General features: G+C 39.1%; 2 protein-coding genes across 4 annotated transcripts; both read left to right on the forward strand.

The window, feature by feature from the left end:
• Positions 1 to 17,417: 17,417 nt before the first annotated feature.
• hivep1 (HIVEP zinc finger 1) lies at positions 17,418 to 80,910 on the forward strand. Of its 3 annotated transcripts, none has more exons than XM_056232754.1 (9): positions 17,418 to 17,547; positions 20,674 to 20,835; positions 64,033 to 64,086; positions 69,907 to 75,626; positions 75,750 to 75,886; positions 75,998 to 76,173; positions 76,760 to 76,861; positions 77,611 to 78,317; positions 78,414 to 78,537. In XM_056232754.1, exons 2-8 carry the CDS (start codon positions 20,796 to 20,798, stop codon positions 78,303 to 78,305), a joined length of 6,924 nt encoding a protein of 2,307 aa, XP_056088729.1. In that variant the 5' UTR covers positions 17,418 to 17,547; positions 20,674 to 20,795; the 3' UTR covers positions 78,306 to 78,317; positions 78,414 to 78,537. The 3 variants fall into 3 exon arrangements, with proteins under 3 accessions (XP_056088729.1, XP_056088726.1, XP_056088727.1); XM_056232751.1 differs by having other exon boundaries at positions 17,419 to 17,547; positions 77,611 to 78,155; positions 78,414 to 80,910; XM_056232752.1 differs by lacking the exon at positions 17,418 to 17,547 and adding an exon at positions 17,579 to 17,888 and having other exon boundaries at positions 77,611 to 78,155; positions 78,414 to 80,910.
• Positions 80,911 to 82,746: 1,836 nt separating this feature from the next.
• Positions 82,747 to 85,229, forward strand: edn1 (endothelin 1). The gene is made up of 5 exons (XM_056232729.1): positions 82,747 to 83,156; positions 83,573 to 83,723; positions 83,895 to 84,038; positions 84,318 to 84,413; positions 84,761 to 85,229. The coding sequence occupies exons 1-5, from the start codon at positions 83,096 to 83,098 to the stop codon at positions 84,897 to 84,899; spliced, it is 591 nt and encodes a 196-aa protein (XP_056088704.1). The 5' UTR covers positions 82,747 to 83,095; the 3' UTR covers positions 84,900 to 85,229.
• The last annotated feature ends 58,950 nt before the right edge of the window (positions 85,230 to 144,179 follow it).

Consider the following 144,179-nt stretch of genomic DNA (forward strand, 5'->3'; position numbering starts at 1 on the left):
ACACAAGCAGTCTTCACACAGCTCTTCTGTACAACATAGTTTTACTGTGAACGAGATCTCAGAGAAACAGGGGGAAATAAGTGAACAAGATCTCAGAGAAACAGGGGGAAATAAGTGAACAACAAATAAAATATGGGTCTGTTTCTCACCTAAAACTATCAGAAGACTTGAAATATTGCACACAACATTGTTCTTTAGGATGTTGTTCTTTTTGGAGGGTCGGGACACCATTGATGTAGGCTATGTAGAAAAGATTCATTGAGATCTTTTGTTTTGAGGCCCACAGAAAAATAACAACACAGGAACTGCTTGAAAGTGAGTAAATTATAAGACAATTTACAGTTTTGGATGAACAATTTGTCAGATCAAAACTTGACCACATAATCATTTCATGTTTATGACAGACTGAGGTGGTTTCTGTTTTCATAGTTTAAAATTGATGGCTGTCTGCTGACATTGGTTTCTATTTCTTATCATGATAAGGTGAAAGTGTCATCAAGACGTAATGTTCTTTTACAGAATTATAAAACATGAATATATAAACTCATAAGTTTTATGTTTTACACAAATATATAAATATATTTTACACAAAATTGACTCTCAAAAAATTCTCTAAAGTATTTGTATTTATTAGCAATGCCTTTTGAAGATTTGGAACTATAAAGGAGGCAGTGCTTTAAAACTCAAAATCCTTATTATAATCCCTTTATTTTATCATTCTAATTTTATTGTTGTAGCCAAATGGTTCCTTACTGGCCTGTTTCTGTTAAAAAGTAGTCAAATAAACCTGGAAGGCTCCTCCGTATGGGTTTTATTTTTAGAGTGAAGATTTCTGGATGAGGGCATGTACGGGACAAATCGTAGAGGCATAAATATATATTGCATATTTTCTTGTGTCACATGCACTTCTGAAATCCCCTTTCTTTTCTCTCCCATTAGCATTTAAGACTCCAGAAGTTTCTTGCTCAGCGGTAAAGCACCTTCATCGATCGACACTGTGCTTCCAGTGGGGGCGTTTCACAGACAGTTACCCAGAGATGATGCCCTTTCTGCAGGTATGTGGCAGTGCTCTGGTCCCTTGAGCTGTGGAGCTAGAGGAGGATTATTAGACCTGGTGTGTGGACCATAAATCAGATGATGTATGATCCAGTAGAAGTCTCCCCCGAGCAACGGGATTCACCCACTAAAGCCAGGATGGGTAATAATGTTCTTTTTCTTCTTGCTGGCAGGGTTTCAGCACGATTCAAGATCCGTTCTGATGATTTAAGAGAATAAAATTAGTAATAGCTAAGCCGATTGCTTCATGGGTTCCGTGAACTGAAGCAATATTAAGGAAGTTTTGCTTGAGAGACTTGGATTAAGTTTAAAGGCATGCTGTTTTTTTTTTCTCTAGAGCTTCTAAGGCATGTTGCCAGAGACATTAATTTCAACTCCTCCTTTAGTTTGTAAAAACAAACAACAATTGCATTTACAGTAATGCAGTTACAGTGGAAGTCTCATTTCTCTGGAAGAAAAATAATTTTAGCAAATATATGAGTTTAATTAAAGGTGCACTGTGTAATTTTTTATTGCATCTAGTGGTGATGTTGCGAATTGCAACCAACAGAAGTTATGGTGGCCGACAGGAAAATATGTCGTCGTCTGACAGCAGAGAGTAGTTAAGCAATGAGGTTTCTTAAGAAGATAAATTAAGAAATTAGGTTTACTTAATTATTCAGTAAAACGATATGTTATTGCAAATATTATTGTTATACTTGTTCATCATTGTGTCAGTGTTGTATTCGCTGACTTTTGCTAGCTTCTTTGCATGAAGAACAACATAGTGACGAAACGTGTTTGTCCATTTAGGGCTCCTGTAGAAACATGTCGGCGTATTTCAATGTAACCCTCCCTGTATGTAGATAGAAAATGGCTCATTCTAAGGTAATAAAAACATAACAGTTCATTGAGTAAGGTCTTTATACACCACTGAAAATATAGTATATGATATTGCATTTCTAAATATTACACAATGCACCTTTAAACTCTTCAGAATGCATTAGTCCATGACTTTTTAAAAGTGCATTACTGTAAACATGGTTTTACAAGCTGAGGGACGAATCAATAGCAGGCCTCTCATGGTGTTATAGAGTTCTACTGTACTTGTTTTGGAACAATTCATTTGATGGCTGGAATTTTGCAAACCACAAACCGGAATCAAACTGAAATGTGGAGTGATTTGATTTATATTCATGTTGGGAGTGAATGGAAAAGCTCCGGCTGATATTTTCCTCACTCTCTACATTTATCTGTAAAGGTCTTTATTTGGCATGTTCCGTTGAGACGTCACCCCTACCGACAATCTGCATGCTGGTTCTTCTGGAAATTTTGACTCTGCTCTGCATTTGGTAAAGACTGGATTCCCTGAAATGTTGCCTCACCGTTGTTTAAATGTTGCATCGGACTTGTCTTAAAAATGGAAATATTGAAAAAGTCATGGCAGTGATTTGAAGCCACAAAGAAGCACTTTAATTCCCCACTGGCTACAAATAAAACCCGTTCTCGGTGCTTTTCTGCTTTAAGTTTTCTTCTAATGACATTCCAGTCACTTACAGATGGAAAAGAAGGACTTTTTTTCTCCTCAAACTGGTTTGGTGAGTTTTTTCCCCCTAAAAAAAATCCCCTCCTTTTTTTGTGTCAAGACATTTAGGCTAAAGATTTTTCAGTCTGTCATACTGGATGGGACATTTCCATTGGGAGCCATAGAGGAATGCAGATGCTAAGTATTTTTACAGTGATGCATTTAGTCCATTTTAATTTTGTGTTTCATCTTTAAAACAACTATTATTCCTTTTCACACAAATTATGATTACACAGGAGCAGATTATCAATTTATAAAGACTTGTCGCTGTGTCCCTTGACCCTAAAACACTTTAACCGTAGTGCATTGTAAGCATATACATTTTAATTTTGGCCATTTCTGATGCTATAAACTTGCTCAGTAGCTCAGTTTGTACTTGTGATTTGAGGAACTCTGGTACGAGGAGTGTGAAACACGACACTTGACAGACAAGCTCAACGCGTTGTAGAAACAAGTTAAAATGGCGTGGTTGCTTTTTTTAAATCTCACATTTGCTTTTGCTCACACTATTGGTTTAGCATAGAGTTTTGTTACATGTAAACTGAAAATTCACAGTTGCTTGTCGTGGAAGAACAATAGGAAGATATGTAAGATAAGAATGTGTGGTGGTATTATGGGAAGACATAATAGTATGTGTAAAAATGAATGAATTTTTAGTTTACATGTAACATTCAGTACATTTCTGCAAAAAATAAATGTACTGTATAAGTAAAAATGTTCTTTTTGTGTACTACAGTATTGACTTTTCCCAGTAAATATTTACCTACTGTTAAAATCTGTATCTGAAAAGCTCATTCAGCTAGAACAAACAAAGACATTCTAGACAAATACATTCTAGTATATTGTAGAAAGCAGTCAGTCACAAAAAAGTTGAAAAAACATACAATTTGTAAATAGCAAATACTTCCATGGTGAAAAAAACAACAACATCTAGACATTTTGACCTCACACAATGACAAAAACACTTTCTATTTTGATGTCATTGGCCAATTTACTGACACAATAACTGCTTTTGAAGCATGAGTCAAATATTCTGATGTTCCAGCAAACAATTGTGACAATTGCACTAACAGTTTAGAGAATTTTAAGATTGTTTCAAAAAATGCCAATCACATTTCACAGTACCTTATGTTGGTTTGGTCATTCTGAAATGCCTGAGCCAAAGTCTGTCATCAAAATGATTTGGTTTAATTCCCTCCCAAAAGCTCCCAAAAGTCTCACATGATTGCGTTCCCAAAAACCAGCATCCGAACGCAAGATAGCGTTTATTGCGTGTCATCATCTGTGCGCTCTGAGACGCACGTCATTTATGATGTAGGAAAAAATAGCCACAGTGGTTTCCTTGATTGCAGCAACTTCTGTTTTTATTACCGATATTTTACGCCAATTTCCCAGGAAGTGATGATTTTGTTCTCTTGAGTAAATGTTGTGATGTTATTTCCATCAAGAGGTGCATCAATTTTTGGTCAAGATCTTGTATTGTCAATGCAAGAGTCCAGCACTCTGTAAAGTCTCCTCCAGCACGTCCCAAAGACTTTCAATACATTTAAGGTTTTTTAAGAAATGAAAAGCTACGCACTCCATCAATTATGGTTAGAAGAACTGTCGCCAAACATAACATTCAATAAACACAATAATCACTGCAATAATGATCCAATCATAGACTCTTAAAGGGATACTCCACTTTTTTTGGAAATAGGCTCATTTTACAACTCCCCCAGAGTTAAACTGTTGAGTTTTACCGTTTTTGAATCCATTCAGCCGATCTCCGGTTCTGGCGGTACCACTTTTAGCATAGCTTAGCATACATCATTGAAGTGGACAAGACCATTAGCATTTCTAAAAAAAAAATGACCAAAGAGTTTCGATATTTTTCCTATTTAAAACTTGACTCTTCTGTAGTTACATCGTGCACTAAGACCGACGGAAAATTTAAATCAAGAAACTTTACTGCCGTACCATGAGAGCAGCAGGCGTAATGATATGACGCTGTGCCTGAAAATAGGCTACCTTCCGTCAACACAACGGAACTATTTTCAGGCGCTGCGTCATATCATTACGCCTGCTGCACTCATGGTACGGCAGTAAAGTTTCTTGATTATTACGCAGGAATGAGAGTATAGTTCCTAGCCATATCAGCCTAGAAAATCGCAACTTTACATTTTCCGTCGGTCTTAGTGCACGATGTAACTACAGAAGAGTCAAGTTTTAAATAGGAAAAATATCGAAACTCTTTGGTCATTTTTTTTTTTTAGAAATGCTAATGGTCTTGTCCACTTCAAAGATGTATGCTAAAAGTGGTACCGCCAGAACCGGAGATCGGCTGAATGGATTCAAAAACGGTAAAACTCAACAGTTTAACTCTGGGGGAGTTGTAAAATGAGCCTATTTCCAAAAAAAAGTGGAGTATCCCTTTAAGCATTTCCCTATTTAAATCCTAAGCACTCCAGCGTGAAAGTGTTTTTTCATGGGATTGGGCCGGTTTTTAAATCATTAAAAAATATATTTGTCAGGAGACTCTCTCATCTAGACAGACATATAGGAAATAGCTTGTATATACACCAGATCCAAACTGAGCACTTATGAATCGCAAACATCTCTCACCAGCGGGCCATGCGTCATTGTCTGAATCATATCGGCAGAGCCACCTGTGGGCTCTGCAAACACACTATGAAACAAGTCTGCTCAAAAGACGTCAAGACTTCGGAACGATTTCCGTAAAGGTGAAGAGGAGACCATTCTAAAAAAAAGGGTAAAGAAATAAATCAAGAAAGGCAGATTAAATGGAACTTAATTGATTGAGTCCATACGGAAAGCAGCATGCATTAGGAACACCTGCACTGCCGTCCGGAGTGAAATCACACGTACTGCAACAGTCTAGCAGATGGCTGGAAACAGAGGTCAAATGCCAGATGAATGAAGTACAGAGGAAATTCTGCTGTCTGAAAAAGCACTTAGCACTGTTGCTCTAGGTCAGATCCCAGAGTGAAGACAGATGAGGAAGGACCCCAGAGAGGAGAAGACAGAAACCGGACAGTAAATGACCTTGGCGCAGTAATAAAACGAGGATCACACAGCCACGAGCTCGTAAAAAGATTCACAGTGTTGCTATTGATATCACACTTGTGTATACAGACAGCGGCCTTCCTTTTCTCCTTAGAACTGTTTGGGATATTCCAAGGTTTTCCGAAATACAGTGTTGTTTGTTGATCCCACAGGCATGTTTTCTTGAATAAATTTCATGCCACTGAAATGTAAGCAGATTTTAACAGCAGGAATATAATGGCAGTATTGTGGTCTTGGTTGCCAATATTGCAGGCCTTTCTTTTTTATAACATGAGAAACGACAAAAAGAAGATAGTTTGTGATTTGTTACTTGTTATTTGTTACAATTATACTGTACTTTGGTTACTAATAAAGTACCATTGTATTTTTTTTTTTTTTTTTGACAATGGTATTACCATGTTTTTTTAATAGTACCAAAATACAGTAATACTGAAATCAAAGATTTATTTGTCAGATGTGCAACTGTAACCAGTCCTACTCGAATCGGGGTCTCCAGGGTGGGAGGTGGGTGTTCTAACAAGGACGCTAAAGACCACAGCCCCTAGCGTTAGTCGCTAACGTGCCTTTTGAAGCCAGGGAGCGAGGTTTACATGCACAGCTCTTACTGGCCTACGTTACTCTCACCCTCCTTAACTTCACTCTCATCCGGGTCACGGCACCAAATGTGACCGGTACTCAACCTGCTCCGAGCGGGTTACTGGCATAGGAGGGCGCTAACAAGGACGCTAAAAACCGGGGGTGAGGTATAAGTGGGGTGAGGTTTACACTTTTTGACATGAAATGTGTTAAAAAAGAAAGAAAAGAAAAATAAAAGAACGCTGAAAAAAAAAATAGTAATTAAAATAATCAATAAATAAATACCGTAAACACCATGGTTTTTCTTTGAAGTATCTTGGAATACCATGGTAGCATGTGGTAATCTTACAGTACCATGCTGTGCATGAGCATCTGATCCAATAACTACTGTATAAGAAAAACACATTCCAGAACTATCATGGATGACCAATATTCAGAGCTTTAAATTGGCCAAACTCTCTTAGATGCGGGGCAACTGAGTGTCAGCCCTTTTGTTTGAATGTGGCATGGGGTGGAGGGACGAAGAAGGAGGGGGCGGGGTGTGGGAGTCAGGCAGTTGCCGTGGCAACAGCCTCGGTTATGTAACATCATATGGTGGTGTGTAAACAAAGAAGTCAGTGCAGGGATGAGAGGATGGGCTTCCCCCGCCCTTCACCACTTAAAAACATTACAGCACATAACATCATATCCACATTACATAAAGCCGCTCTGCAGAGCCCATCAGACAGTAAAACACTTGACTGCAGATTGAGTTATCTGGGCTGACTGACCATCACGGTTTTAAAAAATAGTTGGTAACACTTTATTTTGATGGTCCCTTTTGAACGTGCTGTTGACTATAAGTAACTTTGCAACTATATGTCAACTTACTCTCATCAGAGTATTAGTAGATTGTCTGCTTAATATCTGCAAACACTTTATTGTGATGGTCCTCCAACAGACACTCTACTGACTATAAGTAATTTTGCAACTACATGTCAACTTAATCTAACCCTAACCCTACCAGTCTACTAATACTCTACTAACACTCTAATGAGAGTTAGTAGACACGTAGGTGCAACGTTACTTATAGTCAAAAGAATGTGTTAAAGGGACCATCAAAATAAAGTGAAACCAAATAATTTGCATATGAAAACAGACATGGTTTCAGTGCTGATAACAGAATGATAAATTATGTCGATAGTCAAATTGAGTTATGCATGATCCTGATTTGATCGGGATAAACCAAATTGATTTTCTGACAGTTTTTTGCTTGAGGATCCTTTGCGGCTTTTTCTTGCAACTTTCTAAATAGATTGTTTTTGCCAATTTAAGAAGGAAAGAATGTGAGAAAGCATGAAGTGAAAGAAATAATGTGAGAGTGATTGAAGGAAAATGTGCAAGAAAGAATAAAAAGTGAAAAAGGTTTAAAAAGAATGTGAAAAGAGCAAAATGAAAGAAATAAGAAAGAAAGATAACAAAAGGGAGATTTGAAAGTATGAAAATATCAAAAGAAGGGAAAGATAGATGGATAGATACAAAGATAGATACAAAGATACAAAGATACAAAGATAGATAGATAGATAGATAGATAGATAGATAGATAGATAGATAGATAGATACGTAGATAGATAGATAGATAGATAGATAGATAGATAGATAGATAGATAGATATATAGATAGATAGATAGATAGATAGATAGATAGATAGATAGATAGATAGATAGATAGATAGATAGATAGATAGATAGATAGACGGATAGCACAAGTGCATCCATGTGATTTGAGGTCTCAGGTCTTGCGGTCTCTGTACAAGCGGCTCATTGTTCGTAACAGTGAGACAGGCACATGTCGTCCTGCTCTGAACTCCCTCCAAGTTATGAATAACTCCAATCTCCCTTTGCTTCTAGTGTGGAAGAGCCAGCGGCTGGAGCTGAGAGGAGACTTGCTTCTGTTTACTGGTATTGTTTGAGACCTATTAGGCCAATATTAAGCACCCAAAAATAAAAAAATTATATAATTTACTCACCCTCATTCCAAACCTGTATGCATTTCTTCATTCTGCAGAAGACATTTTGAAGAAGGTTGGTCCAGACAGTTTGGGTTCCCATTGACAAAAATATATAATGTCAAAAAAGTCAATGGGAACTGAAACTGTTTGGTTATCAACATTTAAAATATCTTCTTGGTTTCCTGTTTAACATGGTACAAGATAACCCCGGAAAAAAAGAGCCGTGGTTTCCTCGATTGCAGCAATTTCCATCTTTATTACAAATATTTTGCGCCAAAGGCAGGAAGTGACATTTTTTGTTCTCTTGAGCACATGGAAACGCTGCTTTATTTCCAAATGTTTTATGTGATATTACAATTTTGTGCACAAGTTAAATTTGCAAATTTGGAAGGAAACATGCTTTGTTGTGTGGAGCTTATGCTTAAGTGAGTGGCTACATGATATCTAAAGTATGTAAATAGCATAGATCTAGATAGACAGACAGACAACTAATAAGTGCTCCTTTCATAGGTTTCTTTCCAGAGTACAAGAACTTCAAATTAAGTTGTTTAATATAAAAAAGGCACTACACTGGAGTCTTGCACGCGTGTTGTAATATATATATATTTTTTAGTGATTTGTGAATTGAAAATCAAATGTATATAGCCTTTCCCTTCTCCTTGTAGTTAATAGAGGTTTTAACATGGACTACACATTGGATGCACAGCAGTGTTACAAAATGTAGCCCTGCTAGCTTCAATATGCTAACGGCTAATTTGTTTATCTTTAAATAGCCTCTAATCAGAGATAGTGAATGTACAGGAGATCCAAAGCTGACACACTATGTTCACATTATGTTCGGTGAGCATTCGAAGGCTTCAGCGGCGTGAAAGATGACACTGATTTCTATCCGCGCTGGATGAAGTGCTAGCTAGCTAGGGTATGCAAATAGCTTATTATTTTTGATGTGGTGCGGCTGAAACACGATTGCTCCCAGAGGACGTCTGTACAGAGACTCCAGAATGCACTTAGGATCAGACACTGCATGTCACGAAACCAGCGGCGCACACGTCTCTCGCATCGCTCAGGGGATGATGCAACACGCCTCATTCAGTGAATGTTGACAAACTCCAGCTAGAATTACAGGCAATTACAGATATGTTGATATGACAAGCTGTTGTGTATTACAGTGATTTTACCATCATTAATGTGACACACAGCATTTTAGCGTGTTTTTATGAAATGGCAACAGCAACAATGTTCAAAATAACCATTTTTAATACATAATCATTCAGTATATTCAGGTTTATGTTTAGATCATTTCTGAAAACAAGATACCCAACAAGAACGAAGATAGAAAAGCAGTGATATAGCTAATTTGCTATATTAACTAATAGTTTAGCGTGGCCTGATGCAAGTCTTTAAAGACAAAATAGGTTTTCTCTGGAGGAATGTGCACTAATGAATAATTCTCAATCAAATCAGGAGTGTGTATTAAAAGTGAAATACATTGATAAATCATATGATAAATAATATTCCATTAAAAATAAGAATTGTCAATTTGATTTCATGGTGACTTTAACAAAAGTTTGTAAACATTTTCAAGCTAACTTATTTGGGAGAAACAGCAGAGGCATAAAATGTAGGATGCCATTTTTGTAATTCATGGTGGTTCAAAGCGAGTGAGTCATAGACATACTAATATGTTATAGATATCTCCACTGTAGGCCAACCTCATTTTCTGGAAAGCTGCTTTGAAGCGATCTGTTTTGGGAAAAGAGCTATAGAAATAAATGTGAATTGAAAGGAATCAGTATTTTTATGCATCAGTATCATATTAATAATATGCAATAATTATTACGTGCACTGATGAATCATTTATAAAAAGTACTTTAATAGGTCCCAATTAGTATATTAAGTTTGCTTTAGAGATTCATGCAAAGCTGTAGACCAAAAAACAACAACTCAAAAACAAATTCTAACCAGCTTCGTTAACTAATATCGCTCAAACAATCTTTCAAAAGTTTGTAAACATTTTCAAGCAAACTTATAAGAGGAACAGCAGAGGCATGAAATGCAGTATGCCTTTTTGTAACGTGTGGTGTTTGAAGGCGAGTGAGTCAGCGTGTCAGAATATGGAGCGTGTGCGGGCGGCTGGCTGTCACAGAGGCTTCTATGAATGGAACATCATCACCCCCTCAAACTCATCGGGTGCTCAGCACAGGGACCTCCAGTGTGACGCGCATCTGCTCTGCGACAACAGTTTGTGGGGGGGTTTTGTTCATGCACCAACTGAAATCAAACACGTGCAGTTGGATCCAAAAGTCTGACACCAGAAAGTGCAACTAATTTTCCTAATGTATCCGGGGCCCCGGTGCAGGTTGTTGTTGTGGGCCCCGAGAATCATCACCAGCTTTCTCCCCTCTATAGCGACAGCCCTGCATGAACTAACAATTAAACATACTTCTAAAGCATTTACTAATTTTACTTAATGTTAAATTCAACATACTTATACATTATTAAAATTAAATGTTGTGTTTGTAGATTATTTAATGGACTTGAGTAAAATCAATATGAAGTAAAAATGTACCATTCTTTTTTTAATGGAATATGTAGTGTTTATCATAAGTGATCCGTGCACATCATTATTTTGTAATTTTTAATCAAAATCACTTCCCCTCCCTCTTGCAGCTCTTCTCTTCCTTGAGCTTCTTCCTCGAGGCGCCACCTTTCCCTGGTTTGGCCTTAAAGTGGAATGTGATTTTGCAGCGGACAAGGCGGTGGTCTGTGTGACACTCGGCGCTGGGCATTACCCTGGTGTGAAGGACATATTTTAGGTCACGCTGGCGCACTAGGATGTATAGTCTATGAGACGCCAGTGTTTTGACCGAGGGTGCATCCAGGTTGTCTTCAGACTATCTTTCTGCTGGAAGATGGTGTTGGTAATGGAAAACAGCTGTTCAGCGCAGAGTTCGAGTAACAAGCGTCCATTATCGTTGCAGCTGCCCACACCATGCCTTCCAAGTACGCCTTTCCAGGTTTCCGAGTCTCTGCCCACTCTGGCGTTGAAGTCGCCTAGGATGACAATCTTGTCGTCAGCTGGGACATCTTGAAGAAGGCTGCGTAGATAGGAGTTAAACTTATCTTTGTCTGCAGGATCTGCCTGGAGAGTTGGGGCATACACACTGAGCAGTGTGGCGTGTTGCTGGTCACGAAGTGGTAGACGCTGACAAGCTTCCAAGCTTCCAAGCTTGGTAGCGATGAAGTCCCTGATCATGAAGCCGACACCTAAAAGGCATCTCTCTGTCGCTAGTTTGCCTGACCAGTAGAGGGTGTAACCTGCACCATGCTCCCATGGGCTGCATTTACACTGCAGGTCTTGATGCCCAAATCCGATTTTCTGACTATATCCGATTTTTTTGACGACCCGCTTACATCATCTTTTAAAAGTGACCCGTATCCGATTTTTCCATTTACACTACACACTGCTGAAACTACCAAATGTAGACGTTCTGACCCGGAAAAGGAAGTAAAACAGCACAAAATACAATGGATGCAGATACAAATAAAATTATCCAGTGTTTTGCTTTCCACAATATTTTTAAAAGTCATTAAGCTTTTTATCTTACGGTGGGACTGTAGCCACGAGCGCTTAAAACCGTGCCTCCCCATATCTCGTGAAATGTCTTTAAACACGGATTTATTTCTGTAACAACCCTGCATGTTTGCCTGCACTGTCTCTTCGCCCCAAACTGTGTGTATCCTTCGTCCTCCATCGCGCCTATAATAAGTCATGTGATCTCAGTTGGTGGTGTCCACCTGAGTTGACGTCACTTTTTTAATGACGTACAACTCGCATTTACTGGGGAATATCCGATTTGTCTGCTTACATGGCACACACAAATGCACGTATCCGATTCATCTCCGATTTATTACCACATATGAGTGAGGCCTGAATCCGATCTGAGAAAATCGGAATCCATGCGGTTTTTTCTGCTTACACGTTCATGGGTCATATCCGATCTGTGCCACATGAGAGGAAAAAATCGGATTTGGGTCACTTGAACCATGCCGTGTAAATGGGGCCTTAGACTTTCTTCCTCTGAAAAGCGGATTTCGCTGAGTGTGGCGATGTCAACATCCAGCCTAGCAAGTTCTTGTGCAATTAAAGCAGATCGTCGCTCAGGTTGAGTGCTGTCAGCTGAGTCTAGCATGGTTCTGATGTTCCAGCATGCGGATTTGAGTCCTTTCTCACCTTTTAAGGCGAGTGGGATACGCCACTATTTCTTTGATTTAGTTTGACCGCATAAGAAGATAGACGTGGGTATTTCCTTCTTGCCTGCACGGAGGATCATTCAAGTGGAGGTGCAGTGTGCGCAGAACTGACCCCACCCTTTAAACCCGGGGTTCATCTGCCATGGCCTAGCAAGCTGGGACAGTAACAGCAATGTCCTCGGGCCGTAGGTTTTACATCAGAGTTTCCCTCTCCTAGGCAAATGGCCTGCCAAGGCTGAAGAGATCTGCGTTCCCTGCTATTTCAAACCATAGCAGGTAGGTGGCCGGTGACTTCGTCGTGGGAGTTCATTCGCCCAGGGATGCAGTGTAGACATCACCCCATCGCGCCGTTTAGCCCGCCGGCTGAAGCGGTGTACCGGGGGTGTGGCACTGGGAGCCAGACATGAGAGATTTAGGAGATGGATGAGGACCAGTGTTTCCGTCCAATCAAAAGTTGAGTGCAGCTGCCAGAAAACAAAGGTACTACCTCTTCCCAGAGCTCCCTAAACAAAAGGACGAAAAGACTATTGCAACGTCTGTTTCATGCTGACTTTCACATGAACTACAATGAACTGGCATAAAAATAAATAGGCCTACTGTAACAAACATAATTGTGATTGTTAGTTGATGCATTAACTGACGTTGACCATTGAGACCTTTTTGTACAGTGTTGCCACAAAACCTGATGATCTTAATAATAATAATAATAATAATACACTCTAAAAAATGCTGGATTATTTCAACCTAAATTTGGGTCAAATATGGACAAACCCAAATGTTGGGTTAAAAATGTAATAAAAAAATTTACAGTTGCAAGTGAAAGTTGAAGTTGGGTAAATTACATTTTTTAACCCAACATTTGGGTTTGTCCATATTTGACCCAGATTTGGGTTAAAACAACCCAGCATTGTTTAGAGTGTAATAATAAGTTTATTTTATATAGCGCCTTTCAGAAAACTCAAGGTGGCTTTACAACAAAGTACAAATAAACATGACATAGAAACATAGAAACATTACAAATAAACTGAGATGGATAACATAATAAATAGAGGTACATATACATCAAAATCTGGGGTCAGGGAAACAAGTAGCAAAAAGATATGTTTTAAGGTGGGTTTTGAAATTGTGTAATGATGAAAGGTCGCGAATGTGTTGGGGAATAGAATTCCAAAGAGTTGGGGCAGCGGTACAAAAAGCCCTTCCACCAAACGATGATAGTTTGTGCTACGGATCGTCAACAGGCCGGTATCGGAAGATCTAAGTGTGCAAACTGGGGAGTGGGTATGGATGAGATCAGAAATATAGTTGGGGGCAAGACCATGGAGTGCTTTGAATGTGATAAGGGGTATCTTGCATTGAATACAATGAAGTCTGCTTAAAATCTGAGTAATGTGGGAAGATTTCTTTGTGTATGTGAGGACCCTAGCTGCGGAGTTCTGAATATATGGATCTTATTTATTGATGAATTGGGTAAGCCATAGAAAAAAGAATTGCAGTAGTCAAGCCATGAAGTGATGAAAGCATGAACTAGGGTCGCAGCATCGCTGAAATTCAGAAATGGACGTAAGCACGCGATATTATGAAGGTGAAAGAAGGCAGACTTAGTGAGCGAGGAGATGTGTGGAAGGAAGGAAAGAGAGGAATCAAAGATTGTATATCAAGGTTTTTGACAGTGGTGGAAGGTTGAACCAAAACTCCAATATTAACATTGTCAACACAGAAACGGGATGTAATTTGAGGTGAACCAATAAGTAGATCTGTTTTATCAGTGTTGAGTTTGAGAAAATTACTGGTCATCCAAGCATTTATATCATCAATACAAGCTGATATGGAATTTGTGGGGAAAGGAGCATTGTGTTGTGAACGGATGTATAGTTGGGTGTCATCTGCGTAGCAATGGAATTTAAAGCCATGATGACGGATGATGTTACCTAAAGCCTAGTTCACACTACATGATTTTAAGCCCGATTTAAGCCCGATTTGCAAATCGTTGAGCTCGCCGACAGGTCAGGGTGTTATCGCGTGCAAATCGCGGGGGATTAGCGGGCGATGAACGCTCGCCAATCTGTTAGTATGAAAGAGCCAACGATGCTTCAAAGACGCTCGCAGACGCCTCGCCGAGCCCAGAAAAATATCTAGCATGCTAGATATCCAGAGCTGTCGCACGACTCAAGCTCACGTGATGTCATGAGCTACAGCCAATCAGAGCAAGGCATGTTCGCGTGTTGTGTTCTTCTTCGTCTTCTTCGCTGGGTATTGGCGCGCGTGCTGTTTCGCGTCATTTCCGGTTCGTTTTATCGCGTGATTTTTCGTGACAAAACGTGGTTTGTAGACAAGATAGAATCGTCGGGTGACAGAGTTGTTGTCAACTCGTGTAGTGCGTTACCTCCTGTTGCGGATCAATCACGTTGTGTCGTGTAGTGTGAACTAGCTCAACAAATTGAACACTCCTGATTTCACAGAGAGCAAGTCATGTAGTGTGAACCGCACACTTCAGCCCGACGTTTTAAAATCATGTAGTGCGAACTAGGCTTAATGGGAGCATGTAGATGATAAAGAGAAGAGGCCCACGAACAGAACCCTGGGGAACACCGTGTGGGACAGAGGCAGTAGTGGACTTACAGCATTACAATAGAGATGTAATGCTGGTGACCAGACAGGTAGGAGGTGAACCAGGATAGGGCAGTTCCAGAAATACCAGAGAGTCGTGAGATGAGAATACTGTGAGAGATTCTGTCGAATGCAGAGGAAATGTCTAGAAGAATTAGAATACTGGTGGAGCCAGTGATCATGAACTCCAGCATGATTTGAGATGTTCCAAGAGCATCTTGTGCTTCAGTGAAAGCTGGAAAATCTGGAGTCACATGATCAGTGTTACTTATTTGATTAGTGATAGTAGTCTTTTTCTTTACATTTTGGAAACTCCCAAAACTTTCTGTTTATCCACAGCTTTAGATGAAAAAAAAAATCCCAGATTTTCAGTGTGCCAGTGATCCCACTGTTTGTGTGTGCTTGTTTTGGTATTTAAATATAGAATATAGAGTGTGAGATAGGGAAAAAGAGAGAGGCAGAGAGGGGGAGAATGCATAAATATATATCCAACGTGATGCTGTTCGCCCCCCTATTCTTCGTCACCAGCACACGTATGTATGTGTCCCTGTGGGCTTGTTGCTGGAGGAAGGGCAGAACAGATAGTCACCTCTTCCACCTTCATTAAAGAGCTATTCTCAGGGCTGACCTTTCTCATTAAGTGATGTGTCATTTGTGAACACAAACACCCGTGGACGTATTGCGAGACGCTTTGAATGTGGGTTAAAAATAGCCAAGCAGAATTATTTGTGTTATCTGGTTGTGATGTCTTAGGGAGGCTTGGCACGGTTTTGGCGGATACGTGGTGTCCTGACTCCTGTGGTCCTGCACACACATCTGAAGCTTGAGGTCAACATTCAGTGCATCGCTTTGTGCAACCAAGGCAATCACATATATTTAAGCAAATACTTATATATTTAAAGAAAATAATGCCATCAATTATTGTGAGAACAACCAAAACATCACTTAATAAATTAGTTTTAGCACAATAACTGCGATAAAGGCTGGTTTTAATGCGATTCTTATTGCTATTTTGGAAAGGTATTGACAGATTGAACTGCAATTATAGATGACTGACTAAGCATTTATTTATTCTTTCTTTTGGGTCTATCTCCGGAAATATTTTTTTTTTCATAGAAATGCCATTCTTATATCTCCACTATAGGCCATTAGCATGCATCTTAATTCTTGCCATTTTCTGTAGAGCATGAACTGATTTGAATCATCATTGTGGTAATTATAAAAATAATTATAGTAATTTTGAATTAGAATATACATATCATGTATCATATATATATATATAAATGGAAAATATATTACACTATTATATATATATATATAATAGTGTAATATATTTTCCATATATATATATATATATATATATATATATATATACATTTATTTATATATATATATATATATATATATATATAAATAAATGTAAACTTAAACCTTAAACTTTATAAAAACATATTTTCATCACATTGGAGATTCTAGTTTATTATTGGTGGTTGTATTTTTTTTTATTCACTACACTGTAATAAATTGTGTAAAAAAAAAAAAAAAAAAAAAAAAAAAAAAAAAAAAATCTAATAGTGCACAAAACTGCCCTAAAACGGCTTTTATTCGCTTGCACTGATTTTCTGTTACAATACAAAATGATCTTGATTCCCTCCTAAGCTCCTCCTTCGTATGTACTGCAACAAAGCTCAACGATCTGTTAAATGAATTATGGAATACATAGAAGGGTGGCTATCTCCAATATTACTCATTTTAAATGCAATATCAAACAACTTAACGCTGACAGTGACATCAGTGCACGTTTTCCCCTTAGAAACATCAGTAGCCTACTAAAACGAGCATATTCGGTGCTTTCAGTTTTGCATGACTGTGAAACATGACATTTCAAGCGTTTACATTTCAGATATGATTTTGCGTATCATCACTACATCGCAAACACACTCTGTGCTGCATGCTCCATTGTTTGCCTGGATATGTGCGGGAAAGCCCAGCGCTGGTTGAGGGGCACAACGTGACCTAACAAACAAGGAACCTCCGGGAACACCGTCAGTCCTGAACTATGCGCACAAGGGCCTGGTCTGAGGGGTTCCGCGAGAAACGACACTTTGGAAATGACGCTCAGAATGTGTTTTTTCGCAAGTTCTGCTCGGTAAAGGCGCATTCGTTTCGTGTAAATGTGACGTTTATAAGGAAGGTTGACAATAATAGTCACTCGGATAGAGCTTGGCACGTTTTATTCAACTGGTCTATCGGCCGTCAGGACACTCCCTGAGCGCGTTTGCTTGGCTTGGGAGGCGGAGACGGGACCCCCGTTGACGTCAGTGGGCCTGTCGGTTTCCTGCAATAGAAAGTGAGAGAAGATAGAACGAGAGACAGGAAAAAAACAGACCTCTGACCGTTGAAACCCTTGACAACAGTTCAGACTGCACCTGTAAGTACCAAAAGTTAAGAAATACACGCGTCTTATTAAGCGTTTGGACGCATGGTCCAGTGCGCTGCAAACGCATGCGGTGCGTAAACGCATCTCCAAGTGCTGTTGTTTTGGGACACAGTGTTTCCAAAAGATTTGATGGGTTGTTTAAACTTGTGAGCATGTTTGTGTGAGTTTTATGCTGATTTTGACTGGTGTCGGTCGCTCTGTACTGAGCCGGCCCGTGTTTTGTATCTCGCCGAGAGCGCACGTCTCCAGAATCCTAATACACGGGGTGTAAATGTTTATCAAGCCCGCAACGCTGTTGGAGAGAGTCGCCGAAGCACCGACCGCGACGGCAGGTAAGCGCCAAAACACCTCTCCACAACCGGGATGCAAACGACAGCGTTTCGGATGCGCTTTGCACGTCCTCGGCTGGTTTAAAGGGCATTTTGTTGTCGAATTAGGGAAGTGTTTCTTGTTCATGTCCTGTTGCAGAGGGGTTTTCCCCGGCTCCGCCCTCTTCATGTGTTTCTTAAAGGCAGTAATGCGCCATTCATCCTGTACGCACCTGGATTTGGCGCTGAACAGTGGCATGTTCGCGCAGTGGCTTTTTCTTGGAGAAGGTTATGGTTTTGTAACCGTTAGGTTTGGACACATGGTGACTCATCGCATGCGGGTCTTATAGGCTGTAAGCATGTCAGATTGGCACCGGCATGGTCTGTCTTACAGGAGCAACCCCTGTTTAGTGCCATTTCTTTTTTTGCCAGTGCATGCATGCCAAGTGGGCTACACTGTATGTCCCATCATCTGCAGCAGTTTCTGTTGGCACCGTTAGGCTGATTTCAGGGTGTTTCCGAATGGCTTGATTGACAGATTCTTTTAACATTTTGCATTTATGTATTTGACAGATGCATGGCAAGGCATGCATTTTATTAGTGTGTGTGTTCCATGGAAATCAACCCCCTGACCTTGGCATTGCCAGTCCTATTATGAGTTGAACCAAGAAACAAAGAAAGAAAGAAAAAGAAAAAACGGCGCCTCAGCAGTAACATTGTAACATTCCAATTCTGCAATTAATTATGTCATATACAAATTCGGCAGTATCATTCTGCAGTAACATTGTAACATTCAAGTTTGTTATATTCAAATTCTGCAGTAACATTATTTCAGAATGTGAATGTTACAATGTAATTTTCAAATGACAGTAACATTCTAACTCTGAAACACATTCGAATTCTGCATTAACATTGTAACATTCACATTCTGAAATAATGTAACATTCTAATTCTGCAGTAACATTCAAATGATGAAATAATGTAATGATCAAATCCTGCAGTAACCTTGTAACATTCAAATTCTGAATGAATGTAATATTCAAATTCCACAGTAACATTTTAACATCCCAATTCTGCAAAAAATGTCATATTCAAATTCTGCAGTTACATTGTAACATTCAAATTCTGAAATAAGTTAACATAATCAAATTCTGCACTAAAACACTGTAACAACATATTATTCCAATTCTGCTATTGGCTAGTTGAGATTAAATACTTGTTTTGAAAAATGCTCATGGCTGCAGTGTAATATACAGGATTTTGCTGATTATTTTACTCTTCTTATAATTGAGAAACTACATGGAATATTTTTGCTTTCAAAATATATCATATATATATATATATATATTAATAAAAAAATATTATGTGTTGATTTAAAAAATATATAGACACATTATATATTGATTTTCAGATCATCCTAGGACAGTCCTTGAAAAAAACCGTCCCTCTAATCAAACGCACCTAACTATTAGAGGCGTTATGTCTTGAAATGGATGCGTCAAATAATCCAAAATGTGCTGTGCAGGGGGGCTTACTGGACCAGGAGTGACAAACACTCTTTTAAGAGTGTGTGTGTGAAACCTGGTGCATGCGCTGTGTGTGTGTAAGTGTGTAAGCTCAAATCCTCGGGGAGATGATGTCATTGCCGTCGAGCTGCACTCGGTGGGAAATCATACACACTCGTAGTAAGCGTTATGTAATGTGTTGAGACGGAACATTCGTGTGGAATCTGGCACTCGCTGTGACTGGATGCTAGCGGGATGCATGGGCGAGGCATGTCAGATGGAGCTGAGAAACATATAGAAACAAAAAACCTCCTAAACGTTGAAACAAAGAGCGTCTTGTGTAGAATGTGGGGAGGGAATGCATCTATTCCTGCAGAGCCAAGAAATGCATTTGCCATTTTGAGAGCTGCAGTTTTCAAATGTTTTGAAGTCTGGTGATATTTATCATGGACAACAAGTCAACAGGCCGATTGGTTGGCTATTTATCTGCATGGATAGAGTATAAACTGTATGAATTTTAAATGAATTTTGTGTAAAATATTTGCTATCATCAGCCTAAATTATATTGTATATATTAGCATTTTATAGATTTCAGTAAAGATGTGCCAATTAAAAACGTATCAGTTAACACAAGTCTATCTCTACTTTCATTGCATTTATGATTTGTATTAGAGCCGTTCACCCCGACACCATAAAGAAAGCATTAGAGGGATGTTTTGAATCCATTATTTTCATTAATGTTGAATTAACCTTTACTTGTGCATTATTCAGAATTAAATTGACTATGCCTTTTAAATCCCAATTCATTCCAGTACAGTATTTGGTTTCTACATAAATATATACAATAATTTTTTAGATGCTTTTGTATCTAACACATTATGAAGTCATAAAAAAAAAAAAAAAAGGTTGTGGGCCATTTTTGTGGTGCTGTATGGCTAAAGTGACAGTATTGGACTTGGTAAATATTTAGAAATATGTCTAATTTTGAAATGATTCTTAATTTCGACCCCAACAGCACTTTTGAAATTCCCTGCAGTCTTTGCAAGATGTCAGAGATGACAGTGTGATTTCTCTGTTTGATGTCGGAGGTGTGTGTACAAGTGCAGTTAGTCAATGCATGGACGGCAGAAATCTGATATGATCACCACGTATGCGTATCTGTGTCAGTCCATCTGAAAAATCACACGGGTGATCTGTCACGGCGGAGACGGAGGACGCCACGGTCGAGTCGTTTCCAGCAGCAAGAATGTGTTTGTGGCCTGTTTTGCGTTTGCTTGAGTTTATTTGTCTCTCATCCGTCCCAGATGTGCAGAGGGTGTCTTTCCTGTGCGGAATAGGAGATTGTCTTTCCTCCCTGTGATCGCCCGCATTCCATCCAGCATCTTTCCATACGATGTTTCACTGAGCCTGCGGAAAACCACCCAAAATGCCACGTACGAAGCAGAACAACCCCAAAAACCTGAAAGGTAAGTGTTCGCTTCCGTTTGCCCAGACTCCTGTTTGTTTATTGGGTCGCCCCTTTCACAGGTGTCGGGAGGCTTCGATGCGGTCGCAAAGTGTCGCTTTTAAAATGTCTGTGAAGTTCATGAACCCAGTCAAACTAGTACATTAATTTACGTGGCTTGGACATTTTTTTTTTTTTTTTGTCGGCTGCCAAATGACAGTATTAACACATTTATTTTCCACAGATTAGTCAGTCATCAAGATTAAACTGGTGGTTTCAATTCGACGTGTCTTTCAAAAGTTTTTCTAGAAATTCTAATTTGACGACATTGTAAAATCTGTTTCCTTATTCCGCGTTGATGCACTTCCTGTTGTGGATAGTTGGTGGTATTAGAGGGAGGGGCATTCTCTTATTCTATAAATAATTTGCATGGAATCAATATTTATTGATATTTTTGCTCTGTTTTCCTGGAAGAGGAAAGCATTGAGTTTGCTAAATTGATGTTTAAGAGTACACTAGAATGTTGACGGTGTCTGTTTAATTACAGCTAGTGGTATTTTATGTTAGAATTCATCTCTGTGATTCTGTTCAAGTTATTTTCATAGAATTAAAAATGTACTCGCCATAGTTGAGCATGTAGCAACCCAGATTTTGGAGTGTTTGGATAATCATAGCTTTGAGCTTGGCCAAACAACATGAATAATTTAGTTTGATTACAGAACAGCATCCACTAGAGACGCCTGTGACTTTCCCCAATATTGGTATTATTAAGTGAAAAAAAAAAAAAAAAAAAGTCCTATTTTTTGCAAAGAAATGGCCATAATGATTATTTCTTGATTAAAAACAAGTTTAGGGGTTTAGTTTCAGTAGCACCTCATTGCAGTACACGAGATCCAGGGGCGGAGTTGGATTGCAGTACACGAGATCCAGGGGCGGAGTTGGATTGCAGTACACGAGATCCAGGGGGCGGAGTTGGATCCAGATCTAAGGGGTGGAGATGGGTAGGATTAGGGGTGGGGTTAGGGATCAGGGGGTGGAGTTGGGTAGGATTAGGGGTGGGGTTAGGGATCAGGGGGTGGAGTTGGGTAGGATTAGGGGAGTTAGCTGGGTGGATAGCTCTGCTATGTTTAAATGTGCTTTATAAATAAAATTTACTTACTTTTTACTAGTTAGGGATCAGGGGGTGAAGATGGGTAGGTTTAGGAATATGTAAGGTGGGAGGAGTTGGATCTGGAGCCAACTCCTCCCCCTGGATTTCGTGTTCTGCAGTGAGGACCATGTCTTTAGTTTTAGAACACTTTAAAAAACTAGTGTAATTTTAACTAGTGTAATTCCCAGAATTCTCTGTGTGTCACTTTACATTTGAAAGAATTTCGATTAAATATTTGTTTCTTAATAGTTTTTTTAATCAGTTATGCACATTTGGGTTTTATGTTACATCTTTGTTGTTTAATGAATGTTTATTGGATTATTTTAGTGTCATTTGTGTTACCATGATGGTGTTTGTGTTTGCATGAATGATTCCTTCTATATGCTATAATTCAGCTTGTGGAAAACTTGTGATGAACTTGTGATGATTTTTCATGCGTCTTCCTCTTTTACCACCTGCATTATTATTGTGGTTGTAGTATGTTAAAGGTACAGAATAGATTTTAATAGCAGTGAGCGTTGTTGGATTACCGGTTTACATTTTTTTGTGTGACATTTTTACTGTATTTGTTTTAGAGAATTATTCTGGCAACCACAGCTATTATTATTTTTGAACAACAGGATTTTTTTTTTACTATGGTTTTAATTACATCGCAACATTAAAGCTCTACATTATATTAATAACTTTGGTCTTTTAAAAAATACACAAAGACAAAACACCATCGGGATAATACACATGAAACTAATGCAATAAACATTATCTATATAACAGAACATGTGACATAAAACACTAATTACTGATAACAAAAATGAGAAGACACTAAATTATTTATATTAAATATAATCATTTCAACGCAGGGACTTCTGGGAATGTCATTTTACTGTTTTTTTCATACTGTACTTGCAAAAAACATAAAGTTATGCAAAGAGTTAAAGCAATGTAAAAACATATGTTGTCATGACTTATTGATCATATCATTTTTTATAGTGTGTCGCATTTTTTGTTGTTGTTTTCTGTAAAAATTACAACAAATCTTTACAGTGTGTTTATAAAAAGGTTCTAAGCAGTTCTGGAGACAATCAAGAACTTTATTAACTTTAAGTCTTTGATCTTCTCCAGAACAAATTTGTTTTATTTACGTATTTTTCAAATCCAAAGTCGCTTAAAATGTTTCTGTTATCGCGCCAAGGAAACGAAGCAAGCATGTCGCTACACGCCAGAATTGCGCTTCCATGCATGGCTTTTCTGTGGAATCCAAGACATTTCCTTTTTTTACCAAGGATGCCCCCACCTTTAAACCCACCCACTCAAACTATTCATGCCGTTTCATGTTTTAATACAAGGTTCCTTGTCATTTAAGATGTCGAAAAATAGTATTTTTACAGAATCAAAGTGTAATTAGAATCTTGAGATGCAATACAAATTTAATAAAATGAAAGTCTTGCATAGTGTGGCATTTGGCTGCGAATGAAAATGGCTGTTCAGCAATGTTTTGAAAGAACAGAAAGCATGAAAGAGAAAGAAAAATACCAGAACATGGAACTAGAGGATTCCCTCCTTTGTGTTTGAGTGGCTGTGTTATTGATGTCATGGATACTGAGGTGACCTCTGCCTATCAGAACACACCCTTTCATGTCATAATCGAGTCAGATGGTCAAAGATTCAAATCATAAAGCTTTCATTGTTCTTGAGGTCGCCGTGTTTTCTAGCGTGTTGAAATCATTGCTAGGTGCAGACTCTTTGTGTGAGTGTGTCTTTAGCAGAGCAGGAATGCTTCAGTGACGCAGTTTGTGGGTAAACGGGCAGGAAGTAAGGAACCTCTTCCACCTCTTGGTCTCAGTGTTTACTCTTCTGAAACAGCTGGTCTCCAAACACACACACACACACACACGCACGCTGGTGCTACCGCTGACATTACGTCGTGCTCACCTGCTTTTCACTGTTTATCAAATTATAAACCATTCAGGAACAGGTCCTAAGTTATGATGTTAAATACTACACAAGCACAACGGTCACAAATGTATTTTGCTGCCATTTTGAATTTAAACCTTTGGACATTGCACTATTTTAATATCTACTAGTTAAAGGAATAATTAACCAATTTGTTTACTCGCCCTCACACTTTTCTCAAACCCATATGCCTTTCGTTCTGCAGTGGAACAAGACTTCACACAGGTCTTTCATTTTAAATGACCATTCATGTTAAGTTTTTAGCTGCTAAACGGGCTTTCAAGTCCAACTTTTGACTCACTATTAGTGTATAATAACTTGATCTGTTACTCTATCTCGTAGAAGACTTACTAGTCATTTTAAATGCTTTTATGGTGATTTTTGCATTTTATTTGAAGCCTATTATATGTAGTCGCTATGAACTGTTGTTGTATTGTGAAAAGCTATGTGAAGATGCTTCAAAAATTCTCTTTTGTGTTCCTCAGGGACAAAATAACAACATACAGGTTTGAAATGAAAGTAAACGATGACAGAGTTTTTTTATTTTTGAGTGAGTGATTTCTTTTAAACCTATTAAAAAGGTTCAAGGCAGCCTTTTTGACTTGTAGCCTTTTTTTACGAGTGTTTTCATAAGAATAGTGGAAGAGTCAGTCTTGAAAAATCAGTTTTCCGCTAGTAAATGTACTGTGAATAGAGCATGAGGTGTTGGGCTGGGAAAAGGATTTGTGGTGGAAAGTCTTAAAGTCATGAAATTTCAAAGTCAGCTTATTGTTACTTTAGCTGTTGAGGGGTGCATGACTTCACATACATTTACTGTTCAAAAAAGAATTTGGAGTGAAAACTACAGTAAAACCGTAAAATTGTGAAATAGCATTACAATTTAAAACAACTCAATACATTTTAAAATGTAATTTATTCCTGTGATCAAAGCTGAATTTTCAGGATCATTACTCCAGTCTTCTGTGTCACATGATCCTTCAGAAATCATGCTGATTTGCTGCTCACGAAACATTTCTGATTATCGATGTTAAATTACCAGTTATTTGTAATTGGCTTAATTTTTGATGTTTGATATTTGGTATCTTTAATATAAGGTATACATGCACTTACTATACTAACAGTAAATTATACATAATTACAAGTAACTAACCATAAACCTAACCATAACTCTATAGGGAGTACTTGTAGATAATTAATATTACTCAGTACTTATCTGTAAGTACGTCACCTTAAAATTAAGTGTAACCTAATATTTTTGTGGAAACAGTCAAGTATAACAGTTTTTATAACTACAGTTTAGTTTTTTTCCATTGGCAATCCCACCAAAATGATTTGCACACAAACAAATAGGACTTATTATAATTATGTATAAATAAAAGTCCTTTTTGTATGTGTGCAAATCATTTTGGTCGGATTACTATTATATGTAAATGAGTCATTTCCTGGTGTCTACTTCTGTGAAACACGTTGTGCTTCCCTACAAAATGCATTAGTTGTTTATTTGCATGCAGGGCTGTAGTATAGGGGCCCTGGGTTGTTGCTGTGGGCCCCCTTGAAATCCTGTTCGGCCCCTAGAATTGTCACCACCTTTTGCCCTGTTAGCGACGGCCCTGTTTGCATGCACAAATGTGGGTGTTATGTCGAATGCGTTGCACTTGCGTGTCCCAGTAACATCATTTTATAATCTGCACAGTGACCGTAGGCGGTGAAATTGCGGCGTGCCAATGCAGGAAGTTTCTCCTGTGGGTCTTCCTCTACTTCTCATTTCTAAAGCGCCATTAAAACATGTTCTCTGTCTGAGACATTGAATTAACCTGCTCTCGGGCAAACACACTTCGCCCACACACAGGTGGTGCGGCTTGCAGACTGTTGCAGCTCGTGTTCGTGGGAGATGACCGCAGAACGCTGAAATGGAAAAGCCCTATTTAGTGCAGCACAGTAATCATGCGAGAGGCGCTGGTGGCGTAATCTGGAACGTCCCTTTTGAAGCTGCAGGGGTAAATGTTTTACCCAGAATGCCCATCTTGACTGTGCATGACCTAGCAAACCTGTTAATAATCGACTCGCGGGTTTGTTCGCCGACCTCCCGAGGGTCCAAACGTGTGCGGGGTGTGATTGTGTAACCCGGGCCGTTGCTGATAATCTCAGGTGTCAAGCGCGTTGGGCTTCTCACGGCATTGATGGATGGGTCCATTCAGAGTTGTCACTTTAAAGTGTTTTTTTGTGGCAGATGCCACTGTTTCTGTCTCTATTCAGTCAATTGGCGCAGGAAGAGACTAACCTCCTTTAGGAGGAGAGACACTCATAGTAGCGGTGTCAGTTTATGAGACGGGGGAGTTTGATTCAATGTCCTCTTGTATGGTTGAGCCAGGTTTGACGTCAACCAAACACTGTAGGAGTATATATCTGTAGACATGCAGTATACGGTTTTGGGTTTGACATTTGGGTTTGGGTTTGAGATTTTGTTTCCCTCCTATGCTGTTTTTGTTGACGTGTTTATAGATCTTCACATGTGAAATGATTAACAGGACTTTGCTACACTCGTGTACGATTTCCTGGTTTGCTGCCAGGGTCATTATAAGTGTATGGTTGGCGGAATGACATTGTGATAAGCATTTATTTTTTATGTATTATTTGTTGGATAATGCAAATAAAGTAGCATTTCCATTTCATTCATTCTTTGTGGGAAATCTGTGCGAAATAGTAACAGAAATGCACATTGTAGCCACTGTGGGATTTTCACATTGTTTTCTTCTCTGAGGAAATACATTTTTTTTAACATACATCTAGAAATGTATTCAGTGGGGTTTTTTTTGCATGTCGTCTTCCTAAATAAAAAAATTGTATTCATGTCAAGCGTTCAAATGTTTTATGCAATATCTCCAAATCTGCATAAAGTACACTTCTGGTCAAAAGGTCGGGGTCATTAAGATATTTTTTTATGTTTTTGAAAATTCTCTAATCAAAAGACTAGTAAAACCTGTAATATTGTGAAATATTATTACAATTTAAAATAGCTGTTTTCTATGTGAATATATTTTAAAATGTAATTTATTCCTGTGATGCAAAGCTGAATTTTCAGCATCATTACTCCAGTCTTCAGTGTCACATGATCCTTCAGAAATCACTCTAATATGATGATTTGCTGCTCTTATTATTATCAATATTGAAAACAGTCGTGAGGTGCTCCATATCGCATCAACTGATAAATTTTTTTCAGGATTCATTCATGAATAGAACGTTCAAAAGAACAGCACTTAGATGAAATAGAAATGTTTTGTAACATGATAAATGTCAGAATGATCAGTTTAGTGCATCTTTACTGAATAAAATAATTAATTTCTTTACAAAAAAAAAGACACTTTTGAACTGTAGTGAATATAAACCCAGCTAAATACATAAGAGAAGTATCTGTTGTCAGAAATTTGAGGATGCTTTGAATGTTTGTGAACTTTCGAGTTCTGAAAGTTACTGTATGTTTTCACAGTACAATGAACTGTTTTATTTCAAAAGGTCAAAACATTATTTCTCATCATGTGACCTATTGAATGTAATCCTGTAATTCACATTAGTTTTACGCATCTGTTTAGCGGAGGAGATGACGAGATAGAGAGGCTGCCTGAATTTTCCCCAAAGGGCACACATTGGCTTCAGTTCTGACATCAGAGGTCAAGAGGTCAGGCTTGGGGTTAAGAAGGGGTCTTGAACTCAATGTAGGGCCTGAATTCTAGTCTGTCTGATCCCAGAGACAGACCTCATGAATATTCCTGAGTTGTTTCAGTCTAAAGTTAAATGGTTTTGGCATCTCTGTTCTTTTTATAGCATTTCAAACGTAAAGCTGCAGTGGCAGCTGATGTAAAATCAGCATAGTTAGGCTGTCCATTCATACTAATATACACGTCAATCTGTTATTTCATGAGAGCACGGCTCAAGTTTTTCAGGTCATGTTTAAAGGCCTGATCTCAAAGAGAGTGAATATTTTCATGTGAACAATACGTGAGATGGAAATCACAGCAATGCATTCCTATGTATTCATGCTTCCATTTGTCAGATGACAGAACTAGGTTTTTTCCCTTTTCTATCTTCTGCTTTTTTTCTAGTTGTTTCGCTAACCTTTTGCTAGCTAAGCTATTTTGCTTATCCTGCGTCTTTTAGTGTGTTTGGTTTTCCTGTTCTTTGCGGTTTGCGTAATGACTTTGCTGAAGTTGCATTGTGACACCTATAATAATGAAGTGAATTTGCTTTTCATTGTTTTTAAATATTATCTTGCTCTTGTGTAAACAGGACTTTTTTAAATATGGTTGTTGTTATTAAAAATAACAGTATTCAAAAAGTTTCTGTTTTTAATATTCTGAACGAAAAATTCTGAATCTATCTTCTTTTTTTAAGTACCTAAATTGTAAAAAAATCCATTGTATGTATACATTGTAAGTATTATGAATTTAATTGATGCTTATTTAAATGTAATGGATGATTCTATTATTGTATTACATTAAATTTAGGGTGAAATATGAGCTTATGAAGTAAACATTTTACACTATACACTCACCTAAAGGATTATTAGGAACACCTGTTCAATTTCTCATTAATGCAATGATCAACCAATCACATGGCAGTTGCTTCAATGCATTTAGGGGTGTGGTCCTGGTCAAGACAATCTCCTGAACTCCAAACTGAATGTCAGAATGGGAAAGAAAGGTGATTTAAGCAATTTTGAGCGTGGCATGGTTGTTGGTGCCAGACGGGCCGGTCTGAGTATTTCACAATCTGCTCAGTTACTGGGATTTTCACGCACAACCATTTCTAGGGTTTACAAAGAATGGTGTGAAAAGGGAAAAACTTCCAGTATGCGGCAGTCCTGTGGGCGAAAATGCCTTGTTGATGCTAGAGGTCAGAGGAGAATGGGCCGACTGATTCAAGCTGATAGAAGAGCAACTTTGACTGAAATAACCACTCGTTACAACCGAGGTATGCAGCAAAGCATTTGTGAAGCCACAACACGCACAACCTAGGAAAAAGAGGCTACAATTTGCAAGAGCTCACCAAAATTGGACAGTTGAAGACTGGAAAAATGTTGCCTGGTCTGATGAGTCTCGATTTCTGTTGAGACATTCAGATGGTAGAGTCAGAATTTGGCGTAAACAGAATGAGAACATGGATCCATCATGCCTTGTTACCACTGTGCAGGCTGGTGGTGGTGGTGTAATGGTGTGGGGGATGTTTTCTTGGCACGCTTTAGGCCCCTTAGTGCCAATTGGGCATCGTTTAAATGCCACGGCCTACCTGAGCATTGTTTCTGACCATGTCCATCCCTTTATGGCCACCATGTACCCATTCTCTGATGGCTACTTCCAGCAGGATAATGCACCATGTCACAAAGCTCGAATCATTTCAAATTGGTTTCTTGAACATGACAATGAGTTCACTGTACTAAAATGGCCCCCACAGTCACCAGATCTCAACCCAATAGAGCATCTTTGGGATGTGGTGGAATGGGAGCTTCGTGCCCTGGATGTGCATCCCACAAATCTCTAGGGCTGTAGTCAACCAAAGAAATCCTTAGTCGACCAAAGTCCTGTCCTGCGCAACGATTAGTGACTAAAAAAAAAAAAAAAAAAAAAAGACGCGATGTTTCGCATTTTTTGAACATTTAAACAATTGTCATAGAGCTAGGGGTGTGACGGTTATTATATAACCGTGAGACTGATGGTTATAGTTGAACACCGTTATTAGAACTCTATAACCGCCAAAACAGTGTTATTAAAATATTTTTGACAAAAAAAAAATGTATCATAGAGAATGTTTAAATACTAATATCAGCTTACGAGGGAAACGGAGGCGGAGTTAGTGTTGCTTCAGAGGCTTCTACTGCTGGAGATGATTCGGTAGAGGTCTGTGCCCCTTTTCCGATCAGAGCGCGTGCTGACATGGAGAAAAGCCTTGTTTACTCGACGCGTCTGGACGAGCGCGCGGCAAAAATGACGCGTTGGGTGCGCAAGACCGGTGTTGTGCCGAATTTCGACTCCCTGCCAAATTATTACCCCCCTCGTTGAAGTCAGTACCTGATTGCCTAATCCTAACCCCACCCATAATCCTAACCCCTCCCCCACAACTAATCCTAAACCTACCAATACTAGGGGGGGTAGTAATTTGGCGGGGGTCGAAATTCGGCACTACACCGGCAAGACCCCATTTCGCTTGGCGGTGTGCACAGCTTTTTTGTAAACAGCGCGCGCGGCATCCGAGGATGAACGACTTCAAGCCGAATCAGCCCGAGCGTGTAGGCTATCTCACCGCACCAGCACCCAGTTTGCGCGTCCAAATTGCAAAGGTTTTTTTTTGTTAAGGTTTTGTTTACTGTGTGTGATTTATTTAAATCAAAGCACGTTCATTGCACCATTTTTGTTGTTGTTAAGGATTTGTTTACGGCGTTTACGGTGTGCTACGTGGTGCGCTAAACTGTGGTGCTGTTACAAAATAGTCTAAATTAAAGCATTTAGTTGGCGGATAAAACATAGGCTAATTATATTTAGAATACAGTAATATATAACTGCTTAAAAAGGAATAAATATCAAGGAGTAAATCAATGAAAATTTCTTTCTATTTGTAAAAAAAAAAAAATGCAACTGGTCGACCAATGAGAATGTCAGTCGACCAAGACAGCATGGACCGATTAGTCGACTAAATGACTAAAGTTGACAGCCCTACAAATCTCCATCAACTGCAAGATGCTATCCTATCAATATGGGCCAACATTTCTAAAGAATGCTTTCAGCACCTTGTTGTATCAATGCCACGTAGAATTAAGGCAGTTCTGAAGGCGAAAGGGGGTCAAACACAGTATTAGTATGGTGTTCCTAATAATCCTTTAGGTGAGTGTAGATTCATATAATTTTAGTTTTGTGAAGATGTGGATTAAATGAAGTTCAGACCCTGACGATGTAGATAAACTCTGCGTGTGAAATCGAATACTTCCATACTATATAGTAAGTGAAAAACAGTACGCCAACAGAGTTGTACGTCTGAATTCATAGTATTTGAAAAACAGTATAGGCGAAAAGTCCCCGGATTACCTAATACTTCCCCCAAGATTCTGAAGTGTGCATTTGATGGACACTTTATTTTCCCATGAGGCCACGGTAGAGGATTTATGAATGAAAGCGAAGCAACGCAACTGACGCTGGTAGGTCACATGATAGTAACAACATGGCGGAGGAACCACGTCCGGATTTAATTCATAGTACCCATATTCATACTATATAGAGCGTACTTTTTTAACGGTCGTGAAGTAGGCCTAAATTCAAATGAAGTACCTACTTGAGACAGTACGCGCTTTCAGACGCACTGAAACTCTAACAGTTTTAGATCTCTCAAAGGAGACGCTGTGATGGAGTTTTATTCAGATTTTTACCTGTTGTGTCATGCTTATTAAAGCAAACCAGTATTTCCACACTTTACTGTACAGTTTGAATATGTGAAACCCATGCTGTTCTCTCTCTCTCCCACTCGCACTCCTCGTTCCCTGCGGCTGGGATCACCCTCCGTTTTAGCAACAGTAACTAAAACAGATGCGCAGCAACAGGTTTGGCCATGTCTGTTTGGCTCCCTGCAAACCTTGGAGAAATTTAAGAGTGTGTGTGTGACAGAGAGTGAACAAAAAACTGAATGTGAGAGATTGTTTTTTAGTGACGTATGGAACAACTGTGCATGTGTGTATTATCAAAACCTCTGTTATTCTGTGGTCAGTAAAGATCTTTAAAACGGCTTGTACGTATAATGAAGGGAAAGGTATAATTCTGCTCTTTATTTCTTTAAGGAATCACTCTTCTTTTCCTCCATCCATGGAAACACTGACTCTTTCCAGTAATTAAGCTATAAATTTAACAGCTTCGTTTTTTTTTGTCATGCCCGTGTGTGAAGGGGGATCCAGCACATGTTGGTTGGCAGTCGTACAGCATGTTTCTTTGTTTGCCCCACAGTGGAGAACTGCAGGCGGCCACTTTAGACTCAGAAACTTTGCTGGAGTTTCAGTTGTCTATTCTAGTGAGCGGTGCCAAAACTAGGCCATGTCCACACTAATACATCTTCGTTTGAAAACGCTTCTTTTTCTCTCCGTTTTAGCCTTCCGTCCACATTGAGACACGCTTTTTGAAAACACTCTCTCAAGTATGAAAACGGAGCATATTGTACCCATAGACATCTAGGGATGCACAATATATTGTCCGATATATGTTGATTTTTAATGTTATCATTATCGGCCCAATAAGAAAATTTGGCCGATATATTAAAACCGATAAATAATGGATTTTTTCCTTCAGCTGAGACACTTCAGATGTGCACTTCTCATCATGATGGCTTTGAATTGCTTGAAATATGATTGGAATCACTTCAAAAAAGGAAAATACAGTAAGTGCAACATGTGCAGTCTGTCATATCGACGTCATAAAATTATAATGAGAACATTAGGCTTTTAATGGTGAGTCTTTTTTGTAATCAGGCTATAAAAATTTGGATTTAAATTTATCGGCCAATATATCGGTATCGGCAAAACTTTTCATATCGGTGCATCCCTATAGATCGCTACGGTTTCCTGCAAATTCTTGCAAAAATTCCTGCAAAAATTAAAATTTACTAGGACGAGTAGTACTGGGATATTTTGCTAAATAAAATTCTCACGCTTTCCTTCTGGCACGATTATTTTATATGTGTGCTCTCTTTGTTTCATCTGGTATGTTCTACGCATGCACAGTAAGATGATTTAAGCATTTTCAGATGTTTCGATGTGGAGGATAGTGTGGACAGGAAGCGTTTTGGACTGATAATACTGTTTTCAAATGTAGATGTCTAGGCTAAATTGTTAACCCTAACTTTACACTTTTTACAGTGTAGAAACTTTTTTAATTATAACTGAAGCAAAGTAGTTTTGTTGCAAAAATGTGGCCCACTTCTGGAATAGAAAGTCTTGTTTTTCAATTGCACACTCTTGCACTTTGCATTAAAAGTACATATTTTACTGATGGAGAAAATCATAGGTTGCCATTTTGTTTTTTATCACACAATGGGTCAAACAGTATTTTCTGGTTCAAGTCTGTTACAAAAAGCAAGGTGTTCTATTTCATTTTCTTGCTTTTGTTTAACAAGCTAAATCTGTTGCCATGGTCATGACTAAATGTATTTAACATTGTTCTTTGAATTGTTCCTGTTATACAAGAAACCCTTAGTTTTAGCTAAAAGGTAGAACAAAAAAGACTGCGCTACTTGATATCAGCCTCCATTGTCTTGGCTTTTGGCTTTTACAGTAGCAACAGTAACTGTAGTAATCAGTGTTTTGGTTGAAACTATGGTTACCATAGTAAAAAACTTTTAGCCGTCCTGCAATCCCTCAAACTGCTCACTCTCATAGGGTTTACAATACAGCCGGTGTAAAATTTCATCTCACTGCTTCCCTCTTACTGCACACGAGATTTTTCTTGGCTATTGTTCGTTCTTGCGTTCGTTCCACCCCCTCACCGTGCCTGAAGACCATTCAGACTTTCATTTTGAATGTCTGTCAAGCTCTGACTGTGTGTCGGACCAAAGTGACTAATGCTGGACCGACGCCACCCACCTGCTATAGGCTGAAAAGGTTGTGCGAGTGTGTGTGTTCTCACACTTCAGGCCTGCACGTTGCCTTATTTTCTCTTCAGAGGTATTTCTGTGTGAGCACTGCATGTCGGTCCAATGTTTAGAAGAGATTGTGTATTTACATGCACATTTTCAGGGCATACGCCCACATACGCCTATACGCAGGAGTTTAGGCCTTCCAGTTTTGTGGTCAAAACAACGATTCGACTCGGTTTGGCATGACAGATTAAGATAGCGGCAGAACTGTGTTTCCGTCTCTTATCTGTTTTCACGTAGTCAGTGCACCACATGCTCAATGCCGCGGTGTCTGTCAGCATGCTGTAATGCTCTTTTTGTGCTTCTGTTTAAACGCATTGCAGTTCAAACACTACGTCACACTAATGGACAGAATATTCCAGTTTGTTTTGTTTCTTGTGGTTGCTGCGTGTGAATGAAAAACACCACACTTGTTAAATTTTATAATGTTTGTAGAACTGCACAGATGAATTAAATCCCACAAGTAAATCCCAGAAATGTATCCCAGGTCTTAAATGTGTAACCCTGCAGCGTTTTGTTCTTTCTAAGTCAGTCTGCGGTTTAGGGGCGCATTTGATTCTTGCGAGCTCATAAAACTGCATTTGAGACCCATTTCGCTTCCGTAATGTGATGTATTTCAACAATGCTCAAGAGAAAAATGAGGGCAGAATTGATCAGTCAAAGTGTGTTTAATAATAGAATGAAGTCAGATCTAAATGTGAGTTTGCAATGCATTGTGGGGGGTCTACTACCCATTGTTGTTTTTGTATCATTTATATGCTAACATAGTATTTATTAATAGTTTCAGTTTTCATTTTAGTATTTTTTTTGTTATATGCTTTTGTCATTTTTAATATTTTATTTTATTTCTTTTTAGCTTTATTTTTATTTCAGTTTTAGTAAATTTACAACTTCAACCTAAACTTAATTCAGTTTAGATCCCAAGGCAATATTTTGTTTAACAACATTTTTGTTTAAGTTTTACACTTTGTTTTATTTGAGCTTTATTTCATTTAACAAAAATGATCTTTAGTAGATTTAACAACACTGCTGTTCCCCAAATCTGTCGTTATTTGCTGTTTTACTACATAAATGTTAACCGGCATTCAATTACTGTCTGCATTACCTACAAAAGTAGCCTAAAACAAGTCAAGTCAAGTCAAGTCACATTTATTTATATAGCGCTTTTCACAATACAGATTGCATCAAAGCAGCTTCACAGTGATAACATGAAAGTAGTACAACACAGTTCAATAATATTGTTGAATATTAAATATCCCCAACTAAGCAAGCCAAAAGCAAGGCGACAGTGGCAAGGAACCAAAACTCCATCAGATTGGATGGAGAAAAAAACCTTGGGAGAACCCAGGCTAGTCAGGGGCCAGTTCTCCTCTGGCTAACAATCATAGGGTTTTAAAGAAGCTTTACAGTAAGTGCATATCAGAGAGTACCAGGAAAAAATACATTTAGTTAATCATGTAATATTTAGGGGATAACATATCGCCGGCGTTGAGTCGTCTCTTCGCAGGCGTTGAGTCGTCTCTTCACAGGGGTTGGTCTTCTCATCACCGGCGTTGAGGCATCCGAAATCCCCGTGAGAGGCAGGATACCAAACTGGAGCCTACGAACGCCATTTTTCTCGGGACAAGCGTCCCGAGATAACAGCAGAAAGGCAGATGGGAAATAATTAGCATAGCTGATGTTCATAATGATTTCCATTACACGGGAGTAGGTGTTAGAAAACCATAATCTCACAACTCTCCGCAACCCAAACTCTCCGCAACCCAACCGCAACCATACGGACCGACCCGTTTGTCTATAAGGCTGTCGAGCCCCACTGGTGCGTTAAGCAGTTTCAGTGGCAAACGGTTCCGTATGGCATAGCAGAGGACTAAAAGGTAAGCATTATGTGAATGCTTGACTAAAGAGACACGTCTTTAGTCTAGTTTTAAACTGTGTCAGCGAGTCAGAGCATCGGACCGTATCGGGAAGGCTATTCCAGAGTTTTGGAGCTAAATGCGAGAATGCCCTCCCTCCTTTCGTGGACTTCGATATCCTAGGAATGACCAGAAGCCTTGAATTTAGTGATCTTAGAGAACGCGGTGGATTGTAGGGCGAAAGAAGGTCTGTTAAGTACAAAACAATGACTATATGACTATGGGTTATTATTAATCAGTAGTTTTCATCTCCTAGGTGGCATCAGCTTTTTCGGCTTGATAAAATATTACAAATTAGTGCTGTCAAAACGATTAATCGTGATATGTTAGATGCGATTACTCGCGATTAATCGATTTTGAAAGGACTGATTTTGTAATATTTTAGTCGAAAAAGACTTTCCATCTCGGCTGATGTCACGTGTTTGTGTACAGTATTTATGTATGTATATATATACATAAACATTTAGTAGGGCTGTTAAATTTTTAAATCTAATTAATTACTTGATGTGGTGATTAATTTTCTTCGAATTAATCGCACACCATATTGGGCTAAGAAATTACCCCCAGAGGATAATTTAGGCTAATTAACGTGTTAAATTGACAGCCCTGATATTTGCAGACTTTTATGTAAGATGCGATTAATCGAGATTAATCTGTTTGACAGCACTATCACACATACAAACTTTTTTCAAGTAACATGCATCGATGGATGGTGCATAATATGGAACTTGCATTGAAAAAGTAAACTCTAAAGCTAAGGCGTCCTCTAACGTGATGCACTATTTTTTGTGAATGTGGCTTTGTTTGAAAGCAGAATTGCTCTAAAGATATCAAACCCTGACTGCAGACTACCGGCAATCCTTATAAGGGTGTTGTGTGGGGCATGCCTGTGTGTGTGTGTGAGAGACTACACTGGCAAAGCCTAACGGTTTACACAAGCGAAGCTGGATCTAGCTGTTGCTAGGGCAACAGGAGCAGCATGAGTGTGTGTGTGCAGGTGCCGTTCCTGTGTGTGACTGCGGGAGGAAGCAGGGAGAGAAAGAGGTTTTTTTTTTCTAATTTTAGGAAGGAGGAATGACTCTGTGAACGATTGATTATCTGTGGGAGAGACCCCAACGGGAACGAGAGGATGACGATAGAGCAGAAGAAAGGATTTAGAGAGAAAGAAGGGTAGTTTGATAGAGAGGCAGCCCTGAACGGGAGCCCAAGGACCCAGCGGGAGTGCGGTAACCCAAGTGACTTCCATACAGAGAGGAAAAAAAAGACATAATACAGTAAAAGGGTGCAGTGATAGAACGTATTCAGACATAACGACTCCTAGAGATGCTGTCAAGCTCCAAAAATGATTCAAAAGCACATGAAAGTAGTCCGTTTGAGTCATGCTATATTCAGTCTTTTCAAAGTCATACACTTTTGGGAGATTTTTATTTTTGGGGTGAGCTATTCCTTTAAGGACTTATTTATGTGTTCATGTGTACTCCGATCTCACAGCCAGAAGAATCTGCTCCCTGCGCTGCTCTCTCTCTCTCTCTCTCTCTCTCTCTCTCTCTCTCTTGTGTGTGTGTTTTCAGAGGCGCACAAAAGCAGATTCCCCCTGCCAGCACAATGCCAGATTCACCCGGTCCGTTCTGGAAATTCCTCCAGTTCTGACGGGGAATCTGGGCTTTGCCAACCGCTTCATCCAGACATCTCCAGTCCCTCGTGTCTTTCCTGAGGTCACAGTCATAACAGACAATACAAAGACTGTAGCACGTCAATAAAAGCAAGGCAGATATCCAGAAGAGCAAAGCTGATATATGAATTTAACTATAGCAAATGAGATCATTTAAATAAGTAATTTGAGCAGTTTTGTGTACATTTATTGAAAATGTTATTGTTCAAAAGTTTGGGGCCAGTATAAAGTCAAAAAGAAAGATTTGCATTTATAATGTTACAAAATATTTCTATTTCAAATAAGTGTTGTTCTTTTGAAGAGCTTTAATGTATTTTTGATCAAATACACGCGTCCTTGATGAGTGGAAGACACCCAAACTTTTAAACCATAGTGTATTAAAATGTTATTTCACATAAAACATAATTGAAATTTGAGATATATCAGTATAATCTCTCTCCATTATAAAACCGCTCATTGACCTGGATGCTGAATGATAGAAATGATCAAATGTATAATAAGGCTGATAATTTGACACTTTTGGCTGATACCGATTTTCAGGCTTTGGTTTGTCTGAGAAACGTTCAGCTGAAGTGAACTCGAACTCGTTCATCCTTTAACCAATGGGATTCGCAGAGGTGGCCAGCTTTTGAAAATCCAACACTTTCAAAATTAGTATTGTTCATTCCCTTCTCTCAAATGCTCTGTAAAAGCTGTTAGATGGTCAGGACTAGTTTCAGATGTTTCCTTCTGTGTTGCCATCACACACTTTCTCTCGCCCTTTTGACCTCATGTTGCAAAGTCAATGTTTGTGTGCATGTGCAAGTGTAAATGTGTAAAATGAAGATGTTTCCCTTTAAAACAGATTCACACCCCTAGTGGACGAGAGCCAGAGCGAGTCTATGACTCTCGATACAATCTGTCCAGCAGCAGGACACTACTCTCTCTCTCTCTCTCTCTCTCTCTCTCTCTCTCTCTCTCTCTCTCTCTCTCTCTCTCTCTCTCTCTCTCTCTCTCTCTCTCTCTCTCTCTCTGTCTTAAACCTTGGCTTTGTCCTTGTCCTTCAAAACCCTTATTTTCAGCTCTGAGTGTCTTAGTAAGGTCATTCAATATACCATACAAAAACTGATGCAGAAACATCCAGCTCTCTCCAGCTTTTGTATTATATTAAAGCACACTATAATGAAAATATGGCATTTTTCACATCTCTCTCTCTCTCTCTCTCTCTCTCTCTCTCTCTCTCTCTCTCTCTCTCTCTCTCTCTCTCTCTCTCTCTCTCTCTCTCTCTCTCTCTCTCTCTCTCTCTCTCTCGTACACAAACACACACTCTCTCTCGCACACACACGCGCGCGCGCACACACACACACACTAGAGCTGTATTTTCATAAATGCTACACTCTTACATAATTTGTAAAAGAACCTTTTGTAGTTTTAAATGTTAAAAGAACGTATTACTAAAACAATATTTGTATTACTTCAAATAGATAGCTTAGTTTATAATGTTAAACTAAATATGTATTACTTATTGATCTGATGGTTTAGGCAGAGTTAGAGCTATCAGAAATGCAAATGACCATATGAACAAGCGTCTGAATGAACCACTGCATCTGTGAAGTGCTTTTCAGACAAGTGAAGTGTTTTACATGTAGATGAGACTCAGCACATTATTATGACAGGGAAGCACCTTGTGGATGATGCGAGACTGCTGGCGGGTTCCTTCTCTGCAGGGTCAGATGTTATTATTGGTCACTGTATACTGCACGTTCACGACACCTTTGATCATTTAGATTTTGAATGAAACTGAATGATCAGAGGGAAATCATGTAGGGCGGAGCTTCATTTTCTACTTTGTAATTTGATTGGATCTGAGGTGTTCTTATGGAAGCTTGTTTCCGCCACGGACTAAAACAATTTAAAAGATAATTGACTTTTTATCTCACAAATCTGACTTTTTTTCTCAGAATTGCAAGTTTATATCACGCACTTATGAAGATTCGCTAGATGTAAACTCGCAATTGCAAGAAAAAACAACTGTGGGATAAAAAGTCGCAATTAGCCTACCTTTTTTTATTTTATTTTCTTTATTCTGTTGCGGAAAAAAGCTTCAATATGTTCTGATGATTGTGGTTAAAAATTAAATGTCCACATCCCACCCATGGTTATGTCTTCAGAAAATAAATATTACTGTTGTTGTTGTTATAATTATAAATATTATTATTATTAAGACGGTAAACCGAGTCAATCTTTTAAAGCAGGGTTATGTCAGTATTATTTATAAACTCTCATAGTTTGTTTTTTGTATTTTCAATTAGCTTTTATATTTAAATTATTAATTGTTATTTAATTTAATTTTTGGTCATTTTATGATGTGCTTTTGTCTTTATTTTCTAAATAGTGGTGTTTTCCCATTTTACTTTCTCTTTTTATTTTTATTTCCAGTTAATAATTTTAGTGCTTCAGCTTATTTCAGTTCTAATTTTTTAATCAAATCTAATATTTAAGTATCTTCATGTCATGCCTTAATCACATTACATTTTTTTTTTTAAGATTTATTTCAATTAACAAAAATGTTGTATTAGTTTGTGTAGATAATAACCCTGCGTGGAAGTCAATGTAAATTGCCATTCCTAACTAATTTGAGTTATGGATATTCCATGAAAAGATACATAGATTGGGACTTATATCTATTATCCAGGAAATGAACAGTGTAGGGACAGAGAAAATACCTATTGAAAGTTTGAAGATGAGATTGTGTGATGGCATCATAATTCTATTTCTGGTTTATTACGATGAAAGGGTGTGAACTAAATGATTTGAGAGGCGTGTGATTTAAATGGAAGAGTGTGTGAAATATAATAATGCTGACTATTGATTTCTGCAGAGAAAATGACCGGGTGTGCTTGGGAATAACTCGCGCTCGCCAAAGAGCATTGATTTCTGAATGAGTGCTAAAGAGGCACGTGAAGGTGTGAACGTAGAAACGAGAGATTATGAGCAGGAAAGGGTTAAACCGCTCTGCCGTGAACATGTGGAGGGAGTGAGCCAGGATGAATGGGTGTTCGAAAAAGAGAAAAAAGCGAAAGACAGACGTTGATTGGCAGAGAGGGATGAATGGGGAAGAGGTGGAGATGTGTTTGCGGTTCATGCGAGTTCTCATTTGCCCTCTAGCAGAGCTTCATTCTCTCGTGTTCCTTCAGCAGCTGTTGCCATGGGAATTCTGGACAAGTGAATCTCCTCTGAGTCTTCCCTCCTCTCTTCCTTTCATACATCCAAAAATGAGAAACAAATTAGTTAGAAACCATGCATTTCCTGTGTGGAGAACACAAGGGCGGCACCCAAACACTTCTGACAGTAGACAACGACTGCACACTATAGATTGTACACTACATCCTGTTTATTTTTCTACCGTTCATAATTTTGGAAAGAAATTAATACTTTTATTCAGCAAGGATGCATTCAATTAATTAAAAGTGACAGTAAAGACATTTACTATAAATATTTTATTCATCAAAGAAAATGTTACACGGTTTCCACAAAAATATGACTCAGCGCAACTGTTTTCAATATTGATAATAATAAATGTTTTTGAGCAGCAAATCAGCGTATTAGAATGACTTATGGAGGATCATGTGACACCGAAGACACTGAGTAATGATGCTGAAAATACAGCTTTGATCACAGGAATAAATTAGCAATTCAAATAGCAAATGGTTATTTTAAATTGTAATAATATTTCATATAAAATATCAAATAAATGCAGCCTTGGTGAGCAGAAGAGACTTTTTTTAGTAACATAAAAAAAATCATACCGACCCCAAACTTTTGAATGGTAGAGTATAAAGCAGTATGCAAAGGTAAACATTAGTATGCGACACTGATGTCACATGACCTCATCATTTAGCATTTTTAATTCAGTCGCCCATTTGTCATCTCAGAAATAGCATTAAAATGACTATTTTGCATTTCAGATCCATTTTGTGTTAATATGTCAGTCTAATGAGAAAGAAAAATGGTTAATATTACTTTTGCTTCATTGGTGCACCAGGAAATTGAAAAGTCCATTGCATTATGGGTATTCAGCACAGTTTATTCTATAGTATACTGCATAGGTGCTCCATGCATACCGAAAATGTGCACAGTACTTAGTGCATACTTCAAAAATCAGTAGTAAACTCTTAAAAATTAAGGTTCCAAAAAGGGGGTTTCCCAGCGACACCATCTTGGTTCCCCAAAGAACCTTTCAATGAAAAGTTATTAACAGACCATTTTTTCTTAGTTTGAAGAACATTTGAAAAATCCAAAGTAAATTTTTCCAATATAAAGAACCTTTTTTTGAATGTAAAGGTTCCATGGATGTCAAAGGTTCTTCATGAACCATATATGTCAATAAGTAACCTTTATTTTTAAGTTTATGGTGGCATACTGTTCCAAACATTAGCTTTGTTTTGGTTTATTTCTAGGTTTTAGTCAGTGGTTTTAGGTTTTTAGTGTATATGGGTCTGTTTGTGAATGTGTGAGGGCTTGTTTATAGGAATAAGGTTGTGAAAGTGTGTGTGTGTGTGTGCTCTGACCGTGAGAACCGCTGGGCTCTGACTAAACTGCGCCTGAGGTCTATAAGTGTGTGTAAGTCTAGGTGTATGATGACTAACTCCATATCCATGTGTGTGTCTGTACGAGTGTGAGAACAGAACTCATCCACCCATAACACGAAGCTCTAGCAGGTGTTAACCAGAGAGTCACAGACAGCTGTGTATAGGTAAGTGTGTGTGTGCATGCCTTCCGGTGTGTTAGCATCTAATATATGTGTGTGTGGGCACAGTTTACCACAGCAGATGAGAGGAGCATGTCATGATCGTGACTGGTCATGCTTTTTCCCGTTACTTTTAGTTGTTTTTCACCTATATAGAGGCATTTGTGTGTGTGTGTGTGTGTTCTTGTGTGTTGTGTTGCCCAAGAGTCGATGCTATAAATTTCGTATTGCCCAAAGTTGATTTCTAGCATGTTTTTTCCCCTGTAAAATACAATGTAATATTAGCAAATAAGACATACACAGTACACTTATATTTGTTTTACATGATATATATTAAAAGTTCTGTGGTTACTAAAAGCTGAATGATAAGTAGCCTATGTTGGTAGTCTTAAAATATTGTTTGATTAATCGGTTAACATCCTGTGACATTTCACTATCGTAAACTCAATATCGTAATGTAGTGTAAATCTTCATGTCAGAATATCTGATTATTCGGTTATTGGCTGATGTTGATGATGATCTAAAAACGTTATGTAAATATGAACACTATTCAGCCAATTATTCGTTAAACAGCCTATGTTGATCATTTCAAATGTCATCATGTACATCTGAATGTGTATCTCAATGTTTTGTGGTTACTGATGTCGGCTAAATGGCTAATAATTGGCTGATATTGGCTAATCTGTTAACAGCCTCTAAAATTTGTGATAACATGGTGATCTCGATATCGCAATGTAGTGTAAATCATTATAAATCACACAATATCATCTGATTATTTGGTTATCGGCTGATGTTATTCATCGATAATATCAAAATGTTGGATGTCTCAATGTTGTGATTACTGACGTCACATGACAACTGAATAATCAGCCTCAAAATGTACATTTTGATGTATCTGATGATTTATATTATTTACCAATGTTGGAATTCTAAAAATATTATATAATGTATCCATTAGCAGCATGTGGCATTTCAATACCACAATATATTATAAATCTAAATCTCATTTCGTTATCAGCCGATGTTGATAATCTAAAAGTGTTGTACTATAATATAATTGTTAATATACATTTCAAAATTTTAGCCAATTGTTTGTTGATCAATATCAAAATGCTGGATGTCTCAATGTTGTGATTAAGCGACATCAGATGATAACAGAAAAATGATCAGCCTCAAAATGATATCCAAATGTTGTGATGTAGCCTACATTCTGAAGTATCATCTGTTGTTTACCAATATCATCATAATCTCAAAATGCCGTTGTGAAAAATCTGAGTGTAAATCAGAAAACATGGGCTGATTAGCTACTGTAACTGGCCTGGCAGATCTGAGTGTTGTGTGTGTGAGCATCTGTGCTGTGCTCTGTTTGTCTGTGTACGTCTCTGAGCGTGTGTGTGTGTGTGTTCTTGCGTGGGCGACCGTGCCGTGTGGAGTGTGTGGGCCCGACTCGTGTATTAATAGGAGTGTGTGGCGGTACCGTGGGCGGCGACTCTCCATAAGTGGGTTAGAAGCTAATCTGATGCTGATAAACTCTCAGCTTCCACCGCTGTGTGTGTGTGTGTGTGTGTGTGTGTGTGTGGCTCGAAGCGTTCAGCCGAAGGAATTAGGCAGCCAGCTTTTTATAGACCTTCCGTCCTGCTTTGTATCTCTCTCTCTCTCTCTCTCTCTCTCTCTCTCTCTCTCTCTCTCTCTCTCTCTCTCTCTCTCTCTCTCTCTCTCTCTCTCTCTCTCTCTCTCTCTCTCTCTTTATTCGCTGAGAGAGCAAGTCAGCGTGGCGGTAGTCAGGGCTTTCCCAGTGATTTAGCGCAGGGATTAAAAAAGTAGTTGGGAAAAAAAAGAGCAGAGGAGGAGACACCGAGATACGGCGAAGGAGGGAACGAGGGAGGGTTGGTAAACGGTAGCTTTTACATGAGAGAGTGAGCTATCAACACCCAGCCGGCTTTTCAGTCGAAAGCGAAAGAAAGCGAAAGAGAGAGTTTCTAGGCGAGGTCTGTCCGCTGTCTGTTGTGGTCGGAGGTGGTTATGCGGTCGGAGTGTGTTTGAGAGAGAGGACACACTCTTAGGGGAGGTCCAGGTGTTCCCCAGCGGTTCAGGGAAATCCGGCTTGTCCTGATACAGACAAACTTTCACTGAAGCAGCTCTGCCATCACTATATCAACACTGCTCAGGTACTCTGTGTGAAGGTGTACCATCATAACATGTTTACCTCCTTTCGCATGTTGACTTCTTTTCTAGTCTAGACTTGACTTGACTAGACTTGTTTTGAATGATTGGCTGTTCATCTGTCTTGCATGGTTGTCTAGATTTACATTTGTATTTCTCACAGTATTGTCATTTTTTATTTATGTATTTATTCAGTGTTACACGATTGGTCAGCTTAAAATGTGCGTTTTTTGGAGTGTTGATGATTGGTCAGCTTTATATATATGGATTTTATGAAAGCAAAGCACAATTGGTCAGTTTTGCATTTATGTGTTTGTTTGTGTACAATTATGGCTTGATAGGTCAGCTTAATGTTTTTGAACTTTTCGATTTTTTGCCCAATAGGCCAATATTACAATTGTAGTTTTTAAAAATGGTTTCATAACTAGGCCCGTTAATAAAAAATAAATAAAAATTGCCTAATTCATCAGCTTTACGATATTATTATATATGTTTTATATTTCCGTGAGTGTGCAATTGGCCAGATTTGTGTTCTATTAAAAAAAAAAAAAAAAAAAAAAAAAAAAAAACACTTTACATTTGCATTTTATAAAATCATGGCACAATTGTTAAGCTTTGAATTCGTGTTTCATTTATTTTAAAATATTGCTTAATAGGTTAGCTTCATGTTTGTATTCTTTGATTGTTGCCTGATTGGCCAGTAACAACTGTATTTTGTTGCATAATATATATATGTGTGTGTGTGTGTGTATATATATATATATATATTATGCAACAAAATACAGTATATACACTCACCGGCCACTTTATTAGGTACACCTGTCCAACTGCTCGTTAACACTTAATTTCTAAGCAGCCAATCACATGGCGGCAACTCAGTGCATTTAGGCATGTAGACATGGTCAAGACAATCTCCTGCAGTTCAAACCGAGCATCAGTATGGGGAAGAAAGTTGATTTGAGTGACTTTGAACGTGGCATGATTGTTGGTGCCAAAAGGGCTGGTCTGGGTATTTCAGAAACTGCTAATCTACTGGGATTTTCACGCACAACCATCTCTAGGGTTTACAGAGAATGGTCCGAAAAAGAAAAAACATCCAGTGAGCGGCAGTTCTGTGGGCGGAAATGCCTTGTTGATGCCAGAGGTCAGAGGAGAATGGCCAGACTGGTTCGAGCTGATAGAAGGGCAACAGTGACTGAAATAACCACTCGTTACAACCGAGGTATGCAGCAAAGCATTTGTGAAGCCACAACACGCACAACCTTGAGGCGGATGGGCTACAACAGCAGAAGACTCCACCGGGTACCACTCATCTCCACTACAAATAGGAAAAAGAGGCTACAATTTGCAAGAGCTCACCAAAATTGAACAGTTGAAGACTGGAAAAATGTTGCCTGGTCTGATGAGTCTCGATTTCTGTTGAGACATTCAGATGTTAGAGTCAGAATTTGGCGTAAACAGAATGAGAACATGAAACCATCATGCCTTGTTACCACTGTGCAGGCTGGTGGTGGTGGTGTAATGGTGTGGGGGATGTTTTCCTGGCACACTTTAGGCCCCTTAGTGCCAATTGGGCATCGTTTAAATGCCACGGCCTACCTGAGCATTGTTTCTGACCATGTCCATCCCTTTATGGCCACCATGTACCCATCCTCTGATGGCTACTTCCACCATGTCACAAAGCTCTAATCATTTCAAATTGGTTTCTTGAACATGACAATGAGTTCACTGTACTAAAATGGCCTCCACAGTCACCAGATCTCAACCCAATAGAACATCTTTGGGATGTGGTGGAACGGGAGATTCGCATCATGGATGTGCAGCCGACAAATCTGCGGCAAATGTGTGATGCCATCATGTCAATATGGACCAAACTCCCTGAGGAATGCTTCCAGCACCTTGTTGAATCTATGCCACGAAGAATTGAGGCAGTTCTGAAGGCAAAAGGGGGTCCAACCCGTTACTAGCATGGGGTACCTAATAAAGTGGCCGGTGAGTGTATATATATATATATATATATATATATATATATTATGCAACAAAATACAGTATATATATTGGTCAGCCTAATTGGTCAGCTTTACTGTTATCTGAAAGTGTTGCATGATTGGTCAGCTTTTTTATTTATTTATGCATGATCTGTTGCATACATTTGCCTTTTTGAAATTGTAGCATGATTTGACCGGTTTGACATTTATTTATTTTTATTTCTAAATGTTACGTAATTGGCCAGCATGTGATAGTGCTGCACATTTGTTTAGCTTTACGTCTCTCTTTGAAGTATTTAAGTGTTTGTTTGATTTATCTGATCTTATGTTTGTATGTATATTTTATTTTTGACTTGTGTAATTCTGTTTTTCTTGTGTTTGTCAGTCGTCATGTCAGGATTACTGCAGGTTAGCTTACGGTCGATTAGTGCAGCAAGGTCATGAGTTTCTCCTGTCTGCTCTTATGGTTAATAGTCTTAATAGGGCGGCCAACTTTAATACTGACCAGTGCAGAACAACACTCTACATGCTCTTTATTTTATGTTTTGCCTGAGTGTTTTGTTATTAAAGACTCATGATAACTTTTAGGAGTCATGATTGAGGTTCTGCATGGATCACGGGGGGAAGAGCATGAATCAAGTTAGTGAAGTAATATTTGTTTTATGCAGGACTCAACAGAATGACCACATGTCCAAACAAATGTAAATGAAATGTCCCTGTTGTCGAGTGTTGCGTCATTATATCTCACTGAGACTAATTGGTATTTTCTTTATTGCAGTTTTTCAAACACTCTTGACCTTATAGAATGGGGTAAGCTGTGTCAGAGCTCAACTAATAGTCATAGTAAGCTTTGCATCTAATACAGTATAGAGATACGTATAGAAGGAAAAGGTGAGAGAGAGAGCGAAGTGTGGAGGTCTAGAAAAATGATGTGGAATTAGGTGCATTGCGGAAGAGGTGAAGATGAAGGGAGAGATGGATAATTGTTATTTGTAGATTCTCCGTTCCGCTCGTCTCACCGGGTGTGTTTTGCCGTGTTAGATTACATAATGCTGCCTCCAGCTAAGCTCTAATCGGAGCGGGAAAACACAGAAAACAACTCGTAAACACACACACACAGTCACACACACACACACACACACACACATGCTGCCATTGCAACGGTCTGTAAGTCGTCATGTTGCTTTGGCTGACACTCTGAAGCGCCAGGCAGCCTGACACACACACACTCACACACATGCTGCTGTATGGCGAAAAGAGCCAACGGAAATCAAATGATATTCTCACAATTCCTCAAATCTACTGCCACAGATTTTGTGTTTTCCGGCTGCATCCTAATTCAAATAGATCCTACGCTTTTAAGACTAAGATTAGTGCAATGTTTTCAGTGGATTTAAAAAAATATGCATTGGTGCATGATGTTTGGGCTGATATTACCCACAACCCCTTGTGCTGTGAAGGAGGAGGAGTTTCTGACAGTTCTCTATAACCAGGGTCGAAAATTAACACTTGCTAAAGTGCCATATACGAGTGTATACATTCTATGAGTGTATAAAATGTTAATTTGCTGGTATCCAGGTGATCTCATTTTACTGCAGAAATTGCGTGTTGTGAATTTTCATTTACGATTTGCAATTCACTTCAGTGGAAAGAGTGTCATCACAGTTGTATCTTTTTTTTTTTTTTTGCCTCAAAAATGTGGAACATGTCGAATCTTCCTCTAGTCAATTAAGAAGAACAAAATCACAATGTCATGTGGTTTTACAATACAGTCCAACCATGTTTATACTTTAAATGAACAGCTGGTGGAGTGTTTTTATCTAGAACCATGTCAGGTGAGAGTCACGGGAAGTAGATCCCAGGTCTGTATGAAGGTGTTGATGGCATGAGGATGTGTTAGTGTACTTATGAAGACAGGAAGTACAGTATAAACTTCAGATGAACCAGCCAGAGGGACTCTGTTATTCACAAGCAGACAGGAGGAGCCCAGAGAGGCAGAGAAACACCTGTCAACTGTCTCCTGAGGCACATACACACACACACCCATGCAGGAAATCATATGATTAGTGTGCTGTGCTATTGACACCATAACATGACTAATACTATTACTCATACTTGGGTTTAATAAACTTTGCTATGAAACCCTGTTTTTCTTTTAGGGAAGGTGAGCTGTTACTGTACTAAACAAATGAGTGATTGTACGTTTTTCACCTGGCAAAACATCCCAATAGACTTGCATTGTAAAAGGAACCTGAGTCAAATTTAGAGAGCACAATATCACAGACTATCACTGGTTTTAGCTGGTTGGTCAGCTAGTCTCCCAGCCTGACCAGTTAAAGTAGTGATTAAAACTCTTCTACAACCAGTCTGCTAAACCACCAACTAAGATCAGTCAATACGCTACACACTATTCCTTATCTGAGCTCATATTTTGAATGTGAAGCCTACAATCTAACAGTCATGTTAACCAATCAGATTCCTTGCCTATACTTTCCTACAGCGACACTTTGATATAACCTAACATGTATAATGAAGGTTACCCAGCAGAACTAAGGCAGCGAGAGAATTCCATGAATGAATTCCACGATCAGCCCCGGTCTAATGAGCTCGGAGGGATCAGCATGTTCTCTGTAAACATGACCCATGCCGAATCCCCTCTGCTGCCCCGTAACAACACTGTGTTCCCTGCCTTTTTAGCGCCCTCGGACTGCCTCGTCATAATTCCGCCGTTATTGACTTGGCTAAATCCATTTAGCGGGGGGAAGTCACAAATTCTCCTTCACATTAGCGGTGTCTAGTGCGGGAAGTAGTTGTCGACGGGCGCTGTGCGGAGGAATTAATGGGTTTCGAGAAGGAGGAGGGGAGTTACATGAGAGGTTCTGCTAATTGAATGCGTTTGCATAAGACCAGAGAGAAATCCTGCCCTCGATCCTTTAAAAGAAAATCTGACTTGTGATTTGGCAAAAGGCCTCATTAAACGTTATGTCATGTGACAACAGTGTTCTAAAAAAAATAGCGTGCAGCACACGGGTTCGATCCCAGCCTGTGACGCGTCGTCTTCCCATCTTCCTGCCAATACAAAATAGCAAAATCCCAGAAAATAAATAAATAAATAAATAAGAAACTGAAAAGGATTCTCCAGTGAAAGCCAGTTGCATCTTCGCAGCCTCAAACAGTTGATCTACGAGAAGTCGTGTAATTACCGTAAATGGCACGCCAGCTTTCAAAGGAAAGCATTGCCCTTTTCTCCTTTTCATACGGTAATATTAATTTTTGATGAGAGCTGGATTCCTTTGCTTCGCTGGAAGTATATGGATGAATAAAGCTCAGCGGCATAAAGGACGGGAATGAATGTGCTTTTGTGTCGGTGCGATACAGTCGCGATGACAGCTGCATTCGACACGAACTCCACCGTCCTCTCACTGAGCGCCTCTGAAAGGGAACGCTGATGGAAGAGAGTTTCTGTCTCCAGCGTGAGGCCTTTTCTTTTTCTTATTATTCAAACTGTCCTTTTGTCACATTCAGATCGGTTTCAGATTCAAATGCAAAGAGACTCTTCTAGCAAAGCTGGATTCAGTCTGAGGGAGTGAGCGAGAGAGAGAGAGAGAGAGAGAGAGAGAGAGAGATTCTCTTTTAAAAAGCGAGTGTAAAACAGGTATGTTAGTGCACAGGTATATTCAGTTCAAACCGGCAGACCTTGCTAGTTTGCTATTAAGCAATTTTTAATAGATGTTAACTTCAAACTGGCAAAAAATCCCATAGACTTTCATTTTGACGATAGGATCTGAGCGCTATTTAGAGAGCAGAATATCATAAATGAAACATGACTTTAATATATGTTCTCAAGGTCTGTTCTCATCAAAGGTTTGCTTGGGTGACATTTGGGGTGTTGGTTTTTACACCATCTGTAACACTTTTTTTTATTTTTAACTAACCAATGAGGGGCTTTGGATAAGCTGCCGAAATTCCCCCCATATAAAAACATTAGCAGCTTATAAAAGTATACAGGGGATTTCCTAACTATATTTGTTGTTTTTTCGCACTTACGTTCACATTTATTTACGTGTAGCCTAAATAAGAACCACCTTGTGTAGCCTATTTATGTGTCGTTGAGGTTTGAGAGCCCTCGTAAAAATGACAGGTTTGGCTGCTATGTGGTTTGTAGATCAAAAAAAGTGTTTGCTTTATAGGTTCTTCAGATCAGTGTTTGGTTTCTGGGTTCTTTAAATCTCCAGAACACTGATGTTTTTTCTGTTTTTTTTTTTGTTTTTTTTTAGAACTAGAGAATAAAAAGAACTTGAGGAAAGTTCTTCTTCTGTGACATCAGACTGTTTTTTGTTCTAAGTGGAACTTTATTTTTTAGGATGTTCACACGCAAAAATGTTTCCAGAACATTCAGGGCTGAGAGCTGCTCCCCCCCTTACCCAAAAAAAAACAAATGACAAACTGCAATCTTGTTATCCTGGCTATTTAGATCTCGGATTAGGCCGTGTCCGTTTCCAAACCGAGCTCTGATTAGAAGTGACACAGATTTCCTTTGCCAAGCGTCGTGGAGTTTTTGCAGTGAGGAAAACCAGCCAGGAAAGACCGTGAAGAGGAGAGGCTGTTTCAAAGTGCTTTTCTGTTTTTCTTTCTTTTCTTTGAATCAAAACATTCATGAGTAGATGTCATGAAACTTGTCAAAAACATGTCTGAGCCAAATCAAAAAACAGAAGTGAGATATTATATTTACTTCAAGAAAATTAAGCCTATTTTGCATTGTTTTTTTTATAACAATTCTCTTTACCGAAATGCAGATAATTTTTTTAAATGTATGCTGATTGAATATATAAATCATTGTATTACTCTATTAAAGATATTCTATTGAGAATAACCATAATGGCAATTACAAAAACTGAAATGTAAAATAAATATTTGGATGCATTACAGTAATGCGAATTGTTTACAAGGAGTTTTCATTTGTTAACATTAGATAACTAGTTTGAAAACACTTCAAAAGTTGCGTCTGTTAATATTATTTAATGGACCTAACATGAACTAACAATAAACACTTTTTTTTTATTAACTATATGAACAAAGATTCATAAATACTCTAACAAATGTATTGCTCATTGTTAGATCATGTTAGTTATAACCTTAACTAATGCCTTATTGAAAAGTGTAACACAATTTTTTGCTCAATTGTCATGGAAATATAAATACAAATATACAAAAAAAAAAACTGATTAAAATATTTTTAATATGCTTAATTATATAAATAATGACTATGCAAACAATATTTATTTATTTAGATTTTGATTGAAATGGGACCTGGACTTTTTTTTTGTGGGATTTGTGCTTAAAGTTTATCCTGTAGAATCGTGTTTATTGAAATCCCCACAGTCGGATCAGCCCGGGGCTTAGAGGGTTAAACATGCCCGAGAGAGAAAGAGAAAGCAAAAGAGGAGAAGTCCAAGAGGGACGCTCATAAAGGAGGGATTGTGTGGGATTGTGTGAGGCAGGATAGAACAGGATCGCCCACGCCGAGCTACAGCACTGATGATGACATCATCTGTTTGTTTGGTCAGGAACGGCTCGGCCTGCCCTGACAGGGATTCCCCGTCCACTCCACATGGACACCATGTGACTCCTCTGTGTGTGTGTGTGTATGAAAATCAAGTCCCCATAAAACCTGGAAACCCAACGTGTGTGTGTGTGTGGTATGTGTTTTGTGTGTGTGTCTGTGTGTGTGTGAATAAATGCCTGTGGCGCACAGTCACATTTACACAAGTGCCTCCTATTTTGTGGAGTGCAGGGTGTGGTTGCTTTAACTGGGCAAGCAAGACTCTTCTTAGAGGAAGAAGAAATGCACTTTTGTTTTATGCTTTAGTTTGGTGAATTTCAGAAAATCTGTCAAGAACACTTCTAGGCCATTTCATCTCAAGCAAAAAAGAAATAAGAAACTATGTGTTGTATAAAGAAAATAAAGCCCATTTTTTGGACCATTACATTTTTTTGTGACAAACAGGAGCATTTCTTTCCCAAATTATCTTCACTGAAATGTGAAAATGATTATACAGTAGTCAACATTTGAAGTGGATCAAAAAAGTTCATCATAGTTGTCCTAAGACAAGAACGGGTATTGTTTCAAAATTCATGTATAACTTTGATAAAAAGTTTTGATCCACTTCAAATGCTGACTACTGTATATTCAAATTACATTGTTTTCCTGCCTTTAATTTACATTACTCTAAAAAATAACTATCTAAAGAGAATCACTGTTGAAATTGTCATGTATGATTATGCTAATTACAAAAAAACAATAAATTTAATTCAAAACTCAAAATTAAAACTTTCAGACATATTACAGTAATGATAAATGGTCAAAAAGATGTATATTTTGTGATAGTTTTGTCAGAAAATAGATTCTTAATTGACATAAAAAATTGACAAACACAAGTCGGGAGAAATAGAAAGAGTCTTTGCTGAATGGTGACGTGTGTGTGTGTGTGTGTGTGTGTGTTGTGTGTTTGCATGGACTGTCCACTTAAGTGCAATACGAGAATCTGATGTTATGGGAGGCGACAGGGAACAGCTATTCTGCTTTCAGACAGACGGCTGTAAACAGACTGCCACACACACACACACACACACACACACACACACACACACACACAGCTGCATGCTGTTCCAGATCGCTCTGGATGCAATATATTATCCTGACACAATGAGGAAATGAAAACTCACTTCAGAGAAGTGTCACAGATTCAAACATGTCAGCTGTGCCTGAAGAAAACAGGTTAGCCTATCTTTTATTTTTTTTATTGTGGAAATATAGTCGTTCTCTAATCAGGGTTTTGTTTCATTTGGTATGTTGTTATATTTTTAGGCATTTTAGTTTCTGTTTTAGTTTTTTTTTTATGCATCTCTTATCTCTGATGAAATACTGTTAAAAATGTCATAATACTGAACTTATGTTGGCTTTACTTTCGGTGTGTTTTGGTGAATATCATATTTTCAAGGCTGATTATCAGATCTGTTTTCTATTCGAGGAATGTAATGAAGGAAAAAAGTTAAAATATTTCATTTAAATAAGGCCTAATTAAAATATAAACACTAGGATTTTAAAATATTCAAAAAGAATCATAATATCTATCAAGCTAAGATATGACTGTTAACGTTTAACCTGTTGCATTTTCATCTGTTATGCAGATATATGGTTAAAAATGTTGAAATAATGGCTTGATGGTAAATGGCCTAATTTTAGAGTCAGGGAAGCTTCATGTCATTGTCAGTTCACACTCGTGTTTCCCTGTTTTAAGCAGATTCTCGAGCTTTAACTTCTGCATCTGAAATGTGAAAAAAAAAAAAGTCACACTCTTTGGACAAATGTTTGTAATTATAACAGTCTCTGAGACTCAGCAATTGATCACTGTAGTGGATGTACGTTTGTTAACTTTGAGATCGGACATGCTCCTGTTTTGTGTCAAATATGAAATGTCTTTTTCAACCCATTTTACTTCTGTTATTGTGACATTTTTCTGACAATTTTTCTGACTTTCTACACTATTTGATTAAAAAAAACGATATATAAAAAGTATATATCTAAATGACCCAAACTTGTTTGTTTGTTCGGCTGAATCTCAGGTGAATATTCCTAATGCAGATGTCCCAGTTGTTAATGTTTGGGTGCAGTAAATGCTTCGGAAATGTATTACGGAGTGGCCAATATTGTGTTTGTGTGATCGTATTTTAAAATTTTATTTCTTGAAGTTCAGTGTTGTTCATCGACTCTTTATTGAAATACAGTGCTCTGTTTTGGGAGCTGTGGTGTCAGGTTTGTGATGCACTTGGTTTGTTTCATTTCCTCTTTATGGGAGGTAAAAAAAAAATAGGAGCATGCTATTTTGCGCAAAGGCATATACTCGGCCGCCGAACCTTCCTATTTCCAGTGGCATGATTTCTTTTGCAAAAACAGCTGTTAACATTGCAGAATCAATATGAGACATGCAGCTCATTTTGGTTTGTCTTCAATCTCTCTTGAGCGAATCCACAGCAAAACAGAGTGAGTTTAAAGATCGGCCTGTGTGTGTAAAAAAGATGCGCAATGCGTAAAAGTGACTCCCACCTCCGAGTGCAACGGGAAACGCTTCTCCATGTGGATTCTCTCAAGTCCCTTTGTTAGTCTGTTTAGCATTAGTGTTCATTAATTATTGAATACAACAAGTGTTAGTCCCAGGTAGATCAGCGGTTGATGAATAATTAAGCCTGTGAATAAGGTGTGTGTGAGAGAGAGACTGTGCGGATGAATCACCTCACCCAGCTGGATCCAGCGGGAACATTCATTGAGAGAACGCAGGGTCTTTAATGAAGGGAGTGAGTGTGAAAGATCCCAGCATGAACTGCAGGAGTAACTCAACTTTTATCCATTTTTAGCCAAACTAGAAAAAATTGTTTAGCTTCAGATGTAAAAAAAAGAAAAAAGAAGGTGCGTATCGAGACAAAAAAAGTCATAGCAAACAAATAACAAAATTGCTGATTCCACAGGCGCAAACTGAATTCATTCCGGACGAAAAAAAAAAAAAAGTCTAGCAATAATAATAATAATTGTGTTTTATAAACTATGGTGCAGTTAGCAATTGAATCCAGCTGATTATCCCTAATTGGTGATCTAAAGTAAAGGTTGAGTGTTTGTTGTAATGTGAGCACTGAAACGTCTTGCTTTTAATTCATGTGCACTTTTTGCACCACGCAGTTTATAATTGTTTTAATTAATTTTTTTAGTCTGCACTGAATTCAGTGTGCGGTCAGCAATTTTCTTGTTTGTTTGCAAATGCATTATTAGCCGCTCCAGCAACTGCATAGGAACACCCTGACAACCATCTAGAACACTTTAGTAACCAGCATAGCAACGCCCTGACAACCATTTAGAACCCAATAGCAACACCATGACAACCATCTAGAACACCCATCACATATCAATTCTATGACAACCACTCGGAACACCCTATGGACCACATAGCAACGCCCTGACAACCATCCAGAACACCCTAAAATCCATGTAGCAACACCCTGACAACCATTCGCGAAACCCGAGCAATGTTGGCCGTGAGATTGCACAGGCAAACACCATTCATATTTTCTACAGAATATAAAAAGGTACGATGTGCTAAATGGCTGATGGTCTCTCCTGTGTGTGTTTTTGCGGTATGGGAATATAAATATAACTGTTGTCTAGGAGGTGTACGTTTGTCCTAAAGATGCTCTGGATCAATGTTTCACCAGCATGCCCACGCACACTTCACTATCAGCTCCGTCTAGTGCTGCATCCACCCACCACTTCCTGCGGGGGCAGTCTCGCGGCACACGTGTGTGTGTGTGTGTGTGTGTGAGAGAGAGAGAGAGAGAGGAGTTGACAACAAATGGTTCTGATTTGAAAGCATTCTTTGCGGATAAGAAGTGTGAATTGATGCACATGAGTGTGTGCAGTGCTGATGTTAGTGCACAGGATATCAGTAACAGATGCGAGTGGTGGTGTGTGTGTGGGTGGGACACGGAGGTCATGATCCAAAAGTGTGGTGTGAAATCTCAGGAGAGTAGATTCATCTCATTTTGCATCTGTAAAAGTGCCGCCACTAAACATTTGTGCAGTAGTAGTGCATATGATTTTAAACTCTTCTAATCCAATAGACTTCCATTATAAGTGTGATTTTATTTTTTTTATTGACGATTAATTTTCTGTAGTAACCTCAACTTCTATTCATCCTTTTCATTTGTGAATATTCATTGATTTATAAGGTTCAGAAAATGTAGAGTAACACTTTATTTTAAGGTGACGTAGTTACACTTTGCTACATGTACTTACTAATAACAGGATATTATTCATAATTACTAACCCTAAACCAAACCCTAACCGTAACTAGTATAAGTGCATGTAGTTAATTAATATTACTCAGTACTTATTTGAGTAAGTACAATTACTGTCACCTTAAAATAAAGTGTATAGGAAGCTCGTGTACATCTCAGCATTTGAAAGCGTTTCTCTTCACGTCTCTCTGATTCTTTGTGATTCCAGCCGTCTCTTTATTTTCATGCATTATTAAGAGTGGCCTCGGGCTCGCAGTAGTGCGCCTTATCAGTAATGCTCCATTCTCTGCCACTGACTCCAGAAACATCTAACACAAACTCTCCAGACGTTCCTAAAAGTGCTGCTGTTCTCAGCCAACAAACACCCAGAAAGACGAATCCTGAAGGGCGTTTTTGGAGCCTCCTCAGAACTCTTCCAGTTTCCAGGAGATGTTTGCGTGAGCTGTTTGAGGGTTTTGTGGAGATGAGCTCTGCAGAACTCACTCAATGTTGGTCTTGACTCTCGACTGGGGAGTCAGGAAACTCATTTTGGGGGAAAGAACAGAGGAAGTTTGATGATGCAGCTAATGAAGATAGTGTTGTGTAATGCAGTCTGAGATGTGTTTATATGTGTTTGTGTCAGTGTGTGTGGGCTCTGGCAGTAATGAGGAGGGGAAGGTTACTGACTCTGCTTCTGGTAAGCAGCTCCCTTGTTTGTCTCATGCGTGCTGATTGGTGGCTTCAGGCTCATCAGAGTTTCCTGTAAGGAAACCTTGGGAACCCTGTGAACTGCTGTGATGGTCTTTTCTCTAGAAGAGGATGGTCTATACACTGGATAAACAGTGTTGTGTATTGTTCCTCGGGGTTCCTCGTGTTCTCTGGTCACTCTGCTGCTTCTAATCTTTGCTTTGTTTCACTTTCAAGTTGTTATTTAAAGTGGTCATATCATAGGAAATACATTTTTCCCTGGCAAAGTTTTTTATGAAAACTTTTGGAACTCAAAAGTTCCTTGCCAGTCCAAAAAGCATTACCATCCAATCACTGTAAGCTACGGGAACATTAAAAGAGTAAATTTTAAAAAATGGTTATAATGTTAGATTAATGTTTTAGTCTCTTCTGCTCACAAAGGCTGCCTTTATTGGATCAAAAAAATACAGCAAATGTAGAAATAGCATTGCAATTTGAAATAACTGGTTTCTATTTGAATATATTGGAAAAAATATATATATATTTTTTTTTTTTGTAATGCAAGCTGAATTTTTTTAGTATCATCATTACTCCAGGCTTCAGTGTCACATGATCTTTCAGAAATCATTATAATATGCATATTTGCTGCTCAAGAGACATTCGTATTGTTATCAGTGTTGTAAACAGTTGTGCTGCCTCATATTATATTGTGAAAACCCTGATAAATTTTTCAGGATTCTTTGATGAAAAGAAAGTTCAAAAGAACAGTATACTGTATAACATGATAAATGTCACTTTTAAACAATTGAATGTGTCTTTGCTGAATAAAAGCATTAATTTCCCCTTACTGAGGGGAAAAAAAACATTTAAAAATGTGATATGACCCTTGTGCTGAAAGGTCAGAGAGCAAAAGGTCACTGTACATGCAATCAAAAGGCTTTTCCGAGAGCAATTTCTAAACAAGTAGATTTGACATGTCAAATTACTAACGAATGTTCTAGGCGGATGTTATTTCAGTCCTGTGGCAAAAATATTAGGGTGTAAATCGTAAAGCTGATCCAGTGCGGTTTGTGGAAATCCTTGAGCAATCAACTGAGGGTTTTGACTCCATCTCTCCCAGTGGAACAGTGTGGGATTGGGAACAGCAGTGCTGGATTCGGGAGAATTTCATGGAAGTGTGTCCGTCGAGTCCTTGCATGCTCGGATGTTACTTTCTAAAGAAGAAGTATGTATGTGTGCGCAAAGGGGCCAGATAAAACGCATGCACAGGAAGTGCTGTAGCTCACTTGAGTCTTGCAGATATTTCCTCCTGAATGGCATGTTTCTTTTGTTCTTTCTGTGGCAGTGTGTTACTTCATGCATGGCAGGACACATAGGTTGCATAATATGCTTTAGGCATGTGATTCCCACAGATTGACAGGCAGCAGTGATGTTGTCTGATTTGATCACATCTGGGACAAACGTACAAATGCTCAGTTAAGTGTGTGGACAAGTCATTCTGATTTAGTGATCCACTCTTAATATTAGATTCAGGCATTGTATGCTGGGTTTTTTTCTTTAGTGTGCGTTTGTGTGTGTGAGCCCGGCTGGTTTGCGGGCACTCAACCTCTGTATGCCATAACAAGTCCAACGCTATCAGGAAAATGACTTTAACCTTTTGACACCTACTCTGTTATTTGTCAAAACACGTGGTGTGGAAAACTAACTGCGGTGTTACACAGCCAGCCTCTGATGATTTACATGCTACACACAGACAGAATTGTTTACAGCATCCAACTCTGCAGTTTTGTCATTGTAGGTTAGATCAAATTAGGTCAATTTATTATCGATTTCCCTCCATATACAGAACTTAGCAGTAGAGATTTAATTTTTCTGTCCCAGATTTTTAGTTACTTTATTTAAATACACACACATTAATGTTTAATAAATGTGTACTAAATGAGTACGTATAGCCATAGCTCTCGCATATGTGCTAGAGATAATTCCAAAATTTCCATTCTTTTTACTTAAAGCTACCCAGTCAGATTGGAACTAGCTGATTTTGCCTGTTCTTGCCATCTCTGTGTGCAATATGCATCAAACTGCTTTCGGACACTCTGTGGCTGACTATTTTTCTAATGACCCTGCTCTTTAGGACAGGTACACTCGGTCCAGCTCTCATTTAAAATCTGTTTGTGAATAAGCACCCCTCACTCATGTGATATTTATACCCACATGCTGCTCTTACTGCCACGGCCATTAAAACCAGATCTCTGATCACATTAAATTTCCATTAGCCTCTATGTCGTTAGCGCACATGCGCTAGCATCTAATGAAGTCTCCTGGACCAGTCATGATGACCAGTGCATGTTCCTTCATGGAAGAAAGCCACTTCAGAATCTCTGGTTGTCATGGCAGCATTAAACAGGGGAAATTTCAGCCTGTATTATTGTCCTCATTTGCCACCTTTGTGCAGCAACTCTGTTTTCCAAATCGCCTTGCTAAGTGTTACACTGAATCTGAGGTTTAGGTTTGGTGTGGTTGCTGTTTTGGAAGGAAAATCTTGTGTTTTGGGGGAAAGAATGTATGTGGGGGAGATAAAGATCTGGAGAAGTTTTGAGAGAGAGAGAGCCCATCTACTGTGGTTTGTCCCATATGTCAACTGCAATGAATAGCAGTTGATCCTCATGCCATTTAATAGCAATTGCTATTAAATAGCAGTTCCTCTCGAAACAGTACAGTAGATCCACCACATCTACAGACTCATGATTTGAAAATGCCATCATAGAGGAAAAGAGGAAGAGAAAATCTCTAGAGGAGATTCTTTGCATTGTGTTCATGACTAGCAACTTTCTGAAGTGTTTCTGTTCTTCTTTCACTCTTAATTTTGTCATGAGGTTCCTTTCCTGTCAGGTCATCAGACTGTGTATTTGTGATGTAGTGAAAACATGAAATATAGAGCCCTACACCTGAAACATTTTCTAGCCGTTTCAGAACAAAATGTGCAAAAACAGCTCTGTAACCGTGATTTTGCCAAGTAAGACATGTTCCTGGATCAACATATTTTGTTTGAAATTTTAGTCCTAATCCTAGTCCTACCTAGCCTGGGAAAACCCAGACAACTTCCGGCAAATTTAGATTTGCTCTGAAAGTTAGTCTGGCAAAGAGCTCATTCAAGTCCATTTCCAATCCGCCGAAATCGCGGCACCAATCAGAAACGTTGGGGCGGGCTTTACACGATAACGACAGCGCTGGGATTTTGAAGCAGATTTTGTAGCCTACATTACAAAGATGGATGCCGCCGTCGAACATCACTCGTTCGAATCAGCTATCGCGTGTGTTTTAAGCGATTTGAACGTTTCCTTTTTGTTAAAAACCGAGCAAAGAACAACACTCAGAGATGTTTCTCCGCCGCTCTGCATACGTCATCTCCTTCATCGCTCTGATTGGTTTTAGGTCTATCCGCGACGTCCGTTGGTGACGCCCCTCTAGAAATGATTTGTCTATGACGCTTTGCCAGACCATAACTCAGTTACAACTGAGAATGGTCTGGTTTTAACCAGGCTAAGCCCTACCCCTACCCCTAAAACTAACCATACCCATAAGTTATCCTTAAAATCAGAGGGAAATGATGTAGAATCTGATGTAGAAGCACCTAACCCTGGTTGTAAGTCTAAACTTGACATAAACTGTAAACTTGTCCCTCAAATCTGATTGGATGATTGGAATGTTGTTCCAGGATCAACAAAGACGTTGATCCAGGAATATGTTGTACTTGTTGAAATCAGGTTCTGCCCCAACAGCTCATCACTGGGGTAGTACGCTTAAAGGGACAACTTTGTACCACCAAAAGGTAAATGATAGAATAAAAGCCTAAAATAAATTGGATCATCATATAAAGCAATTGTATCTCTTCACAAGCCTTGGATTAAACTGCTCAATTCATGGATTTTTTCTTATGACCTTTTTTATAACCTTTTTGGATCTTTTAAGTTTTGTTCACCTGGACTTTCAATGGAGGGACAGAAACCTCTCAGGTTTCAAGAAAATATCTTCATTTGTGTTTTGAAAAGTCTTATGCACGTTTCAGACTACACGATTTTTTGCCCGATATTGGCACGATCTGTGCGTAAACAACAAGGGGCGTCGAAACGCAAAAAAACGATCGTTTTATCTCATCTAGTGCGTTAAAGTTGATGACAACCAACTGCGTCTGCGATGCTTCATGATGTTTTACCCCAAGTTCTCTTTGGAGGATTCCATACTGCCCTCTTCGTGCAATCTAGGAGCGTGTCCACTGTCAGGGTTTCTTTCTTTTTGGGGGTTTTCTGATGACAAGACATCCAGTGCAAAACACGCCGCTTCGATAGCCATTGTTTTTTTACGCTCACATCTATCAGTCGATAGTTCTGCCTACTCAATGACATCACATGTCGTTAAAGATGGCAAGTGATAATTTGTCGGGAAGCGACGTGTAGTCTGACTTGTTTTTTTGTCGACGACACGACAAGAATTTAGGAGTCAAAATTGCATAATCTTGACACCGTGACTATCGTAATAGATAAAAGTATTATGTAGTCTGAACCCAGCATTATGAGTTTGAAACGACATTTTGTCCCTTTAAAGGGTAAATATTACTACTCTAATATTTCTCTTTTAAGGGCTAGAAAAGGTACAATGTTGTCCATTTAAGGCTATTGCCTCAGTGACAAGGTACGATTTTTGCTATTTTTTGTTTTGTCCTAGGCATCTGTGACCGCTGTAAGTGACAAGTAACATAATTTATCAGTTGCTTGATTTCAATACTGATGTGATGTTGATTTGCATAGTGAAATCTAATTGGTCTAAAATCTCACTCCACTTTGCTGCATATCAAACACCGCAAATGTTCTTATTGGTTGTGATTGTGTTGTGTCATGCAGCATTAGCTTTTTCAGTGTGGGCAGACAAGTTACTTGTGACTGGAAACTTTTCATGGTTTGGACACGGTGTTAATCTCATGTACCAGTTGAAACCAAGCATAATTATCTCTGGTAATGATTTTCCTAAAGTATGCAAAGAAGTCACTCGGCTCAACAGTGCTCTTGTGTTCGAGGCCGCTTTGCATTCACTCAGTCCACAGTTGAGGAAACAGCACCTGCAACCACTCTCTTTTGCTTCAAGCTAAATATTCTGATTTTCATTTCTTGTTCACTGGCTTTGAGTTCTTCCATCCTTGGTGGAGTTCTCGAACACCATCTAACCCGAGGAATTCTGGGACAGGGTTGGGTCCTATTTGCGATTAATTAAGTAACAGTTGTTATCTGATCCCTCATGTACTGATGTCCATATGCTCCATTTATTGCTCCAAACGGATGAGGGTAGGATAAATCTGAATGTGTGGTTAGACCAAGCGGTTCAACCTATGAATGTCTGTGGTGACTCAGCATCCAGAAATGCCCCAGATGATGGTGCAGAATGGGATGGTGTTATAATTGGTGATGACTGTGATGCAGTGCTGCTTGAGGTGGTTAAGTACGCGAACGAGTGAAGAGTGATGTGATGCAATGCAAGACACTATAGAGTTTCCATTCTTAGAGTTTAGATGAGCCCTCTAGAGATATGGAGCAAGTTTAGGCTCTCACGGACACACCGATCATGCTGAACTTAGTGATACTGAGTGGTTTTTTGTTTAACCCTCTGGTGCTCTTCGGTCACTTTTGACCGCGAATAACACAAGTGTGACTCCTAAATGAAGAGCAAATGAGGGTTTAAAGTGTTGCTGTTAAAGATTCTCTTTCTTTTTCTGAGTTTTTTTTTTTTTCAACAAAACATTTAGAGACCTCCAGTGGAGGATTTTGCAGTGTAATACTGCTGGACATTTTGAGCTCTGTAACTTTTAATAAATTAATATGCTTGTGTTGTAATTTAAGAAAGCATTTCTAGAAAACAAGTTGTTTGTGACTTTTCGATTAGGGAAATAAAAAATTAAGAATATTTCTTTATAGTAATTTAACTCTTAATATTTCTTAATGAAGGGATTTAAAATTCATAAATGTTACTGTGATAAATTATGATTTCCATCTTGAAACACTTTAATAATTTATATTAGTATTTAATAATATTTTATACAATATATTCAGACATCTGTAATGGGGACATGGAAATGTCTCATTGTTTTTAGATTCATCCAAAGTTTCTCCATTTTTGTAACTTTTGAATTGCACATGTTCCGATTTTACAGCGATTTGTTAAGATTAAAGTCTTTTTTGTCAACCTGGGCTCAGAGACATATTTTTCCCCTGAATTATACTTGCATGCACATTGCACATGCAATGTTAGCATGCACACTTACATACAGTAACAGTTAACTCAAAAATCTATTCTTTGGTTTTGTGTGGTAAGTGATGCTGGATGTAGGTTGAAGGGAAAGATTTGCAAAGATTGGGTTATACATACATTTATTTTGGGTTACATAACAGATTGAGCATAGAGAGAAAGAGAGGGGTGGGGGAGTTAATCAAGGGTGTGCCTTCAGCCCACTCATCATGACATAACATGCTGAAACCTTTGTCACTGGGCACCCCCTCGCAACTCCACCCTGTTCCTCATGCAGTGAAGAGTGTCATTCCCATTACAGTGATCCAGAGTCTGGGAGTCTCTTAGTGGCCAGGGCATTTTCCAAACATCAAGCAAGGATTCTTTCCGAAACCGCTCCGGTTCTCGCTTCACAGTGAGGCATTGTTTTCAAAGCAAACCGGTGTTTGCTCATGCTTTGTAATGGAGTTATGTGGTTGAAACACACCACACCAATCTGTTCTGCTTTTAGATGCTGTTTTTGTATTTGTGTATGCCATGGCTATGTGACTTAAGGTAGTGAAAGGAGATGACTGCTTCTCATTCACCTTACAGCACATGTACATGCATACATACAAACACACACTCAGTACACACGGTCCTGGCTTGTCTTATATAATAATCAGTAATTGCATTCTAAAATTGGGTATATTTTCAGTGTGCATATCCCTCCCACACAGAGCAGATGATATGAAATATTAAATGTATGCTGTACCTGTAAGATGTGAGAAGGAATGATCTTTTTTTTTTTTGAAGACCAATATTATTATATTATAATATCATATATTTACACAACATATTTAATATGACATATATATACTATTATTATTGTAATGTATTCTATAATATTATTGATTTAGGGATACAGCAATATCCACCTCTAACAACTGCAATACTGTTGTATAATTAAGCCTTGATATTATTTTTTTCCAGTGTCGATCAAAATTCAAATATTGGTTGATATTGTCACCACTGTCTCTAGTATTGATAATATTTCGATTAAAAAATACTTATTGTAGATTTGACTTTTGACGTTCTTTGTTTTTTAAAGCTGTATTTTGAAATGCCACTTCACTCTGCCCTGAATTGTACCATAATTTATGTGTATTACTATTCGGATTGATGTGTGGCTAAAATAGAAATCTCTTTCTTTTTCTATTTCAGATAAAATAGAGGAAGCACAGAAGGAGCTCAAAGACCCTAAAGTTGGACACAAAGGTATGATTCATCATATAAAATAACATTTCTGTGACTGTTCCTTTCAAATAACGTCCACTGGAAGCTTTTCTCTCCGCCCCCTCCTCAATACCAGAACATCCAGTACCTAAGCTATTTCATTCTCTCAGAGAGGTACGAGCACGTCTGTTGCTTTAAAGAGGAATTGCAGGGTCTTTGTGCCGCAGTTGAATCGCTCTGCTCATTAAGTTTTCAAGGTAGATGCTTTTTTGTGTGGAATCCAGGGCAGATTTCTGAATATTTTTTCATACTTTATTCTGCTTCTCAACATTTAAATGTTCTGCCACACCCTTTGCTTGTACTGGACTGTATCTGTACTGAGGTTATCTGGTCTCCCAGCATGTTGCTTTCAATGGTGCATTGGATGTTCTGGGGGTTTCCTGAAGTTCCAGCACCTCTGCTGGCTTTCACCTATGGCCACCACATTTAGCTCTGCTGTGTACGCACTCTGTGAATGTACCTGTCACACTTTACACCATGGCAGTTAACATGTCTTTGGTTTAACCAGAAAACACGTGGAGCAGCCATTTCAAAGCTGCGTTTCACTAGCATACATGGAAAAACAGCAGAGCTGATGCATAATAGGCTATACACAAGTTTACGCGCCAAATCATGGGCGCCGCCATAACTCTACTTAAATGCACTTCATTTCCGCCGGAAGAGGTTTGCACACAGCGTCTGCCGGTGTACACAGCGACGGTTCCACGACTGGAGATGGCGTTACTATCCCCCACCCGAATTCAGTGCAGAACACTAACATGACGACGTGGCCCAGCATAACGTACAGCGAGATTTGCTCCTACTTCGTGCAATCCATGGCAATAGATGGAAAAGCAATTGGACAATCTGAAAGCCGTCGAGGCATATCAATATCTGCACAGCAACAAAGTCGGTTGTGTCATGTCATACACAGCTAGATAAAACAGACATAACGTGCAAATAACTATCAGTTTATGTCCGTGGTAATAGCAAATGTATCTGTGTGTTACTTTAATGTTTCTTTTAACATAATAACAACAATTGTGGCTAAATAAGTGTTTGCAGTTTATAGCTTAATCAGGGAAGACATTTACATGATTATAGGAAATAAAAGAAGCATGTTGTTGCGGATGGAATACGTGTTTGTATTTGGAAAACGGACTGTAACCTATAACATGACTTACTGCTGAGCTATAAATAAAGACATGATCTCTTTTGCAATTATCCTTATGACTCTGCATTGTTTTACCTGCTGTGTACCAACCAACCATTTTACCGGTTAAAATACCTTTAAATGTCGAAACTAACCCCTTAAAATGCAGTAGCCTATTCTACTTACAACAAAACGATTGAAGCCTCTACTTATTGCAATAAATAATGCAATCACTTTTCGGCACCGTGCCGGATCTCCGGCGTGCGGCCGTGAGAAAAATATTTTCCCGATTCATTTTTGTCCAGCTTTAACGTGTTAAAATATTTAATGCAAACGCAACATCTGTTCTTTCTGTCATCCTTTTGCTAGGGTTATGACCATTCTCTTATTCACGCAAATGCTTTAACCACTCATGCGCGACAAGACAAAAGAGAACGCGCTGTCAGTGAATGTCCTCCTGACGATCCGAACTATATCATAGGCTTCTTAGCTAGAGTGCAAAGTGTGTGTGTGTGTGTGTGTGTGAGCCATGATGATAATAATTAGGCGATCGAACTGTGTGTGAGAGAGAGGCGCGGGCGCGATACTGTGTGAGTGTGTTTGTGTGTAAACAATGGAGCGCATGGACCTCTTCGTAGCTGGTTTGCGGTCGTAGAACTCTCTATCTAACCACTCGTTCAGGTGCTTTCTCGAGTGTTTACAACCAACTATCACACACATCGTTCCCGAACCACCTTTCTTCATGTTGTAATTGTTATGTCACTGCGATATCAGCGCTTTGTCGGAGCTAGCTAGCAAAACAAACCCAGCCCGCCAGAACGGAAGTGGGTTGCATCGACGGGAGGAGTTTAGGATGTAGAGCGGAAACGGCTCATAAACTTGTGTATAATGTGAAAGTTTTATAGATTATGTAAAAGCAAAAAGTAAAATAAAAAAAATGTATGAGCTTAGTTTATATGAAAACATGGCACCATGGTACTGCTATGGATTTTTTTTTTTGAAGCACATTGTACGATGTAAATAAATTGAATCCTTTGTTATCATATAACAATAATATGACCATATTCATCTACCATCGTAGCATGAAGGATTCATTTTCCTGAACTTCAGCCAGGTCCTTTGTTTCCTGTCTGCCATTATTGGACAAACTGATTAATCCAGGTGTGCCTGATTATTGTTACTGAGGCCAGGCACACCTGGATTAATCAGTTTGTCCAATAATGGCAGACAGGAAACAAAGGAGCTGGCTGAAGTTCAGGAAGTAATGCAGCTGTGCATAAAGCCAATTAGGTGTTTTTTCATGTTGGGATGGGTTACATCAGAATGCAACTGGTTCAATAACACATAAATCCCTTCTCAAAATACAACAGGCAGTCATCTCCGTGTTACTCCTGAATCTGTTAAAGGCGGTTAATTAGCTCAGACCTCAGAGATGTCCTCATATCCTCTTTCTATGTTCTCTAGAAACATGTAAGGAAGTTGTCTTATTAAGGTATAAACAAGAAAAAGGTTAGATTGAAGTCTTGGTGAAATCCTAACAGGCTTTTTGAATTTCTGGGGAACTTCTAAGGCATCCAGGAATTGATGACTTTGTAGTTCTTCTAATGCTAACCACTTCTCTCCACCAACCATGCCAAGCAAAGTAAAGAAGGGAAGCCCTAATAAGTGCAGGGTTGCCACAGATGTTCAGGCATGGTTATGTGTTTTGTAACTACTTGGCGCCAGGCACACAAAGAGCCTTCAGTATAACTTTAAAACCACAGGGAATCCAAATACAGCAAATGCGGTAAACTCTGCCCATCAGTGCGTAATTGTGGACAAGTTTTAGTTGTGTATGCTCTACGGCAGGTTTCCTTTTCCAAATTAATAGTGATTTGTTTTCTGCAAGATGTTGACTTAGGTGCTCAGGTCTTATTGCTCAGTCTCTGGGCCACGTTTAATCTTGGGACAGATTTCACGAATTCACACAAGCTTATTCATCCACATAAACACCTGCATGCAACTTATGTCTTATTGTCTTTCTCTGCCAACTGACTGAGAGCTTGTAGAAGAATATAACAAGGTAAGGCGCATTCTAACTAACACAATTGCAATGTTGAATGAGATGTAGGAGAGCAAGTTAGGGAGGGTTTGGAAAGAGAGAGCGAGAGAGGGATGGTGACAGAGGGTTGAGAAACGGAGAGTGGGTTTTGTACATAATGATGCGTGGGCCTCAGTAGCAGCTCCGGAGATCTTCTAGATTCCAAAACAGTCTCGTCTATGTGCTAGCTGTCAGAGGTACCTATGCAGCTTATAGTGAACTGGGTTTGCTAAGAAGAGGATTGTATTTTTTTTTTTTCATTGTGAACTGAAGTTCTTTGCCTACACTACAATTCATCAACACTCGTTGCTTAGGTATGTTTTGGTTGGTCTGATATAGCAAGATTTTTGCTGTTGTTGTTTTGTCTGTATATCTTTTTGCCTGAATTCCGGGTAATTTGTGCTGTTAAACGTAGAGTTTATGTTGATGTTTAGGTGTTGTTGAAAGTGCAGTCTGGTTGATTTTGTTTTTCTTACGAACTTTGCATGATAAAAGGTAAAGGGGGAGGAAATGAAAGCAGAAAATAACACATGGGTGTTTGTTTTGAAGATTGACAGGAAAATGCCTGTGTAATTTGTGTGTTGATAGATTACATAAACGTTGGCTAAATTGGATCAAGAATCTTATGTAGAGCACACTAATAGAGATGAATTAGATTTTTGGTATGAAGGCTTTTTCTGTGCCCTTTTCTGTCTTATTTGAGGTGTAGGCTACATGTTATTGTGCTCTGTAGTCAACCCTTTCACTTCATTAAAAGGGGGTCTCTACTCTCTACTTCAGACACGGTGAAAGATGCGCACAAATTAGCTTCAACTCCACTGACAAGGTATGAAACATGGCTAGCTAGCTAATGTAGCAAACGAGTATGATAAGCTTGTTGTGAGTAGACGGGGACATTGTTTATTTACTTTATAGCATTGCTTCTCACTAGGTGACAACGTAGCGTTAAATCACCATTCAACAGACTCATGCCACCACAGCACTGGTACTAGTAAGCAACTTACCGTTAAGACACCGCTTGACTGTTGCTGCCTGAACAAGACACCAGACGCGAGCGGCGTGATGCAACAAAAGACAGTTGAACCCATTATAATCAGTGATGTGGTCTACACTGGATGTGGCGTGGCGTGAGAGACATCTCCAACAGTAAACTGATGCCTCGTTCTGCTTTGTAACGGGCGCTTTTTCGCGTCTAGGGTAAACAGCTGTTACGACGCGAGCGACAACGGCCACGTCCGGTGTAGACACAGTGTTAAAGCTCATTCTGCCTATAACGCTACGTTACAACATCAAGCTATATTCCAATAAATTATATAATTATAACACTTTATATTGGGCCATTCTGCATAAATAGTAGCCTAGTTTCACGTTTAGTACATTTTGCTGACTACTTATTTAAAATGGTATAAAAGTACTGTACATATGTAATTAAACACGTTTTCAATAATGCCGAGTTCAGACTGCACGATTTTAGCCCCGATTTTGGCTCGCCGACAGGTTTTGAGAAATCGCCGACAAATGCCCGAAATCACAGTCAAATCGGTGCTCGTTCACGCGAGTGACAATCACGCAGTGTGAATGAGCAAAGACGCGATCTGAGAGAATCGCCGACGCCCGTGAGATATTTGGCATGCTAAATATCTGGACCTGTCGGCGATTCACAATCCTGCTGTGTGAATGTGTTCTGACTGAAAACTACATCGGCGATGACCGACAGCCAATGAGAGAGCAAGATACAGGGAGGAGGAGGAGGAGTTATAGACCAGAATATCAGTATTTTAATAGATAGGCCTATATTTACAATTATATCAAACAGAAACAAAGCACAAACATTTGCATGACCAGCAGCAACAGCAGGACATTTGCAAAATTACTTATTTACCCCCAACTCTCTTTGCAAAACACAGTCCTTGCTCCCCTCGTCTTCCCAACCATTTCCTGCATAAACTGTTTATTTATTTTTTTATTTTCAAATCAGTGCACAGACAATTTGTAGGCTATCATTTTTAATAACAAATTCAGTGTCGCACAAGAACTCCGGTCTCACGCACGCGTGATCTTCCGTTATTTCCTATCACTTCTCGCGTTTGGTTGGTTGTGAAACGTAGTTTGCGGACCAGGCAGAAGTTGTCGCGATTCTTTCTTTTGTAAAGTCATGCAATGTGAAACCTCCTGTCGCCGATCCATCGTGCAGTGTGAACACAGCAGCAACTGAATGTTACCCCAGATAGTCATGCAGTGTGAAAACAACAGTGACCCGATTATTTTGAAAATCGTGCAGTCTGAACTCGGCATAGGATCCTACGTTTTGGAAACTCAAAAACCGTTAAAAACCGTCTCTAATTTAATAATAATAATGAAAAAATTAACCTTTACAAATCGTTTCGAGTAATTGTGTAATCCAAATGTTTTTTTTTCTTTGTTTTTTCCTCAGCCTTGTGGATGGTCATACAGATTTGTCTATTTAAATAAGGAATATTTCATATATTATTTTTCCAATTATCTGAAAAAAATCTCAAAAGGTATTGGACAGAGTACGGTTGAATGTTGTTTGGGTTGTTCATTCTTTCTTTTCTTTTTTTCCCTACAGACACAAATGAAAGTACTTGCAGAAACTCTGAGGTCATTAAAGGACTGAAGAGGAAAAAAGTTGTGGTACAAAACCAGCTAAAGAAAATACCAAAATCTCCTGTCAAAAAGCAATCGCAAACCAAGAAGTCAATTTCTCCGAACATCTCTTCGTCCAAGGAAGCCACACCCTCTTCTTCTTTTTCTAGTGGTCCATCACATGGATTGCCTGACCCTCAAGATGTCGAAGATGCACCGCAAGAGGCATCTGAATCTAGAGCAGTAAAAGTGGAGCACGAGGAGTCATCAACCTCAGAGCCACAGGCTCTCAGCCACAAAAGTTCTGACAAAGAACCTTGTGCTGCAGGGCCAGTGCGGACAAAAAGCTGGTGTGGCAACAGCAGCAACAAAAACGCATCTCCCTCTCACACAAGTGCTCCCCTTGAGGTATTGCTCAAGGCTATGGAGCCAGATTTCAATACACTGACAGAAAGGAAGAACAGCAGTCCAATAGGACATCTTGGAAAATCAGTTTCTATTCCTGTCACGTATTCAGACTATGCTGTGGCTATGCCTGCTGTTAATTTCAATGTCCATTCACAACCCTCATTTATGCCACAATTCAACACAGCCAAACACTTCTACAGCAGTGTGGCATCTACAGGGCAACACACAACACAGCAGTATGTGAATATGTCAGGAAATCGTCAGCAGGACAAACCAGGTTTCCAGAAAAGCTACAGTGTGGGTCCTTCACTTAACTTGACGCATGCACCTGTTCCATCTGGATCAGGTGGTTTCCCTCAAAGCCAGCCCCCTGTTGTTCAAACATGCCAGTCTCTGTCAGCCACAGTACCCAACTCAATTCAAGTCCCAGTCACACCTGGTTTCAACCCTGTTCAGATGACAACTGTGGTCAACTTTGGTGCAAATCAAGTATCTGATATCTCGGCAAAAGATCAAAAACCAAAAAAGCAAGGGAAGTATGTCTGTGAATACTGTAAAAGAGCTTGTGCCAAGCCAAGTGTGCTTCTAAAACACATACGGTCCCACACAGGAGAGAGACCTTACCCGTGTGTGACTTGTGGCTTTTCATTTAAGACAAAGAGCAACTTATACAAGCATAAGAAGTCTCATGCTCATGCCATTAAACTGGGTCTGGTTAAAGACTCCGGAAGTGGATCCCTCTCCCAAGAATCGGACAAAGGTCTGCCAACACATTCTGATGTGGAGGAAAGCGGGGACAGTGATGAAGAAGGTAGTACAGCTGACTTAGACCCGGATTCTTCACAGAGCAGTCTAACAGCATTATCTGAGAGCAGTTTGCAGAGTGCAGGCATGGTACCAGGAAGCCAAGGAGAATCAGAGCATTTGTTGGTATTTGAAACTCTGAAAACATTGGCTACACAGAGAGGATATGAGCCAAAGGTCACTGCTGCTCTCCCTAAAGTGGTTGTCCACCCTGTAAATGTTTCGCCTTTGCGTGCAGACAGCCCAAGAGTTACAGATTCAGCACCTGAACATGCCACAGCCCAGAGGCAAAGGGATTTCCAGCCAGCAAACCTTCGGTCTAATGTAATGGTTCTGTCCTCACTGAAAGAAGTGGATTGCACAAGTCCTCTACAAGATTCAGTTAGTGAGGATGAAGATCAGCATTGTAAATCACCACTGGGAGGCAGCCATGCCCAGCTACAAAGGCAACAAGCAACTGATTACTCTCAACAGCCACAAGGCAAGTGCCTGCTAAGTCCTCGGAGTCTTGGAAGCACTGACTCTGGCTACTTTTCACGTTCTGAGAGTGCAGATCAAGCTATGAGTCCCCCGAGTCCTTTTGTTAAGATTACTCCACCAGCAGAAACCGACATTACAAAAACCCCACAAGTTCCTCCTTCCCCGGTTGTGGCAACTGTCATGCATGTAGCATCTCTTGAGAAGCCTCGAGTTCCTTCTGTGGAAATGCGTCCTCCATTGGAAACTAAAGCTCTATCTCTTGAGGAGCGTATCTCAAAGTTGATCTCAGACAACGAGGCTGTTGTGGATGACAAGCAACTAGACAGTGTCAAACCCAGACGGACTTCTCTTTCCCGAAGGGGTAGCATTGATTCCCCTAAATCCTACATATTTAAAGACTCTTTTCAGTTTGATCTAAAACCACCGGTAAGAAGATCTAGTTCCAACTCGGACATACCAAAATCTCCTTTCACTCCTACAGACAAATCAAAGCCAGTATTTCTTCTTTCTGTACCACCTCAGTATCCAGCCATGGATTGTTTACCAATAACAAGAAGTAATTCAATGCCCACCACACCTGGTCAGTCAGCTCTCTTTCCCAATCTAAGCCCTCAACCTCACCCACTAAGGATCTGTCATTCATTTGATGACAAGATTAGCTCACTAAATGATGATGTATTCTCTTCAGCTCCCTCTACTCCAAATTCTGCTGTACATCCTCGTACGCTAGTGAGGCAGATAGCAGTTGAGGATTTGTCCACAAATGATGGTCACGTTCTTATCTCAGTTCATTCCATGGATGAGAGCCATCATGGACCAAGTATTACACATGAGCTGAGAAGTAAGTCTTTTGAGCATGCAACAGAAAGAAACCGAAAACCCCAGCAAAACAAAGGGACAATGTACGAATGTGAGACTTGTCGTAACCGTTACAGAAAACTAGAAAATTTTGAAAATCACAAGAAGTTTTATTGTTCTGAACTGCATGGTCCAAAAAACAAGCCAATGCATGCCAGAGAGATAGAGCCAGAAGTGTTTGGACGTGGAATTCAGCAGCCTCTTTTGAACAGAAATGCAGTAATTTCTGGCATTGTAGAGCAACCACTCATGGTAAGAAAAAGAAGGAAAATTAAAAGTGTTGGAGATGATGATGACCAATCTCCAACTGAGACCACGCCTCCATGTTCAAGAAGTTTTGACTCCTGCCAGGCCTCTACAGATTCGATAGGGCGACTTTATTCTCACCATACCCAATCTTTAAGTAACTCTGCTATTTTAGGACAAATACAAGTCATTGGTCGAGCTGCAGAATCCCAAGAGTCAAGGCTATCTCCAATAAGAGAGGCTCAGATCAGCACACCAAATAAAGAAAGAGGTGACCTCCAGAGACAAGGAAGTGGAACTTCAGTCATTCGACACACCAACTCCCTCAGCAGACCAAATTCTTTTGAAACATCTGAGTCCATTGACAGGTCATCTCCAGTTGATCCTGGGGAAAAGGAAGTAAAGAGCTCTGTGAAAGGCCATACAGAGGCTGTAGTGAATTCTTTCTCACAAAGTTACCATGACAGAATGTCTACACCTAAATGTGCCAGCCAAGGGATGGAACCTCATGGTAAGCAAACCTTTACCATTGCTAGTGATGGCACACCTGTACAGCAATCACGGCTTGTGCGCCAGAACAACATTCAAGTCCCTGAAATCTTAGTAACAGAGGAACCAGACAGAGGTCATGAAACTCATGAAAAAGTTGTAGAATCAACAGAGAAACCTGCAGATACATTTAACTGGCCTCAGAGGAGCGAGAGCTTGTCCAAACTGCCGACGGAAAAACTGCCCCCAAAGAAAAAGCGCATCAGACTTGCTCAAATGGAACACTCTTCTGGTGAATCCAGCTTTGAGTCAAGTCTCTCTCGTAGCCTCAGTAGAGATAGTAGCTTGTCAAGGTGCTCTAGTATTTCAGCCTCTTTTGACAGAGATGATCCACCAAGATCTGACAGCCCATCAAGGGCTGATAGTGTTGGGAAGCCACCAGAAGCTCAAGCGATCCCAGTAGCAAACAACACTCTTGGAGTGCCAGGCATGATGAGACGCGCTACCTCAGAACAGATCAGCTGCACTCAGTCATCAGTGGAAATTTCTTGTGACTACCGTAGCAAATCCTTTGACTGCAGCAGCATGTCACCCAGCAGGCCTTTGCCACCAATACAGACTGCCCTGCCAAAAACTACACAATGTCCTCCAACTACCCAGTTGCCTCTCATTGAAAGAAGAAGAGGGCCTCTAGTACGTCAAATGTCCTTGAAGATTGCACCAGACCCTCAATTGGCAGTGAAACAGACTCCTCCCATCCAAAGAGTCCCCTTCACCAATGAATGCTCTGGGTCCCAACCTAGACCAGTAAATCTGAACACATCTGCACTTCTTCAGTCCTTTGTCCTACATTCTGGAGAGGCCCCGCAAACGAAAAATGAACAAATGGTTCAAAGCATCAACCTTGGAAGCCAAACCCAACAACCCCAAGTTCACGGCCTTCCACATCCATGGCATCAGACCTCAAGGGTTGTGGCATGCCACACGCAACCTCTGGTCAATATGGGGGCTGGTCAGACAGACATTCAGAAGAGCTCTGATGAAAAAAATCAGAAGTGCTTTGAACCTAAATACCAAATGAATTGCCCCGTACTAAAAACAGGCCAGACATATTCTTTAGCTGGTGTGCAAGGCACGCAGATCACATTGCCAGTCATAACAATACCAATTGCTAAGGAAATTAAAGTGTCACAGTCAAATGATGGAATGCAAAATGTCTATGTAGCACAACAAGCTTATCAGGCAGTAATCAATAAGCCTCCAATTGTACTGCCTGCTGGTGCACTTGTTGATACAACATCTCATATAACGCCAGTATCTACACCTGTACCACAGATTCTAATCACCCATGAGCACACCCTTGCACCTGCATCTGCGGTTTCTAAGGTCAACTTCCCTACGGTACATGTTGTGAACAGTAATTCAAAGGTTGGACCAGAAATCCAAGCACACAGGCAACATGGATCTGTTGCTATACAGATGAAAAACAACATGAAAACCACTGACCAAAACCAAACCACTGATAAAAGCATCCTGTCCCTTGGTTCATTGCATTGTACACAAAAACTGGCTTCTGCAAATTTATGCCCACAAGAATCCACTGCCTCAAGCAAACGTATGCTCTCCCCTGCCAACAGCCTGGACATTGCTATGGAAAAGACACAGAAACGGGCTAAAGATGAGCATGGAGCTGCATGTCTCACTGATGGTAGATCTCTAAGCTATTTGAACTCAAAGATGTCAGAAATGACCAGGCAGAGGAAGTTAATGCTGGTTAGACAGGTCTGTACCACAGAGCCAGTGGATAGCCCAATTGAGACTGATGCCCCAGAACAATTACCAGAGATTTCTGAAGCTGTAAAGAACACCCAGGCACCAGTGTCTCAGATAACAAAAACTGAGGTCAGTGAACAAGAGATGGTGAGGAGAACACCGACCACAACACCTGCTACACATTCTTCACCTGGAGTTCGAAGCTATGCCATGCCAGAGAATTCCACTCTGAAGCCACAAGAAAAACCTGAAGAGCAACGCTGGTCTCCATCAAAATCACCACTGAGGCCTTCGACATTTCAAGGACAAGTGAAGTTAGCTTCTTCTGTGTCCGTTGTCAACACCAGAGACAGCCATCGTCTGTCTTTCCCCAGTCTGAAAACAGCTACAACCTTCACCTGGTGTTTTCTCATGAAAAGGAAATCCCTCCATATTCAGCAGACAGACCAGAGGATCTCTGCCTACTCTGCATGGGTAGTAAACCCAAACAATCCCAATCCATTGGGGCTTCCCACCAAAGTGGTTATGTCCTTGTTCGACTCCAAACAGACATCCAAGAAAATACACTACACCCAAGCAAAAACAACAACGTTGAAATCTGACATCTTGACCTACTCTGGGAAGCTGAAGGATATCTTACCAAAAGTAAGAGCATTTTCACTCGACTGATGCTGCTTTAACAGTTAGCTTTTATATTGTTTGCTTTTTTAATGCATTTGTTATGGTGCCTGCATGATTAACAAATTATTGTATTTTGTATTGTTTCAGGTTTTGATTCAGCAAAGATCTGTGCCAATTGAGAATAGTGGAAAAATAAAACCTGAGACTCAACCAATTAATCAGACCGAGTCAGACAGAGACTCCTCCAAATCTGAACCCCAACGAGTGAAGATCTTTGACGGAGGGTTTGTAAATCTTATTTTAATTTATTTATCTTAATTAATTTATCTTAACCCACTTTCTAAACATTTAACAGGAAATTGTGTTTTGATGTGCTATTTGTGGTATATTTTCAGTTACAAATCGAATGAGGAGTATGTGTATGTTAGGGGACGTGGAAGAGGAAAATACATCTGTGAGGAATGTGGAATTCGCTGCAAGAAACCTAGCATGCTGCGGAAACACATCCGTACTCATTCGGACATTCGTCCATTTCACTGCACGCACTGCAACTTCTCTTTCAAAACTAAAGGTGGGTTCAGTCTGAAACACTGATTTTAAAGCTGTAATGGGTAAATTACATGGGTTCAATTGGCAATTATTGTTACCATTAATGAACAGGAAAAAGAAGATACTAAAAACAAACTTCATTTTAATCCATAAAAACTCTGTTTCATGTCTACCATCATAAATAGCCAACTCATACAATTGCATAAGGACAAATCTAAATAGGTTTTTAACTTAAAAGTTTAAATGCAGTTTTAATAAAATGTGTCCGAATTTGAGAACAGTTAGGTAATTTAGATAATTCTGAGGGATGGCTGGAAATTGTTTCTATGCTTTTTTTTTTTTCTTACCTGCTTTTTTTTTTTTTGAAGATTCTGCCTGTTCTCTTAAAAAAAGCCAGTATGATTCATCACTGTTGAACTTCCCACGCTGCACTGCAGAACAGCACACAGTGTCAGACCAGCCCACGTTCCTTTAAGAACTTCTTTATCAGTTACTCACCCATTACATAGAGCTAGTGCTTGGGAACATGTCATGCTTATGTAAACCACTCCCATGGCCTGCATCCGCCTCCCACCTGAGTGACCTCTCTGTTCCCTTTATCCACGCAGGGAACCTTACCAAGCACATGAAGTCCAAAGCCCACAGCAAGAAGTGCATGGAAATGGGAGTTTCTGTGGGTATTATTGAGGACCAGGACACAGAAGACTCAGGTAGATGGTCTTAAACATATTGAATAAGGGGGTTCATTTCATGAGGACCCACACTTTTACTAACCAACTCAGAAAGCAGAAACTATAGTTTTGATTACACCATTACATAGTTATTTTTAATTACATAATCAACCTGACCATTAATAGGTTTACTAATAATATAACCATCTGTTAAATGTGGATTGTCTCTAGCTATGTTCTATTGCAGTTATGATCAATGGCAATGCCACGGTCTAATTAGAGATTCTAAACGCAGTCTTTTTCCTTGTTAACTCTTGGTGCATGTGGGCGGCATACACAGCGTTTACCGCGAGGAAATTACAGCATCTAATTTTAGCAGGAAAGAGAGAGAGAGAGAGAGAGAGAGAGAGAGAGAGAGAAGCTGTGAGCTTTCTCTGGTCTCAGTTACAGAGAGCATATTTGTTTTCCTCTCACACAGTTCTACACAAGCTGTCAAGCACAGGCTGCATTTGTGGTCTGAGGTGTTAATGTCTTCCCTATATAATGAGAGGGGTGTTTCTAGACCTATTATTCCTTTTTTTGCTATGCAGAAGGACCAAACATTACTTAAAGATTCCTAAAGAGTAAAGGTCATACTATCCCAGTGGTGAAATAATTTTGTGCATCATTTTGAGTAAATGAACTTCCTGGGAGAATTTTCCAAGTAGAACCTAGCTCTTTTAAAGTTATGCGTTTATAATTCTGCCTGTTCTTTTTGGTCATTACCTTGTTTGTTTTTTTACCCAAAGGTGATCGAGGAAGAGCAGGAAGTGCTGACAGACAGGACTCAGATGGTGATGACTCTGATGGCCCAGATGATGAAGATAACGATGGAGAAGAGGAAGACGAGGAGGACAGTCAGGCAGAATCTGGCCTCTCTGCAACACCTTCTGTTTCTGCAAGCCCACAGCATTTTCCTGCTAACCAAGCCGACACAGCTCCTAGCTCTCTGCTGGCTCAGATGTCCATCAGCCCGAATCTAACCCCAGCTCCTCAACCTCAGCCTCCTCCAGCTTCAGACTCCCAGACCTCAGACACAGAGTCTGTGGCTATGATGAGCCCAGTTTCATTGGTCAGACAGATGTCAATTTCTGCATCCTGCTCCAGCCCCGGCCCTAGTCCCACATCTTTCACATCCCACCCCGCCCCTGCCTCAGAATCCCAGAACTCTGATACTGACTCCGTACACATGATGAGCCCAGTGTCACCTTGCAGGCAGATGTCCATCGACTACCCTGAATTTGACGTTCCCCCTAGTCCCCCAGTGCCAGGCAAGGGCGCCAAGCTCGGCCAGGTGAGACCCGTGTCCTCGCAATCATTGTCTTTCTCGTCGTACATCCCTCCCTCTCTACATGTACACCTCACCCCATACCAGTACCCGACCCCATATGCATTCAAATGTCTTGAGTCTCGCATGCCTGGCACGTCAGCAAAACTGCTTTGAATGCATGAAAAGGTGAATAGAATTTTAACTGGTAGTCAGCGACTGCAATTTTGTGTTGCTTGGCAGTGTTGATAAAAGTATTCATAACATTGTTTGTTTTTTTTACAGGATGGAGTGTCGAGCACCATTTCTCAGCCTGCAAGTGAGTGCAATGCCAATGTCGACCGTGGTACTCAGACCTCTTCTGACCCTCTTCAGGGACCCCTGCACTTTCCAAATGCAGGTCCGATCCACGAGTCCAGAGTAGGAGCCACTACTCATCTCTTCAGCCACCTGCCTTTGCACTCCCAACAGCCCCCTCGTTCCCCATACAGCATGGTACCTGTGGGTGGAATTCAGCTTGTTCCTGCTGGCTTGGCTGCTTACTCCACATTTGTACCCATTCAGGCTGGGCCAGTCCAGCTAACCATCCCAGCACTCAGCGTTATTCACCGGCAGACTGGCAGCCCTCTTCCAGCCCCAAATACCTCACCCCGGCCAGATGGTTCTCCGACCCAGCCGCTGGTAGTCCAGGAGCCAGTCAGTAGTGTACTGCCTTGTTTCCCTCTGGGCCAAGTGGCAGGGCTTCAGACACTTGGTGCTCCCCAGACTGCCCTGCAGCCTATGGGTTTGGAGACCTTGAGTGTTGTGGGTTTAGCCAACTCCACCCAGCTGGTGCCTCAACAGAGTCTGCCATTAAATGCCACCCTAGGGGTGCAGGTGTTGGCAGCTAGCCCCACCCCTCAGTGCAGCACTGCTTCCCCAGCACAAATCCCTGGCCTGCAGTTTCTCAATATTGCACTGCCCGCCCTTATACCATCCCTAAGCCCTCTCTCAGCTCTCAGCCCACTCCCTGCAGCCCAGGACAAGCCACGTAGCCCTGGGGGTGTAGCGCCTGCACCTCCACCAGCACAGGTTGCAGAATCACTACCAGCAACTATTCCCTCAGCCAGTCATTCAACAGCCAATCCAGGAGATGATCCTACAAAAGCAAAGCCATCCATAGAGGCGAAGCAGGTCTCTCAAAACAGCACTAGCGCTGGATCTAAGGATACAGGGCGCACAGAGAAGACTACAGCCATGGTGGAAAAACCAAAAACACCACCACAACCATCTTCGTTCTCCTCCCACTCATCCTCTAATGAGAAAGGCTGTGATCTTGCACACAAGGCAACAGCAGGTGGGGCTAGTGAAGTGAAACCACGTCAACCTGTCTCTAGACAAACAGTGACTGATGACTACAATGAAGCCTCCAGCGATGATGAGGACAGACTTGTCATAGCTACCTGAGAGTCCCAATAAAAGCTCTTTCTTTTCTGCCTATGAATTTCTCTCTTTCTCTTTCCACCTCTTTCTCCCTCTTTTTTTGTAAAACTGTGTCACTTTGTAAAACTGAAACACTTCAGGAGGTTTGCAGCTCTGCAAGCCTTCTCTAAAAGCACATTTTCTGACAGTCATATTGTATGTGCAATCATAAATGATGACCAATTATTTTATTTTGTACTCTTTTGTCAGCACCAGACAGTTATTTTCTTTTTGTACATGTTGTATAGACAATTGTGCCTTTTGGAGTTTCACGTTTAGAAACCTGTATATAATATCTTATAAATCTAGTAGTTGCCTATTAAGTTGATATGGAAATTAAAGAAGAATAGATGAAATTTGTTTTATTTTTAAATGTTTTCATTTTGAAAAGTTTTATGTCTATCGTAAATTGATGGGGAAATTAATGTTGTACTGATATATAAACATTTCTATGGCTTTTGGGGGTCAGTGTTCCTGTGCACAGATGTTGTGGTCAAGTATTTATTATATTACACCTGGTGCCCATTTTGAACTCCATAAGTCCATAGGTATGAGTAAAATGGTGGCTTTACATTTGCTGTATCTATAATATCGACAGTATCAGTAAAACCTTGTTTACAAGTGCAGAAACGCCTCTGAAGTCTCCTTTTTTCTTTTTTAACCGGTGTAATTACCTATCTGATTTGCTGTCTTTTTCTCCTTTAATGAACCAGTAGAAAGGGTTGTTCCTGGGGCTCTCCAAGGCACTAGAATTATTCAGCAGTTCAAATCACTAATGAGGAGCTTGGAGAGGGCAGCAAATGACGTCACCAATCAGCTCCTTTACGAGGATTATTGACTGTGACATTGTCCTTGCCTCAAGAGGCTTGTAGCAAAAGCTCTCATTACAGCCCCGGAATGACTCATTCAATTGACAGTATTTTCTGTCTGCCAAGACTGTGAATCAGTAGCGTCACCTGCTGGACGGGTTGTGTCTCTGCAGGCAAAGCAGAGGAGTACAGGGTGCATCATGCAGGAAGGTGGGGTGGGGGAATATGTTGCTTAGTTACCCAGCCCACAGAAGAACATAAGTGTGGGTGAGACTCTCTGGAAACAGTTTTGAACATTCAGTCAGTCCAAACCTAGTGAATTTAGTCAAAGTGAGAGTAGAACATCAGAATCCCTTGTGTACACTATACTTTTCTGCATCCAATAGAAATGGCATTCCATGATTTGACTATAATCTAAATCAAACATTCCACTTCATTCTGACCAGAATTTTTTACTTTCATTGGTAAATTTGCTGACCTCAATGCATGTTTACAATAAAGGAATGCATGTTTACATCAGTGCTGTTTCTATATATGTGTATATATATATAAAAGAACAGGTATCATCGTTACGACCTGTATGTACAGGTAAGGCTTAACCTTGACTATGAGTGCAATGTCAGAATATTTGGAAAACTACTGTATTCATGCCACCCTTGCCTGAGGAGAGCTCAGAGCAACATTGAAAAACAGAACTGCATATTTCCATAATTGTCCTTAATGCAGCATCCATATGCATCTGATCTTAATAGATTGCTTTTATTGTTGTCTTAATTCTCTGTCTTAGATGGAACAGGCATGAACAAGCTACAAGTGGAGTCTTCATGCTGTAAAGGGACAGTTCAGCCAAAAAAGAAAATTCTGTCATTGATTAGGCTACTCACCCTCATGTCGTTCTAAACCTGTAAGACTTTCGTTCATCTTCGGAACACAAATGAGGAACTTTTTGATGAAATCTGAGAGCTTTCTGTACTCTTCAGTGGCAGCTTTGCAACTACCACTTTGATGCTTCAAAAAGTTAATAAAGAGATCGTAAAACTAGGCCTAAATGAATCGAGTGGTTTAGTCCTGAAGAGACATGATCGCTTTATATGATGAACATTAAATTTAGGCTTTTATTCACATAAACATTGATTAGCGAACATAAATAGAAGCTCAACCGAACTTGCTTGATGCGTGAGAGCAAACCTCTTGCATAGAGCTGCATAGAGAATGAAACTCATTGGTTCTCGCATATCAAGTGAACATGCTTGAGCTTCCGTTTATCATAACTGATGTGGGAGTTTATGAATAAAAGTCTAAATTCAATTCAATGTAAATCTTATAGAGCAATCCTTGTCTCTTCAGAAAATTTGGACAAAACCGGATTCGTTTTACGATCTCGAAGCATCAAAGTGGTAGTTGCATAGCTGCCAATGGAGGGACAGAAATCTTTCAGATTTCATCAAACAGATCTTCATTTGTCTTCCGAAAATAAACAAAAGTCTTACTGGTATGGAACGACATGAGGGTGAGAAATTATTGACAGAATTTTCATTTTTGGGTGAACTATCCCTTTAATACATTTTTGGAGCGGGTGGATGAGGGTTGGGTGATTAATTGTGAGCACAAACTGGCATGAGTTTCCATTAACAGGGTTTTCCATTGGGCAGGTACAGAGCTGGAGGCTAAAGTTTCTGAACTGCTGCTGCTAGTATCATTCACCCATTTAGTGAGACCTTTTAAACGGGATTCAGGGAAAACCAAATGATTCTAAATTACTCTTGTAAATCTGAAGCTGTGAAGATTATTTTTATCTCATTGATATATTCATGTAAATTACAATAACAACGAACAAATATTTGAATGTAAATGTAATGAAATTACTATAGTGGTGAATCTCGGCCTGTTTTGGGAGTTGTTATGTGTTTTGTAATTGATTTACTAGTTGAAAAGTTTTTTTTACTAGTTAAATTGTGCTGAAAAGCTAGCAGGTTCAACTTACCCCGCCCATACAGAGTTCTCCAGTAGCGGGATTTTGTTTTCACGACATATTTAGGGAGCTATTTTTTTTCTGGGCAATATCTACGAAAATGTTTTTTTTATTTATTTATTTTTTATTCAGACTTGAAATTTCGCATACAAGACGAACATTTTGATAGCCTACCGAGAAACATTCCGTAAAACGTAACTAACCCTGACCTACCCTATATGAATATATAATACAAAGAATTTGAAGAATATTACTTACATTTATTAGTCAGAATACGAATAGTCACATTTCTCCTGACTTTTTGTGTTGGGAACCTCTTTTGACGTCTCAGTATATTTGTGCGCGTAGTATGTACTCGCGCGCCCTCTACTGCCCTGTATGAAAACTACTCGTCTAAGTCATCTTTCTTACCATAAAAACTTGGCACCGAACGACCGCCCGGCGTCTCCATCCCGCTGGAATCCCCAGGAATACAAAGTTCTTATCTCGCTCCACACGTTGCTTGTCTGTGACTATTAACAAACAGCATTGTGTTCGCGTGAGTGAGCGGGCGGGAGGCGGAGAGCGCGAGTATATAAGCGCTCCTGTACTAGAGAGAGCTCGAGACTCTAGAATGATGCATTGAGAAGACCGCAGCTTAAATCTGAAGATTTGTTACTGTTTGCGAATTTATTTGGACTATCACCGTTTGTGCTACACCAGGGACTTGCATAAGATTAAATAAAATGGATTTGAGGATTATATTTCCAGTGTTGTCTATGCTGTCATCTGGGATTTTTGACTTTGGTATGTACTTATGTTAAGTGTATTTATACCCAATATTTGTGGTAAATATTATTTGACTACTTTTTAAATAGTTTACTCTATTACTGAAAAAGTTTTTTAACTATTAAACAAGCTGGAATGTGTAGTAGGCTATACATACAGAAAAGTGCAGGTATCTAGATATAATAAAGTATTAGTACTACATGACGTTGCTTAAACAACATAAACACATGCAAGATACAGTTTTAATATTCTTGTAGGCAGCATATGTTGAGCATCAATGCCATGTTAATTGAGCATGACAAATTCCAGATTTTCCAGTCCATCAAGCATATAGGTTGTGCAACTTAAAAGTGTAAAATCGCAGTGCATGTTTTGTAGGTGGAAATCTTTATGAAGTAAAAGCTTATGAATTCAACATAATTTTATGATTTTAGCTGCTCCAGCATCTTTGGGTCATGGCACAGAACCAGGCACGTCAATCTCTGCACACCACTCCAGGACTAAGAGATGCTCCTGTGCGAGTTTTATGGATAAAGAGTGCGTCTACTTTTGCCACCTGGACATAATATGGGTCAACACACCAGAGTAAGTCATAAAGTGCATATACTATCAAATCTAAATATAGATCTAATAAATATAGAAAATATGAGCAATGACTTTATAATCATGACTCTATAAATCATTATTTAATGATTGAAACCTCATGCTTATTGCATGACTACATTTGTTTTCTAATCATTTTTTGTTTCCCCCTAGGCGAACAGTGTCATACGGACTTGGAAACGCTCCACGGAAGAAGCGCTCAGTCACGGAACCTGTTGTGCCCAAGTCTCGCTGCAAATGTGCAGATAGCAAAGACAAAACATGCTCTTCATTCTGTCAACCGAACAATGCGATACGGTAAGTACGCACTGAATGCAAATAAGGTGAACATTGTCATAGTTCAAAGCCAGATATTTTTAATCTAAAGAGCAATTTCAAGGACACCAGACTTACTGGTTAAGAAATATTTTGGGACACGCTTGTTTTCTCAAGCATGTATAGCAATCTCAGTATTAACGTACAGGCATACAATCTGTCACTACATGACTTGACAAACTTGCAGAAACAGGTTTCATTTCTATTTGTGGACTTTTATCAAACTCGTTCAGGAATTGACTGCTGAACTTTCTTTCTTAGGTATAAAGACAAGGCAATCCATGCCTCCCAGGGCCACGATTGTGCCGAGAAGCGATGCAAACACAAGCTGGCAGTCAAACAGACAAAGATTAGACGGTAAGACAAACCACATTTAAGAAATAATTGGGTGCTTTAATTACAGCCTCTGTAAGATTGATGTCTCTTGTGGCTGCGATTTTCATGACAGATATATAAGCACGTTAACTTTGAATGTAAATCGTTTTTCAAAGACTGAAGGATTTTACCTTCAGTATGTTCAGATTATGTTTTTATTATATTATTAGAGATTATTTCAGGAAATCTTACATTTCAGTCAAATTTTAACCCTGAATTCTCAAAGCACCTGATTTCAGTTGTACAACTAATGCTTGCCAGGGAAATCTGGTCAGGGGCACCACCTGTGTTTGCTGTGAAATTGACCTCATTGCTTTCTTTTTCTATAGGGTAAAAAACACAGAAGAGATTGGAGATGTCCTCTCCAGGGCGAGGGCCGTCAAGAACATCCATCTTCTCCTGGAGAAGTGGCGAGTGAGGCAGCGCCACAGGCCACGAGCGAGGATGACTGAAAACTCTTCCTCGTAGAGCTCAACCTCAGCTTTTGAGCTTCGCTGATCCACTACAGGATTTTCCTGAATTATGAAGCTCCTCTCTGCTCATTCATTGCACATGTCATGCATTTGCCAGGTGTGTTGGAATACCTGCGGATGCAACCGTCTTGGATTGCGGTGTTTGTCACGTGGTCTCCATCCTCGGGGAGAGTCAGCATCAGTGTGGAGCTCAACGGGAAGAAGAATCAAACCTCCGATGGAGATGGTGACTGAAACAAACCGAACCTCAAATTATCAAGACTAACCTCTACCAACTTTTCTGATCTAGAACTTTTGGTCCATGGGATAATTAGTCGGAGAAGCCACTCCAAATAAATAAAGACTTTGCATTGAAGATACTTGTTGCACAGGAGGAATATGCTAAATGAAACTGTGGACTCCAGAAACCCAAAGCGGTGTGTGTGTGTGTGTGTGTGTGTGTGTGTGTGATGCCCATCCAGCCACTACAAGCCAAAGATTCTGGTGGAAGAACGGCTCTGGTTCTTGTTACTGGACTTTATACACTGTAAAACAATGAAGCTCTGCAATTGTGTCAATGCATCAATGGAAATGTTATTTTTCACATTTATGTTAAATATCTTTAATTCAGCCATATTGGCTAAAAAGATTTGTCTTAATGTTATTATTTCTATGAAATGACAATATTTAATTGCCATTTTTGTGGTAACCGTTTTTAATTAATAATAAATATGTGGCATTATTTAAGCGACTTCAGTTGTTTGTGAATTTTCCTGTTAACTTTGTTTAAAATTCCAGTGAAATGCATCATTTAATTTGCGCCAATGATAAGTTCATAAAATGTCATCATGTGCTCCAACTAACGAAAATGTACTAAAAAGTACCATGGTATAATACTTAACCATTTCAATTTCTCAATACCATAGTATACAGTATATACTGTAAAAGTGCCATGTACCATATTACCATGCTGTACCATGGTGCTGCCAAGTTTTTGAGAGCAGACTTTGGGCCAATTTTGCCTTTTAAAATGATACGTTTATGAGCAAAAGTATTAAAGATTTTTGTTATAAGAGACAATAAAACAACTGTGCATCAAAAGCACTCCTTTCAGGCTCATTTATTTTTTTAACTTGAATCAAATATGCGACTGAGGTCAAACACGTCATTCTAACATGTAATTTATTTAAGCCACAAAATAAACTTCATTCAGTAAAATAAGTATAACGAACTACGCAAAAAACATTTCGAACATCTCCAGCACATTTTATAATCACCCAAAAACCAAACATATTTAACCCCTTGAGCACAGTATCACGTCCGTCAAAAACTATAGGCTGGCTGTCGGTTGGAATATTAGCACTAAAAACATTGTCACACTCATGGGAATCAATCCCTTCACTGAATACTTGCTGGCTAAGAAATAAATAATTATTACCTGAGATCCATCTGTTTTCAAATCCACAATTTAAACATCACAACATTGTTGTCTGTCAAAAAATAATGTGCACAATACATGGTAGTATTTATGAGAAGCAGATTTCTAGAGAGTACGTATACGCAATCCCTGGAAAACCCACACTACCGGATGTTTTGACTACGTCATTGCTCTCCGGGAAGAGGGAGAAAATGCGGAGTGAGCGGCTTCATCATGCTGTCTGTCAGAGACGCTAACGTGCAAAATACATAACGCACGCAAGTATAAATTTGTTCTTCACTCGCTGAAATTGAATCGGAATGATCAGGGAACTGAGTGAAATACGTCACCCTGCGTGCTAAAGAGAATAAACGCCAATCCAGTTGAAAAACTTCGCCGGGTTAGTGAACATCGTTCAACGTGTTGGTTCCTGACGGAAACAAGAAGTTGTACGTTATATTTTGACAGAGATTTTTTTTTCTGATTTGAATATTTTCAATAATTTTCTATTCTTGTCTGATCTTTTTTTTCATAGTTTTGTCAAAAGATGAACTGTTAAATGAGGGATCTTGAGACGAGTCCCTGTAGTCGTCCAATTTGAGTCTCATTGTCGATGTAATACTAAAAACTTGACAGTATTCTACTACATTTTATAAAAATCACCTGTTCTAATTGTCGATGTAATACTAAAAACTTGACAGTATTCTACTACATTTTATAAAAATCACCTGTTCTAATTGTCGATGTAATACTAAAAACTTGACAGTATTCTACTACATTTTATAAAAATCACCTGTTCTAATTGTCGATGTAATACTAAAAACTTGACAGTATTTTACTACATTTTATAAAAATCACCTGTTCTAATTGTCGATGTAATACTAAAAACTTGACAGTATTCTACTACATTTTATAAAAATCACCTGTTCTAAGTTGTTTAAAAGATTAAGGAAATTATCAAAGTTTTAATAAAATGTTGTTTAAACTTCCAATAAATGATGATACATTTTTACACGATTTGTTACTTTTAATTACCACAGCAGATTATATATAATATATTGGTAAGCTACAACAAAAACAACTTATATAGAGTGTTCTTATATGCACTATTTATTAAGTTAATTACATTTGGCTTTATTTACACCTACAAACATCCATAAAAGTTTATTATATTGTTGATAAGACTCCATTCACATTCACATTGCATTCCTTTATTACAGGAGCCTCAGAAAAGACATAAGAAAATATACCCTGCAGGGAATTTCCGATAGATGCTTTTGATTTGCCTGTCTTTGTCCATACGTGTAGAAGAGAGCAAGAGAAAGAGATATTCCAGGATCCTCTAAAGTCGAGCACAAAGGCTGCCTCTCCTCCTGAGGTGTGCACTTTTTCGCACGCGGGTCTCCAGGGGCCGGGGAAACTGGCGTAGGTCATTGGAGCTTGAATAGAGCTTGAGCACAAATAATAGCCCATTATGGCACAAGGAATCTCCTCGAACCGACAGGCATTCAGCGCATATGGAGCGAACAATGGAAGATACTCTGGGAGGGGCGGACACTCCTCGGGCTTCTGACGTCTCCGCGTGCTGCCGGGGTCACCGCCCTGAGCTACCTTCACACACACACTCACACACATGCAAACAATGCATCTACCTTGCTTAGACACACACATATAATAGCACAAAACATTGACGCAAACATGGACCAAATTCCAGCGATGTCCCGGGACTGATTTGAAGTTGTTCCATCTCAGTCTCATCACTCATCATCTCAGAGCTAGACGGTCATATGAGAGTTGAGTGATGGGATCACTGCTTGTTGAATGAGTGCTGATCAGTGTTTTAAATGATCTAGGCTTGTCTTTTTCACTCATAAAAGTTCTAATTATGTTTAATATGGCTCATGGAGAGCAAATTGCACTCATACAGGTGAGCTGACTCACTAATCCTTCTCCGCCAGGTGTAGAGATGACGGCAGATGTGCTGTATGATACATTGGGTCTGTTGCAAAACCAAAGTAGGCAGCATTGCCATATGAGAAAAGATAACTACCTTGTTATCATGTTTGGGTCAAATTTGAAGGCAGCATTACATGAATTAGGCAAGCCCAGAATGCAGTGAGCACATTTATCCATAGATGGCAAATATTCAATATTTAAATGAATGATTTATTAAACTAAACCGCTCAATTCATATGGATAGTTTTACCATCTCTTTTTGAAGCGTCAAAGTGGTAGTTGCGTAGCTGTCAATGGAGGGACAGAAAGCTCTCAGATTTCATTAAAAATATCTTCATTTGTGTTTCAAAGATGAACGTAAGTCTTACGGGTTTGGAAAGACATGAGGGTGAGAAATTAATGATAGTGAATTTTTGAGTGAATAACCAATTACCCATTAACCCATACTAACTTCAAACTCGATTGCGAGTCAATATTATATTTGTGGCATGCAGAGACTTTTACATCAGTCACTTATGAGGTTACATTACGTTTTTTAAAGAAGTCTCTTCTGCTCACCAAGGCTGCATACAGTAAAAATTGTATTTTGAAATATTATTACAATTTAAAATGACTGTTTTCTACTTGAATCTGTGTTGAAGTTTCAATGCGATGCAAATACTGAATTTCCAGCATCATTACTCCAGTCTTCAGTGTCACGTGATCCTTCAGAAATCATTCTAATATGATAATTTGCTGCTGATACCAAAGACATTTTACTGATACCAAACTTTTGAACGGTGGTGTGGCTTGTAGGCTTTGAACCAGCTTTCATTTCAGGAATCAGCATAGACTTCATTCTTTTCTTTTTCGCGTCTTGTCATCCTAATCCAGCTTTCTCTGTGGTAAACACACTTTTCAGACACACACACACACACACACACACACCTCTAAGCCTCCAGTCATCTCTGTCAGCGACAAAACAACATCAGAAAGCTATTATGGAAGATCCCCAAAACATTCTCAAAATTCTTTTTTGACAGACAGCAATTTGCAAATGTCTAATGAGCTCAGATGTACGTACTTGTGCTTGTCTATATGAAAATTTGACACAACAGATGGCAGGACATTTCATGCCATGAGGGCTTTTATAGTCTCACCTTTTGACTATTTACATAACGTTTTTTTTTTCCTTATCCAGATTTTGGAAAAGTACTGATCACATGACGGTTGAGTTTGCAGTCTTTGACACGAGCCAGTCCACATGCGGTTTTTGCAAATCTATTAAAGAAACTGAGATATGATCCACATACACAGAGTTGAACGTCATATTCTTTCAGAGAATAATCTTCATACAAAATACTAAATAGTAAAAGTGCTCTTCCTTCTTACATATCTCCAGTAAAACTCATCACACAATATACTAACTTTTTAAAGACTTTATTTTATTACCCACTAGCTTATTCACTTAACTAGTAAGTATTACAGAGACTTAAAAAAAATAAGATATAGTGCCGAGGAGACTTGATATAACATGCATGAAAACACTGTGATTTTCAGATCAGATCCGTTTGTTGACACTGCCAGGAAAGCATCACATAGTTTTACCCAGAAGCAGAAAGTGAAATTACACTGTCTATTTTACCAGAACAAAATGGTGTAAGTTTCATATTTCACTTGAAGATGGTGGAAAAACAGAAGGAAAAAAAATAATAATTCAGAAATTGGTCGTAAATTTCACAAAGAATTACAAAGAAACGTTAAGTAACACAAACATGAAATTTGAAAGTAGAAAAAAAAAATTCTCTTGTAAAACATGCATAGTAATTTTTACACAATGTATGTACCTTAAAGGAGTAGTTCACTTAAAAAAAAAAAAACTTTTGCTGATAATTAACCCCCATGTCATCCAAGATGTCTTTCTTTCTTCAGTCGAAAAGAAATTTCTTCAGAATCTTTTTTCGAGTCATTTCGTTCATTCAACGAACAAAATGACTTGAAAAAAGATTCGTTCATTTTGATGAATGAGTTCGAACAGGAGAGTCACGAACGTGCATCACAGAACAGAGCAAGGCGAGCATTTGCGCTTACAAAACTTAAACGTTTTTATTTATTTTTTAAATGACCGATCGCTTCGCTAGATAAGACCCTTATTCAATGGATACCAAACGGTCCAAGGTCCAAATGACAGTTTCAGTGCAGCTTCGACACCAGACGATGAATAAGGGTCTTATCTAGCGAAGCGATCGGTCATTTAAAAAATAAATAAAAACGTTTAAAGGAGAACTCCGGTCAATTTTAACATTGAGCTCATTTTTTTGTACATTTGGAGTGCTGTCAGTACAGACAAAAACGACAAAAATCGGTGTTGCCTACACCGTGTTATATGAATAGAAGATATGAATAAAAATGATGTTAATTCAGCCAGCTCACATACCCGTATTTACTTCATGTTTTTGTTCGAAATCCACAGTAGTCGATTGTCGAGTTCGCGCGCGCGATCATTAGTTATATTAGTTACCAATGATCGCGCGCGCAAACTCGACAGTGGTCACTCTTAATAAAACCACTCACATGGCTGTGCACTTGTAATGACACATCAAGGATGTTAAGAGGCTAAAAGCAGGTTTAGAACTTGCCCCATTGAAGTCAACAGGGTGCGAATTTTAAAAAGAGGATAACAAGGTGTAGGCAACACCGATTTTTGTCGTTTTTGTCTGTACTGACAGCACTTCAAATGTACAAAAAAATGAGCTCAATGTTAAAATTGACCGGAGTTCTCCTTTAAGTTTTATAAGCGCAAATGCTCGCCTTGCTCTGTTCTGTGATGCACGTTCGTGACTCTCCTGGTCGAACTCGAATCTTTTTTCAAGTCATTTCGTTCGTTGAATGAACGAAATGACTCGAAAAAAGATTCTGAAAAAACTGTCATTTGGACCTTGGACCGTTTGGTATCCATTGAAGTCCATTATATGGAGAAAAATCCTGGAATGTTTTCATCAAAAACCTTAATTTATTTTCGACTGAAGAAAGAAAGACATGGACATCTTGGATGACATGGGGGTGAGTTAATTATCAGCAAAAGTTTTTTTTTTAAAAGTGAACTACTCCTTTAAGCTTTCAGTTCACAAAAAAAATGGCACTGACCTGAAGAGTTAATATTCCAAAAACACCTCAGACAAACATCGAATACGTCACAGGTGTGTTTCGAGTAATATTCTGAAATAGAAAAAAGGGTGCGTGCGAATGTGCTGCGGTCATGAACTCATCTAATCTTTCACATAATACAGTATTCGCTTGCACTTGACATTTAACCACCCAAGCTAAAAACCATATATAGGTGCTGCAGGCAAAACCTGCATGCTAACTGCATACTGAAAATAGAAAAGTGCTCCGAGTGCATTCCAGCATGCCGCATCATCAAAGCATCCTGGCATGAAACACAAAGGCCTCTGGGAACTCCAGGGTCCCCTGCCGCCACAAATCAGACAACGCCTTTTACCTTTGCCAGGTGAGTAGAAACGTCTCCTTTGGCTGAACCAGATGGTGTCTGTTATGGGAAGGAACGCCTATACGCCATACCTTCTATCGTTTTTTTTTTTTTAATTATTACTAGGATCCTGCTCCATTGAATTCCTGTTGAAATGCAGAGAGGAAAAATACGTCAATTTCATGCCACCAAAAACCCTTTCTTCATCAGTACTCCATGCTAAAGTTTGCGGTCAGTAAGTTTTTTTTTAGGAAGAAATTAATATATTTATTCAGCAAGGATGCATGAAATTAATTTAATTTATAATATAACAAAATATATATATTTTACAAATAAATGCTTTTGAACATTCTATTCAAAGAATACATTTTTACAAAATGTAAAATAAAAACAGCACAACTGTTTTAAAGCTTTTATAAAAAAAAAATCACCTTAAACATTGATTGTAATAAAAAATGTTTCTTGAGCAGCAAATCATCATATTAGAGTGATTTCTGAAGGATCATGTGACACTGAAGACTGGAGTAATGATGCTGAAAATTCAGCTTTGATCACAGGAATAAATTACATTTTACAATATATTCATATAGATATTTGTTATTTTAAATTGTAATAATATTTCACAATATTACTGTTTTTACTATATATTTGATCAAATAAATGCAGCCTTGGTGAGCATAAAAGATTTTCTTTCAAAACCATTAAAAAAACTTTTGAACTGTGTATACACATTATTTTTGGCCTTTTATCATTGCCTGATATGTGCTTTTATTCATGTTTATGGTGTGTAACGAGTGCACCTTTGATGGTCGTCGTCACATTTATTATTTATTTGAAACACAACTATACAAACAATTTGGCATAAAATCGTCCAGACAAAGGTCAATTGGAAAATAAATTCAAAGTTTTCCCCACCTGGAATACCACGGTTATCTCTGCGATGCCACAAAACAAGACATTATTTTAAAGTTGGAGATTCCTGACAGACCTAATGAGGTTCTGCTAAGCCAAGGACACACATTCTTCCATGCACTTTTTTTTCCACACTCCCGTCACTCTCATATACTGTAACTGAAGACTACTTGACATCGCATACCACACTAATAGACTGAACAAAAACAAATAAGATGGGAAACACTATCCTGGGGGAGGAGTTCCTCCTCAATGCTGAAATTCACTGACCTCGTTTTCAACTAAATTGTAGTGAATACTCTATTTCAGGTAATTAGACTCATCTTAGTCCATTGTTTTGGTGAGGCACTTTGAAGAAAAATATCAAAAGAAAATGTCCCTCGAGGTTTCTTGGAGTACTTGCGTCTCAGTACTCATGTTAAGTAGCTGTTATCTAACACAACGTGATTTACTCAAGTAGGACATCAACATCCGTCCTGGGACAGTCCTACAGTATAACCATTAATATCAGAGGACAGTGCACTCAGGAAAAACAGGAAAAAACCTATAATGTGGTTCATTATAGAACCTTGGGGTTCTTGACTTGATTTTAAAGTACCATTTCTGCCCCCAAAAAATTTTCTATATAAGAAGGAATGTCCTAAAGACCCCATGTGGTGAAAATCAGGTTTTTAATATTGTTTATGTCTATGTATGTTAACCCTTGTGTTATGTTGCGGGTCAATTTGACCCGCTTCGATTTTCAAGTTGTTGGAAATACTGGTTAACCTTTGTTTTTTTTCTTGATATTTTGTGACTTTTTCTCATTTATCATGATGAACATGCATGCAAAGTTTCAACATGCTGATGTGTTTTGACATATACAAACAAAATTACTGTTACGTTCGTGATATTCGCGGGTCAATTTGACCCTCATAGGCAGCCATTCTTCATGGACCCGGTCCATAAAGGGTGTACACAGAAATCGAACAGAACACAAGGGTTAAGACAAACCATGTGCAAATTCATCAGTCAACACCATTGCTGAGTATTTCTTCTTAAAACTGAAGTTTATCGAAATCACATATACTCTCTTGAGTAGGTACTTATTTTGAATATGTATTGTATATAATCCGTACGTACTACATCCGCCATGTTGTTATCATGTGACCTACTGGCGTCAGTTGCGTCGCTTCACTGACATTGAGATGGCAAACAGGAATACGGTTTGTGTAACATTAGCAACACATTATTAGCTGTTTGATAATAGTCAAGCCAACTGCTAATTGTCTCAATTACCATTATGTGCCCAACGTTGTAGAAAGCGATATTTAAAACGCATTACCATTCTGATACATCGACTTTTAGACCTTGTATAATTCGCTCTTCTCCTCTTCTTCTGAATTATTTTCTGCTTCAAACGTATATGGCTGAATTAAACCAATATTTCCACTTGCCCTGTACAGTTGGGCGAGTGGATCATGTAGTCCGAGCTGTGTGAGTGAGTGGAGGCGGGGCTAATTTGCATATTCATGCTTATACCAAATGAAGCAAGGGTGTAGAGTTACATTCAAGCATATTTTAATGCATGAAGAAAACATTTAAATATGTCGTTTTGATGATCAAAGATGAGTTTTAAAGGATACAATTATTGACTGCAGGGTTATTTAATTTAGTAATAAAGTAAGTTTACAAGCTGTTTAATTAATAAAATCTTACTGAAATGAAAATTAATTCAAATTAAATCCATAAAATGATCCATCCCATGATGGAAACTCTTCTATATGAAGCAGCTGACAGAAGCCTTTAAAGGGTTAGTTCACCCAAAAATGAAAATTATGTCATTAATGACTCCCCCTCATGTCGTCCCAAGCCCGTAAGACCTCCGTTCATCTTCGGGACACAGTTTAAGATATTTTAGATTTAGTCTGAGAGTTTTCTGTCCCTCCATTGAAAATGTATGTACGGTATACTGTCCTTGTCCAGAAAGGAAATAAAGACGTCATCAAAGTAGTCCATGTGACATCAGTGGGTTAGTTAGAATGTTTTGAAGCATCGAAAATACATTTTGGTCCAAAAATAACAAAAACTGCGACTTTATTCAGCATTGTATTGTCTTCCGGTTCTGTTGTAATACAGTGGTATTGGTTGCTGTTCAAGCAACAACAAAAGACAACAAAGCATGATCCAAGCACATGTCCTTCTTCTGTAAATCACATTAAGAATGTGTTGGTTGTGTTGATAATAATCAGAAATGTTTCTTGAGCAGCAAATCATCATATTAGAATGATTTCTGAAAGATCATGTGACATTGAAGACTGGAGTAATGATGCTGAAAATACAGCTTTGGAATAAGGTGGTACAGAGGTGCCAGGTTTTTGTGAATGGGGTTTCGGTGTCAGCCTAACCCATCAACATGTCATTTCAGACACAATACGAACAGACGGTGCTCTGGCTCCTCTTCTGTTGCGCTCAATTTTCCTATAAGAGGACAGAGTGAAAGAACTGAGCTATTATCTTACTGCTATTATCTCATGACACCAAAACATCAGCATCATCACACCACAGAATGTTCTGGCAGAAATCACAGAATAAAACAAAAATAAATGCATAATGTTACCGGAAATGATTTTGTCAGAAAGGAACTGGTGACCGTGTTCTGGTGATCATCAATCAGTTGACATTTCAAATAAGATTCACTGGGAAACACCTGCTCTTTTTGTAACATTAAGGCCCAGTGACCTGACCTCTTCCCCTAGGGCTTCTCGTACACTCAACCTGATTTATGTCAAGACACTAAACACAAGCTTTTATTGGGGCAATTCAGGGGGTTTTCAAGCTATTCAGAGCAAATTAAGGACCATTTGAAGCCACTTCTATATGAAACCCTGCAACTAACACTGAGAAATACAATCAGAAGTTAAAGGGATAGTTCACCCAAAAATGAAAATGTTGTCATCATGTACTCGCCCTCATGTCGTTCCAAACCTGCATGAGTTTCTTTCTACTGTTGAACACAAAAGAAGATATTTTGAAGAATGTTGGTAACCAGACAGTTGATGGCACCCACTGACTTCCATAGTAGGAAAACAAATACTATGGAAGTCAAATGGGTCTGTTTGGTTACCAACATATTACCTTCAAAATATCTTCTTTTGTGTTCAACAGAAGAAAGAAACCCATACAGGTTTGGAAATCTCTGTGAAACAGGTTTGGAACAACTTCTAATTAGGCCTCCATCTAATGAAATCACCAGGTTTCTCTATAAAAAATACTACTAATTATTTATATTTAATTATGCAGGTATGAATAAGACAGACAAGGTATAAAGAAAATATAGTAAAATAAGAAATACAATATCGAAAAAGAAACGTGACTTTCTTCAGTCACTGGGACATTATGAAATACCTCAGGAAGGCTGCATGACCAAAACATATTAGATATCAAGCAAGCTATAGCAGTGTAGGGTATTTTATTTGTAATACACAAGCATTCAATTGTGGCGGAGTGTATTTACTAAACAGTTTTAAGAATTTATCATTTGGTTAAATGATTACATTAATACGATGATTACGTTAATATTTAAATGAAATAATTTAATATAATCTAATGCCAAGAGCACCAAAATACTAAAACAAAATCCAATGAAATCAGGAAGTTTCGCTATAAAAATCAATTGTTTAGATCCCTGACTTAAGTTGTCCATGTTAAATTAAACAATATTTCTTAAATGTTTAAAGTTTATTTCTAATATCTCGTTCTGACTTTGTTGTTTTCTGCCTTCAAACATTCCTGGGAAGTTATAATGGGTTAACAGAACATAGGCTTACTATAAATCCATGTGATCAGAAAGCAGCAATAGTGTTTGTTCGTATTTTAATTTGGGAGACTAAACAGACGTAAAGAAACATTGATGACAGCACTCATTACCCTGGCAAACATCAGCTCCATGACCTCAAGCGCTAGAATAAGGTTATAAACGACTGTAGGACAAACACAGCAGCTTGTTCCATAATATTTAAAATGCAACAATGGCATTTGCCCAAACTATGAGAGAGTGACATAAGATCATTCCTACAAAGAGATGTGCTTAAATAAAGTTTCAAAATGTCAGTGTAACTGCAACAAGACATTAAGAAACTTAACAGAAAATGAAGAGATCAGTGAGTTAAGAGATCATGTGTGAACAAGACCTTTTCAAAAATATCGGTAAATTCGTTCTGGCAATTTCCCGGTGAGAAGTTTTAACATTAACAGTAAATTACCGGTATTATGTTGTGTGTGAACAGAGAATGAAGATAATAAATTATAGAACTTGTAATTACAAGCTGAACCACCTGACCACAGCAGATTTAAAGGGATAGTTCACCTACAAATGAAAATTATGTCAGTAATTACTCACCTTCATGTTGTTCCAACCCCGTAAGACCTTCGTTCATCTTCAGAACACGAATTAAGATATTTTTGATGAAATCTTCTTCAGGGATTGAACTTGCCGGCCTCGAAAAGTTATTAAAGACATCGTTAAAATTGTCCAAGTGACTACAGTGGCTCAATCTTAAGTTTATCAAGCGACGAGAATACTTTTTGTGCGCAAAAAAAAACAAAAATAACGACTTTATTTCAACTATTCATTTCCTTCTCTGTGGGCCTCGAGTCAGTTCACTAGTGTAATAGCGTAAGCTTCTGTTGTTGTACGTCACACGCATCACGCACATGACCAGCGTCGGCCAATAGTGAGCCTACGTGTGACGTAGCCCTACGGAATCACACTACGTTAACTGACCAGAGGCCCAAAGAGATGGACATGAATAGTTGAAATAAAGTCGTTATTTTTGTTTGATTTTGCGCACAAAAAGTATTCTCGTCGCTTGATAAACTTAAGATTGAGCCACTGTAGTCACTTGGACTATTTTAACCAGTGGTGGACGAAGTACACATACCATGTACTTGAGTAAAAGTAAAGATACTCAAGGTAAAATATTACTCAAGTAAAAGTAGAAGTGCTGCCTTTAAACATTCACTTGAGTAAAAGTACAAAAGTATTTGCCTTCAAATGTACTTAAGTATCCAAGTACTTTGATTTTTTTATGGCTATAATATATTATATATGTGTGTATATATTTGAATTGAATTAATTTTTTGTGTGTTTAATTTTGGAGGGAAGGGGACTGTTCCCATAAGGTATAAAACATTTACAGCATTTACTGTATATATTTTTCTCCAGCGCCTATGGTCATAATTATTAACATCTTTATGTTATGATACATTCACATAAACCTGCACAACGCCATTATATATATATATATATATATATATATACACACACATACACATATTCAAAGATGTTATATATATATACAGTATATATATATATATATATATTCTATGTTATGGGAGCAGCCAATTTCCCTCCAAAATTAAACACAAAAACGTATTTTTTTCTGGGAGTAGCCTAGCAGAAAACGTGTTTCTGCTAGGCTACTCCCCAGAGTCATTTTAGTGGCAACGTAAGCAATGTACATTATGCGTCAATACTTACCAATAATTGCTGCAATAATAGCTGCTGCTCTCTGTCCCGCTTAAAATCATTGTCAACGCGATTTGTTTGGAACTATTGAGAGCTACACGAATAACGTGACCGCGCGGCGGCGAGATCACGGTCACAACTATCTATGTTCGCAACTCTCATGTTTTACGGCTCTGATTCGCGCTCGACCGCCAGACAATTTCAAAACAAAGCGCGCGCGCGCTGTACTGTGATTGGTGGCTCGTTTGACTAGTTACGTTTTTATCCACTCATAAATAAAAAGGAAGGACTGATTTTGAAAATGTAGTTGAGTAAAAAGTAAGATATTTGACTTTGAAATGTAGTGGAGTTAAAGTAAAAGTCTCCCAAAATGTAAATACTTGAGTAAAGTACAGATACGCAAAAAAGCTGCTTAAGTACAGTAACGAATTACATTTACTTCGTTACTGTCCACCACTGATTTTAACGAAGTCTTTAATAACTTTTCGAGGCCGGCAAGTTCAATCCCTGAAGAAGCCTATGGACTAGTATGGAGGAGTGATCCAGCTCTCAGATTTCATCAAAAATATCTTAATTCGTTTTCCGAAGATGAACGAAGGTCTTATGGGGTTGGAACAACATTTTCCTCCCATGTCATTCTTTTTTCCACCAACATTTACATTTGTGATGACTGGCATGATATGGCATCACAAGAATTTTGTATTTTGGTACCGATGTATGTATCTTAAATGACGGAAAATGCATTGTGTGAACAGCACAACCAGAAGAGGACGTTCCGGTAATTTTACTGTAATTTACCGGGATTGCTGTGAAAGGGGCGTAGATATGTTTGAGTTTAGTAACTGTAAAATCTTAGAACAATTTGTTAAATAGAGAAACAAATACAAAATATTTAAGATTTGAAGCTACTTGCACAATTTGACTCATTTTCTTTGGAATAAGCAAGTTAAAGAACAAACAGCTGTAGCTAAAGTTTACAAATGGTCCTCTAGTGTGACTGATAGTGCGCAGTGAAGGAGAGCAGGCTGTCTGGACTCACACTGAGATGTTTTCATTCAGATACTGATGTCATGTCCTGAATCAGTCTCTCCGGCAGACGTGTGTCTCGCGGCATGAAACAGGTCAAAGCAGGGGCCAAGAGGAGGGAAAACACACAACATACCTGTCTGTCAGTTATGCCACACACTTTTACAGAGAGAGAAATTACAGTGCAATGCACAACCTAATGAGTTCAAAAGAAATGCCTTGGAAAAATAATGGAATTATCCTAAACGTAATAGAAATACACTACCATCGGCAAAATTAGGATATGTCATTATCAGTTGGCAGTTGTGCTGCTTCATATTTTTGCGAAGATCTTTCAGGATTCTTTGATGAATAAATCTTCTGTAACATAATTACTGTCACTTTTGATCGATTTAATTGCACCCTTGCTGAATAAAACCATTAATGTCTTTAAAAAAAAATTCTTACTGAACACAAACTTTTAAACTGTAAAGTGTTTGTTATGTATTTAAAATACAGTATTGTTGTTAAGTGTTTATTCAAGGTCAACAGTATGAAATAACATTTTGAATATCAACGATAAGTGTTGCAGACAGTAAAGCAAAATCTAAACATAGTGTTTCATAATGACACATAAGCACTGATTCACTATTCAAATAGTTACTATTGTGAGAACAAATCAATGCAAGATTATGTGCTTTGTCCAGCTGTCTTTGAACCTAAGAACAGCTTTAAATGATGCTGAAAAGAAATATCAGCTTTACTTTATACATAGATTTGATGAGGCAGCTGTGAAGTTGTGTTTTCAAACACACCTTTTCCATCTGTCCATGCAGTCGTTCTCATATTAGTCCCAGAGTGTTTCAGTGGTTGCTGCAGCTGTAGGTGTCTTTGTCTCCTCACACAAACAGTCAGCAGTGGGGTTTCTCTGCGTCCGGATACGAGGCAGACCTCCGAATGCCCATGCACTGCATGGAAATGTGTGTGGCTGGAACACAGAGGTCACCACACAGCAATGCTTTGCTCCACAGACCTTGACCACATCGTGCATTCAAGGTCTGAAGAAGACAAACAAGCTAGAAAGAAAATACACTTTCAGCACATGTTGCAACTTGCAAGAAAGCCAACATCTGAAAAAGAAACGTGACATTCTTCATTTCCTAGGACAATATAATACCTCAAGACTAAAATATATATTGCCATGCCAATACATAATATATTTCTAGCAAGCGGCGGCAGTGTGAAGGATTTTCAATATGTCCAACACATCTGCAAACATTCAGGTGTTTATTTACTAGACAGTTTAAGTGGATTCTTTTATCAGCCAAAAATGTTCATTTTATTAATTGAATTCAAAATATGAATTAAATATCTAACTTAAGGTTAAAATGCCAACAGTGTCAAAATAATAAATAAACAAACAAATAAATAAATTAAATTTTAAATTAAATATTTTAATCTAATTTAAGGGTAAACAAGTGCCAAAATATAGATTAAAATAAATAAATAAAAAATTTAAAACGTTTTATTAGCATTTTTTTTATCAGCCAGGGGATTTAAAATTATAATTTAATTAAATAATTGAGTTCAATTAATAGTTTAATTAAATACAATTTCAGACTGCCCCGTTTTCACCTCTACCTCTGATTTTTGTCAGTCAGTGTCGGTGTGTCTTCATGTATTTGTGTTCAGATGCCGTGAGGAAACCTGCTGGCAGTGTGTGTGCTACTGCTAACATCCTGTCGTCTGCTGTCCACAACTGTCTGCGTCTGTGCCACAATTGTTTAGGGCCTTTTCCAATTCCATCACCGTCATCATGTTCGTCAAAGGAATTTTTACAATGCAGTACAGTAGTTTATAGGAGGGGCGACAGTACATGGAATCTTACACTACTGGAATTCCAGGCCACAAATTAATAACCTTGACGTTTTTGCATTTTGCTGAATGCCAGGAATCTATTATGTCATTTAAAGGGGTGGTAAAATGCCCCTTTTTACAATATGTAAAACAAGTCTCTGTTGTCCCCAGAGTGTGTATGTGAAGTTGTAGCTCAAAATACCCCACAGATCATTTTTCACAGCATGTTAAAATTGGCCCTTTTTGAGGGTCAGTAAAAACGCGTCGTTTTGTGTGTGTTCCTTTAAATGCAAATGAGCTGCTGCTCCCGGCACAGAGGGCGGAGCTTCAAGAGCTTGTGTGTGTGTGTGTTAGCGTTAGCAGCAGGTCCGATTACCTCATGCAGACAAGCACTAAAATGTCAGAAACTGTTCTGCCTTTTATGTTTAAACTGGAGTCGGACAAAGATGGAGAGACTCAAGAAGAAGTGACAACATGTAGAATTCAACAGGACGTCTCTGAATGGTTAGTTGATGAATTTATGTTGCTGATGTGGAGTTAACTATCTTCAATTAGCAAATTCTGTCATGATAATCTATACAACGCTTGTGTGGGAACTGTTGTGAGATTCCTAGAGTGACATTATATTGCATGTGAAAAGATGGATGCGACAGCTTGAGCAGAAACTCACACATGTGCTGTGAGTGTAGTCAGTCCCTACCAGCCGTTTGTTGTAGTCCTTAAAAAAACGATTTCTTTAAAGGAAAATATCTCCCTTTGCTTTAAACTTTGAGCGATGTAACTTACAGATGTTGTTTATGCTCAAACAGCAACATTACACACTAACTAAAGTTAGACAAGTAAGATCATAATCAACCAGCCTTTTAAAGCCACAAATATCCATATAGCCTCTGAAAAACACTTTACACATATTATTAGCACATTAAAGACATTTGCAGATAATAATGAATCTGTTCACTATATATTTTTAAACAAATACTGCATAATTGTTTGATGTTTTACCATGTGATTTTTCAAAATGAAATAAATTCTATTTTAATTTGTTTTCCTTGACATGTAAAAGATAACATTCAGGACTACTTCCACTTTCTGTTGAAGAGCAGATCTACATTTTATTCACTAAAATAATTATGCAAATTAGGTTGGCCAGTGGTGAATACAATGCACTCAAAATAAATGCTGATTGCAATTTGCATAATGCATAATCTCGTAGGTCGGTCCTGAGTGCTAGTAAAAAAAAAAAAAAAACTACTATCTTTCATACTTGATCAAAACGCTCTGTAAGAATTGCAATACATTATTAAAAGGTTGAGATTTTTCTTGAGGTTTTTTTCTGATGACATCAAAAATCATTCAGTTGCGCAATAATAAACAGACCAAAACAGTGTTATTAGAATCTTTTTCAGCCAGGTGGTTTTAAACTATAATTTAGTTAAATCATTTACTTTAATGAATATTTAAATTAAATAATCCAATTTAAGTGTATAAGCCAACAATAATTTAAAAAAAATTTAAATTAAAGCTCCCCTAAGAAAGCACTTCTTCTTTTTTTGACAATATCATCTCTGTTCCATATATTTTCTTCCTAGAAGCACTTCACAGATTAAACTGGAATGCAGTGTTAAACTAACAGGGCCAAAGGGCCCCGTCTGGACGCAGGGGACACGGCAGCACGAACACGTTTATCGCACCGTCCACTGCTGTTTGCTCAAGTGACAACCGCATCCTGTCTGAAAAGTGTCACTCTCGTTTTCAGACCTCTGCAGCCGAAGCAGACTGTCCCGTATCACACGCTTATCACCCGCCTCGAACAGGCCACAGCGCTGGCTGAAACTCAGACATCTGCACGCTACAGGACGGTGCAGAGGAAGAGAACAGAGGATACGGTAAGGTATATCAGAGTTTGGAACGAGACTTTGAGATAACTTCTGCATTCCCTAACAGACTGTTTGTGCACTTAAAGGGATAGAATACCACAAAATTAAGTTCTGCCATTATATACTTACTGAAAAATATTTAGCTTTTACGTATTTTACATGTTCAGGTAAAGTAGTCCTTTAACCCCTCTTTTAATCTATCAGAAGATAAAGATGGATTGAAACGGATGAGGGATGAAAAGATGCGCTGCCCTCACCCTCTCAGTTTATCTTGGCGCTTTGTTTGTTATTTTAGCCTCAATGTTTCATGTCAGAATTCTTGTGTTTTTTTTGTCAAGAAGAGCGATTCTGAATCCGAACCAACAGCTTCCAGGGGCTCTTTCAGGGGCCGGTGAGCGCTCGTGAGCGATGGATGATGGGACTCTCATTAGCTGACTCGAAGAGAAGCTGCTGGTGTTAGTTCAGGGTCAGTTCTCCTATTCACACAAGCTTCTGTGTACACAAACATGTCCAGAGCTTTCACACATCAAGATCCTCTAAAAAAACACACTAACTGCTTCATCAAACATTGCAGCAAAAGAAAAAGTTAAATTTAGATATATTAAGTACATCTAAACAGCCTCATTCAGAGATTTGCTGAATTGTTTTAAAATAATAATAAAAAAAATACACTAAAAACAGTAATATTGTGAAATATTTTTACAATTTAAAACAACTGTTTTCTATTTGAATATATTTTAAAATGTCATTTATTCCTGTGATCAAAGCTGAATTTTCAGCATCATTACTCCAGTCTTCAGTGTCACATGATCCTTCAGAAATCACTCTAATATGATGATTTGATGCTCGAGAAACATTTCTGATTATTATCCGCTTAATATTAAATTCCTAACTAAATTTCCTTCAAATTTTTGGTGCAAGAACTGTAAAAAAATGTTGTGGTCACTTTAGCGAAATGGACTTTAGAGGAAAGATTTTAAAGTTGAACTGATCTGTATGTATAGAGAGACTACGGAGCCCCCCTAGTCCCACTTTGTCAAAAAAAAATTATTATAACTATCTCGTGGCCTCAAGATAAGTAAGAGACAGGGGAAAAAAAATATATAAAATAAAATAAAACCTTAATTTGCATTGTGTTGTATTTGTATTGTTAGGAAAAATATAACAAAAAAATATAACAAAAATTAAAACCTCTTAATTTATCTGTATTGGTGGTTTAGGAAGGCGGATAAGAAACGGAAAAGCAAAAATAAAATACTGCAACAATAAAAATGCTACAACAGAAGACAAATAATAGACTGATAGTTGTCCTCAACTCATTATCTACTGAATGATTATCTGCTAAAGCAGTGGTCACCAACCTTTTCAAGCCTAAGATCACATCCCAAGTCCAAATGTAAACCAAGATCTACCACTTGCAGAAAATGATGAAAAAACAAGGCCACAATGTAGTTCTACTTTGACATTCTTTGTTGCCTGTCAGTCACTAGCAAAATATTTATTTAACTATACAAATAGTATATAACTATACAAACTGTCAACTATAATTCAACATTTTCAACAGTAATATAACATTAAGTATATATCCACAGGCTTATTACTCATATATAAACACAATAATCAGTCAATTACAGGCCTAAGCCAATAATGTACTGTTTCATTTTCCCTTTTAAAACAGGCTATTTCAAATCAAAATGGTAAGTGCAAGTAGCATACAAAATATTATGACAACAGTCATCCTTCAATTGTTCAAAAATATTTTCACACAAATTACATTCCTACTACTATTCATTACCTCAATAATCAATACAATTACAGGCCTAAAACAGTCATGTACAGGACTGATTCTCTTTCCCGTTTCCAACAACATAAAACACAGATCTCCTTTTAACAATAGCCGATACAGGGTTTTTCCTGGCTCAAAATGAGGCGGAGGTGGTAAAATCGTAACACTAGGGGGGTCCGGGGGCATGCCCCCCGGGAGAAAAATTTGTGCATTTTAAAGATAAATTCATTAATCTGGTGCACTTTGAGTCACTCGAATCTGTTGTTAAAAATAAAAAATAATCCACCTGCCAACCACCCATATTCTTTGATTTAGATATCTGCATCTGATCATCACATTACAATTATTCAATTAAGCATGATAATATGGTAACATATCACACTGAAGTACGGTAGGCTGATTTAAAATTAACATTTATTTAAATTAAAAGTTCTTCTTTTGGCAAAATTACATTTCCTTTATAGCCTAAACAGAGGCTTTAGCCTACTCCCTTTAAACTTAAATTGTCAATGTTTCATTTTTGAAAACACTCTTATCGGAATATTTTTTTTTACCTTTATAAAGGGCATTTTCCCCCTAATTTTATTTAATGTACTGGTATGCTCTAAATTTCATTTCAAATTCTTACATTTTATCAATACATTCAATTAAAATAATAAGACAAGGCTGTTACCAATCAAATTAAATAATTTACATTGAAAAATTATAACTGTATTAAATGAGATTATGAGATTGTTTTGAATATTTTTTGAATATACAAATAAGGAATGTTGAAAAGAATGATACTTTGAAACTAAACCGCCAGTAGAAGCTGCAGGTCTTAATGAGCGAGTCATTGAGTCGTTCATTCAAACGATTCGTTCAAACGGCTGATTGATTCAGAATGAGGCGGTTTAATAATGGGTAACGTTAATTGAATCTTTGACTCGAGCGATTAGGTCAAAACGCTGAATCATTCAGTAATGAATAATGGATGAGTGTTGCTGTGAGATGCGCTGGTTCTGATGTTTGGAACTATTTTAGCTGCTGAAACAGAACAAAAACAGTAATTACGTCTAAAAATGTAAGTAACTTAATTTTAACTATTTGTTTATTGAACTGTTATGAAATCAATATCTTGGTTTCAATCGTGCTTGCATTCAGGAAAACAGCACTCTGGTCGTGTGTAGTCTATAACGTTATATTGTTTCTTAACTATAAATTTGACGGAGGCGGCCGCCTCATAATTGTCTATGCAGGAAAACCCCTGCAGATTTCAATATAGCAATAGCCTACTCCCTCACCGTTGTGCCATCGTTTCGTTAGCTTGCGTATCGTTAGCTTGAAGAGCTTGATGTGAGCGTAGTGTGAAGTGGCTGAGCTGGTTAAAGCGTAAAGCCTTGTTTATACTCGACGCGTCCGCATGAGCCAAAAATGACGTCATTGTAACGGCGCGCGCGCCTCCGCATCCCCTGACACCATTTACTACACACAGTAGGCTCACACATGGTGCATTTTTAATTAATAAATAATAATGAATACAAATATTGGTGTTTTTTCTCTGATTTTGAAAACTCTTCGCGATCAACTTAAAATGCTTCCAAGATCGACTTGTCGGTCGCGATCGACGGGTTGGTGACTCCTGCGCTAAAGGAATAAATCTAAATGTATCTAGACGTTTTCTTAGTAGTTTTCAATATTCTCAGCAGCATTGCTTTAATTCAGAGACACATTTCTCCGAGACGGTCTGTCAGCACACGGCTACTCTGCTAATCACCGCTAAAGCCATCAAAGCACAGCTTTCTAACAATTCCACCGCCTTCAGTCATACATTTCAACATAATTACTGTCATCAGCCGGGATAAGAAGTTCAACAGAAGCTGGTGAAAAATCCTTCAGCGGCTTTGATTGAGTTTATGATGAGGCCAAAGGTCAGCAGGGTGACAAAGAGAAATAACCTCAGCGAACAAAGCCTTCCGTCGGCCCTCGCCCACGTCTGTGCCCGAGCCCCGTTTTCACCCCTGCTTCCCTGAAGAGCAACGAACCGGAAAAATGCATGTTACTCTAAGAGGAAAAGAAAGACTAGACAACAAAGACGAAAGGGTGCAGAGAGAGAGAGGGTTCTTTCAGTGAGAGGCTAAAGGTGATAAGTGTCTCTCAGGAGGCGCCGTGGTTTGAAGAGGATCCGCTGGTGGGCCTGGACTCACTGCATGTGCTGAATGGACTACAGGACACCATTATGCTCCAGTCAAAACCTCGGGATTGAGTTACGGCTGCGCTTCAAAGGGGACGAGTGCATTCAGCTCTATACCTGGCGTTCCACTTCACCTGCCCCGTCTTCTTAACTTCCGCTCTCTTCTCTCTCTCTCCCTTTCCTTTCATTAAGCATTAACAGCATGTTTCCGTTAGAAATTAGTGCAAATGCTTTTGTGCAACACCAGGGGCGGGAAATGCCAGAATTGGCTCCCTTTCAATTTATGAGTGTGAATGTGCAGTTGAATTAGAATTAGAATTACATTGGAGAGCTGACATCAATACCTGTTGTCAATATGCCAAAACAAATGAACACTTTTAACAATTAAGGTTTTTGTTTTTGACAAACGGCACCACTACCGTTTCAAAGTTTGTGGTCGTTTAAATGTTTTAAAAAAAAATCTCTTCAGCTCTCAAATGCATTTATTTGATCAAAAATACAGTAAAAACAGTAATATTGTGAAATATATTACAATTTAAATGAATTGTTTTCTATTTGAATATATATTTTAAAATGTAATGTATTCCTGTGATGCAAAGGTGAATTTTCAGCATCGTTCTTTTCTTATTATTTTGTAATATTATGATATTTTTGTGTAAACCGTGATAGATTTTTAATTCAAGCTTCATTGATGAATAGAAAGTTTAAAGGAACAGCATTTATTTGAAATAGAAATATTTTGAAACATTATAAATGCCTTTACTGTCACTTCTGATCAATTTAATGTGTCCTTTAATTATTACATTTCTAATATATACATATACACTCACCTAAAGGATTATTAGGAACACCTGTTCAATTTCTCATTAATGCAATTATCTAATCAACCAATCACATGGCAGTTGCTTCAATGCATTTAGGGGTGTGGTCCTGGTCAAGACAATCTCCTGAACTCCAAACTGAATGTCATAATGGGAAAGAAAGGTGATTTAAGCAATTTTGAGCGTGGCATGGTTGTTGGTGCCAGACGGGCCGGTCTGAGTATTTCACAATCTGCTCAGTTACTGGGATTTTCACACACAACCATTTCTAGGGTTTACAAAGAATGGTGTGAAAAGGGAAAAACATCCAGTATGCAGCAGTCCTGTGGGCGAAAATGCCTTGTTGATGCTAGAGGTCAGAGGAGAATGGGCCGACTGATTCAAGCTAATAGAAGAGCAACTTTGACTGAAATAACCACTCGTTACAACCGAGGTATGCAGCAAAGCATTTGTGAAGCCACAACACGCGCAACCTTGAGGCGGATGGGCTACAACAGCAGAAGACCCCACCGGGTACCACTCATCTCCACTACAAATAGGAAAAAGAGGCTACAATTTGCAAGAGCTCACCAAAATTGGACAGTTGAAGACTGGAAAAATGTTGCCTGGTCTGATGAGTCTCGATTTCTGTTGAGACATTCAGATGGTAGAGTCAGAATTTGGCATAAACAGAATGAGAACATGGATCCATCATGCCTTGTTACCACTGTGCAGGCTGGTGGTGGTGGTGTAATGGTGTGGGGGATGTTTACTTGGCACACTTTAGGCCCCTTAGTGCCAATTGGGCATCGTTTAAATGCCACGGCCTACCTGAGCATTGTTTCTGACCATGTCCATCCCTTTATGGCCACCATGTACCCATCCTCTGATGGCTACTTCCAGCAGGATAATGCACCATGTCACAAAGCTCGAATCATTTCAAATTGGTTTCTTGAACATAACAATTAGTTCACTGTACTAAAATGGCCCCCACAGTCACCAGATCTCAACCCAAGAGAGCATCTTTGGGATGTGGTGGAACGGGAACTTCGTGCCCTGGATGTGCATCCCACAAATCTCCATCAACTGCAAGATGCTATCCTATCAATATGGGCCAACATTTCTAAAGAATGCTTTCAGCACCTTGTTGAATCAATGCCACGTAGAATTAAGGCAGTTCTGAAGGCGAAAGGGGGTCAAACACAGTATTAGTATGGTGTTCCTAATAATCCTTTAGGTGAGTGTATATTCATAACTTATTATTTACATCACAGTTTGATTTGATTCTATTGATTATGCAATATATTGAAGTTCAGTACAGCCATCCAAGTGCATGTATTAATGAAAACCTTATAACAAATAAAACATTCTGTTTTTGAATAAATTTAATAAATTGTGTTTTATCGTGAATAAAGCACAGCTATTGACCAATCAGAATCAAGGAACTAACCGTTTTATAAGTGCAAACATCTTAAACACTGACATCTAATAATCCTAAAACCACCCCATCATTTGTATGATACAGTAACAAATAATTGGTAATAATAATAATAAAAAATATGTATTATTAAAAACTACAGTAATTTTATCCTTAAATTCAAATTTGAATTCTTGAAATGGAATTTAAAAAGCATTCTCAAACCTGAATAAAGTACAATCCTGGCACAAGATAAGAATCACCTTATCTTTATTTATTATTGTTTTGATATGGACACAGTCCATGAACTGAAACCATAGTGGCTCACATTCAACATTTCCAAAGCACTGACTCACTTGTTTTGCCACTGAAGTGTTTTGCCATTTGCAGTTTCAATTTCTTCACAAAGTTCCCTCACAGGCATTAATTCAGCTTGTACAAGTATTCTTAGCCGCCTCCAAAAAGTAAATATTTTCAGGCGTGTATCTACTGTACAATGTCTCACATATTCAGTTTCTTTCTTTTCACGAAGGTGTGGCTTTATTTAATTTACCTGCCGTTTCACAGGACAGCATCTGTGGGCATGTGTTGCTAACCGCTGTGTTGACACCCTTTGTTTGTAGATACCATAGAAAACTTTCGCTGCCGGCTGCAATAATCGCATACTTGATGAATCATGCACATTATCACAGGAGAGCTTACTGTAAGCGACACAGATTATCATCTTATTCAGAAGTGTTTACTACTAAACCTTCATACATTCTTTAGGCTCAAGTATAGCAATTGTTTATTCTGAGGAATCATGCGGAAAAACTCTACATAACATGGTAATCTTGTGCATTGACGCTCATTGGCTGGATGATAAGGATGAATGTCCTCATGTAAAAAGATCGTAAACAACCTTATCTACATTTTCTAAGTGAATATTATGCTGGTGTATCTCTCTCTGTGATGCTTGTGTGCAGCGCATTTTATTTCTAAACCCAGGATAACAGCTTCACACGGCCAACCGAACACCCAGTGCATGGAGGAACTCCTTTCCGAGGAACAAATACATGCTTGAGTAAATATGAAGTCATTTGCCTCATACCTGGGATGGAGTAATATTTTGACTATAGGTAAAAAAATAAAATAAAAAAACTTTCTGCATCAAAGAATCCTACACAATTAAAGTGAATTGTATATTCGTATTGACCTTAAAGGCTGATGCTAAAATATTTTCTAGTTTCAAGTTTATTATATTTATAAAGCACATTTAAAACAACCTTGGTTGACCAAAGTGCTGTACAAAATATAGCTATCTAAATCCATACAAACATTAAAAACAACTTTCACAAAACATTGAACGCACAAGAATACAAGTAGGTTTTTAAAAGATTTCTGAACTCAGACACTGTGTAAATGTTTAATGAGTCAACTATGAAAGCTTGTTTCCCTATCAGTCAGTCACGTTCGACGTTCGAAAAGACTGACGTTGTGCGATATCATTTGGTAGCCCAGTCACCTTCAAGTGGTTACAACCCAGACAGCAACATAGTGTCTGCCCAGATCCCAGACTGATCTCATGAAATGGCGTATGTATGACACGCAAATTCGTATTTTCATTTTTGGCGTGCTATCAACACACATAATCGCTTTTCAGCGTGTTTATCAACGCCTTTGACTTAACGTTATATTACTGTATTATGTATATATAAATATATGACCTACCCCAACCCCGTCCCTAAACCTACCCGTCACTGGGGTTAATACCATTTATGAGTCTTCTCCTACCATCCTAGGAAAAGAAATATCGCTCCACAGATGTAGATATAGATTTTGCTTCGTTTCGCTCGGACATTTAACGGCGTACACATACACGCGGAATCACTCGGACATTTAACGGCGTAGACATACACGCAAAAGATTTCGGCGTGGACAAACACGCGGATAGCTCAAAATGCGTATAGATAACACGCCACTTGAATTGAAAGTGGCGTGTATGTTTACGCAAAGTCATGATGTCATGTTGCAGATCCGGCCCACCAGAGCCGGCCCGAGCCTTTTGGGGGCCCTAAGCAGAATTTGATTTGGGGGCCCCCTCCCACTACGCGGAGTCACCTGTGCTTGACGATTATTGACACAAATATCACGCAATAATGATACATTATAAATTAATACAATGAGGTTATGTATAAATACAAAATAAATACTTAATAAAAAATAGATAGCCTACTTAAATATTTTTTTAACTTTACTCTTTTACTAACTCTTTGAAACTTCTTAAAACAAACTGTCTCAAAACATATCAAATAAATTATTTGCTAAAATAATGACAACTGAGAAAATCAAAAACATAATAAGAGCAAGGGTTCAACAATGACAATTATTGTTGAAAACTGTAAAAAATATTATTATTTCTCAACTGTCTCAATACAGTGTAACTGTCCACAGCATCTTTTTATTATTATTATTATTTTTGTAACAGACTTTGTTGGATTGTACATGACAGAATCCAACAAAGTCTGTTACTATTACACCGGTAATGATGTACTGGCGCTCGTTGTATCTGTGTGTGTATGCACTGTATTTTTCCCCTCGGGGCTTGCCGTATATAGGAATGGTTCAATGCTGCACAAAACATACCGTAAATAATCATGCAAACATACTTTTATTTTGCTCTTTTTTTCTCCTCCTCTGTCATTTTCTTCGTTCTATTTTCGGCACCAGAGGGATACGTCCTTTTTTGTGACATGGCTTAACATTACCGCGAGTCCGCAACTATGCGCAGTTGCGCACGAATTGTCTATGCACGCGCGAGGTGTCTATTATGCGCATGACTTAAACGCTGGCAGACACAGCAGCAGTTGTAGGGAGGTATATTGATCATGAAATCTGAATTTTCTTGTCTTTAATTATTCATTCATTCATTCATTCATTCATAATAATTCATTCATTTATGTCATTTGTTTAAGTCATCTAAAAAAATATTTTTCGATTTTTCGACTCGATTGGGGCCCCCCCCCGGTGGCCAAGGGGCCCCAAGCAGCCGCTTAGTTCGCTTATGCCTCGGGCCGGGCCTGCGGCCCATATCTGGTACACATGGATTCCACACTTACCCGATGTGGGCCGGATCTGGGCAGACACTATGTTGCTGTCTAGGAAAACAAGCCAATGGACATTTAAGTGCAGTGATCACACCCCTGGGTGCTTCAACAAATACAAGAGCAATATGCCTAAAAGAGCAAGCAAGGGTGACATTGCGTCTTTTTCAAGATGGCATTCCACCTGTGTGTTTCTGGATGCGTTCCTTTCCTGGCCCCGTCTGACAGCCACGATACCGTGTCTGAGCCGTAAGCACGCTGAGGCAGCATTCGTTGATGTATCATTCTCTCACTGCGGGAACATGACTGTTGCGATATTAGAGAATACCAATACCTTGAAAAAGGTGGAGTTCCCGTTCAGTGAATACACAGGGTGATCTGAGGATTATAGTGGGAGAAAAAAGTGAATTTTATATCCGTATTGACCTTAAAGGCTGATGCTAAAATATTTTCTCTGTGTAAATGTTTAATGAGTCAACTATGAAAGCTTGTTTCCCTATCAGTCAGTCACGTTCGACGTTTGAAAAGACTGACGTTGTGCGATATCATTTGGTAACCCAGTCACCTTCAAGTGGTTACAACCCAGACAGCAACATAGTGTCTGCCCAGATCCGGCCCACATCTGGAAGGATTATAGTGGGAGCTCTCCTGCCGGGCCAGTCCCCATGGGCCTCACACTCCTCAGACATCACAGGCTGTGGAGTTTCTAATGAGGCTTCGGGTCCTTGGGGGCCCCAGCATCTCATTTGGGGCTCCCACAGAGGACCGGATGTCGATAGCTGTATCGGAGGGCGGGCTTGATTCCTCCAGGATTGAAGACTCAGCAGGTTGAGTCTGACCCAGAGTTGACGGCCTTTCTTTCCCGGGCCACCGTGAGCGTCAGGCTTGAGTGGAACCCTCCACCCTGTCCCAAACGTTTGCAGTTGGACGATTGGTATCTCGACGTGGAGCGTGCTACACAGCATCATGCCCCGTTTTCTTTCTTCCCGGAGGTGCATGAGGAGATCACAGAGTCGTGGAAGGCACCTTTTACTGCCTGAAGCAGCTTCGCGGTTTTCTCAGCTCTCACTACCCTTGATGGTGGGGCAGCCAAGGGTTACGCGGAGATTCCTCAGGTGGAGCGTGCAAATGTGGTGCATTAATGTCTGCAAAGTGCAGCCACCTGGCAGAATCACCCGCACCACCCATTCAAGGGCTAAGTTCTCGGTTGCACTCGCGACCAAGGCTTACAGTGCCACTGGACAGGCTGTCTCCACCTTGCACGCTATGGCCCTCCTGCAAGTACATCAGGCCAAAGAGGGCCCTCAAAGAGGGTAGTTCTGAGCCTGGGTTGATGCAGGAACTGTGTATGACGATGGACCTCAAAAAGTCACCATGCGGGACCTCAGCCAGACAATGTCCACCTTGGTGTTCCAGGAACGCCGTATCTGGAAAAACCTGTCTGAGCTGAAGGAAGCGGACAAAGTCTGCTTTCTCGACACCCCCATCACCCAGGCCAGCCTCTTTGGCGACACTGTTGAGGACTTTGCCCAGCAGTTCTTGGCTACAGAAGCAGACCGAGGCAATCAAGCACATCTTGCCCTGGAGGGATGCTGCTGCCACCAGACCCCAGCTGAGGGCATCCCCCTGTGGCGTCTACATCCGCTCCACTGCGGTCCGATCAGCAGCCAACATCCAGCCCGCAACGTCGAGCCACCCGCAGGAAGGCGACACAGCCCGGGTGACCCAGAGATTGAGGGAGCTGCTCCTGTCCAGGAGACGGTAAACGCACCGCTCCTTCCCCCGGAGGAGGGCCGGGTGGAGAATCTTTTGTTCATCAAAAAAGAGATTTCTTTTCAAAAGTTAGTTTTATATATATAAATTAATGCTTTTATTTAGCAAGGATGCATTAAATTACAGTAGTCAACATTTGAAGTGGATCAAAAAAGTTCATAAACGTTGTCCTAAGACAAGAACGGGTATTGTTCAAAAGGTTTTGATCCACTTCAAATGTTGACTACTGTAATAAAAAATGGTAGTAAACATTTATAATTTAACACTTTTTTTCTATTTCAAATAAATGCTGTTCGTTCAAACTTTCTTGTCATCAAAACATTCTGACAAACAAGAACAAAATATGAGACAGCACAACTGCTTTCAACATTGATAATAATAAATATTTCTTGAGCAGAAAATCAGCATATTAGAATGATTTCTGTAGGATCATGTGGCACTGATGACAACATTAATGTATTTTTGATCAAATAAATGCAGCCTTGATCTTACACTCTAAAAAATGCAGGGTTAAAAAATAACCCAACCTTAACCACGCCGCTGGGTCACTATAGGACAGAACACGCGCTGGGTTGGTTTGACCCAAGTGCTGGGTTTGTCCATTTAACCCATATTGTTGGGTCATTCATTTGACCCAACCAGTGGGTGAAATTGACCATCTTGCTGGGTTAAGTCTTACTCATGTGCTGGGTTATTTCCTGTATCATTGCCTTATTAAAATTAGTAACAAATATTTTTTTATATTACCGTACTAATGTAAAATAATGATTGTCTCTGTAATACAATAAACCAGAGAGGCCACTGTATATGTGATTTCAATCATTTATTTTATTTTTTTACATTTTTAATACATCTTTAATATTTTTTTCTAAACAATTATTACAATTATACAATGTATACTCATTCTAAGGTAAAAAAACATAACGGTTCATTAAGTAAGGTCTTTATACACCACTGAAAACATAGTTATGTATATGATATTGCATTTCTGTTAACAGATCCTCCTAAATACAGTATTACACAACGCACCTTTAAAGGTCAATAAGAAACTAATTTGAACTCTTATACGATTATGATTTCATTTATTAAGATGTGTTGATTTATTAAGAATAGCTACAAACATTTACAATATGACTAAATATCACAGGGTTTTCCTCACATTTGACAGAGGACGATTATTTTCCATTAATTTGATACACTGCTTCGTGTATTTAACATGAAAAACTAAATAAAACTTTGAAACCAAGATCACCAGCCTCCAGCAAAGACTCGGTCTCGATGACGTGGCCTGGAACAATGGCAACGGTCTGACGTGTCCCCCTCGTCGCATCCCTGATGCTCCAGTCATTTTGTAAATATTCATCCATGTTGGTCCCCAACTGTTGATTACACACAATCACTTAGAGTGTTGCAATATAACTGACATGCAAGTTTTTTGTGAAAGTATTTATATTTTTTTTATTGCAAACATTACCAAATATGGCCAAATGTGAAAAACAAACAAAATGTATATTTACACATCTAAATAGACAATTAGCAGTCTAAAATAGTCTGGGATTCAGGATGAGACAAAAACACGATTTGGAAAATGGATTCATGATGTACTCGCTCATTATAAACATTTTGTAAATTTTGAACACAAAAAAAAGTTATGGACTGCAGCTTTAAAAATTAACAAAAATCTATTTAAAAAAAATGCAATTTTATGTTGCAAACAGAGATTGCACCTTTAAATATTCTAAACCTAAATTAATTTCATAGTTATCAAGCATATCAAACTTACAGGTTGCATGTCAAGGACCTCTGAGCCTCTGTGTTGGGTCTGAAGCCCTTTCCTCCTCTCCTGTAACGTTAGATGGATGGGGGAAGCAGAGTTTGCAGGACCTTCAAAGCCATCAGCTAAACAATATGAGCATAATAAAGTTGCATTATCATTTAAATAGTATGCTGTATATAACAATTCATATTTCTAAAGTAGCATTTCTGACTTTTCTGCCCTGGTGTTTAAAATGGCGCTGTTGTGACAATAGCAAAAACTATTTATTGGCCTCAAACATCGCGCACTTGATCCATGACCACTGTCTTAGTAGTACTAAATTATTCTTAGTAGGCCTACCTCAGGTCCTAACAACTTATAATGGGTTCAGGGCGAGAACATGCTTAATATGAAATCGATTTATTTCTCATTGCCTCAGTCGCCGTTTGTAAAGATTGCACGTCCGACGTCATACAGTTATTATTTGATTTTTTTGGGTAAAAACGATCCTGGTTCCGACATAGACATTACAGAAGAAACACGCAGACTGTGCTGGAACTTACCCCCGTCGCTTCTTCTGACGAGAATTTCTTAAATGTGCCAGCAGACTTTAGTTTCCACACAGACTCGACTTTTTTCCCGCAGTTTTTACGCACGAGCCCTATAGGGACATAAACATAGGCTACTGCGCGTGCACGGGTTCATTCAAAACGCTTTCCTCACTTTTAATTACTAAACGTCCACAATAAATACGATATTTACGTGATGAAATTAAAATTTAAACTACATATTTCATTAAGGCTGCTGATATAGCTGGTTTACAATGTGGCATTTTGTCAAAAAATCTAACCGGCTAGCTGTTACTAATGTTTTACAGAATAAATACGTTATAGCCTACCCCTCGCACTTCCATATCAAAGACTGTATGCTGAACAGTGAAATTATTAATGTTAAAAATATTGGTAAACATATTAACTTACCATAAAACACTGCCTGCTCCGACCTCCGAGTGAAGTCCTCCTCGAGTCAGAAGTGAAGAATCCAGAAAGTTCCGCAAAGAATAAACCGGTTGCTGGGTCAAAATAACCCAACCAGCTGTTTATTTGTGAATTACCCCCTTACAACTCATTTTACCCAGCATGAGCAACCCATTAATGTGTTTACAGTGCCCCAAACAACCCAGCATTTTGACCCAGCACAATCAACCCAACAAATTGTTTACAGAAACAACCCAGCATTTTTTTGAGTGTATAGACCCCAAACTTTTGCACTTTTTATGTGGGTAAAAAGGTATTTAAGCATTTCTCGCTTTGTAGAAAATAAAAGAGCCAAGTGTTTAGTATCAAACGCAATCTCAGATGTCGTGACAGTGTTTCGCTCCAGTGCACGGCATGTTATGTCACACACCAAACCCCAGAAGGCTCATGTGCTGTAACTGCCAATATTCTGCTCTTTTAGCTGGTATGAACCAGTGTTCGTTCTGAACAGGGGCCTCAAGCTTCATCTCACGCAAAGTAGCCTCCCGTGACACTGAGAGCGCGCTAACACGGATCAGGGAGGAACCCCAAACACGCTTAACTGCTCACATACACACACACGCTGACAGGCGGCTCTTTTAGCCGGTTAATCCGCAGACTGATGGGAGAGACACGGCAGGCGTCTGGGACCTCCGGACTGGAGGGGTGTGAGCTGAAGTCACTCTGCTTGACCGACCCCCACTAACTCCTAATAAACACATCCATTAGCACTGCAAGGACAGGACACATGGTGGGCCACAGCTAGCTCTATTATACAAACTCCGATTTGATACTGGTGGGTTTTTTTTTCCAAACTAGTTGTCTGTGAACATAATTGATGTGTGTGATAGACGTACAAAGTGAACTTTCACATGTTCTGGAGTGGTTCTTGCTGGTGTAAAGAAACATGTATACAAGACTGTCAGTCAAATAATTTAGAAAATTAACAGCACACCTCTTCTTAATAAGACACATATTAAATAATAATTAGGGTTCGGGGCTTTGAAATTATGAGCAAGAGTGATTTTATGTTAGTCAGGCCATGAAAGACTTGACTAAAACAGTGGATTCCAATACAGTTTATTGCTAAAATATCACTATCAGCATTCAAAAGGTTGGGATTGGTAAGAATGTTTTATGTTTTTGAAAGAAGTCTCTTACGTTAACCATTTGTTTAATGATAAATACAGTAAAAACAATAATATTGTGAGATATTATTACAATTGAAAACAACTGTTTTCTATTTGAATACATTTTTAAATGTAATTTATTCCTGTGATCAAAGCTGAATTTTCAGCATCATTACTCCATCTTCAGTGTCACATGATCCTTCAGAAATCATTTTAATATGCTGATTTGATGCTCAAGAAACTTTCGATGTTGAAATCAGTTGCTTTATATTTTTGTGGAAACGATACTTTTTTTTCCAGGATATTTTTATGATAGAAAGCATTTATTTGAAATAGAAATATGTTGTAACATTATAAATGTCTTTACAGTCACGAATAGAAATAGAAAGTATGAATAGAAAGTTTTATGAATAGAAAGCTTCATATGAATAGAAAGTTCCAAAGAACAGTATTTATTTGAAACAGAAATATTTTGTAACATCTTTACAGTCACTTTTGAACAATTTAATGTGCCCTTGCTGAATAAATGTATTATTTAAAAAAAAAAAAAAAACGTACTGACCCCAAACATTTGAACGGTACTGTATATACTATGCTAGGCTTTAGATTTTGCCCCCAAAAATACAGTATTTTAAGGGGTGATTGTGATTTTGCAGAGTGGTCTTGGTTCTGTCACAGTCTTCGTCTGCACCTGTCTGTCTTAGTCATCTTCACTACACTTCCCAGAATCCTCCTCGTCTCCACACCTGTATTCACTCCCTCACTTACCAGCCTGTCCCTCGTTATCATCATCAGTGTCACCTGTTTTCACCTTGTTATGTCTGATTCATGCTTGTATTTAGGTTGCTTCTGTTCAGTCTGTCCTTGTCGGTCGTTGAACATGTTACGTGTTTATGTTACTTGTTAATGTGAGAGTTACCTTTTGCCTGTCAACCTGCCTGTACCTGTTTGTTGTTTTGGGAGATCTTAGTAAATGTTGGAATTGGAGATTTCTGTCTCAGCCTCTTCTTCATCCTGCACCATAACCCGTGACCGGTTCAGTATCTTTTCTCAGTCCTGGAATAAAAATGTTATTAAACAAATACAGTGCAAACTTTCCCTGATTTGGGCCCAATTCTCCCCTATCTACCCTAAAGTCCAGATAATCTAGATGGTTCTACAGATTATTTTATCTGATTTTCCTGTGTTAAGAGGTGTGTGTCTGCTTGGAAGAAAGTCAGGCCAGCACCAACCTCAAATAGTAAATATCCAACATGTTAAATATTTATGATCAGAAATCCTTATGAACTCAAACTTGCGAATTGTCTGTAAAAAGCAGTTCAAACACTATTATTGCCATTTCTTCTTGCCCGTCGTCCGCCATATTTGTTAACTCTAAGTCACGTTTGACCACAAGAGATTTTGCGAGATTTCCCGGGATTTCCCTTGTCCACAGTCGGGACTCTGGTTGTTTTGTGAATGGAATCTGTTAGTGTGTGTGTGGTGTGCTGTCTTGGTCACATTGCAACACTCCACACACTATTGGAACAAAACTATTAAATCGATCACTGTTCAATCTGTCTCTCACATCTCATAAGATTTTAAAAATATTTTAGTGTGGGCCAGCCTGTAGTAGATGAATCTGCACTATCAGTAATTAAGACTCTTGAAAAAGCTCTTGGTGATTGACGTCAATGCACATATATTTTTAACACATTTTTACTCTGTTGAGCGTGCGGTAGAGCAAGAAGACAGGATGATGAATGACTCTTTTTAAATTAGGAATGTAAAGTTCAGAGTTGGAATGTAAAGTTCTGAGTATGGAATATGTACAGTAGGAATGGTAGCCATCAAACACACTCTACATGTGTGAAAAATATTGAGAGATGGAGCAATAGAGACAACTCCAGCAATGAGTAATGAGAGGTGATGTTAGAACAGACACAGCCAGGGCTTGACATTCACACCTGCCAACCCGCCTAATGCGGGTGGATTTCAGCAGTGGCATGTAACGCATTCACTCCTTCTAGACACTTTGGGGGGTTGAATTTTATATATAATATATGCATTTTTCAATTTTTCAAAAGACATCTGAAATAATAAGCTATGTGCAATGTAGTGTTGTCAAAAATATTGATTTTTCGATAAATAGATACTGAAAAATCTGAAACACTTCCAATTCTCATTTTCCACAGAATAGATACACGATACCAGCTCTCTCTCTCTCATCTCTCAGACAGTGAGTGACACAAAAAAACCCCGCCTCCACTCACTCACTCACTCACTCACTCGTTTAATTTGCTCCGGATGAATATTGTTGGTGTCACAGGGCTTGAATTTCGGCATGGGATTGCACATATTGTGCATAATTTTACTCATACCCTCAGATTTTGTCCTCACACCCAAAGTGTGGCACATAAAGCCGCCTCTCAGTACTAAATTGAGTTCTTTTTCGCTGATTATTGCGCTTAAACAGTCAAATACACAGAAAAAGAATGTCAAAATTATGAATTAAAAAAGTATTCACTTAAACACAATCAGTTATGTTTTAAGTAAACAAAAAACTGAGAAAGAAAACGCATGTGTAATAGTATAATGGATCCGTGCGTCAGGTCTTAAAGTGACAGCAGCCTAATATACCTGCTGCCAAATTATGAGATAATATTAAAAATATCTATATGGCAGTTTTTTCTCATGGTATGGATGTCAAAATTGTGGCCAGTGAAAATGCTGACCACTTGCCACAGTGGCTGGTGAGCAAAAAAGTTAATGTCAAGCCCTGGACACAATACTCTTACTGTAAATATATATCCTCAGTGGTTCTACCAGAAAACTGAGTCCAATCAAGCAGCGAGTTCATCTGTCAAATCTTCTTTAACAGACAGCAGCTTTTATATCTGGGTGGAGAGAGGAGTATTTGAGTCACGTGTAGAACACAAAACCTCTAAAACCTTCAGAATCAGATGACACACAGCTAATATCTCTGTCGCTGTAAATTACAAAAGTGAAACCACAAATGAAAACCCGCAACAACACGGTAGACACGCATTGGTGCAGCACAGAGCAGCTCTCTCGCACTGTATGACGTGACAGACAATTATCCAGTCCGGTTGCGTTCACACAGGGCAGGTTTTCCCAGAATGCGGTTGTGAGGCCTGAAAATTTGGTTATAGAAAGTAGGGCTGTCAGTTAAACGCGTTATTAACGGCGTTAATTTTTTTTATCGCGCGATTAACGTCTTTTTGGCCTAGCAAACTTTGTAGTTTTTTTCACATGCTTTTGCAATAGGACGCAGCATGCGCTATGAAACCGTTTCATTTCAATGGCTTGCGCTGCGCGAGGACGTTTTGTTGCTTCGTCGACCAAAGCGCAAGTGGATCTAGCTAGACCGGAAACAAAACAACAGGCACGGCCGCACACACTTGTTTAGGCTTGCGAGCCGGCCAAATAGTTGGTTAACGTTACGTTTTGAGTGGATGACGAGCGCGAGACGCCGAAATGGATGCCAATAAGATTCTGAATGGAAAGTTTACTTTTAAAAAGTTGCCAAATGGTTCCATTGACAAGACCAAAGCGATCTGTGTGTTTTGTCGTTGTGAACTGAGCTATCATCATCGCAGCACGTCCAGTCTGAAATACCACTTGATGATGGCCAAGCACACACACACACACACACACACACACACACACACACACACACACACACACACACACACACACACACACACACACACACACACACACACAGCTGATGCGAATTATCCGCCCCCCTCATCAATATCAGGACCTCGTCAGTATTTCTTTCACCCTTTTATTGATGGACAGTGTTACATTGTGTGAGAGATTATTTGCTCCAAGTGAGAATGTTAGTGTGAAATTGAACACAGTATATGCCAATGTTGTTTTCAATAAAAAACATTTGCACAAAGCAAGCCGATCCACTTTTTCATGTTGATAAGAGCATTAAAATGAGAAGGAAAAAAAATAATGGGACAAAAAGAAATCAAGAGACATTTAGAATAGATAAAAATGTGCGATTAATTGAGATTAATCACGAGTTAACTATGACATTAATGCGATTAATCGCGATTAAATATTTTAATGGTTTGACAGCACTAATAGAAAGCGCTTGTCACTCCTGTAAATAACCGTGAGTGAACGTAACAGTATTAAGAACTCAAATACAGCACTGACAACCGTATTCTGTTGCTGTGTGAATGTAGCCATAGAACTAGATAATAAAAAGTTGTTTTTGGAACTTAAAAAATGTTCTCCAATGACATCAGACTGCAAAGGCTCCTTCTAATTGGAGTCTGTCTGTACTGAGGGGAAGAATGCATGTTTCAAACGCACCCTAATTCCAAATTGTGTGGAAACTGAGACACTGCAGTCCCCGCAGGGAGCGTTACAAGTACAGTCTGGGTGCCGAGGGGCACCTGCAAAGAATTTTCAGGCGAGAAACATTCCATTCATGCACAGTGACCTCACAGTTCACACACAAGAGCATTCCAGGGGCGCTGAGGTGGAGAATCGGGATGAAGAACGAGAACACATTCCACGAACACATGTGAAGCTTCTGATATCACACTGTTGCAAGGCAATCTCAGAATGTTCAAACGTACTGTACATGTGCGTAAAAGTGCATGCATCTATGGTTGACGGAGTGTATGTGTTTTGAAAATATTGGCACAAGATAATGCTACATCTCAAGATCTCAACATCTGGATCTCAATTTACACATGGAATGCTAGAATCAGTGGGCTTGAAAATACTGAGCACCCACAAAAATCGAAAATTGCATTAAAGCAGCAATTTTGCATTGTCAAACAAAACTCAAAACCGAAAGTCTACTAGCATTTTTTATCACACACATGATGACGGCACCAACAGAACGATCCTCTCATTACACATCTTGTTTTGTTCTGGAGTAACAGATAGCATGCATCACTCATGTCTGGTGTTTGTGTATACTTCTTTGAGGAATCTGGGACATATGAAGGATCAGAGAGGATATTTGGGTGTGGAGCGTAATGTGATATTTATAGATTGAGATGTGTTGGCTGACCGCAGGGGGTCTCAATGCCCTGACAGGAAGAGCCACTCTGGAGAGCCGCCACCTGGAAGTACTTCTCAGAGGTCAGAGGTCAGATCTATTGAACATGAGTGACAACATCTACACATAAACATACTGACATGGGTCCGTGGATTAGAGAGACACTGGGATTTAACCTCGAGGCTGTTGTTTAGATAGTGCCGCTGCCAAAACCAACTCAAAGTTGCTCATTAAAGGGATAAAATGAAAGTCATTCTTCTTTATTAACCCTCATGTCATTCCAAACCTTCCTTTTGACTTCCTTTCCCCGAAAATGCAAACTTTTCAAAAAACTGGTTTTAAAGTGCACGTTTTTGAAAATGATACTTTCATCGTCTCTGTGTAAAGAACGCAAATTTGTGAAAATTTGTGACATCATGCACATGCATATTACATGTTCAGTCTATAGGCGATTAGTGTTTCTTTACAAAGTGACATCGCCAACTTCTGGCCTGGCATGAACAATACAGCGTTTTTAGCCGTTTTCGTGGATCCCTGTGAACGGGGATCGTTTTGACAACATTGGCGTCTGTAAGCGAAAAACACAAAGGAAAAAAAACGTTCAGTTTTTAGTACATAGTTGTCGTGTAAACGCATCCTTGATGCAAAAGTAGTTTGGCCCACTTATAACATGCACTTGGAAACGCAACAACTGCCAATCAACTTCTCAAATTTACAAAGAGAAGTGCTTGTAAACTGACTGTCAATGAAAGAAAAGCTTTAATGGCTCATTGATATATAAAAGAAGAAATTAAGATAGTCATAAATATTATTATTGTAATTTTGCAGTTATACTGTAAAATAAAATTATTATTATTATATAGTCATACTGATATATAATCACAAATTGTGCAGCCTTACAAACAAGCACAGTAAACCTGGATAAATAAATAAAATAAATAATAAAAATAAAAAATAAACACATTTTTTTTAATCAGAGAAATATAAATAAGAAACAATTCTCCAAAATGGTTTTAAAGGGATACTCCACTTTTTTTTGGAAATAGGCTCATTTTACAACTCCCCCAGAGTTAAACTGTTGAGTTTTACCGTTTTTGAATCCATTCAGCCGATCTTCAGTTCTGGCGGTACCACTTTTAGCATAGCTTAGCATACATCATTGAAGTGGACAAGACCATTAGCATTTCTCAAAAAAAAAAATGACCAAAGAGTTTCGATATTTTTCCTATTTAAAACTTGACTCTTCTGTAGTTACATCGTGCACTAAGACCGACGGAAAATGTAAAGTTGCGATTTTCTAGACTGATATGGCTAGGAACTATACTCTCATTCCTGCGTAATAATCAAGAAACTTCACTGCCGTACCATGAGTGCAGCAGGCGTAATGATATGACGCACCGCCTGAAAATAGTTCCGTTGTGTTGACGGAAGGTAGCCTATTTTCAGGCGCTGCGTCATATCATTACGCCTGCTGCACTCATGGTACGGCATTGAAGTTTCTTGATTATTACGCAGGAATGAGAGTATAGTTCCTAGCCATGTCAGTCTAGAAAATCGCAACTTTACATTTTCCGTTGGTCTTAGTGCACGATGTAACTACAGAAGAGTCAAGTTTTAAATAGGAAAAATATCGAAACACTTTGGTGATTTTTGTTTGAGAAATGCTAATGGTCTTGTCCACTTCAATGATGTATGCTAAGCTATGCTAAAAGTGGTACCGCCAGAACCGGAGATCGGCTGAATGATTCAAAAACGGTAAAACTCAACAGTTTAACTCTGGGGGAGTTGTAAAATGAGCCTAATTCCAAAAAAAGTGGATTATCCCTTTAATGTCACAAAACATGCAACACATGCTGAAGAAAATTGAGTTGATCAAGATCTCCCCAATCATTCATTAATGACAAACTCAAATGAGCCACATTTCCTTCTGTCCTTGAAACTCCTGCAGTTGCTTCAACAAATGGAGTCCCTCACACAATGATAGGAAACATTAAAATGCGTTAATATCGTGCCGTGCATCTCCTGCAACAATGAGACTTGATAAGGAGCCAAAAATAAGAAAGGGCCAGTTAAATGTCAGTGCCCGAGGTTTAATTATAGGGGCTGTATTCACATGAACGGCCAGACGAGATTTATTATGAAATTGAAGGTTTAAATTTAGGGCCTGTCAGCTGGTTCTGTTCAATTTGTTATTGCACAAAAGTGATTTAAAATGTATTAATATAATATATAGTCAATAATCCACCAAGAATCAGCATTCTAAACATGGGGACAGGGAACTAGAAATGTTGCTAAAATAAATTATAGAAATCTATTAATTATAAATAATAAAATAAAAATAAATGTAAAAATCAGTTAAAAATTCTTTCTAAAGATGCGGGCCGGGAAGACCAAACTCAGAAAAGGAAGCGATAAAGTTTGTCATACCAAGTAAAAAAAAAACATTTCACAAGTTTCAACAAATGTGAGCGTATCACTAGTTTGTGCGTGTCGCAGACGATAAGAAGCATCCTTGTCTGAAGAATGCACTCCGTTTTTAAGTCAACAAGCAAACGTCCTGATCCATAACCACGCTGATAACCATTTGTTCAGATTAACTTAATCAGAAATGTGGGAAAGAAACCTGCTTTACCGTGTTGACCTGAAACCTGACCCAGTAATGTGGGTGACATTAGCAAAGGCTGCAGGCTCGACCGAGGGACCCTTATTTAGTCTGTTCATCCCTGTGACAGAAACAACACCACTGGGATAGTGTTCATCATGTCTCGACCGATGAAAGAATGCCAATACTGTGCTCTGTGAGCGCAGCCTGACCTGAGCGTAGTCACACCATAACATGGATTCACAGAAGAAAAATACTGAAAACTTGTGACCCCTTAACTAAAACAAGGGGGGCAACTTCCTGTTTTGCTCCTCTGCCTTCTCACCATTAACCCTAGCTTTGATCCACTGAATCATACAAAGGATGGGGAGTCAAAACAGATCTTTAAAACAATGTAAATGATGTTTTAACTTCCTTTCAACCAGTATTTGGTAGTTTTTCCTTGTTAAGTCATTCACCAGCACTTATGTAAATGATTTCACAATGCTTAGTTACAAGATGCAGAACGAATAAATATTATTTGGAGCAAATGTAATTATAAATGGATGCATCACACAAAAGTATGCCCAGGTCACGCACCAAAATTAAAAAAAAAATTATTTCAATCATGACAACTCTCGGAATAGTTTCAATGTGATACAATATATGACAATGGTAATGTATTATTTATGCATTGTTTTTTTTTATACATTTGATTACTTTATACTTTTTATGTAGTACCTGTCATGTCTAGCGCTTGAAGTTTTTCAGGTAGGTCTATGTTTTGTGTCTTTGTTCTATTGTATTTGCTTTCTTTGCTCTTTCTTTATCACAGGTTACTTGTCTTCAGTAAGCTTTTTAGGCTAGTAATTTGTTTTAATTATATTGAAAATGGTGATAAGAATGATGCAATTTTAATGGTATCAAACATTTTGATATTATAAAAAACGTTTTTAAAGCAAAACTAACCAGAATTTGTGGACTAATATCGTTATCGTGAAATAAAATTACTCATATCGTGATTGTAAGATTTTGGTCATATGAGCATGTAAGAAATGCTGCTGCTGCATAAATAGAAATACATAAGTCCTGTAGCAGATCTAGGCAGGTGGAGCTGGGGGAGGTGGAGGGTTTCAGAGGAACTCTGATAGCGCGCTGCATGACTAGATTATACAGCAAACAATGAACCAGGCTATTTAAATATTGAGCAAGCAACCTCATTGGATCAGCAGAGGCCAATCAGCTTGTGCCATGTGGTAATGATGTGATTGCTTGCAGATTGCATGAAGGACCTATCAGCCATGCGCTATCTAGAGTTTCATGACTAAACTAGATATTTTTGCAAAATGAAAAATACAGCTTATTTAATTGTCCATTAAGGGTGTATATTTTTGGTATGGTTCGCTGTCACACTGCTCTTTTTGCAAGTGAACCAAAATTTGTAAACAAAACCACACGTGTGCTAAGGTCGTCCATTCATTGGACAAGGATTCTCAAGTAGGGAAATCAGGAAGTGCAAAAAAGGCTTAACGTAAATTAACGCAGCATCATCCTTGTATTGTATCTATCGTTACATTATATGAACTGCAAATGCTTTTTTTTTTTGCATCTATGCGCGATTAGACTAAAGGGAACGCTCTGTATGTGAATGTCCTGATACACACACTCATTCATTCATTCCATTCCAATGATGCACACACACGATGCGCCGAAAGACGCGCAACAGATGTAATGTAGTAGGCTACAACAGATCACTTTCCCATAACGCAACTCCGACTACGGAAGCCTGTTAACTCAAAGGCGCAGTGCTTTCTTGAAATTGTGTTGGTTCATGTTCACACCGTAAACGAACCGTTCCAGAGTTCGTTTGGAAGCGTACCGAGACCACCTCTTCAGCTGGGTCTCGGTTCGGTTGTTTGGTCCGCACCCGAGTTCGTTTGCTGTATTCACACCTGCCCAAAAGGTCCGCACCAAGGGGGGAAACGAACTAGAGTCGATTCAATCGAACCAAACAAGGCAGGTGTGAATATACCCTAAGAATCTTTTTTTTTTTGCATTGTGAAATTGCAATTCAAATTTTCCTAGCAATTAGGCACATTTTCCCTCCACATTCTCATTACCATATAAATCTCAATGCCTCATGGGATTGTACTCACTAAAGCCGTTGAGTACACAGTCTATATCTTTGCCTTTTTGTCTGATTTTCAAACAATTTTGTGATTCACCTCGTAGCTGTTGGCTTGGTTCATGGCTTATAACACTTTAACGAAGACTTTGTTAAATCCCTATGGGAAAAATGAATGAAAAACATACGACTGGAACTGTATAATTGTCATCTTAATGGTTCCAAATTGTATTATTTTTCATTGCACAATTTGAATTATATTTCTATTGGGATAAAATATAACATGTTACGGTAAATTCACCCAATTCTTTCCACAAAATCTCATGTGCTTTGTTTTGAAATTTTGATGATAAAAACTAAATCCCTCGAACACAACGGGCATGGCATCGGAAACAACCCATTTAAAAACAATTAACATGCTCTGTCACATAGTCTTCTAAAACATACAGATTAGTTTTTAATTGAACCCTGATCTATTAATATGAACAGCATATGGGCCTGCCTCTCAACACAATATAAACTCTCCAGCAACAGGAAAAACACACTGGACCCTGTTCAAGTTTTCCAGCAATCCGGGAAGACCAGTGCAGTGCGCGGAGAGGACAGGGTCTCCTTTTATTGCAAATGCGATTGTTCTTGAAAGTCAAAACAACGCGCGCTGGGCCTACCATGGGCTGGCATTGTAATAACAAACAATCTAAATTCTTCGCCGCGGCGCTTTGTGCACAATCTGAATTGTTCGGCGGTGAAAAAGCTGGTGGATCGTTGCACAGCCAGGCTGGGTGCACGGATCGGCCTCCGTGACATGAAACCGCAATAACAGGAACCACTAACCGGCCTCTGCAGCGGTGCAGATAAGAGCCGCGCTGAATGAAGCCCAGAACGCACCGTTACTGTAATAATAACAACAGAATGGTGACTGGAATGCCAAAGATGCAGGTAATAAAACAAACACGGTCCCGACTTCAAATAAAAGGTGGAGAACTGCTGAAAAGTGATACAAACAAGCCGATAACAGCCCTCAGGCATTCCAGCACACGTTAAACTGACACTGGAATGCCATTAACCATAAGGATGTGTCACATGAAATGTGTTTCTTTTGACAAGCTGAGCAACCACACAAAAGCCTGAGCGAGTGCTGGTAGTTTCCAGTGTAATGGAAAACTCATTTGAGAAACACTCCATAGTTTACTCAGACTGTTATGTCTGTTCAACCATGTGAGAACTCATAATTCCTATAAAAACAACTCGAGATGTATCAGATAGCATGCACATTGTCAATACAGCCTGGAATGCTGATTTATAGTCCGGCTCCTTACACTAATTGTGTGAACAGTGTGAAGTCGCTACTTGATTATGTTATCATGCAACACAAACCACGTCAGTTATATAGAGTGCAACAGTCATGTTCCGGAAGCAAACATTCATTCATTGTATCCATAGGGAAATTAATTTTTAACAATAACTTATAAACCTTTAAAATACAGACCTAATGTGAGCTCTGAGGTTGTTAATCAATTATACATACTTTTGTTGAAGCCATGCTTGCATTAATTCAACGTATTTTTTAAAATAATTGAATGACAGAATTTGTGCCAAAAAACTACATTACCCATGATGCTGTAAATTCCATCAATCAGAGAGTCACGAAAACACCCAAAAAGTTTTGCAGGGAACGCCACAAATGACTCAATCAAGTCGATTTTCCTACGCTCTCAACATTTGTAAATATTTGTATATATATAGAGAGAGAGATTTATTTTGCAATAAACTTAAAATAAATAGTTTCTATATGTACAGTATATAGCCTACAATATATATAAAATCAACAACTTGAAGTAGTTTTATACTGTATTTTTCCCTCGTTTTTAATTCAACTACAGTATGCTGTATTCTCAATGCTTCATATTGTAGTTCTTTTCCTCACTAAAGCCGTTACACAGTCTTGTACCTTTGCCTTTCTGTATGATTTTCAAATCATTTTCAGCTTCAAATCAAAGTTTGTAATATTGTGATTCGCCTCGTAGCTGGAAGACTTTGTTAAAATCCCTATGGGAAAAATGAATGGAAAACATACGACTGGAACCAATGCCATTGAAAAAGTGGATGGGCAATAATGCACTCTATTACAATCCTGAGCAACAGAGAGAACCATGGGATATAGTTCAATTCAATTCAAATTTATTTGTATAGCGCTTTTCACAATACATATTGTTTCAAAGCAGCTTTACAGAAAGTGCATTTCAGAAATGTACATAGAAGAATATAGTTAGTTAATCATCATGTATTAATTTAGGGCATAACATATCGCCGGCGTTGAGTCGTCTCTTCACAGGCGTCGAGTCGTCTCATCGCAGGTGTTGGGGCATCTGAAGTCTCCGTGAGAGTCTGGATACAAACTGGAGCTGACGAACGCTATTTACCTCGGGACTAGCGTCCCGAGATAACAGCAGAAAAGCAGATGGGAAATAATTAGCGTAGCTGCTGTTCATAATATTAATGCATTCGATCTGATTCAACAATAGAAGGTAAGCATTATGTGAATGCTTGGCTAAAGAGATGCGTCTTTAATCTAGTTTTGAACTGGGAGAGCGAGTCTGAGCCACGAACAGTATCAGGAAGGCTATTCCAGAGTTTAGGAGCTAAATGTGAGAACGCCCTCCCTCCTTTAGTGGACTTAGATATCCTAGGAATGACCAGAAGCCTCGAATTTAGTGATCTTAACGAACGCGATGGATTGTAGGGCGATAGAAGGTCCATTAAATACACAGGAGCTAAACCATTTAGGGCTTTATAGGTCAGTAGTAGTACTTTGTAATTGATACGGAACTTAATAGGTAACCAGTGCAGAGATGATAAAATCGGTGTTATATGGTCATATTTTCTTGACCTAGTAAGAACTCTAGCGGCTGCATTTTGCACTAACTGTAGCTTGTTTATTGAGGATGCAGGACAACCAGCTAATAAAGCATTACAGTAATCTAGTCTCGAGGTCATGAATGCATGAACTAACTTTTCTGCATCGGAAACAGATAGCATGTTACGTAATTTAGCAATGTTTCTAAGGTGGAAAAAGGCAGTTCTTGTAACATATGAAATATGATTTTCGAAAGACAAGTTGCGGTCTAGTATAACACCCAGGTCTTTTACTGTAGTCGATAAGGTAACAGGACATCCTTCTAAATTAAAGTTGTATTGTAAGAGATTTTGTGGGTAGTTTTTTGGACCAATAAGTAATACCTCCGTTTTATCTGGATTTAATAGCAGGAAATTACACGTCATCCAGCAATTTATATCTTTAAGACATTCTGTCAATTTTGATGAGTTAGTGTTTTCATCTGGGCGTGATGAAATATATAATTGAGTGTCATCAGCATAGCAGTGGAAATTAATTCCATGTTTTCTTATAATATTACCAAGTGGCAGCATATATATTGAGAATAGCAGAGGGCCTAACACCGATCCTTGCGGCACTCCATAGTCTACTGACGTTATCTTCGATTTTTCCCCATTTAAACAAACAAAATGGTAACGGTCCGATAAGTACGATCTGAACCAGCTTAATGCCTGTCCCTGAACACCAGTGTAGTTTTGTAGTCGATCCAAGAGTATTTTGTGATCTATAGTGTCGAACGCAGCGCTAAGATCGAGTAGAACTAATATTGAGATACAGCCTTGGTCAGAAGCTAAAAGTAAATCATTTGTAATTTTAACTAGCGCAGTTTCTGTGCTATGATGCGGTCTGAATCCTGACTGAAATTTTTCATATATCTCATTTTCTTGCAAGAAAGAGCACAATTGAGCGGACACAATTTTTTCTAGTATTTTAGACATAAATGGAAGATTTGAAATGGGTCTGTAATTTGCTAAGTTATTTTGATCTAATTGCGGTTTCTTAATAAGAGGTTTTATAACTGCCAGCTTGAATATTTTTGGAACATGACCTAAAGATAAAGACGAGTTAATAATATTGAGAAGAGGCTCTTCCACTACAGGTAACACTTCTTTCAGTAGTTTAGTGGGTATTGGATCTAATAAACATGTTGTTGGTTTAGATGCAATGATAAGTTTATTTAGCTCTTCCTGTCCTATAGTTGTAAAGCGGTGTAGTTGTTCTTGAGGGGCGATAATTGAGGCTGAATCATAAGACACCATAGAGGATTGTACATTTACAATTGTATTTCGGATGCTTTCTATTTTCTCATTGAAGTAATTCATAAAATCATTACAACTATACTGTAACGGAATAATTTGCTCGGGTGATGTCTGTTTATTTGTTAGTCTAGCCACGGTGTTAAATAAAAACCTTGGATTATTTTGGTTATTTTCTATTAGTTTGCGGAGATGCTCAGCCCTGGCTGCTTTTAGAGCCTTTTTATAACGTGACATACTGTCTTTCCACGCGATTCTAAAGACCTCTAAATTAGTTTGTTTCCATTTACGCTCTAAGTTACGAGTTTCTCTCTTGATAGCATGTGTAGTACTATTGTACCATGGTGCTTTAGTTTTCTCTCTAACCTTTTTTAATCTAATTGGTGCAACAATATCTAATGTACTAGAGAAAATGGTGCTCAAACTGCTGGTCATTTCCTCTAGTTCATCTGTTTGTTTGGGTTCACTGAGCAGCTGAGATAGATCAGGTAAGCTATTTGAGAATCTATCTACAGTGGTCGGAAGGATTGTTCTGCCTGGTCTATAACGCGGCGCAACATGACAAATTTCAGCAGTACGTATTATACAAGTTACCATGTGATGATCAGTGAGATCGTCACTTTGCGGTATAATATCTATATCGGTTGGATTGGTTCCGTATGATATAATTAAATCTAGTGTATGATTTAGACGATGAGTGGGACCACTGACGTTTTGCTTGACCCCAAAGGAGTTTAATAAATCTGTAAACGCAGCCCCTAACGCATCATTTGTGTTATCTACGTGTATGTTAAAATCTCCAACAATTATTGCTTTATCAGCATTGACCAATAGATCTGAGAGAAAGTCTGCAAACTCTTTTAGGAAATCAGTGTAGGGCCCTGGCGGTCTATATACAGTAGCCAAGGCTAGAGATAATAGGGATTTCTTTCTTACATCTAAGAGCGTAACATTTAGCACAAGTACTTCAAACGAATTAAACCTGTGACCTGTTTTCTGAGTAACATTAAGAATATCTCTATAGATTGTTGCAACACCGCCGCCACGACCGATCAGACGGGGCTCATGCTTATAACAGTATCCTGGGGGAGTAGACTCATTTAGACCGAAATACTCATTTGGTTTAAGCCAGGTTTCAGTAAGGCAAAGTACATCGAAGCTATTATCTGTGACCATTTCATTTACAATAACCGCCTTAGGTGTGAGCGATCTAATGTTTAGAAGACCTAGTTTTAGAAATTGTTTTTGTTCACTGATATTTAGATTTTCTGGTTTAATTACAATAAGATTTTTCCTAGATCCTACACTAGATTTATTGTTTGGCCTCACTAGACGAGGAATAGACACAGTTTCTATATAATGTTCTACACTACTTATATCAATTAAGTTGGGACAGCAAAGACTGTGAATTGGACTTTGACTTACTAGTCAGATGGTGTGCAACGTCTTGGAGATGTTGTCCGACAGAACAGCCGCTCCGATTCTGCTGGGGTGCAGGCCATCAGGACGGAAGAGCCTAGGTCGCTCCCAGAACAGATTCCAATTATTTACAAAGAGCAGTTTCTGTTCATTACACCATGACATTAACCATTCATTTAGAGCAAATAGTCTACTGAACCTTTCTTGTCCTAGTCGGTACGTGGGAAGCGGTCCAGACACGATGATCGTTGCCTCAGGCGCTGTGCTGCGTACCGCCTCGATCAGGCTCCTGTAGTCCTTCTTCAGAACCTCCGTCTGCCGCAGCCTGATGTCGTTCGTTCCCGCATGGAGGACAACGGCTCCGACGCGCTCGTCACCGTTCAGGATCTCGGGAACCTGTGCGGCGACATCAAGAACACGAGCACCAGGAAAGCATTGAGTGCGCACCTTACCCTTACCTGAGGTAGCGCGGACATGACGGACCATGGAAGTGCCGATGATATAGTACACCCAAAAATGAACAATTTAAGCAGGTCTGCTGTTTCAATGCCCTTTACACAATAATGCAAAGTCCAATATTTTTTCTTATTTTTCTAGAAGCACGCACTGATTTGATATGCTAGTTGGCCAAAATGAAATGTTATGGAAATTATAGCAAATATTTGGAAAGCCAAAATAATAGTTATCAGTTGTGATGATCTGAATGGGAAAAGAGAGCAAAGGGCCATGCCTTCCGGTCATGCCTTACATAATCCTCTCATCGTGACCAGGCTAAACTACGGCCACACTCTGTCTTGTAAAAACGCTAAGATGTTGAGAGTGAAAACTGTAATGCGCCTGGTATAAACAAAACAGAAATATCGCCCAGACCTGCCTTCCAGAATGCATGGCCTTGCCTTCATCACAAATATAGATTAATCATTACAAATACAGACACACAAGAAATCATCCTGTCTTAAGGCGTTGGACGCGTGCCAGTTGAGAAGGTATTAAGGTCAATGCCTGTATAGGGGCGTGGCGGGGCTTGTTTGTGTGAGTTTGGACAGTTCTGGTCCACCTCTTAATCTGCGTTCCCTGTACGCCCTCCTTTTTCACACGTTAGGCATGTTAGCAAACACACTCTAAAACGAACAACATTAAGGAGTGGTAAAAATTACAGTTGGGCTGGAACAGGATTTTAGACTGGGTGGACTGCTCAATAAAATGCACTAAACAACTATAAATGATGATTGATAAATCATAACATTAATATATAAACTATAAAAATTTTACAATATGATGTATGTCTGTCTATCTATCAATCATATAAACTATTTAAAAAAATGTATATGATGTCTGTCTGTCTATCAATCAATCATATAAACTATTAAAACAAATTGAATATGATGTCTATCTATCTATCTATCTATCTATCTATCTATCTATCTATCTATCTATCTATCTATCTATCTATCTATCTATCTATCTATCTATCTATCTATCTATCTATCTATCTATCTACTATCTGGTTGAAGTAGAGATGAAGCAGGCTCTAAGTGCAGCTGTCTTTACTTTAATTACAAGAACAAACTCAAATCTTTACAAAACAGAATCTCAGGAACAGGGATGACAAACAGAACAACCAACGTTACATAACGTAGAACTGACAATGAACTGAAAGACACACAGGGGCTGTTTCTCAATTCCAAGAACGCAAAAAAACAGAGAAATTGAAAGCTTATCGGCTTCCGTACGTCGACCGCCCGAAGCATCTTCTGGGATTTTTAAAGGTTCGGTTCTCTCAAGTCTGCATTCGATGCATCCTCGATATCAGGAACACATCCGTGTACTTTCATGCGTCCTCTGTACTTGCATTCTTGAGTATTGGAATTGAATTTAGACGGTTGATGATGACGTAGTATGAGGACAAAAGATCACTGAAGAACACATAGTGAGAAACAGCCAAGGTTTACATACACAGCAAACAGAGGAACTAACGAGACTAATTAACTACACACACCTGAACTTAAACTAATCAAAGGTGACAAACAGGCAGGGAAAACTGACACAAGACTTGACATACAGACGTGAATCAAAACACACACAACACGTGACATCTGCCATTTGAACTATACCATTTTTAAATATATATTTATTTAACTAATTTCCAATCTATCTATAAACAAATCTGTGTCAACACAATAAATCTGTGCTTTTATGTAAGTGTCACAGCCATGAAACCGCTTCCAAAACTGCTGGAGCACAGCATGAGAAATAACAGGAAATCACCCTTCAAATCAGCGGCCTTTCAGAATTTATGCCTACTGTAAATGCGGGAAACCCAAAAGGTCTGACCAGACTAACACTGTGTTCTCCTCTGACAGAATAACAATACCCCTGCCTGACGCCCATGTTTGCCTTTCTGTTCTTAGCTGTTTGTGTGATCCGTATTTGCCCAGGAAAGCAACTCACTCCATCTTTGATACCTGTGACAGCTCTTAGTCGGATGTGTATTTTTGGGATGTTATGTTGTTGAAAATAGTTTTTCCTGAAATAAGAGAAAGAACAGACTGTGATTGTGGTGTTCTATGCATGTTAAGTATATTTCCAAACGAGCTGATACAAGTTTAAAAGGATCATCTGTCTACTCGACTGATCCCAGACAAACCACAGCTCATTTATGACAGCTAGAGCATGATCCATGTCTAACATCTGCATATATATTGCAACTTAATGTACATTCTTGAGTGAATTGTTTAAAAAAATTAGGACATCATCATAATCAGATATTTTGCCAATTAAAACTAGCATATCAATACTTAAAATGACAAGTCTTCAAGATCTTCAAGAATGCCAAATTAAAGAAATTAATTTCCTTAAATGTAATTTCTTTGCATTTTGTATTTCTTTAAATGCAATTTCTTTAAATGCATTTTGCTGTGAGCATGTTGTGCATTATTGTGCCATTGTTGCCAGATTGTTAAAGAAGTTAAAAATCCTTTCACCATACGTGCTACAGCAATCAAAACACCACCTTAAATGAAAGTCTTTATTACAGTAAGATGGCATGTCCAGTTAAACTTTAATAAACATCATAGTCTGTATGTGCCCCTAAATTTGTCTAAATATAAAGAGCTCCTTTAAGATGGACTATTCGTTTTTACCAACTAGTAAATTATTAAAATGTGTAAATATTCAATGTAGATAATGTCAGAGAGACCCTGCATAATGTTTCTCCAAGACTGATTCTGTTGAAGGCAAGTACAGGCAATGGTGTCTATAAAAACAAGCCCGGTATGCTGAACACGTGCCAGCCAGAAGATCGACAGCTAGACAGAACAGACCCAAGTACTAAAAACTCATCATGTAAATCTGAATGATCTATAACAGCACATCCATGTGAATAACGTGCCCTCCGTTTTCATGTCACAATAACGCAAACGGCTTTGACTGGAAGTGGGTGGCGATGTGGTTTTGAAAGCTGGCTCAGATTCCTAGAAACATCTTCAGACCTTACACCCTCCTGTGACACCGTAGACGAACACGTCACTTTGCGTTTTTGGCAGAAACTGAGGCAAAGGTTACATTTTGCATCTCAGACCCCGGGGTGTGTAAATATTTGCTGAGCCCATGTCTGGTTGCATAGGGGATTAGGGAAGCCAATCTCTTTGCACGCTTCATTCCTGGACTCACGCCATTAAGACGGGATGGTGAGCTGCGATGTTCACAGTTATTGCACAGAGCGCCGTCTGTATGCGGGACGACTCTTACAAAGTGTGAAGTCACGAACACCCACATGGGATTACCGTAAGAGAGCTGCCAATCAATTCACACCGGACTGGGCAAATGGGTCAATCAGGGTGCGCATGTGCTCATCAAAAAGACCAGCATGCAATGCAGCTCATATTCACTAATCTGCTTACAGGATGGAGAAAAGAAATGCAAAAGTGCAAAAGAAAGAAAATGTTTTTCAATTTTTTTTACAAATTAAACAAATATAATATGGTGAACATGATTTCACCAAGTAGAACATGTTCCTGGATCAACATCATTGTTGATCCTGGAACAACATTCTAATCAACCAATCAGATTTGAGGGACAGGTTTACAGTTTATGTCAAGTTAATGCCTGCTATACGATTTCAGCAATCCTACAAGATCATTACAGATCCCACTGTACGACAAGGATCTAATAAACTTGGGTACGACATGTACAGTACGTAGACTGTACGATGATGACACCTATTGAATCGTAGGATACGACACAAGTTAGTATAGAAGAATAAAACGTTATCAGCATTCGCTAGTGGTAAACAAATACAGCAAGATGAATCGCACTTTGGCAATTGTGTTTTTTATGTGCGCCGAAAAAAAGAAGAAGCGAATAAGGAGAATATGGACGCGGTCATAGCTAGGGAAAAGAGGCCAAATTGGCTTGGGAGCTTAAGGGAAGTAGTTTAAGCGTCATGCCACCAATACGCCATTTCACAATGCATTTTTATTGGCTAGTCAGTAGGCATAGGTCGTAGCAGCAAACACTGTGAGATGATCATGCTAAATTTCTACAGCCCAAAATCGTACTCTGTGTAGCGGGCATTGGCTTACAACCAGGGTTAGGTGCTTCTACATGGGTGTTATTCACCTATCAATTCCTTCTGGTTTTAGGGGTAAGTTAGATTTAGAGGTAGGTTTAGGACTACATTTTCAGACATGTTGTTCCAGGATCAACAAAATATGTTGACCGAACATGTCTTACTTGGAAAAATCACAGTGGCCCATAGAATATACAACTCAGGCATAATAGGCATACCAGTTCGATTGCTGGATTCACACCTGCCCAAAAGGTCCGCACCAAGGGGGGAAACGAACTGGAGTTTGATTCAATCGAACCAAACAAGGCAGGTGTGAATACACCCTTAATAAAAAGGTTATTTTAACAACTGAAAGAAAGAAAGAAAGAAAGAAAGAAAGAAAGAAAGAAAGAAAGAAAGAAAGAAAGAAAGAAAGAAAGAAAGAAAGAAAGAAAGAAAGAAAGAAAGAAAGAAAAGATTATTTGATTGTGCAAAACAGAAGTTCTTGAGATGTCAAGGCATAAACCAAGTGTGAATAGATAAACAAACTGGTGTAATCTTTATATGGCGGGTCAGGTTTCTACCAGCTTGTTTACTGCATGGCTGTAGGAACATGTCCCTCATGGCTCACCATACACTGTGTTAGCTAATACAAGGAGAGGATGTTTTCCAATCCATTATCATCTGCTGAAACCAAGCTCCACCACGGCTGTCAGGGGACTTTTTCATCTCTCATTTTCATGAGGGCTTGAAACATTTAACCTCTGCTTACTAAACTTCAGCACAGCTCTTAGAACTTGTTGTACTGCATCCACATTGACATCAGTTTACAGATGTATCACATACCATTATAAAATGTAATTTATTCCCGTGAACAAAGCTGAAATTTCACCATCATTACTCCAGTCTTCAGTGTCACATGATCCTTCAGAAATCATTTTAATATGCTGATTTGCTGCTCAGGTAACACCAGGTAACCCGTAGCAGATCTATACAGGTGGAGCTGGGGAAGTATTTGAAGGTTGAGCAGCAAGCTCATTGGCTACTGATACAGCAGCAACCAATCAACTGTGCCCTATGCAAGAGTTTCATGACAGAACTTTGTATTTGTGCTGCTTAAGATTTTTGTCTGATTCAAATGTGTTTTCAGGACATTGACGAATGTCTTTAACTGTATACTTTGCTTTCCCAGAAAAAAAAAGAAACTGTGATATGATACAGAAAGCATCTCAAATGAGAACCGCCAAGATGCTTTTCTCCATGTGGCACAGTGTTATCTTCTGGGCCATCAGCATGGTTTGGAGTGGTGGCTTTAGTCCAGCGGAAGGAGGGTCTCCAAAATCCTGGCGCGAGTTCAGCTTCGACATTGCATAATATCTGCAGGAATGTGCAAGAAGATAAGCAAGATCTGCAGAGACAATTCATTGTTACATGAAATATTATCTTGTGTTTTGAGGCTTGAATGGATTCTATACTCTAATGAAGTAGAGAGTCGAGGAACCAGAGAGATGAGTTCAGTTCCAAAATCCAAATCACTGAACATGTTTTAGCACAGTTTGACGTTTGCTGTAAGAACTTTGGCTGGAACGCAAAATCAGCTAGCGTGCATGTTCATACTGTGTGCAATCTACACACACACACACACACACCAAATGCATACAGTATAAGCACTAGCAAACCACATTAAAATTCACATCAAACTAACACATTTACATAATCATTCCTGTAAATTTCTCTGGCGTACAGGATCTACAGAGAATAAAGCCCAAGGCAAACTTCACAGTGGTTTGTCAACAGTCTGTTGTGTGCCGGTGCTATCAATCACTGTGTGTGTGTGTGTGTGTGTGTGTGTGTGTGTGTGTGTGTGTGTGTGTGTGTGTGTGTGTGTGTGTGTGTGTGTGTGTTTAAACTTTAATTTTACTGACCCTAAACTTCTGAATATTAGTGTAAATCTGGAGTATGTCACCCTTATTGAAATCAAAATACAATGTAAATTAGTTAGTATTATAAAATATGGTGGTTTGTATGCTAAATTAAGTCTTAATTCTCTTTATTCTGGAATGTCCTCTTCTAGAAAACATCCACTGACAGTGGCATCTTGATATTTCATCCTGTTTAATGTAATCTGGGGCAACATGTCATGCACTGGATGTTTGCTCCAAGCCTGAACCCTGAAGCCACTGGAGGTGTTTGCTCTTTACCATAGCAACAGAACCTGATCGAGCAGGAAGTGCTTCAGCAGGACAACAGGAAGTGCCCTGGCTCCGCCGGCCAGGCTTCGAAGAATTCCAGGAAGTTATTGTACTCTGTGGAATGAGCAGTGGAATGCAGCATGTCTGCGGAGCTGCGAAGTCCCGGGCCGTGTTGTGAGTCACCAGGCGACGGCTTTTGAAGATAACGGCTCTTTTTTCATGCATATATGGCATAACGCTGGCAGAGACCCGGTCCTGTCTGGATCCTCGCTCGCCCCGACTGCATTTCTCCTTCACACGACACAGGACAGGCTGAGACAGGGTCATAAGCATTGACAAAAACTACTAAAACATATTTGTTTTAATATGTTTTGTGTGTGTGTCCTGGTAAACTCTACATTATGTGGAAAAAATATCACAAAGATAGTAATAGCAGTCATTTTTTACCAACGAGGAAAACCTTGTGTCCACCAAAGCACCAGTGCTCTTCTGAAAACGCTTTGAGAGAGCTTCGGCGGCGCAGGGTAATTTTTTAGTTGAGACGCTAAATTTGCTGATACGGAAAATTCACAGAACTGTTACTAGTATCTGATATCACAAATAGTTTGTTTCTGAATATAACGATGTAGACACAATGTAACATATATTGTTTTGGACGAAGAGATGTGCTTGTTGTATGAAATTGCTTGGCTTTATTCTAGAGGAATCACATGTTTCTTGAAACCCAAATTCTTCTTAATTTATATATATAAAAAAGAAGTGAGAGTATAAATGCATCATCATATCCTGTATGTTGCATTGGTGTAAAAAAAAAAACAGAACGGACTTGAAAATATCTGCAATTTTTCCTCTACCATCAGCATTAATAGGAACTGAAGGGCATTTAAGTGTATTTCCACTGATCTCCACCACTCATTTACTATATGGACACTTAGGCTAATTGGCAAATAAAATCCCTAAAAAGTAATACGTTGAGTTTCCACAAGTTTTCTAAGCAAATTAGCTCATCATTTTTTTGAGTTGATAAAACTTACTTCAACTTCGTATAGGTAACTTGTAAAGGTTACTAGAAAATGTAAGTGTTGGTAACTCAGTTTGAAAAGTTTGACTAAATTAAGATATTTAAATTTAGTTTAGTGCACAGAACTCAAACAAAACAGTTCCCTATTAGTCGGTCACTCTGGTCTTCGTCGTGACCGACGAATAGGAATGTGCTGCGTGCTTCAGCAACAGTGAGAGCAGTCCCTAAAAGATCTCGCGCCTTTTTTAAGATTACTTTTTATCTGTGTGTTTCTGGATACGGTCGTTACCTGGGGTCACGGGATGGTCACGATCGCTGCTTCGTGTGTCTGGGCCTCGAACATGCTGAGGCAGTGTTCTTGGATGAGTCATGCACCAACTGTGGGAAGATGACCATCTCAGAGCTGCGGTCGAGACTCTCGTTCCTGCAAAGGGGCGGAGTCTCTGTCCCTCTGCCTCGATCCAATCCTCCCCGAGGGATGCTTCGGGCAGTGACACGGGAGACCTGAGGATTGCGGTGAGCGTGCTTCCTTCGGGGAACCAACCCCCTAGGAATCCTCATCCCTCTCATGCTCCGCAGCCAGTTGAGCCTCCAACCGAACGTGCTTGACCATCCTCGAGGTGTGTACCAGTCGTTCCCTTTGGTGCTCCCTGTGACGATCAGATGTCGATCACTGCATCGGAGGGTGGGTCAGACCTCCTCAGTCTGCTTCTCGCCGAGGGCGTCTTCCCGTGCCGCACCAGCAGCCTCCACCTTAAAGGCCCCGTGGAGCCAGTCGCAGGCAGACCAGCCAGGCCCCCGCCAAGAAGGGCAGCAAATCCAGGGGTAAGCACCCCTAGGACGGGCGACCCAGAGATGGATGGGACTGCTCTCCAGGAGACGGTGACCGCACCGCTCCCTCCCCCAGAAGAGGGCCGGGTGGAAAATCTTTTGTTTTCTTTTGTTTGTGTCCCGCCGCTGACTTCAAAACACAGCGGTACCCAAATTTTCAATAAAAGAGCAGTTTCTTTCATCTCTGGGTCCGAAGAGGGCCCGGAGAGCAGTGGGGGGAGAGATTCGCAGAGATCGCAGTCCTACTGGCGAAGGACACGATAGAGCTGGTCCCTCCAGCCGATATGAGGTCTGGGTACTACAGTCCCTACTACATTTTACCCAAGAAAGGTGGTGGGTTACGACCGATCTTGAACCTGAGAGTTTTGAATCGGAGTCTCCACAAACTACCGTTCAAAATTCTCACGCAGAAACGCATTTTCGAATGCATCTGTCCCCGAGTACTTTCACGTCTCAATTCTTCCTCGACACAGGCCGTTTTTACGCTGGGCGTTCGAGGGTCGAGCATATCAGTACAAAGTCCTAGCCTTCGGACTGTCCCTGTCTCCCCGTGTCTTCACTTAAGTCACGGAGGGTGCCCTTGTTCCCATGAGAGAACAGGGCATTCACATCCTCATCTCGATGGCTGGCTCATACTAGCACACTCTCAAGATCAGAGCCGCTTGAAAAGGCCGCTACAAGACAGGGACGTGCTGGTCCGTATGGACAACACTGCGACCGTAACATTCATCAACCGACAAGGTGGTCTACGCTCCCGTCGCATGTCGCAACTCGCCCGCCATCTCCTCCTCTGGAGTCAGAAGCATCTGAGGTCGCTTCGAGCCATGTATGTCCCCGGCGTCCTCAACCGTGTGGCCGACGAGCTATCACGAGCTATGCTCCCGGGAGAATGGTGACTCCACCCCCAGGCGGTTCAGGTGATCTGGAGAGAGTACGGGGAGGCTCAGGGAGATCTGTTTGCCTCCTCAGAGACCTCCCACTGCCAGCTGTTTTACTCCCTGACCGAGGGAACACTCGGCACGGACGCACTGGCACACAGGTGGCCCCCGGACGCATTTCCAGGATAAATATGCGTCCGGATAAAGTCGTTATTTTAGTTTTTTTCCGCACAAAAAGTATTCTCGTCGCTTGATAAACGTATAGTGGAGCCACTGTAGGCACATGAAATATTTAAACATTTTCTTCAATGACTTTCTGGGCCGTCAAGTTTGACTCCCTTAGGAGGCCTATGGAGGAGTGATCCACCTCTCAGATTTAATCAAAAATATCTTAATTTGTGTTCCGAAGATGAACGAAGGTCTTACGGGGTTGGTACAGCATGAGGGTGAGTAATTAATGACTTAATTTTCATTTTTGGGTGAACTATCCCTTTAAGTAGATTCAGTGATTCTTTTTTTACAGTGAACCTTTGATGTGCAACTCAACACTAGTCATGTCTAGAGACTAGAATACCATATAAACTGCATAGCAATGTAATAATACCCACACAGAACACTTTAGCAACCACCCACAACACCTTAACCTAGTGATGGTGAGTTCTGTTTGCACTCCACTGTAAATCTAGTTAGGGTCTTCTCTTTTCATCCAGGCTAATCCGATTTTTTTTTCCATCCCTCAGTTTTCCCTTCATCTGATCCTCCTCTAGTTCCACCGGCTCAACTGGCAACACTTCTAGCCAATCCGAGTGAGGATCTGGAGTGTTCCGGAAGGTTCCGCCTGACAGTCGATCTCCCTAACGCGTGGACGGAGGTGCGCAGGCTGGAGGGCAGGGGTGGGAGGTCAGAGGTCAGCCCTGGTGGCTAAGCTTTAGCAAAAAACACGGCTTTGACAGTCTGAGCGACACACTTTCTTCTCGCTGACATGGAAAGCCTCAAAGCTCATCAAAAACAAACCGTTCCTCTGCTGATTAACATAAGAGATCTGGTAGAGCATAATAGTAAATTAATTAAACGCATCCTTTCCAGATAACTTTCTAAATTATATTGTCTTCTATGCAAAATAAATGTTGTTATGAAATGACTTAAAATTTTAACTAAAACACCTCAACAGAAGACAATAGTGTCATTCTTCAGCTCAATTCAGTTCGATTTTGATTCAATTCACTGTAGTAAGTGTCAATTTTGCATAGTTCATCAATTAAGACGCCAAGTCTAGGAGAAAAAATTTAGATTAAAGAGATGTTATCATCATTTTTTTTGGTTTTTGACGCTCGATAAAAAAGCAAATAACGAGAAATCCAAATGTAAACTAACAGCGCATCATATTTCACACCCTTTTCTGACGAAATAGACAGAAGTGAAACACTTCATTGGGCAATACCAGGCTCAAACTATGAATGTGAATGTAATGCTGTGATGTAAACCTTTTTAGTACATGACAAAGGGTTTTAGAAGCAGAACGAAAGCAGATGAAATAAACTAATATGTTTGTCTAAATAAAATGTTACAGAGAAACTTCT

This window comes from Rhinichthys klamathensis, unplaced genomic scaffold (genome assembly GCF_029890125.1).
Source record: "Rhinichthys klamathensis goyatoka isolate OS25496 unplaced genomic scaffold, OSU_Roscu_1.1 h1tg000354l_1, whole genome shotgun sequence".
Taxonomy (NCBI): Eukaryota; Metazoa; Chordata; class Actinopteri; order Cypriniformes; family Leuciscidae; genus Rhinichthys; species Rhinichthys klamathensis.

Excerpts from the sequence above, each read along its gene's own strand:
- hivep1 (XM_056232751.1), top strand. The coding sequence starts at position 20,796 with ATGCCACGTACGAAGCAGAACAACCCCAAAAACCTGAAAG. Across the intron at positions 64,087-69,906 it reads CCCTAAAGTTGGACACAAAG|ACACAAATGAAAGTACTTGC; the intron begins GTATGATTCATC and ends TTTTCCCTACAG. Across the intron at positions 75,627-75,749 it reads TGAAGGATATCTTACCAAAA|GTTTTGATTCAGCAAAGATC; the intron begins GTAAGAGCATTT and ends GTATTGTTTCAG.
- edn1 (XM_056232729.1), top strand. The coding sequence starts at position 83,096 with ATGGATTTGAGGATTATATTTCCAGTGTTGTCTATGCTGTCATCTGGG. Across the intron at positions 83,157-83,572 it reads ATCTGGGATTTTTGACTTTG|CTGCTCCAGCATCTTTGGGT; the intron begins GTATGTACTTAT and ends TTATGATTTTAG. Across the intron at positions 84,414-84,760 it reads AAACAGACAAAGATTAGACG|GGTAAAAAACACAGAAGAGA; the intron begins GTAAGACAAACC and ends CTTTTTCTATAG.